This window comes from Cervus canadensis, chromosome 3 (genome assembly GCF_019320065.1).
Source record: "Cervus canadensis isolate Bull #8, Minnesota chromosome 3, ASM1932006v1, whole genome shotgun sequence".
In the NCBI taxonomy this organism is placed as follows: Eukaryota; Metazoa; Chordata; class Mammalia; order Artiodactyla; family Cervidae; genus Cervus; species Cervus canadensis.
Genome location: NC_057388.1, coordinates 100,996,903 through 101,138,534, shown reverse-complemented (window position 1 = coordinate 101,138,534; position 141,632 = coordinate 100,996,903). Strand labels below are relative to the sequence as shown.

General features: G+C 48.6%; 4 protein-coding genes across 8 annotated transcripts; 2 read left to right on the top strand and 2 right to left on the bottom strand.

The window, feature by feature from the left end:
* The first annotated feature begins 36,484 nt into the window (after nucleotides 1–36,484).
* On the top strand, nucleotides 36,485–52,008 carry EPHA1 (EPH receptor A1). Its single transcript, XM_043463938.1, has 18 exons — nucleotides 36,485–36,648; nucleotides 37,642–37,709; nucleotides 42,140–42,421; nucleotides 43,390–43,795; nucleotides 44,033–44,188; nucleotides 44,511–44,855; nucleotides 44,986–45,113; nucleotides 45,361–45,511; nucleotides 45,939–46,035; nucleotides 46,255–46,322; nucleotides 47,110–47,235; nucleotides 48,102–48,287; nucleotides 48,456–48,517; nucleotides 48,642–48,848; nucleotides 49,002–49,151; nucleotides 49,408–49,601; nucleotides 51,431–51,586; nucleotides 51,670–52,008. Exons 1-18 carry the CDS (start codon nucleotides 36,558–36,560, stop codon nucleotides 51,746–51,748), a joined length of 2,952 nt encoding a protein of 983 aa, XP_043319873.1. The 5' UTR covers nucleotides 36,485–36,557; the 3' UTR covers nucleotides 51,749–52,008.
* Nucleotides 52,009–52,485: 477 nt separating this feature from the next.
* On the bottom strand, nucleotides 52,486–62,146 carry ZYX (zyxin). 3 transcript variants are annotated; one of them, XM_043463934.1, is made up of 10 exons: nucleotides 62,104–62,146; nucleotides 60,987–61,200; nucleotides 60,305–60,504; nucleotides 60,056–60,148; nucleotides 59,462–59,944; nucleotides 55,165–55,285; nucleotides 54,834–55,003; nucleotides 54,544–54,722; nucleotides 53,609–53,729; nucleotides 52,486–53,085 (listed from the first exon to the last, which is right to left on the bottom strand). In XM_043463934.1, the coding sequence occupies exons 2-10, from the start codon at nucleotides 61,186–61,188 to the stop codon at nucleotides 52,987–52,989; spliced, it is 1,668 nt and encodes a 555-aa protein (XP_043319869.1). In that variant the 5' UTR covers nucleotides 61,189–61,200; nucleotides 62,104–62,146; the 3' UTR covers nucleotides 52,486–52,986. The 3 variants fall into 3 exon arrangements, with proteins under 3 accessions (XP_043319869.1, XP_043319870.1, XP_043319868.1); XM_043463935.1 differs by lacking the exon at nucleotides 62,104–62,146 and adding an exon at nucleotides 61,787–61,803; XM_043463933.1 differs by lacking the exon at nucleotides 62,104–62,146 and adding an exon at nucleotides 61,351–61,581.
* A 28,771-nt stretch (nucleotides 62,147–90,917) lies between these two features.
* FAM131B (family with sequence similarity 131 member B) lies at nucleotides 90,918–100,382 on the top strand. Of its 2 annotated transcripts, XM_043463936.1 has the most exons (7): nucleotides 90,926–91,182; nucleotides 93,684–93,793; nucleotides 94,109–94,144; nucleotides 94,411–94,504; nucleotides 94,818–95,015; nucleotides 96,738–96,881; nucleotides 97,068–100,382. In XM_043463936.1, exons 1-7 carry the CDS (start codon nucleotides 91,155–91,157, stop codon nucleotides 97,541–97,543), a joined length of 1,086 nt encoding a protein of 361 aa, XP_043319871.1. In that variant the 5' UTR covers nucleotides 90,926–91,154; the 3' UTR covers nucleotides 97,544–100,382. The 2 variants fall into 2 exon arrangements, with proteins under 2 accessions (XP_043319872.1, XP_043319871.1); XM_043463937.1 differs by lacking the exon at nucleotides 94,109–94,144 and having other exon boundaries at nucleotides 90,918–91,182.
* Nucleotides 100,383–101,790: 1,408 nt separating this feature from the next.
* CLCN1 (chloride voltage-gated channel 1) lies at nucleotides 101,791–140,625 on the bottom strand. 2 transcript variants are annotated; one of them, XM_043463930.1, is made up of 23 exons: nucleotides 140,351–140,625; nucleotides 136,949–137,069; nucleotides 136,426–136,557; nucleotides 135,711–135,839; nucleotides 135,305–135,438; nucleotides 133,576–133,653; nucleotides 132,486–132,564; nucleotides 124,343–124,468; nucleotides 123,804–123,888; nucleotides 123,481–123,582; nucleotides 123,081–123,165; nucleotides 122,667–122,816; nucleotides 115,468–115,537; nucleotides 115,169–115,279; nucleotides 113,035–113,248; nucleotides 112,650–112,783; nucleotides 108,688–108,932; nucleotides 108,285–108,396; nucleotides 107,867–107,946; nucleotides 107,606–107,644; nucleotides 103,028–103,132; nucleotides 102,844–102,930; nucleotides 101,791–102,324 (listed from the first exon to the last, which is right to left on the bottom strand). In XM_043463930.1, the coding sequence occupies exons 1-23, from the start codon at nucleotides 140,528–140,530 to the stop codon at nucleotides 101,950–101,952; spliced, it is 2,973 nt and encodes a 990-aa protein (XP_043319865.1). In that variant the 5' UTR covers nucleotides 140,531–140,625; the 3' UTR covers nucleotides 101,791–101,949. The 2 variants fall into 2 exon arrangements, with proteins under 2 accessions (XP_043319865.1, XP_043319866.1); XM_043463931.1 differs by lacking the exon at nucleotides 140,351–140,625 and adding an exon at nucleotides 136,682–136,852 and having other exon boundaries at nucleotides 136,949–137,034.
* Nucleotides 140,626–141,632: the final 1,007 nt, after the last annotated feature.

The following is a 141,632-nucleotide window of genomic DNA, read 5'->3' as shown; positions in this document are numbered from 1 at the left end:
GTAATCCAAGTCTATGCCCTGACCAATAATGCTGAAGAAGCTGAAGTTGAACAGTTCTATGAAAATCTACAAGACCTTCTAGAATTAACACCCAAAAAAGATGTCCTTCTCGTCACAGGGGACTAGAATGCAAAAGTAGGAAGCCAAGAGATACCTGGAGTAACAGGCAAATTTGGCCTTGGAGTACAAAATGAAGCATGGCAAAGGCTAGCAGAGTTCTGCCAAGAGAATGCACTGGTCATCGCAAACACCTTCTTCCAACAACAAAAGAGAAGACTCTACACATGGACATCACCAGATGGTCAACACCAAAATCAGGTTGATTATATTTTTGCAGCCAAAGATCAAGAAGCTCTATACAGTCAGTAAAAACAAGACCAGGAGCTAACTGTGGCTCAGATCATGAATTCCTTACTGCCAAATTCAGACTTAAATTGAAAAAAGTAGGGAAAATCACTAGACCATTCAGGTACGACCTAGATCAAATCCCTTACGATTATACAGTGGAAGTGAGAAATAGATTCAAGGGATTAGATCTGATAGACAGAGAGCCTGATGAACTATAGATGGAGGTTCATGACATTGTACAGCAGGCAGTGATCAAGACCATCCTCAAAAAAAAGAAATGCAAGAAGGCAAAATGGCTGTCTAAGGAGGCCTTACAAATAGCTGTGAAAAGAAGAGAAGCTCAAGGCAAAAAAGGAGAAAAGGAAAGATATACCCATCTGAATGCAGAATTCCAAAGAATAGCAAGGAGACATAAGAAAGCCTTCCTCAGTGATCAAAGTGGAAAGAAATAGAGGAAAACAATAGAATGGGAAAGACTAGAGATCTCTTCAAGAAAATTAAAGATAGCAAGGGAACATTTCATGCAAAGATGGGCTCAATAAAGGACAGAAATGGTATGGACTTAACAGAAGCAGAAGATATTAAGAAGAGGTGGCAAGAATACACAGAAAAAACTGTACAAAAAAAGATCTTCATGACCCAGATAACCACGATGGTGTGATCACTCACCAAGAGCCAGATATCCTGGAATGTGAAGTCATGTGGGCTTTAGGAAGTATCACTATGAACAAAGCTAGTGGAGGTGATGGAATTCCAGTTGAGCTATTTCAAATTCTAAAAGATGATACTGTGAAAGTGCTTCACTCAATATGCCAGCAAATTTGGAAAACTTAACAGTGGTCACAGGACTGGAAAAGGTCAGCTTTCATTCCAATCCCAAAGAAAGGCAATGCCAAAGAATGCTCAAACTACCCCACAATTGTACTCATCTCACACGCTAGCAAAGTAATGCTCAAAATTCTCCAAGCCAGGCCTCAACAGTACCTGAACTATGAACTTCCAGATGTTCAAGCTGGATTTGGAAAAGGCAGAGGAACCAGAGATCAAATTGCCAATATCCGCTGGATCATCAAAAAAGCAAAAGAGTTCCAGAAAAACATCTACTTCTGCTTATTGACTACGCCAAAGCCTTTGACTGTGTGGATCACAACAAACTGTGGGAGATTCTGAAAGAGATGGGAATACCAGGCACCTGACCTGTCTCCTGAGAAATCTGCATGCAGGTCAAGAAGCAACAGTTAGAATTGTACATGGAACAGCAGACTGGTCCCAACTCAGGAAAGGAGTATGGCATGGCTGTATATTGTCACCCTGCTTATTTAACTTATATGCAGAGTATATCATGAGAAATGCTGGGCTGGATGAAGCACAAGCTGGAATCAAGATTGCTGGGAGAAATATCAATAACCTCAGACATGCAGATGATACCACCCTTATGGCAGAAAGCAAAGAAGAACCAAAGAACCTCTTGATGAAAGTGAAAGAGGAGAGTGAATAAGCTGCCTTAAAACTCAACATTCAAAAAACTAAGATCATCGCACCTGGTCCTATCACTTCATAGCAAATAGATGGGGAAACAATGGAAATAGTAACAGACTTTATTTTCTTGGGCTCCAAAATCACTGCAGATGGTGACTGCAGCCATGAAATTAAAAGACACTTGCTCCTTGGAAAAGCTATGACCAACCTAGACAGCATATAGAAAAGCAGAGACATTACTTTGTCAGCAAAGGTCTGTCTAGTCAAAGCTTTTTCCAGTAGTCCTGTATGGATGTGAGAGTTGGACCATAAAGAAAACTGAGCACCAAAGAATTGATACTTTTGAACTGTGGTGTTGGAGAAGACTCTTGAGAGTTCCTTGGACTGCAAGGAGATCAAACCAGTCAATCCTAAAAGAAATCAGTCCTGAATATCCATTGGAATGACTCATGCTGAAGCTGAAACGCCAACACTTTGGCCACCTGATGCGAAGAACTGACTCCTTGGAAAAGACCCTGATGCTGGGAAAGATCGAAGGCAGGAGGAGAATGGGACAACAGAGGGTGAGATGGTTGGATGGCATCACCAACTCAATGGAAAAGGGTTTGAGCAAGCTCTGGGAGCTGTTGATGCACAGGGAAGCCTGGCGTGCTGCAGTCCATGGAGTCGCAAAGAGTGGGATATGACGTAGGGACCGAACTGAACTGAACAGTCACTGTCTATGAATCTTTGGACTAGTCATTTAATCTCTCTGAACCCCTATTTCTTCACCTGTAAAATATGAATCACAAATAAACATGAATATATTATATGCATATATAGGGATGTGTATATGTAAACTATAAATCTCTACACATTCATAAGAAATAAGGTGATGATGACAATTGTTATTATAATGACCTCCATCCTGTGGTGTGACAAGTAGTCCTAGAAGAATTCAGGAAAGTATCAGGGATGCAATAGAGGTCCAACGCACCAAATATTAGACATCTACCTTAATTAGAGGAAGGTGGAGTAAGCAAAAGCCACATTTTCAATAGGAATGACATCCAAAGAATCACAAAAAAAAAGCAATCAGGTGAGTGCTTACGTACTCTGGTGAGTATAAGCAGGTTAGTATGTCACAGGGAGTAAGGCAAGAAGAAATTCTTCCGGGTCAAACACAGCAATGGTGCAGGCTCAAGATCAAGTAACAGGAGAGAGAGAGAGGGGGTATTTGATAGTACACTCACCTCCTGACCAGCACCATATCCTACCAGTTCCAAGCACAGAACCCCATCAAGAGACAACAGACTGCAGATCACTAGGATCTCTTTCCGGTTCCCAGGTCACCTGGGACAAAGGTCCAGGTGGAATTGTTCTTCAAACACAGAAGCCTTGCTGCAGTGAACATTGTCTTCCTTGGGAAAGCCGAGGTGAACTTAGGTAACTCATTCACTCTGCTTTTCTGAGAAGATGCAAAACTGCCTGGGATAGAGTTCCCAACTGCTCTCTACTCTGCCACCCACATTCATCTGGGTGGCATTCGGCTGTTTCCTACTGAAACGTGGAGCAATAAAGCAAACTTTGAGCTTATAGCTCTGGAGTCTGACCAGCCACAAACCCCTCAATATGGAAAACTCATATATTTTCCCATCTGCTTCCTACATCTTTGATGGCTCATGTACTGAGAAAGATGCGCTGTTATTCTTCAATTCGACTAACAACAATTAGTAAGCATCTCCAATATATTGTAATGATCCTGTGAAAGGCGCTAGGCTGTAACAATGAGCTATGAATAAGTATCTGCCCTTAAAGTGTTTTCATACACTTATCATAAACCACAAACATTTACTAGGCATATATATACAAAGTGCAGGTTAAGTTAATCCAAAAGGGTGAATAATCATTTGCATTTTAATATACAGTTGTGTTTAATATACAGTTGTGATTCTTTTGTTGTTTGTGCTTTCTGTTTGTTACACTTTGCTTTCTCGTATTCAGACTTTCTTATCTGGTAGAAGTCAAGTCTGAGAACGTTGAAATTCTAACAGGCAGTCTTTATATGTATGATCATGAGGGTGGTAGAGGTAGGAATCCTGAGTAGATTCCCTGAGTGGGAAACAGCTCGGTTCTGTCTCTCAGAGGATAAAAAAGCAGGACACCCAGGCTGTGGTTCTAAATGTATGTGTCATCCTATTTCCATCCCAAGAATTCTGAGAGGGATTCAGTAGCAGCCACAGCCCCTTTGTTGTGGAAGAGCAAAGACATGCCTTGTATGTTGAAAGCTCAGAGAGATGACATCAGTGAAGGAGGCGGAAGTGTGAGTATGTCTAGCACAGAGATAAGTTTGGCTATAGCAGAGGATTTCCATAAGGGAATGGCGGCATATCAGGCTGAAAAGGTAGACTGGGGAGAGATCCCAGAAGGTCTTGAAAGTCAGGATGAGATATTAGCCTGTGTCTTTGGTCAAGATGGAGCCACCAAATGTTTATGGGCTCTTATGAGCTAGAGCCTAGGAAAGGGAGGATAACAACATCAACCAATTAAAAACTCCTGAGATAAGCCCAGTTATTCCAGGTACTGGAATAACTCAAAAGACTGTGAAAATGCTGCAGAACATGGGAGTCACACGACCATCCCCTTCCCACCCAAGATATTTAAGTTCTGGAGCTCTGACCAAGGGAAAGCCAGTGTTCCAGGTGACATCGCTGATGCTTCTGTCTTTTCTGCCTCCACTCAGCCCTCTGTGGCTTAAGTTCCAAAGTTCAATCCCTGCAATTTGTTATTGCTTTCCCAGCTCACTCATGTTGTTCCTGTTTTAAAAAAGGAAAAGCTTTCTTGATGATAGTCCCAGCTCTCCAGTTTCCTGTGTCCGACTTTACCCTCTCTCTGGGAAACCCTTTAAGCTCCTCTCCTGCAATTTAGGGATCTTCTCTTTTAAAGCCTTAATCTTCTTTTTTTTTTATTAGTTGGAGGCTAATTACTTCACAACATTTCAGTGGGTTTTGTCATACATTGATATGAATCAGCCATAGATTTACACGTATTCCCTTAATCTTCTTTTAAGTGAAAACTCCTCACCCTCTTATCTTATCTCTGCTAGCTCCTCTTTCTCTCTCCTCTTGCCGTATTTCAGCCCCTAGTTAGTATTATAATGTCTTGAGGTCTCAGTTTCCCACGATTGTTGGACAACTTACCATAAATGCAACGATTTCTGTTCTGTTATTATTCCTGTTTTGATTAGCTTGGACATATAAATCTGTTAACCATGTGGGGTGCTTTTCCCAATCTTTTCTTGTCTCTTGATCTCCAAACTTTTTTATAGGAAACTCCATCAGTTGAAAAAAACTATGAACATGAATTCCACCATATGCATATTTATTTATTTTAATTATATGCTTGTACTCTGCTCATATGTTATGTATTAATACATCATAAAATACAAATTAAAACTGCGATTAAAAAGATGAGAGTAAAAATATATTGAAGTTGTCACATTTTCCTTTCTCCATCCGGTGGATCATTTTGCACACATTCTGGGATGCAAACACCCTAATTGATAGACTACCATCCTAGACATCAGCATCCGGGGCCAATGTCCTGGGTGAGTGGACAGAAAGAGTAAGATTCTCAAAATTAAGAACTATAGCAAATTCCCTTTGTTTTCCTTTTCTATCTTCTATTGGCCAAGACCTAAAAGCTTTGCCACATCAGACAATTTGCTTTAATTCAACATACAGCCAACACACAGAATCACACGCAGGACCTATAGTGGCACAAAACTCATATATGCCCTCAGACTTCAATGGTTCAAAAAAGTTCCATGGGTGGGACCGGTCTTAAGCAGGGCACAAAAGAAAGGAATGGCAAAGAATGGCAGAGAAAGGAAAGAAGGAATTTCTAGATGGGCCAAGACCACAGGCTGCAGGGAAGAGCCTGTGGGGAGACAGAAAGAAGCTTCCTGGGCTGCAGTAGAGACACTGCACTCTGACAGCAGAGAAGGGATGCAGAGGGCAGTTGATGCGTGTGGGACAACCTATGTCACCATTCAAGGGAAAGTGAGAGTGAAGTCACTCAGTCGTGTCTGACTCTTAGCAACCCCATGGACTATAGCCCACCAGGCTCCTCCATCCATGGAATTTTCCAGGCAAGAGTACTAGAGTGGGTTGCCATTTCCTTCTCCAGGGGATCTTCCTGACCCAGGGATCGAACCCAGGTCTCCCTCATTGCAGATGCTTTACCGTCTGAGCCACCAGGGAAGCCACCATTCAAAACAAAAACAAAACAAAAAAACCCTTTAGGTTGACCACAGAACAACTGACCACCATCGCAGTTCTCTGTAAAGAGAGTACGGACTGGAGAATATTATAAGGGTTATTTGCATAGAGAGTGAGAGGCGCCTGTGTGGAAACGAGGCCACCATCCTAGTCCAAGGTGGTTCGGGACCCAGACGAGAGACTAGGAGCAGTGGAAGGGATGGTAGAAACAGAGAGGGATGCAAAAAGAATTAATGGGACATACAAAGAGTGGGGAAGAAAGAGGGAAATGAAAAAAAGTGAAAGACAGCGCCCACCCTTGTGCGTTCTTGCCACTCAGGGCTTGTTCGGTGATAGTAGCTATTGATACTGCTAACTGGAGACAAACTGGCCCTTGTCCAGGGCTCGGCAAAGCCTCTTCTTCAGGGTCTTTCTCAGCGTGGGGCTGCTGCGCACCAAGATGCTAGAGTGCAGACAGATGCCCGCGTAGCTCACCACCTCACAGGCCCGGCGCCAGTGTTTCCAGAGGGCTGGGATGTACATAATGATAACCAGGGGCAGGGAGTACAAGGTGCAGGAGAGGAGGAAGAAGGCAAGTGACTTCAGGGCCATGGTGTGAGCCCGGGTGCTGGGATCACGTGGGCTGGGTCTGTGGTCCCGCAGCTGCCCGAGGTGCCGGCGCAGTGAGGACCAGAGCAAGATGGCGGACACCAGGAACAGGAGGAATGGAACCGACCACATGAGAATTACGCGAGGTAGAAAAAAGCGCAAATAGACAGCATGTATTCTACCAGCCAGGGTATCATTTCCATGGGAACTCTGGGCAGCAGTCATCTGGGCAAGAATTGTATTCCCAGCAGCTGAGGAGATGACGGTCAGACCAGACAAGATCAAGGAAGCCAGCAGCAGCCGGGGAACTGACTGAGAAATCCTCCACTTCATCCAGAAGAAGACGGGAGAGAGAAGAGGGAGATCTCGGCGCAGTAGGAGACAGCAAGCCACGAAGTCAGCCAGAAACTGAGGGAGCTGATGAAACCCCAGGGGGTGCTGAAACAGTAGGTTTTGGAACAAAAGCCAGAGGAGGCCATGAGGTGTTCAGGAGGGCCATCCTGTGCAGACAGAACCGGGAGGCAGCCAGGCAGACCACAATCATGTCACCGGCGGGCAGCGTCCGCAGCCAATGATTCCAGGAAAAAGATGACCTTGAAGATCAACGTGGGCAAGGCGGGCATCTTCTCCAGGTAGACTCTGCTCAGACTCAGCTTCTACTTCAGGTACATCCACAGGAAAGCACAGTTTCTCTGGCCAAGCCACTCCGTTGAGACTAAATTCAGAGGCTCTCTCCTTGGATTCAGGCAAAAGCAGAGCTACCAGCAAACATCATCACCCCACCCACTCCCCTCCTCCCATACACCCATCACACTCCCATCCGTCCTCCAGGATTTGAAAAGAGGTTCCCTGCGATTGGCATGCAAATCACTCCTAGCTCAATGACATCCTGTCTGTTTGCATAACCTGTATTTGCCTGTTTTTTATCAGAGCCAGATGTAGGGAAATGGTAACAAAATAGAGGCTCCGAGGGTGATTCAGAATATTCATATTTTGTGCTTTATTTCTCACTATACTATTTCTTTCCTAACTTTTCCTTAAAAGATGTCCTTATGCTTGTTTCCTTCCCATAACCACAACACTTCCCTGAGCCTCCCAAGACCCATCTATATGCACAAGTCTTGGAACACCAAGAAGAGGCTCTGTCTCCCCTCCAGTGACTGCTCTTGTGGCCTAAAATTTCAGTGGCAGGCTCCACATTGGAGTTCAAGGAGTCTCGACTCAAAACCTGCTTCCCTGATGTGTTAACATCAAATCTGTTAGTCATCAACACTTTAGCTTCAATGTGTTTGGAAAACTAAAATCAATCATTTCCTAAGAAGCCTCTGAGGCTATGCGAGGGAGTAGACACATCATAATGAGAAGAAGGGAAAGACAGAGGAGGTCAACAGGGAGATGAGATCCAGAGTGGACATCACAGAAGCCAGGGGAGCAAGAGCTGATAGGATGGTCAGGGGAGTTGAGAACAATGCTCAGAATGAGCGCTCAGGGAGAGACTGCTGTCTGTAGGATGAACCACATGCGATAACAATGCTGAAGATAATAACAACAAACTTGTTAGAACATCACCTTGCCATTTATAAAGTGACTTCACATATGTTACATTTTGCCACCGCCAGCCACACAAAGGGACATTGGTTCAGATCAGCCAATCCAAGCTCAGGTAGCCATTTAAAAAGATCCAGCTAAAGTGGGTTGTAAAAGGCAAGAATGCCTATGAACGTGAAAAACAGACAAACAAAAAGCAGGGGGGGAATGAAAACAGAGAGGAGGGTACAGGAAAGCAGAGGTACAGGTGGAGAAGCAGGGAAGATTCTGGAGTCAGGGTCCTTCCCCGCCTCCCCACCCCACCCTGAGACAACTCATAGCTAATAGCCTTGCTTCCCACTTTACATAGTCTCACTCAAGATTCCATAGGGGAGTGATCTATGTGTAAAAGATTTAAAGTAAATAAAACCATGGTTAACTATTTACAGTGGAGACTTCAGGGGAAAAAAGAGATTATGGCACTTGCTTGAAGAGCTGTTTCGTTTTTCTCAGAAGATAATCAAAGAGCAGATCATCCAATCTCATCAATGGTTTTGCAGCACAACTTCAGTGACTTGATTTAGTTCTTTGCCGGTTTTTCTCAAAGACAGCAGCAATGAGTGGCTTCTGCATGTTTCACAACATTTTGGCTCTTCTCTGAGTCCTTTGGTGAAAGGCCAGCTTCATGATGTCATCAAGAAGCAAGTTGAGGCCATGGCACACACACCCTGTTGCGGCCACATGTAACCAAGTGTTCCCTGTGCTTTCTTTCACAGGCAACCTTCATGTGACTTGCACAGTCATCAAAGCTTATGCTTTGTCAAAAACAGTCCTTCCCAAGACTTCTCCTTTTCTACATTAAAGACTCTACATAAAGTGAATGTTTTCTCCCATTTCGATACTCTTCTATAAGAAGGTTGAAAGGATACCATTCTTCAGGTTCCTACTCATCCATCTCTCAGTGCTCCACCAGACATGTCTTAGAGAGGTCCCATGTTCCCAGTAAATGGAATATTGCCTACCACATCAGTGAACAAACAATGTCACTGTCATCAACGATTACAACCACCAACGGATAATGAGCTGGAAAGCCCTGAGAAACTCAGAAAGGAAAAGAATACCTGCTATCTAGCAGTAATCAGACTGCAGACACTCCCTAGAAGGAGTCCTGAGGAAACTCAGGGTATGAAAAATACAAGATACTGGCCCCAGATGGCTGAGGTGCATATCAAAGGAATGATTTCAGTGAGCCCAGACTCTTGCATCTTCCCCTGTATAGAAAAGCGTTAAATTCCTTAGCTTGAGATATTTTATTTTCTTTAACAATAACCTTTCAATGTTCAAACTACCTGCCCTTTGTTGCAAAACTCCTGCATATCCTGCCCCCACCCCTCTCCCCACAGCAGTTCTCTCAGGGTACTTGAGATGTTGCCTCCCACGCTTGAAGTCCTAACAACTCCCACCTAATAAAGCCTCTCTCAACTTTTAGGTTGCTGTTGTTCAGTCACTCAGTTGTGTCCAACTCTTTGCGACCCCACGGACTGCAGCATGCCAGGCTTCCCTGTCCCTCACTAGGTTATGAATAATTTTGAACTGACATCCCATTCATGGTCTGCCTCCAAAAGAGGCCACAGGTAAAGCAACCCTTTAAGTTGTTTTTGAGAACCCTTCCTATACACAAAAGTAATCAAAATACCAAGTGCTTCTCACAAGTTTTGGTCATGTTTCTCCCTTCTGAAAGTGTCTCATGTGTGCAAATGAAACTTAAAAATCCTTTCTTGTAGTACAGTTGTCAATACTTTTTTTAAGATGATGCCTGAGTCTTCTGTGAAACGATGTTAGTGTCAAACCAGTAACATTGGGAGGTCAAATTCCAAATGGGTGATTCTGTAAAGATCTATTTGCACTTCTTTCATTTTGGTGGTCTACACTTGCAAAGGAGTTTTTTTGATTTCTGCTCATTAGCTTATATATTTTTATTTTTTCTTATTACATTCAAACAGTCACTGAGTCATCTTAGAGACATGGGAAAATACACATTTTATTTGGCAAGTTCTGTAAATCTTGGTGTCCTTTCCCCACTGGATCTTTGAATGACTCAGTGTGCAAAAACTCCCATATTCTTCCATAGTTTCATCAGGTAATTGATGGTCTATGCCACAGAAGGGTGGAAAAGGAAGGAAATAGCAGTGCTTTTGATGATGAGAATGCACATAAATATGAAGCTAAATCATGTATGGTTTTAATGCTGTTCATACACAATAAGCTCTAATTTTCTGACCCTACAGCCTTCCTTTTACTCTTCTATTTAGGAAAATAATTTTGGATAAAACATTGGATCTGATAGCAATCCAGCATGAAACAGCACTTTAGCTCTCTGACTGTAATTTGGGGATTTCCAACATCCTCAGTTAACAAAAGGTATAAACAAATTGGGCTTTCCTGATAGCTCAGTTGGTAAAGAATCCACCTGCAATGCAGAAGACCCCAGTTCGATTCCTGGGTCAGGAAGATCCACTGGAGAAGGGATAGGCTACTCATTCCAGTATTCTTGGCCTTCCCTGGTGGCTCAGCTGGTAAAGAATCTGCCTGCAATGCGGGAGACCTGGGTTCAATTCCTAGATTGGAAAGATCCCCTGGAAAAGGGAAAGGCTACCCACTCAAGTATTCTGGCCTGGAGAATTCCATGGACTATATAGTCCATGGGGTCGCAAAGAGTTGGACATGAACTGAGTGACTTTCACTTTCACATTCATAAGCAAATTAAACATTGCTTAATATTTAGATAAATTTACACAGTTTCCTTTAAAATAAAAATAACATTTTAAAGTTGTTTTTATGATGATGAGTTTAGCTCACAAGGAGGTGCAGAGTCCAATTTTATTCCAAGTCAAAAATTTTTGAATATTTCTTTCTGTCTTCCGCCATTTGAACAAACTGGAATCAATACAACTAATCTCTTAAGGAATAAATCAATGCTCCTTCCATACTGCCATAAACCACTCAAATGTCTACTGGAGAGAGAAATCATGTTCAACAGCTTCTAATCTGTGGTTTATAAGCCATGCCTTCCATGGGCTCCAGATAGCAGTGAAAGGGGAAAGGAGAAGTGAGAAAGTAGAGGCACAAGTTTCTCATTTTGGAGACAGAACTCCACTGGAAAAAACAAATTGGAAACTACACTTCTAGATCAGAAGTTACTGAAAGGAAAAAGGCAGATGGAGTCAACACATCATCGTTCACTCCCTTCCAAAACTCTTCTAAATTGACTGTAAGAGAATTGTTAAAACAATTATTTTCAAGGCACCAACGCATAATGACAGCACAGACATTCGAGAGGCTGGAAAGAGTATAGATGGAGGAGCGGTGACGTAGGGCAGAGCTGAGGAGACTGCGCTCTGTGTAGGCAGAGGGAAAAGTCCAGAAATAATCTTTCACTCAGGATGTTTAGTACCAGGAACGATCAAAGACAAGTGGCAAAAATTAGCAAAAAAAATCAATTTAAGATTCAGATTCTAAGATCACTTCTCCCCTTTGGTGTAATTGAGCAACCGCTCCTGCCTATCCCAGGAAAACACTAGAGGCGTATTCTCTGGGGAGAGTGAAACAGGAGCTCTGGGCTGGGTCTATACCAAATACATACAAGGCAAAGGTATATCAAAAGCTGGAAAATTTGGTAGACAAATACTACTCACTTTACAGTGAAAATCAGCAAGTCCCATTCATGAGCTTGGTTCCCAACCAACCTCTCCATCCCTTATTCAACAGAGCAGACAATGAGGAGTTTGGGACATCTGGGAAAAGATAGAAGATAAAACCAAAACAAAGAAATAAAACAGCTACTTGGAGGAAAAAAACAAAGTAAGATAACCCTCCCTCCACTCCCCAATATCAATATTCCCAGAGAATTAAAAGACAATGACAAAACCATATAAAATAATGCAATGTTGTTTAAAAGAAACACTCAAAATTTTCAGAAATAGAGCTCTTTTTAATTAAAAGCACATCTGAAATTTATAACTCAGTAGAAGAGTTGGAAAATAAAACCTATGAAGTATCTCAGAAAGAACAGCCAAAAAAATATGTAGCTGAAAAACAAGATAACACCAGTCCACAATATCCAATGCCCAAGTAATAGGAATTCTAAAAAAACAAAACAGAGAGATAGAGGGAAATAATAAATGGAGGGCAGAAAACCATCAACAAAATAAGTGAAGAGAAATTCCCAGAACTAAAGAATATGGATCTTCATATTAAAGGATCCACCAAGTATCTAGCACATCATGGTAAAATTTCAGAACACTGAGACGATCCTACACGCTTTAGAGAGGGAGGAGAACACCAAATCCAGAATATTAGAAATTGAGTGATTTTAGTCTTCTTGAAAGGAATTTTTTCAGATAGAAAGCAATGTAAGAATTGTCTCTAACCTAGGTTCTCTATCTAGATATTCAAGTGCAAAGGGCGAAATAAAGACTTTTCTGACAAGCCAAGTCTCAATAAAAATTTACTTTCTCTTGGAACTCCTCTTCCAGAGTGAGTGAGCACACTATGGTAAAAGAAGACACGGGATACTGACAATACAAGACCTGAAATAAGAGAGACATAAGGGAGTCACTAGGATGAATGAAGACAGATCTCAAAATGAATAGAGGCGCACCAGGCATGGGGACATATCCATTTAGAAGCAGGACATGAGGCTCCAGGAGAGACTTTCTCAGACAAAAAAAATCTTGGAATATCTGATGAGTCCAAAATTGTTGAGAAAGATTTAAACCACTGATAAAAAGAGTTTGAGAGCAAAAGCAAGCAAAACAAGGCAATTAGCTGAACAGAAAGCCAGAGGAAAAAATATTGTTTAATACATGGTTCCATCATGAATAACATTTACATAAACACTAAAAGAAAACATGTTTCTCCACTCACCACACTTCTGACGTCAAATTGAGGTGGTGGGGTGGTGAGAAAGGGTCTCATACCAACCAGTTTTCCAGTCTCCAGTCATCATCTGGAGATTTTACAGTTGAATTCTGACAGGGACTACTTGAAGACAGTGCAGATCCACAGGTTAAGAGTTTAGCACAAGACTGCTCCTCCTCACTTGTCTGTACTTCTGACCAACCAGCTATAAATTAGGGGCTCCCACACCACCACTTTAGGTTTAATGTATGCTCAGTCACTCAATCGTGTCCAACTCTTTGTAACCCCATGGACTGTAGCCCACTAGACTCCTCTGTTCATGGAATTTTCCCAGCAAGAATACTGGAGTAGGTTGCCATTTCATCCTCCAGGGGATCTTTCCAACCTAGGGATCAAACCCACGACTCCTGCACTGCAGGTGTATTCTAGACAGCTGAGCCACCAAGAAATTTGCTTTAACAGCTCACAGAACTTAAGGGAACAGTTAACTTACATTTATGGGTTCATTATAAAGGATTTAGATGAACAGCTAGGTGAAAAGCTACCTAGGACTGTTAAAAAAACAAAATTCATCAGAGTAAAACTTAAGATCAAATTGAATAATTTTAAAGTTCTTTGAAAAAACTCAAAAAATCAAATTTTTTAATGAACAATGAATCAGACAGCATGCCATCTATTCCAGCAGTAGAAAAAAGTTCCACCCAGCTATAAAAAAAAGTAAAGGTTTCTAAAAGAGGAGAGGAGGAGGAAAAAAAGCAAAATTATTAACAAAAAGAATGCATTGTTTCAGGCAAAGGTGCCCTCCTAAAGGAAACACAAGGGTCCCATCCAGTGGAATATGTCATTATTGTTGACCAGGTGATTCCAGGTTGATTGGTTAGAGGTTACATTTCTGGGAGAGGTTGTAACTGTGGTTAGGTTAGGTATTTAAATCTTGGTTTGCTGATACAGAGCCTTAACACAATGACTCCATTCGAGACCTGTTTCTTCTTAACAAGGCGAGATGCAGACAGCTTCTGAGTGTAGTTCCCCATTGTTCCAGCACACGGATGTGTTCACCAACCAGGTAACCTCCGAATCCCCATTTAGGGGTTTTATGGAGGTTCTGTTATGTGGGTTTGTGCGTGCTCAGTCATGTCCGACTCTTTGCAACCTCATGGACTGTAGCCCACCAGGCTCCTCTGTCCATAGCATTTTCCAGGCAAGAACACTGGAATGGGTTGCCATTTCCTTCTCCAGAGGATCTTCCCGACTCAGGGATCAAACCCTCATCTCTTGCATCTCCTGCACTGGCAGATGGATTCTTTACCCTTCCTTGTGTCACCTGAGAGTCTCTTTATGTGGGTATGATGGATTAAATCCTTGACCACTGGTGTTTAACTCAATCTTCAGCCCCTCTCCCCTCCCCGATGTTGAAGATGGAGCTGAAAAGTCCAGTCTTCTAATCAAGCCTGGGTCTTTCTGGTGACCACTCCCATCCTGAAGCTGGTGCACCTGGTCATTCTCATTACCATACAGAGTTACTCTTATCACTCCAGAGATGCCAAGGATCTTAGAAACTCCTTTGTCAGGAATTGGGATCAAAGAGCATATATGAGAACAAAAGATGCTCCTAGCACCCCTAACACTCAGGAACTTACAAGGTTTAAGAACCTTGTACAGAGTTGAGGAATCCTGTGTCAGGAACTGCAGGCAGGGACCAAATATGTATTTCTTATCATGTCACAGTCATAATATTTCAAACACTGAAAACTGATCTAGGCAACATCACAAATTATATTGAAAAGTGGGATGAAAGGGTCTACCAGGGAAATGAAGAACAGAAGGCATTCCATAGTGGTATGAATGCTTGAGACTGAAAAATCAAAAGTGGCAATGCAAACATTTAGTTTAGAAACAAGGACAGAAACACACACATAAACACATATACGCACACATGTGAAAGGAAGTGAAAGTAGTTGCCTTGGGAAAGGGGGAAGGGAAGAAGATGGGAGCAATAACCACTATTTTTCAAAACAAATAGGTAGAAATCTGGCTCTTTAAATGAGACACACTATTTTGATGAAATTTTAAGGAAAAGTGAGAAAGGCAATAAGTATAAGGCTATAATCTAAAACAGCCAGTGATTCTTCCTTGGTTTTTGTAAATAGCAGTGCCTCTTAGAAGCACAGATTCATTTTCCTTTTGCAATTAAGTATTGGACTGCTGTCCTCCATAAACAGGAATTAAAATGATCTAATATTACTCATAATTTTATTAAAATCTTCCAAGTATGTGTTTTTCATAATCTTTTGGAGGCAGAAAGGGTAGAAGTCAATATGAGTCATGTTTCTAAAATGGCTTAATCGTTTTGCTTCAAAAAAAATAGTAATCTAAGATTTCCATTTTTCAAATGGTAATTTTTCTCCTGATTTTTTTCTTTCCAACCCCCTTCCATCTTGTGCCTCCTCATATCCTTGAACACCCCCACCTCCACCATTCAGCACCATTCAAATTCCTAGAGGTGTAGGGTGAAGGCAGTGTTGGTGACAGGGACCGTGAAACACTTCCTGGGGTGAGGCCAAAATGTGCTGACCTATAAACCACCATTAGTAGGAATTTGGGGATAAAATAAAGAGGCAAGAACACACTGTGTTCTTCCAATGTGTTCCTACATGATATGGAAGCTCACATATTTCCTCTTAAATTCAATGGAGAAGAGAAAGAATTTTTTTCAAAAACACAGCCAAGATATGGAAGCAACCAAAGTGCCCATCAAAGGATGAACAGATAAAGAAAATGTGATATATCTAGTGGAATATTATTTAGTCATTAAAAATAATGTTGCAGACTTCCCTGGTAGTTCAGTGGTTAAGAATCCATCTGCCAATGCAGGGGACACGGGTTCAATCCCTGGTCGGGAAAGATTCCATATGCCATGGGGCAGCTAAGCCTGTGAGCTCTAGAGCCCATGGTCTACAAGAGAAGCCAACACAGTGAGAAGCCCAAATACCACAATGAAGACTATCCCCACCTTGCGACAACTAGAGAAAGCTAAAGCACAACAACAAAGATCCAGTGTAGCCAAAAATAAAAAAGAATGCCGCCAATTGCAACAACATGGATGGGCCTAGACAGTAATATGCTAAGTGAACTAACTCAGAAAAAGACAAATATTGTATGATTTCACTTGTGTATAGAATCTAAAAAACTGAAACAAAAAAACATAGCAAAGTGGAAACAAAAGTCATAAGTACAGAGAACAAACCTGATTATTGGTGGAGATAGGGAAATAGGTGAGGGAGGTTAATAGGTACAAACTTCAATTACAAAATAAATGAATCACAGCTATGAAAAGTACAGTGTGGGGAATATAGTCAATAATTATATAATATCTTTGTGTAGCGACACATGGTAACTGGACTTATCATGGTGATCATTTTGAAATGTACAGAAATATTGAATCACTATGCTGTGTATCAGTTCAAGGAGCTAACCTAGTGTCGTAAGTCAATTATACTTCAAAAACAAATTCATAGAAGAAGAGATCAGAAGTAGTTACCAGAAGTGGTTGAAAGGTACAGACTTCCAGTGATAAGCTAAATAAATGCTAGGGATATAAAGTACAACATAATAAATACAATTAACACTGTAGTATGTTATATATGAAAATTAGAGTAAATCCTAAGAGTTCTCACCACAAGGAAAAAAGTTTCTCTATTTCTTTAATTTTGTATCCATATGAGATGACAGATGGTCACTAAACTTAATGTGATAACGACTTCATGATGTTTGTATGTCAAAAAATTATGCTGTATTCCTTAAACAAATATTAATACAGCGCTGTGCACAAATTATATCACAATAAAACTGGAAGATAAAAGGCATTCCCAATTTTCCAGCTCCTCCTGACAATCCCTACAGAAAATTCCCATCACTTTGTCTGCATCTGCAGAAATGAAGGAAAACAAGGGATTTCAGCTGGCAGCCGTGATAGCTTCCAACTCGGTAAACATAGGGAAGGATTGCAGAATGGTGGCAGGAAGACTGGGTGAGTTCAGAACCAGTAGGGAATGGGCACTGGCCTCCCAGGCAGGTAGGTTACCGGATTAGATAGTTTTTCCCCATCAGACCAGTAATACAAGTAAGAGGAGAGGGAATTCCTTAGTGGTCCAGTAGTTAGACTCTGCTTTCACTGCCAAGGGCGAGGTTTCAGAACTAAGATCCTGCAAGCTGTGAGGCCAAAAAAAAAAAAAGGAGAGAAATATTTTTCCAAATCACAGATTATTAAGTAGGGAGTTCTAGGAAAGCAATATAACCTCAGATTGAACCAACATTCATTGAAAACCTAATTTGTGGTGGCATTAAGCTAAGCACGTTTGCATACAGCGTTTTCTCATTTAATATTATTTAAGGATGCCATATGTGCTCCAGATTTTGCTCTTTATTATTAGATACACTGTCTATGCCTTTGTTGTTTTTTTTTCCCCCCCTCAGGAAAATATTATGACACTCCTATAACTCTGCCTTTACCCTGGATGGAAAATCAGAAAGCCACGTTGCTTGACAGTGTTTTCCACTGCCCAGTAGGGCCAAAAGAAACCAGCTCTATCTACTTGCCATTTTTCAGTGACTGAATCTCAAATTTCTGAACCAAGATTGCTGTTTGGAGTGACTAACAAGTGCTTTGTCATCTCCCTGTTTCTCCTCTTCCCCATAATATTTCTTATTTACCAACAGGTGGCACTGAATAAATATGCCCAAGCAGGCAAACATTAGAGAGAATCTAAGAAAATATCATGACATTCCAAAGAAAGTTATGAAAATAAATGCTCATCTTAACATTCTACAAGTTAAATTAACACAGAGCCAGTTTCCTGTAAAGGGCACATAATTAGGTTTCAGAAGACCTGGGCTTGATTTACTTCTGTCATTTTCTCAACATTAACATTGGATTAAATCTCCTCCTCGCTTTCAACTTCAGTGTGTACATTTTAACAATAAATACTCAGCAAGTTTGAGAGTGTTAGTTTGACCAGGCAATGTAAAGAAAAATATTTTGTCCATTGCTGAGGCCTGCATATTAGTTATGTAGGAAAACAAGCGCAAACCCCAAATGAGGAAACAGACAAAACAACAAAAACAAAATGCAAATTCAAGTTTTCTACTGTTGTCCTTTTCTGAAGGGAAACTTATTTTCACAACTTTGCAGTTCCAATGCCTTTCTTCATTAAAAAATAAATAAATAAATAAAAAGCCTTTTATGCTTCTTACTAGAGAAGAAATCTCAAATCTTGCACAATCTTCTTTGTAAGGTTCTGAAACTGCTGCTTTCCCTCAGAACACTCAGCGGCACCTGCTTCACCCGAGGCTTCCTAAGGGGTCTCTCTCGTGGAATGGGCATCAAAGACTCAGACAAACTGTCTTCAAAGTTCTCTGCCAGCCTGAGAGTCCCTGTTCCTCTCTCTTCTCTCTCTTTCCCAGTCACTGTGGGAGAACTTTTTACCTCTTTCTTTTCCATCAGTCTCTCTGGGGAAATGTTCAACCTTGCCCTCTCTCCAAGAAACGCCTTACAGCGACTCATCAGCACCAATATGCACAATGAAGGTACCTCATTAATCCAAAAATCAATCTGATAATAACAAATTCTGTTCATATTCTGAATCTGATATGTGGGGAGAGTCGGGCGAACTTTTGGAAATCATGAAGGTGCCGCCTTTGTTAGAAGGACAGGAAAGAGGACTTCCCTGGTGCTACAGAAGATGGGAATCCACCTGCCAATGCAGAGTACATGGGTTTGAACCCTGGTCTGGGAAGATTCCACATGCCCAGGAGCAACTAAGCCTGAGAGCCATAACTACTGAGCCTGCGTGCTGCAACTACTGAAGCACGCATCCAAGAGCCTGTGCCCTGCAACAAGAGAAGCCACCACAACGAGAAGGCTGCACGCTGCACCCAAGAGCACCCCCTCTTGCCACAACTAGAGAAAACCTGCACGCAGCAGCAAGGACCCAGCACAGCCAAAAATAAAGAAGCTAAATTATTTTTTTTAAAAAAGAAGGACAGCTAGGAGCAGCTGATCCAGTACAGGGCTGTCTTTCCGGAGATGGAGGGGAGGCCATGGCTCTGCATTTTCCCAGTGAATGAGAATCAGCTCTGACCCAGGACTGGGAGTTCCCTGGGAAGGAGAAAAAGTGGAACACAAAGAGCCATCCTGCAGAGAAGTCACACTTCCCACCCCAGACAACCTGTGAGGACACCTCAGTTGAAGTGACTTGGGGAAGTATCTTTCTGAGAAAACCTGTTCTGACATGTGCACAAGACTGAAGATATAAGGATGGTCTTTACTACTTTGCTTATAATAGCAAAAACCTAGAGGAAATAATAAAAGCATAAATGTCTCCATTAAGTCACTGGTTCTCAGGGCCAGCCCCCCCGGGAGATGTTTAGGGAATTTATGCAGGTGTTGACTGTCACAATCTTTGGGGTTACTACTGGCACGGATTGGTTGGGGGCCACAACATATCTCATGCAATGAAGAATTTTCCCCATCCATCAAGGATTCTGGGTGTCCTGCCACAGTCTTGTTGCTGAAAAACATCTGAGCCAAAAACTTAACTCCACTACATATAAACACAAATCAATTTTTGCACAATTTTAATATATGATGATTTCTAAGAATGGAACCATCAAATAAACTGAGACACATTGGAACTTTGTTTAGTTTGAATCTTTACCATGAGTTGTTCATCATCTCAGAAAAATCATGAAGTCATTGGCAATGTCATCCAGGGTATTTAATTTAGCATCAAATCACACCCAGATCTGTCTGCACTGAGGACTGTAGCACTCACTTGAGTCTATAAAGAGGTACAGCATCTGTCTACTTGATGAAGTCATCTGCTTCAGTGTGCCCAAGCCATTTGTATATCAAAGTATATGTTAATTTATTATACATTGGTTTTTTATCCTTTTATTACAGTTAGAACATTATATTGATTTTTAATCATATATTATATAACATATTATTTATGAATTTCATTTCAGGACAGTATGGGAGTATTCTCCAATAATTTCATAAAAAGGGAGCACTGGTCCAGAGTATCCTTAATATGATATATTATGGAATACTCTGCAATAGTTAAGAGAATTATCACTCTCATGGCAGAGAGTTAAGAGGAACTAAAGAGTCTCTTGATGACGGTAAAAGAGAGTGAAAAGGCTGGTTTGAAATTCAACATGCAAAAAACTAAGATCAAGGCATCTAGTCTCATCACTTCATGGTAAATAGAAGGGGAAAAAGTAGAGGCAAGGACAGATTTTCTTTTCTTGGGTTCCAAAGTCACTGCAGACAGTGATTGCAGCCATGAAATCAAAAGACGACTGCTCCTTGGAAGGAAAGCTATGACAAAATTAGACAGCGTATTAAAAAGAAGAGACATCACTTTGTCGACAAAGGTCTGTATAGTTGAAGCTATGGTTTTTCCAGTTGTCATGTATGAATGTGTTGTTGTTATTGTTCAGTTGCTCAGTTGTGTCTGATTCTTTGCAACCCCATGGACTGCTGCATGCCAGGCTTCCCTGTCCTTCACCATCTCCTCCTGGACAATAAAGAAGGTTGAGCACCAAATAACTGATGCTTTCAAACTGTGGCGCTGGAGAAGACTCTTGAGAGTCCCTTCGACAGCAAGGAGATCAAACCAGTCAATCTTAAAAGGAAATCAACCCTGAATATTCATTGGAACAACTGATGCTGAAGCTGAAGCTCCAGTACTTTGGTTACTTGATGCAAAGAGCCAACTCAATCGAAAAGACTCTGATGCTGGGAAAGATTCAAGGCAAAAGAAGAAGACAGTGGCAGAGGATGAGATGGTTAGCAACACTGACTCAGTGGACATGAATTTGAGCAAACTCTGGGAGACAGTGAAGGACAGGGAAGGCTGGTATGCTGCAGTCCATGGGGTTGCAAAGAGTTGGACACGACTCAGCAACTAAACCACATACACTGACTGGAAAAACAGCTAAGATAGTTGAGTGAAGAAAGTGTTTCAAAGAAGTTTATACAGCATGTACAGCTGATACTAATTACACAACCACACTGTGTGGGATGATATATGTATATATAGAGAAAAAATGCATGGAGGAAACATCTGAAAGTCTATAAAATCAACTGATAATGAGAAGATGGAATCAGGAATGGCAGTCAAGGTGGATTTCCACTTTGTAAAGCTTAAAAGTGTACAGAGAGTGTATGCAGAGTCCATTACATAATTTAAAACTGCTAAAATTAAAATTTTGTAAGGAATTGCTGGGAAAAAAGCCATGCTTGAGCTCCCAGTGTTGTCAGCCCCGTGTGCTTGACCTGAGCCTCAGGGAGGCCAATGGCAGGAGGAGCCTCAGCACAGCTGAGCCATCACCCCAGGAGCCAACCTCTCATGTGGAGGAACTTCACCTGTGCCAGGAAATCTGAAGGCTCTGTGGGTCCCTTGGCAACAGTTGGCCACATCTAGACACCTGCATCTTGCACGGAAGACTGGAAGAGAAGGCATTTGTCCTGGGTCCCACCCATAGCCCAGGAGAAGCCCTCCACTGAGCCCAGCACCAGTGGGAAACATGTTTCAATCGAAAGGCTTCCCCTCCAGGGAGCATCACTGCATGATCACATCAGCCACAAAGGAGGCCCTGACATAGGCCCTCTGGCTTCATGGCTTTCCACACCAGAGAGTAAGGCCAACTTCATGCAGTCATCAAGAAAGAACTGAGCCAATCTGGGTTCCCTCCCTCTGTTGCAGACCAAGACTCAGTGTAGCATCAGGAGACCAGTCGCACGACAGGAAGGGGACAAGAGCATCAGAGACGGGGCCATGGGCCTTCTGCCATCACTATAGGGTCGAGGACTCAATGTCCTCTAAGAAAGAAAGTGCGTACCTGATCCCACAGTTCCGTCACTCAGTCACGTCTGACTCTGCAACCCCATGGACTGCAGCACGCCAGGCCGCCCTGTCCATCACCATCTCCTGGAGTCTACTCAAACTCATGTCCACTGAGTCAGTGATGCCGTCCACCCACCTCATCCTCTGTCATCCCCTTCTTCTTCTGCTTTCAATCTTTCCCAACATCAGGGTCTTTTCAGATGAGTCAGTTCTTCACATCAAGTGGCCAAAGTATTCGAGTTTCAGCCTCAACATCAGTCCCTCCAGTGCCACATGACTAAGTCATAATGCTCGATGGTTATGGTCAGCACAAACGGCTCCCTCTCTGAAGCTCACAGGGCTCACTGTCCATCCTAAACACAACGGAAAACTCGGAACTCACCTTGTGGAAAGGCGCGACAGCAGTAGAAGGGTACATTTAGACAGCCCGTTGGGAGGAAGATGTTCTAAACAGACCAGATCCATCTGCACGCAGGGCAACAGTCATTTCCCCGAGTCCTAGCAGCCTGGAGCACAGATGACACATTGCAATGGCACTAGGCTCTGCGTGCCCAGCCAGCCTGCTCTGTGGCTCTCCTCACCCGGCCACACGGGCCTCCACGCCCCCAGACAGCTGTGCAGGGCTCTGCCCCCACAGCCGTCAGGCTCCCCACTGCTGCTGTCCATCCGGCCGCTGCTCTGCCTGCCCGTGTCCTCACCTCACAACCACACCCTGCGGTTCCCAGAGGAACGGTCCTGCCTCCAAGGAGCATGCTTTTAACTTCAACCTTCAACCTTAGACATGCTCTAAACAGATTGCTCCGGACCACAACACCTGAAAAAGCTTTCCTGATGGCAAGACCAGAGTGCTATGAGAGCTCACACACCTCCACTCTCTCCAAACCCCTCGGCCTTCCAAGCATCCAGTTAGGTGACATTCTTTACAGATTCTTAATTTTTATGCCCGCATTCCCAGAACCTAGCCATCACTAACAGACTCTTCCCATAAATAAGATTCCTGGTGTCCACACAGAGAGACAAGCATTAAATGTGATTTAGAGTGTGAGCGCTGCTGTCAGATCAACTGAGTTTGAAGGTCATCTTTACCATTAGCTTGAGTTAGTTAATTTCCCGGATTTCAGCTTCCTCATTTCCAAATGTGCACACCACGCAAGTTTCATCTAAACATTAAATGGCAACATATATGAAGTGCTTAGCACAGTCCTGGTTCATATAAGACTTCTGTCCCAGGGTCACCTGGAAAAGAGTTATGAAGCCCCCATCGCAACTGTCCAACGCAGTGATGCACATTTTAGAGAACTGTATTCTGTTGTATGGGCTTCTCTGGTGGCTAAGTGGTAAAGAACCCACCTGGCAATGCAGGAGATAAAGGTTGAATCCCTGGGTTGGAAAGATTCCCTGGAAGAGGAATTGACAACCGTCTCCAGTATTCTTGCCTGGGAAATCCCATGGACAGAGATGCATGGTGGGCTACAGTTCGTGGGGTTGCAAAGAGTCAGACACAACTGAGCGACTACACAATAACATTCGGATACATTATCTCATTTCTTTAACACTGTTTTCTTACCTCATAAGGCTTCCTTGGAGAGTGGGAATTATGAAATTCTGCTGGACTTTGTTTTGGCGACCTTTGTATAAAGAGTATTCATAGAATTGTGGATTTTAGTACTGAGGGGCCTTCACAGATCATGTGGTCCTGCTACTGACATCAGGTGCATGCACGCTAAGTCACTTCAGTTGTGTCTGACTTTTTATGACCCCAAGGACTACAGCCTGCCAGTCTCCTCTGTCCATGGGATTCTCCAGGTAAAGAGTACTGGAGTGGGTTGCCATGCCCTCCTCCAGGGGAGCTTCCTGGCCCGGGGATTAAATATCGGTCTGTCTCCTGCATTGGCAGGTGGGTTCTTTACCACTAGCGCCAAATACGAAGCCTCTGACTTCAGATAAGATCTCATTATCCTTATTGAAGCCAAGAGAGCTCAAGAGACAGGCCTAGAGTCTCAAAGATGTGGGATCAAAGACAGAAAGAAGTCAGGATCAACCCCCCCAAATTAGGACATTTGGTTACTTTCATTGTATATGAGTGTCCATGGTTCTTGGTATCAAACCCTTAATGCTCTAAGAAAAAAGTGAAGTCACTCAGTCATGTCCGACTGTCTGCAACCCCATGGACTACAGCCCACCAGTCTCCTCTGTCCATGGAATTCTCTAGGCAAGAATCCTGGATTGGGTAGCCATTCCCTTCTCCACGGGCTCCTCCCAAGCCAGGGATCGAATCTGGATCTCCCTCATTGCTGGCAGATTCTCTACCATCTGAGCCACCGGGCAAGCCCAAGAACCAAGGGCATTTCTGTACGAAAACTATGCCTGTTCACTGTTGTCACCACAGGCCAGTTAATTAGATGCTTCTTCAAGGGAACGATAATTACAATAATAACAGATTAATGCCATTTTCCTATTGACTTTCTAATTCTGAGAATCGCAAAATGACAGTAAGGCATGTATTTCAATCTGGAAAGGTGACGAAGGAAGAGGGAGCAAAAACAAATCCTCACCAGGAAGCAAAAGACAAGTAAAGGACTGACTAAACTGGTGCCTCTCAGGACAAATCCCTGCCTTAGGTAGAAGGCCAGACCTACAGGGAGACTGCGGAGAACCTACCTGAGGGAGCAGGCTGGAGGAGAAAGGAGCAGGAAGGCTAACTTTTGTTTTCGGCCCAGCTGGATGGCTGGGGGACATAGAGCCAAGGCCTCAAAGCACAGCAGAAGCAGGAACAGGATACATTAGAGAAAATACCAGCATGTGGCTGCAATAACCACTCACTTCATTCTCCTACCAGGATCATGGCAGCAGAGCAAAAAGGCAGGTCTGCTCCTGGGCACCTGCCCTTGGCACCCTCTCCTCTAAGAAAACTGAGATCTGAATCCAAAGCCCCAGAAGACAACTTTACTTCCACAGAGCGTCTCTGGGGAGACAGAGGCGGCGGCTGCAATCCCCACCACAGCTCACCGCACAGCCTCACAAATGCCCCCTTTAAGTATCTGGGCCATTTTTAACCAGCGTTCTGCCCCAGAAGGTTCACTGGCGCAGCCTATTAACAATTCCCCAAGGAAAAAAAAATAGAATCTGGGTAACAAGATAAAACCTAACCTTTTTTTCCCCCTTTGTGCTTAGTCTGGTTTCACATGCTCACAGGGGGCCAAGTGCAGAGGCCTTGCACCCAGCTCTTCAGACCAGAGTTCCTCCTGTAGAATGGCTTTGCCAACACCTCAGCTAGGTGGTTTCAAACTCCAAGATGGCGGCTGGGGGCCGTGTACAGAGTCTGCTCATGGAACTCCAATCCAAGACGGAGGCTGGGGGCCGTGTGCAGAGAGACAAGTCACAGCACTGCAATCTAAAATGACGGCTGGGGGCCGTGTACAGAGTCTGCTCACGGAACTCCAATCCAAGACGGAGGCTGAGGGCCGTGTGCAGAGACAAGTCACAGCACTGCAATCTAAGATGGCGGCTGGGGGCCGTGTGCAGAGAGGCTGCTCACAGAACTCCAATCCAAGATGGCGGCTGGGGGCCGTGTGCAGAGAGGCTGCTCACGGAACTCCAATCCAAGATGGCGGCTGGGGGCCGTGTGCAGAGAGGCTGCTCAGAGCACTGACATCTGGAGTCCTGAGCAGCATCACTACATATGGAAGGAGGAGAACTCTGCCCACTTCCCTCCCTTCCCTTCCCCACTGAGAAGACCCCTATAAAGCAGCCCCACCCACCAGCCTGTAAGGGGAGCATTACTCTAAAGCAGAACTCACATCTTTCCATTTTTGATCAGAAACGAAACTTTCTTTTGCTTCGGAACCAAATTTGGCCTCATTATATCAGCTCAAGAGACAACAGAGAAGAGAAACCTTGTTGGGACTGACTCAGAAGGGTACCAGAAGGCGCCTGCCACATCTCTGCCTGCTCTCTCGTTCTCTCTCAAGCCACCTTTGCCCAAGGCTTCCCTGGTTCCCCTTGCCACCGCCAGTCCCGTTTTTTGGTTTCTCCCGCTAGCATCCCCCACTCAGCCAAACAAAATCCCAGTTAATGACTCTGGGTCCAGCTATGGTTCTGCACCCAATTCCTATGTGTTTTTTCCCACACCACCAAGTGACTCCTCTCCTACAATTCATCTGAATGCTGACACTCTCTAGCCGGGCCGAGCATCAGATTCCACAGCATAAGGGCTCATTCCCTCCAGACTCCACCCCACCCCACCCTTCAAACACCTGTAGCAAGTCTAGAGCTCAGAGGCTTCCACAATCCCCTCCTCAGGTTGAATTAATTTGCTGGAATGGCTCAGAGACTCAGGGAAAGAATTTATTAATTAGATTCCTGGTTTATTATAAACAGATACAATTTAAGGACAGAAATCAGCATTTCCATTACCTCTCCAGGCACCACTCTCCCAGAACCTCTGAGGGTTCACAAGCTCAGAAGCTCTCCAGACTCCATCCTTCCGGGTTTTTTATGGAGGCTTCATGACGTACTCAGTCTTCCCAGGTTGCGCTTGTTGTTCCGTCACTCAGTTGTGTCCAGCTCTTTGTGACCCTATGGACTGCAGCACCAGGCTTCCCTGTCCTTCACCATCTCCCAGAACTTGTTCAAATTCATGTCCACTGAATCAGTGATGCCATCCAACCATCTCATCCCCTGTCATCCCCTTCTCCTCCTGCCTTCAATCTTTCCCAGCATCAGGGTCTTTTTCAATGAGTCAGTTCTTTGCATCAGGTGGTCAAAGTATTGGAACGACAGCTTCAGCATCAGTCCTTCCAATGAACACCCAAGACTGATCTCCTTTAGGATGGACTGGTTGGATCTCCTTGCAGTGCAAGGGCCTCTCAAGAGTCTTCTCCAACAGCACAGTTCAAAAGCATCAACTCTTCGTTGCTCAGCCTTCTTTATATTCCAAGTGGCGCTAATGGTAAAGAACTTGCCTGCCAACGGAGGAGGTGTAAGAGACACAGGCTTGAATCTGGGTCGGAAAGATCCCCTGGAGAAGGAAATGGCAACCCACTCCAGTACTCTTGCCTGGAGAATCCCATGGACAGAGGAGCCTGGTGGGCTACAGTCCACGGGGGCTCGAAGAGTTGGATATGACTGAAGTGACTTAGCACAACACTATATGATCCAGCAATCCCACTCCTAGACATCTGTCCAGAAAAAACTATAATTCAAAAATTTATATGCAGGACTTCCCTGGTGGTCCAGTGGCTAAGACTCTGTGCTCCCAGCGCTGGGGGGGCCGGGCTTGATTCCTGGTCCTGGAACTAGATCCCACTCACCACAGCTAAAGTCGTTGCCGCATGCCGAAGCTAAAACCTGACACAGCCAGATAAATTAAAAAAAGAAAAGAAATCTTGCCTACCTTTAAAAAAAAAAAAAAAGACACAAAAAGATACATGCAGCCCTATGTTCATAGTGGGCTTCCCAGATGGCGCTAGTGGTAAAGAACCCACCTGTCAATAAAGGAGACGTGAGAGATGTGAGCTCAATCCCTGGGTTGGGAAGATCCCCTGGAAGAGGGGATGGCAAACCACTCCAATATTCTTGCCTAGAGAATTCTATGGACAGAGAAGCCTGGAGGGCTACAGTCCGTAGGGTCGGACATGGCTGAAGTGACTGAGCACGCATGCATGTTCGTAGCGGCACTCTTCACAGAAACAACCTAAATGTCCATCAACAGAGGAATGGATTAAGAAAATGTGGCACATGGATACAATGGAGTATTATTCAGTCGTGAAAAAGAGCTAAATATTGCCATTTGCAGCAACACTATTTTGTGTGAGTTGCCTTTTCTTCACTTATCAATATGAAATCAAGACTTTCTGGTATAACACCCATCCCCTTACCTTGTTTTATTTTTTCTCCCAGAGTTTCTTACTATCTAAAAAAACATATATAGTTCATTATCTGTGTGCGATATGGCTTCTCCCCCTAGAATGTGAGCTCAGTGAGGGCAGGGCAGAGTTGGTTGTTTCTGTTTCCTTGTTTACAGGCATATCCCCAGCACCTAAAACGATGTCTTGCTCATTATAGGAGCTCCATAAATTGTTATTGGGTGAATGACCAAAGTGGCCTATTGAAGTCACGCTGCCAGGCCCAATGCAAAGGCCACCCTTTCCCCATGTTATTCCTGTCAACATCAACACCCTGTATTCTATGGCTGTTTGCTTCTGTCACCACCTTAGGACTTAAGGGAGCTGCCTTCCACTTGGGGGCACCACCCGAAAAAATTAAAAACACACAGAGAAGTTCTCCTAGAAGGTAAAGGAACCACATGCCTGTAAGGAAACTGAGTCTTAGAGAGGTTAAGAAAAATGCAAACACACACCCCTCCTTGCCTTACACCTGGGAGGCAGAATGCCAAAATTCTACTCTAGGTCAATCTGGACCTCAGTCCAGTTCAGTCACTCAGTTGTGTCTGACTCTTTGTGACCCCATGAACCGCAGCATGCCAGGTCTCCCTGTCCATCACCAACTCCCGGAGTTTACCCAAACTCACGTCCATCGAGTTGGTGATGCCATCCAACCATCTCATCCTCTGTCATCCCCTTCTCCTCCTGCCCTCAATCTTTCCCAGCATCAGGGTCTTTTCAAATGAGTCAGTTCTTTGCATCAGGTGGCCCAAGTATTGGAGTTTCAGCTTCAACATTAGTCCTTCCAATGAACACTCAGGACTTAGAATTGAGTGGTTGGATCTCCTTGCTGTCCACAGAACTCTCAAGAGTCTTCTCCAACACCACAGTTCAAAAGCATCAATTCTTCAGCGTTCAGCTTTCCTTATAGTCCAACTCTTACATCCATACATGTCCACTGGAAAAACCATAACTTTGACTGGACAGACCTTTGTTGGCAAAGTAATGTCTCTGCTTTTTAATATGCTGTCTAGGTTGGTCATAGCTTTTCTTCCAAGGAGCAAGAGTCTAATTTCTGGACCTAAAGTCTACTAACTAGGTCAGTCTGGATCTAAACATCCCTTCCAGTAACCCTCAGTGCCTGTCAAAAACATACAGGAATTTTTAATTTTTTTATTTAAACACCCAGGATAATGAGCACAGCTCTTAACTTTGGTCTCACAAATAGCACCTTCCAAGAATTATTTAAAAAGAAAGAAAGAAGGGAAGGAGGGAGGAGGGGCAGAAAGAAAGAAAAGGAAAAGAAACCATGCTGCCACTTTTGCTTAGTAGGTCCTCAGTCTTGCTTCAGAGGCTCGATCCAGAGACAGCAGCTTCACAGTAAGAAGGTGAAAGCAGGGTGAAGCCTCTCTCCCCAGCTTTTATCAACAGACACTTGCAAATAATGGTCTTTCTTCTTTCCAGCCAGCACTTCCTAGACAATTTGGTTTCTGCTCTTTTGTGCCTGTCTTGAACCTAAGCCTGAAAGTAAGACAAGCCCCTCATCACACCACTGCGAGCCCCTCCCTTTCTTTCTTTCCCAGCTGGGTCTTACCTTCCCTCCTCTCAGAGGCCATCATTACTGGGATGATTCGGACAAGCTAAGAAAGCTACTTTCTAGCCTAAAGCCTACCCATTATCATTATCATAATAATTAGAACTTTTAAAAACATCACTGTCACTTTCATGTCTTGTTGATGAATAGTCCCAGGACGTTCTAAGATTTTATAAACAGTAATTATCTGTTCATCGCATACTTGAAGATACAGAGGCAGTTACCCATTTCCCTCACCAGGTGGCGCTCATATTTTATGGCCTGGGGTCTGGGTATCGTCCAAACCGCGATGTATTTGGAGAAGTGTGCATTAACTTTTTATAACAGAGGTTGGTAACTGTACCATTCAAACATGTATGTTTCTGTGTGCATACATTTCTAACAGTAACTTCATAACTAGAACTTATTAGAAGATGTTATAGATTGTCCTATTAGAATCCTTCTGTTAAGAACTTCATCAAAGCAAAATTTTAAAAGAATCAAATTTGCATTCAATTAACAGGGCCCATACTTATCAAATATTTCTTTTATAAGACAACAGTAAGTATTGCCTCCAGGCCACATGATCAGTAAATGAAACACGAAAGTGTGGGTTTTGACTATCTACAGCCCTCTCTGGAGGTTAGTTCCCCAGAACTCCCAGCCTAGACTAAAAGTAAAATTGGAAGCTTTGCAAATCAACTCTGTTAACCAAATCTGACAATTTCTTTCAACCTTCTCCCTCCTACTAGCTACACAGTTTACCTCTTTCTCTTCCCTTCCTGCGGTCTAACCTGCAGACATTTTTTTTACAAGGACCAACCTATCTCTTTTCTCTCAGGGGATTCTGGTTTAACACTTGTCTAGACTTGTTCTTATTAAATTTCTGACATGCCCCAGTTCACTGAGACTCATTTGTTCTCTTCCTTCGCTCCCTCCCTCCTACCTGCCCAAGCATTCATGCAGAGTATTAACTTCTGAGGTCAGCAACACCAGTTTCTCAGGCAGTCCAGCCAACAAGGTAAGGTAGAAGCACCACCGTTTCTCATGAGACACACGTACATATGAGTATACAAGGAATTCTGAGTCAGGGCCCCTTCATATGACTGACCCCTCCACGATTTCCTGTCATTGCTCCAGAAGCCAAAGGAAATAATAGAATGATTGTGAATTGCTTTTTACTTTGGAGTGAGATCAACTAAGAATGGGAAGGAGGAAGGTGTGGTCAAGCTTGTACCTAAGTATGCACTTTGATGGAATGTATAACCCCATGAGAATTCCCATTTCACCCACTTTGTCTCTCCCATCGGCACCAGAATCAATCTGACTTCCTTCTTGGTGGCTGCTACTATCCATTCTTCAAGTTTGCTCTTCACTGTGGCCCATGCTGCAATGCAATAGAAGGCTCACAGCTTCTCCACCACCTTCTTTCCTCCAAAACAAACACAATGCTTTGGAGGATGTTAACATTGCAAACAGAGATGGGATTTTTTTTTTTTCTAAGTGCAGGGAGAATTGCGACATAGCCTGAAAGTGTCAGAGTGGTATTTATTCCCATAGCACCTCACAGTCTAAATGGCTCAAGAGCAATTTCTCCCAGGTCTTTCTTTATTCTTCTCTTGCCTTTTCTTGAGATCTGAACTTCAGCCAACCATCCTTTTTCATTCAGGGACTGACACTACTTAGACTCTTCCATCCTCCAGCAGACTTATCCTTTGATTCTCCCTAGTCTGTCTTGCAAATAACCCTGTACTTTTTGTTGTTGTTTTAGTCACTAAGCCGTGTCTGACTCTTTTGGGACCCCATGGACTGGAGCCCACCAGGCTTCTCTACGCATGGGGTTTCCAAGGCAAGAATACTGGAGTAGGTTGCCATTTCTGAACCAGGGGATCTTCCCAACCCAGGGATCGAACCTGTATCTCCTGCGCTGGCAGGTGGATTCTTTACCACTGAGCTACCAAGAACCCTGTATAGGAGGACACCAAAATGGAAAGGAAGTGTCCTTAAGTTACATGGTGCCAGGAATAACCTTCTGCATGCTATATCATATTTATACTCTCATTTACCATGAGGTAGCTGTTTATAACCAACATCATGATCACCATCTCTTCCATTTTGTAGATGAGGAAGTTGAGGCTCAGGAAAGCTAGATGATTTGCCCAAGATCACAGGACTATGAGGGCTTCTCAGCCAATGCAAGAGACACAAAAGACTGGGGGGTTCGACCTGTGGGTCAGGAAGACAGCCTGGAGGAGGGCATGGCAACCCACTCCAGTATTTTTGCCTGGAGAATCCCATGGACAGAGGAGCTGGCGGGCTACAATCCATAAGGTCAGAAAGAGTTGGACATGACTGAAGTGACGGGGCAGCCCAGCACATGACTGAAGTGACAATGTTAGAACTTTCTAGTAGACAGCTGTGCTCCTGACGCCTCAGAGAAAACTTCAAACTGCCTTTATCTCACAACAGGCCTACTCTGGTACAAAGAGCTGCAGCTACTTAAACAACATCAGATGTTTTCCTCTTGGCAACATGACAAGGAAGAAGGGAGGGGTGGGGCGTGGGTGGGAGGCAGAGCGGGTGACGGGGTCAGTGGTATTGCTCACAGACCACCTCTGCACGTATTTAATCACTTAAGGAGCCATGAGGCTAGCAAAACTTCTCCTTCATAAGCGGAAGTACCTTCTAGGCAGATTAAGCCTCTCTCGGAGACACCCAGACAAGCCGGATAAACAGTGGGAGTTGCCCAGTATAGCAGTTCAAGTGTACTACTTTAACCACAAGTCAAGAGATCTTCAAAAATAAGATGTTCTTGATACATGCAATACCACACAACAAGAGGAATCAACCAGCACACAACCACATGAAGAAATCTCACAAACAGCAGAGGAAATGAAAGAGCTCAGACACCAAAGAATACATATCAGATGGTTCCACTGTATGAAGTTGGCAACAGGCAGCCCTAATCCGTGGTGTTCTCAGGGGTGGAATGGGTGATGGAGGAAAGTAAAACAATTTCTACTTTCTTTGCTTCTGGAAACACTGAGTAGAGGCCACGGGCCCCAGAGTCAGGCAGACCCAGGTTCAAATCCTAGCTCTGCAACTGAGTGATTTTAAACAAGTAACTTAAATCTCAGCGCCTCGGGTTTTTGCATCTATAAAACGGGACTAATAATACCTTCCTCAAAGGGTTGGTGTGAGAAGTAAATGAAATAATGTATGTGAAATGCCCTGGTAGCATGCGTAGGTGCTGTAATAAATGGTAATGATGATTATCTTGCCCCTGTTGCCTGATGGTAAAGCAGGATCAGAGAACAGATGGGGAAGAGCCCAGACACAAGCAAAGGGAAGGGCCGAACTAGCCTGGTGATCAAAGATGCGCAGAATCTGCCCGAATGCCACACAGAGAGGACTGTTTGTTCCCTTTCCTACTGCCCACACAGTCTGCGGATCCGGCTGCTGACAAGCACAGGCCAGCCCCATGTAGCCAAAACAAAAGCTGCTTTGGTCCCTTCCACGCCGGCCCTTGCTAGGGACCTGATCCTAATCTGATAAACCAATTTGTACTGATGCTCTCACAGCGGTCGGGGGCAGCTTACTGGGTTCCCCTTGTGGTTAAGCTGCATGTTATCTAGAGCATTATGGATGTCCAAGGCCTTGACCCAGGCTGGGTGGATCTCACCTTATGCCAATGTCCCCAAGGAGCCAGATGGGCTGGTATGCAGGGAACAACTTCAACAGGATGGTGTTAAGGTTGGGCCGTAAGACAGAGCCAGGGCACACAAGTCCAAGGTTGAAGGGACATGCAGACTTCCCTTCCTGATTGCAGAGTGAGAACACAGCCAGACAACTTGGGCTCCCTCCGCCTGAGAGAAGGGACGGGAATCCCTCTGGGAAGGCCTGAATAGAAGGCCTACAGCTCCCGAGAGAACAGAGCAGGGGAAGACCATTCGGTCTGCATACTGTATTGTCAGCTGACGTCATAGGGTACCCATACAGGACAAGCATACCGCTGATGCACATAACATACGTGTCACACTGAAGGGAGAAAACCAGACTCCGGAGACTAAGTGAAATTTTGAATCAGGCAAAAGAGAAAGCCTGGAGCCAGAGGTGGGACTGACTGCAAAGGGCATGGGTGTTTTCAGGTGAAGAAAGTGTTCTGTAACTTGGCTGAGCCAGTGCTTACCAGGGTATATGCATGTGTCAGAACCCATTGACCTGTACTCTTGGGTTGGGTGTGATTTATGCAAAGCATCCTGCAATAAATTTGCTTTTAAAAGAAAAGAAAAATTGATGCCTTAGTCATTGTGGTTGTTCCACTCTGGGAGTAACCTGGGAGGCCGGTAAGAGAAGGTCAGGAAAGTCCTGGCCTCTATCACTCTCCAAGCCCAGTAATGTTTGCTCAGTATCTTCCAGTTAGAAAAGTACTTTCTCCCCTTGGGATCATCACACCCACCCTAGGAGGTGGGCATGCTTAATTGCATTTTGTAGCTAAGGAAACAGAGACACACAAGGCTGAATGAGCTGGCCTTCATCTTCTGACCCTATATCCCATTGTCTTTCCTGGAAATGGTCTCAGAGATCATCTGGGTCTAAGAAAACTAAGGTCCAGAGAGTGGAAATAACTCCAAAAAGCTGCACTGTTAGTGAAGGACAGAGGCCAAAACTGAAGGCGTGCCTCCTCCCACAGCAAAGGGAATGGGGGACTGTCAAGTTGGGGTTCATCCTGAATGCAGCTGGACGTGGGCTTTCCTTCCCCCTCTTCAACACTTCCAGACTCAGGACAGAGAAACAGTCTGACCACAAAAGCCAGGTTCCTCTGGACTCCACCTCTCTCTGCATGGGCAGCCCCTACCCCACCCCCCTTGAGTCCCAAGGGTCTTGTAACTTTAATGAACCACACCACGGAGCACATGCATGACCTCACCGCAGTCTGGCTTATTTCCTAGCACGATTGTCCAAAGTTTGCTCCATTTCCCCCCTCTGTTGGCTGTGCACCCTTCGCCCATTCCTCCCCGCTGAAATCACAAAGCTCTGAGCCTTTGGAGCCTGCAGGAGCCTCCCCCTCCTTCCCACAGTCCTTTACTTTAGAAAGAGGCCCCTGGTGCAGAGCCTATGTATCCTATGGCCCCCTCTGTATATACATTCTAAAAGCATGTGTATGTGCTGGGTGAGGGATAGGGTGGCCGAGGGGGCAGACGGAGACTAGAAAGAGGTATATGATGGTGTGTCCACAGGGGAAAGACATGAATTTGAGCAAACTCTGGGAGACAGTGGAGGACAGAGGAGCCTGGCGTGCCGCAGTCACAGAGTCAGGGCTACAACTTAGTGACTGAACGACAACAACAAAACCATAGAGAAAACACCTTGGATGACCAAGAAACAATTGATGGTGGGTAACTCTGGGGTCAGGAACTGGAGGGTGGGAGGAGAGAGGATTCTACTTTCCGTTTTGTTTCTTTTCTGTTCCATGTGAATTTTCCAACCAACGTGCTTGGATTCCATTTATTTATTTATGCCAATGAGGCTAGTCTGGGCCAGGAAATTATGAGCCATTTTCCTCCTGTCCTTATCTGTATGTAAAAAAAAAAGAAACATGAGAAGGATTAGTTTTTTGAAACAAAATAAGCACCTAAAATGCACCACCTCCCTTCCCCCACGGTGACCAAAACATGCAACAATTCAAATGACAGAAAAACTATGGATGAGTCAGCCAGAGGAGATGGAGCCAGAGAGGGCTGCAGGAAGGCGCGGCCCCAGGCATGGGACTGACCACCGGCCCTCAGTGGGCGATCGCCCCCTTTGGAGCCACTGTCACCCCTCATGTGTGCCTCCTGCCTGTCACTTTAGCCATCTCTGCTCTTGCTTTATGCTCCAGCCCCTGCAAACACTCCTCAGCCTGTAGTTTGTTTAGAGCAAGGATTCTTCTTTGACACTTTCAGAGCTTGCTGCAAGCAGAGTAGAAACTGAACAAACATGTATTGAATATACTGGAAGGCACTCTCCAACAGGGGCTTCCCAGGTGGCTCAGGGGTAAAGAATTCACCTGCCAATGCAGGAGATGAGGGTTCGATCCCTGGGCCGGGAAGATCCCCTGGAGAAGGCAATGACAACCCGCTCCAGTATTCTTGCCTGGGAAATCCCATGGACAGAGGAGCCTGGAGAACTACAGTCCATGGGGTCGCAAAGAGTCGGACACAGCTGAGCAAATAACACAAAAAAGTCTCCAACGGGAGGGAGGCCGTAGGTCTACACCACGTAGCTCCTCTTAGCACTTGCATTCAGAAGCCCTCACCAGTTTCTCCCATTGATCTATAAAGTGCACGGTATAGTGCAAACTCCTTCACGCGTGTACCAAGACCTTCCCTGCCCAGGCCCACACCTGCCTTTCCTGCCTGATTCCCAGGACGACAATCCTGAGCCCAGCAGTCAGACTGGTCCCTTCACCACTCCCAGAGGCACCTTGAGGCTCCCTGCCCTCGGGCCCTCGCTCACGCCTTGCCCAATCTCTGCCACCCAGAAAACCCAGTTCACCCAAGTCTCCTCCCTCAAGACTCACCTACCGAGCCCCCGCCTGGACTTGCTTCCAACCAACCTCGCCTTGCATGATGGTCACCTAAGCCTCCCCGACAGAAACATCAAGACGTGTCTCTTTACCCTGCTTTCCCCCTCCCGGTGTCTGTTACAGCGCTGGGCCCTGAAGAAAGGGAGAAGGGAGGGGACACCTGGGTGTAGTTAGGCCAAAGACCGGTTGGAGACAGGGATGGGTTTAGGGTCCAAAGGAGCACGGGGCCAAGTCGATTCCCAATCCCACCCACTAGGCGGCGCCCGCAGGCTCGTTCCGGTCAAGGCGCCTCCGGTTTTTTTGAAGTTTATGGCCTGTTTTACAAGTTTCCTTCCTGCCCTCCTGTCCCTTTAAGAAGGTGATCCAGGTGAGGCCGGGACTCCGCCCCGGGCGCTGGCCCCGCCCCCTCCCCGCCCCCGCCCAGCCGGCCCGGCTAGCCCAGTTCTCGCGACCTGGCCCCGCCGTCCGGGCCGCGGTCCCAGGTCCCGGCCCAGCGCCATGGAGCGGCGCTGGCCCCTGGGGCTCGGGCTGCTGCTGCTGCTGCTGCTGCTCTGCGCCCCGCTGCCCCCGGGGGCGCGCGCCGTGGAAGGTACCGACCCCCGCCCCGCCCCGCCCCACCCCCTCCTCCTCCGGGAGCCGGCATTCCAGAGGCCCTCTCCTCGGAGCCCCTCTCCAGCGCTCTTGTTTTGCCCGGCTGCCAGGCAGTCGACTGGCCAGGCCAGTCTTTGGCCTTTAACCCCAAACAGCTGCTTTCCCGGGTCACTCACCCCTTTCCCTGCTGGCCAGCAGTTTGCTCCTGGGTGGGGTGGGGGTGGAGAGTGAGTTTCTGCTGGAAGCAGCCTCCCACCCCAGCGATCTTGGGGACTCTCCATTCCCAGGCAGTCCCAACCTTAGGCTCCCAATTCAGAGATCTGACCCTTCGGAAGTCGGAGGTGGAAGTCCCCTTATGTCATCTTAAGCCCGGGGACAGAGGGACCTGCCGCTGGGGGTGGGTTAGGTGCAGGTGCTCCTGGCTGCAGAGGTCAAGCCTTTCCTGTGGACACTTGCATGCTCTGTGATCCTACTATCCCTGCTTCCCGGACTCTTGGCTGTGCCTGTACTCCCACTCCACCACCTCGTGCAGGCCAGGCCCTTTGCCAGGGGGAGGCAGCCTCCCCACCCAGGATGCCCCTCCAGAGTCCCCTGTCCACATCCTACCCACTCAGCGGCCCCCAGCAGCCAAGCTCATCTCTGGTCCATCTGCCCCTCCATTTCTACACCTGACGGTCCCTGCCGAGTGTGAGGCCGCCCAGCCTCTCTGGGACTGCTCTTCCTGCCGTTGACTTTGGCCAAAGGTTCAGCCCTCCAACCCTTGCCCCACTCTGCCTTTCTCCCTTCACACTCGGGAGAAAGACAGACTAAGCCCTGGAGCTCTTCTTCAATCCTCCTTCCAGGGAGGTTTTCCTCCCCAAAACCTCAGAAACTCGCAGCAGTGAGGGTACAGGATGCTGAGCCTTGGGGCTGGGGGCCCGGAAGGAGGAATGTGAGTTGCACGTGTGGGGCCTCCCCCAGAGATGACAGCCCCCTTTCTCTCCACCTTCAGTCACTCTGATGGATACTAGCAAGGCACAGGAAGAGCTGGGCTGGCTCCTGGATCCCCCAGAGGACGGGGTGAGTGTCAGGGGGCATCTGGGGTGGCTCAAGGCTGAAGGCCACTGGGAAATGGGATGGTGAGGTGGGTGGAGGAGCGGAGAAAAGAGCTGGAAAAACTGGAAGTGTCTCCTCCGGGAGGGGGAGGGGAGGGGAGGTGAGTCAGAGCCTCCTGAATGGGACTTGGAGGGGGGGGGGGTCAAGCTTCACCCCATGGGGAAAGCTTCAATGCCCGGCTCCTCCTCTCCCTGCCCCAGCGAGGAAGGGCTCAGTACTCGCGAGGACTTGGAAGAAGATGAGAGTGACAGCCCCTGGGAAGAGAATGGACCATCCCTGAGATGGCTGAGGGCTGAGACCCGAACACAGAAGAGTGTCTTCAGTCTGGGGTCCATCCATCCCAGTGGAGTTGTGCAGATAGGTTTCAGGGGTCAGGGGCCCTCATCAAAAAGTATTTAGAATTAGGTAGCTGTATGTGGACTTTTTTTTGTTTTTTTCTGGAGAGGAGAGACAGAGTTTTCATCACCTTCTTCAAAGCATCTTTGACTCTCCCCAAGTTAAAAGCTGCCCCATCAGAGAGCCCTTGGCCCTTCCGTTCTCCCCAGCCCAGGCACAGCATGCATTCTAAGCCCCTTCCCTGTTGGATATTCCAAAGTCCCAGTGAGCAGGGGGAGGATCCTGTGAGTCCCAGAGCGGAGCTGCCACTCAGCTTAGCGGAGCTGGGCCTGGGACCACAGGAGCTTCCACAAGCACCATAGCCTCCAGGACTCTGGCCTCAGGCCTCTTCCCTCTGGTCCTGGACTCTGTTCTCTGGGCGTCCTCTTTTCTTTCCTACGGCAGTAGGAATCCAGCCTCCATTTCTGGGGTTACTTGCTTTCTTTCCCTCTGGGTCGCAGGGTCCTGGCTCCACTCTGGGCTCTCCGGTGGAGTGGCCTGTAATTAGAATTAATAGACAAAATCATAATGTATCCTACAGGAGAGGCTGCTCGGAAAATCCTGGAGTAGGCCGGCTCTAATAGGTGCCGCATCTCATAAACCAGCTCATCGCTCCACAGTGGGGGCTGTAGGTCCGTCTGCAGGCTCCCACGGGCTACCCCTGCCACCCCCCACTCAAATAAGTCTCCCCTAACTGGGCTGGAGTGGAAACAAGGCCCCTTTTGCAGCTCAGGCTAAACAGCTTTGTACTAGGAAGGCAAGAAGACAGCAGCAGGCACATTTCCACTGACTGCCGCGTCCCTTCCACCCCTCTCCATCTTTTCAAAACACACACACACACACACACATCCAGATTCAGCCTCCCCAGAACAGACCTATGTAGCAGCCAGCAACCAGAGTGATAAGTGAAAGGATCCTTGCTGTGGATCCCGGGCAGCTGCTTCTCCCACATCTGTCACTGCTGGAACCAGGGGAAGCGTGTTACAGCTGGGAACATCTGCTGCTCCTGGCTCCAGCTGCAGCCCTGGCAGTCTAGCTAATGAGCTGCGCGTTAACCACCCACCACCTTTCCACCTGACCTCCACCCCAAGCCTTCCACTCCAGCTTCCCCATCACAGCTCCCTAAGTACAGGCCCTTGCTGCCTTCCGTCGCTGTAGCCAGGACACCCCTTGTTCCATCTTTGAACCCCCTACCCTAATACAAAAATACGTGCCTCACAGCAACATATACTTCTGCGCCTGCCCCACACCACCCCAAACTTTAAGTTCATGGCACTTTTCCTCGCCTTTTCTGACACTGCATGTAGTGATAAAAACCCTCGGGGAAGTGAACTTGCTATGGGCCTGAGTCTCTTCTTTATACAATAAAGGGGTTGCAGCCAAAATATCGCTGGAATATTTTATAGAATTTGAGCGCTTCTTAAAAATTCATCTAGAAGAGAATATACTTAAGAATGGCTGAGAATTCTTTTGAAAAAGAAGAATAATGAAATAGGAAACTCGTCCTACCAGATATCAGAACATACTATATACCAGTTATAATTAAAACACTTGGTATTGCACAAGAATATTCAGGTCAATGCAACAGAATAGAAAGTCCCCAAACAAACCTGCATACTTGAGATTTTAGTCTGTGATAACATTGGAATGGCAAATCAATGTGTAAGGTAGAGCCTAGTTGATAAATTGACAATTCAGTGTCCATAATTTTTTTTTAAAGGAAGAAAGTAAAGTTACATCTTCATACTATGTGCTCAATCAGTTGGGTCCAACTCTTTGCTGCCTCATAGACTGTAGCCTGCCAAGCTCCTCTGTCCATAGCATTTTCCAGGCAAGAATACTGGAGTGGGTTGCCATTCCCTTCTCCAGGGGATCTTCCCATCCCAGGGGTCAAACCCGGGTCTCCTGCATCTCCTGCATCGGCAGGCGGGTTCTTTACCACTAAGCATTGCCTGAGAAGCTCACTATACACACAAAAAAATTAATTCTAGGAAGCTTAAATCTAAACCTAAAAACCAAACCTATAAGAATGTTAGGAGAAATATAGAATATCTTTATAATCTTGGATGGGAGAGCTTCCCAAGCAAAATATTTACATAACACAGAAAAAGGAAAGAAGAAAAAATGTTATTATGTAAAAATTTTAAAAGACATCATTAGCAAAATTAAATGGTATGATGGAGGAAATATATGAAATATACATTTCAAACAAATGATTAATATCTGTAATGTTAAAGAAAAAAAAGCTTATCCAAATGGATACTCAAAAGATTCAAAAGATGACAGTAGAATATTGGGCAAAGTTATAAAACATAACTGCTTAAAAATACACATAGACAGTGAACAAAAGAAAAATGCCACAACCTCCTCCCCAAAGAAAGGTAAATTAAAATGGCCAGAAGCTGTTTTGTCCATAAGATTGACCAAAAATAAAAAGCTCATTAATGTCCAGTGTTAATGAAGTTTTGAGAAAATGTACCTCCTGCACTGTGGACATGTAAGTTGATAAAGCCTCTGTGAAGGACAATTTGGCAATATCTTCTTATAAAATTTATAATGTCCTTGCCCTTTGGTACAGTAGTTCTACAGAAATCATAAAAATCTAAACATACTTACTTAAATTTTTTTTAAAAAAAGCTAGAAGTTACCTAAATATCCAACAATAGGTAAATAATTATATAAATTATGGTGCATCCATACAATGAGATACTATTTCGTGAATTGCTGAAAATAATTAGGTAGATCTATACACTGTTGTGGACATCTTTCAAAGACAATTTGTTAAAAACAAAAAGTAGGTTACAAAATGAAATGTATATGTTTAAAAAAACTTACCTTAAAAACAGGCACACCAGAAAACATTCAAGTATTTCTCCGGAAGCCCTGAAAATGATCTGGGAGGTTTTATTCCAAGTCGTTAGGAATGGGTGGATAGACGAGAAGAATTTCACTTTTTATTTTATGTAGGTTTTTATTCGTTGGCTTTTTGTAATAAGCACATAGAAACATGATGATTAAGAGCATAAACTCTGGAGCCTAGAATCCCTGGGTGCAGCTCCCAGCTCCTCCTCTTAATAGCTGATGCCTTGAGCAAGTAAGTCCTTTAACCTAACTGTTACTCAGCTTCTTCATCCAAAATGCTTAGAATAGTGATTGGCCCATGATAAGCACTATATTAGTGCTGGCCATTATTATTGCTAAGATTAAACATTTTTTTAATGTTAAACATTTTTTTAATGTTAAAAAAGAGTTAAGGAAGGTGAACTGGATGATGTCTAGGAGTCCAACCAGCTCTTTCCATGTTGATTTTGATAGTGGCCATAACTGGAGGGAACATTGGAGAGGATGAGATTAGATTCCCTCATTTAGAAGAGTTCTATATTTGCTTTTGCCCTCCAAAAGTCAGGAGCCTTCACGTCATACATAGTCTCCCCTCCTCTGAACAAATAGGCAGAAAGATTCTGTGAATGAGCTACCCAAAATCTGCCTTTGGGGTATCTGACAGCTTTGCTGATAAAATAGGTGAAAATGGTGCTCACATGCTTAGAGTTAGGATGGGCTCACTGAAGGGTCCAGGGCTGGCTGGCCAGGATTGTTAAGGAGGTGTTGTCTTGTACATGTACTAAGCTGCTTCAGTCATGTCCGACTCTTTTCAACCCTTTGGACCATAGTCCGCCAGGCTCTTCTGTCCATGGGATTTTCCAAGCAAGAATACTGGAGTGGTTGTTATGCCCTCCTCCAGGGGATCTTCCTGACCCAGGAATCTATTGGCAGGCGAGTTCTTTACCACTGGCACCACCTGGAAAGCCCATTGTCTTGCTTATGCTATATCCAAGTAAATCCCCAACCCTGAACACTTAACCTACTATCCTGTTGCATGGGGTGTTGAGAGAAAGCAGGACAAGAAGTGTGAACCTGTGAAGCTCTGACACCAGCTTCCTCGCCTCCACTCTACAAAGTGAGTATCTGGGGAGTCGGTGATGATGACTTGGAGGCTGACTCTGACTTTCCTCTCACAGTGGAGTGAGGTGCAGCAGATACTGAATGGGACACCCCTGTACATGTACCAGGACTGCCCCGTGCAAGAAGGCAGAGACACCGAGCACTGGCTTCGCACCAATTGGATCTACCGGGGAGAGGAGGCCTCACGCGTCCACGTGGAGTTGCAGTTTACCGTGCGGGACTGCAAGAGTTTCCCCGGGGAAGCAGGGCCTCTGGGCTGCAAGGAGACCTTCAACCTCCTATACATGGAGAGTGACCAGGACGTGGGCATTCAGCTTCGGCGGGCCATGTTCCAGAAGGTGCTCCTGCCCCTCGTGGCCATTTCAGCCCTGACACTCATCCCTGCCCCACTCCCTTCCATGACCCTGCTCTGCTCAGAGAAAAGAGAAGGTGGCAGAAACAGGAAGAGGGTGTAGGTGTGGAATAACAAAAAGAATATGGGACTAGAAATCAGAAGGGCTGGATTCAAGTACCTCTTCAGCTGTGTCCCAACACAGGGAGTGTCGCTTAACCTCTCTGAGCTCTTCCTTGTCTTGAAATGGTGATAAAAATATTTTTTTATTATTAATGAGTGCCAGCCTTATCTATTTTAGAGGCCTTTATGAGCATCTATTTAGATAAGAGCATGGCATGGTGGGGGCAAGGGAGAGGTATTTGGACTTTTTACATCAATGCTCACCACAACTGTGTGTGACACATGCCCATGAGTATACCTAGAGTTGTGTAAGAAGACAGTTCTCTGCAAGCTACTTTCTAATCTTTTCTCTTTCTTTCCTACCCAAGAAAATATACTGGAATGTGAAAGAAAAGGAAGCATATTATTAGAGGATGTAATCTCATTTTTTTCCAAAGAGCAGCTGCTGTAAAGTTGGTTACTAGTAATAAGTGAACAATGACACCCTTTATAACTGATCACCTCATTGCCACCGAGGTTGGGAACACCTGTGAATAGTGGGAAGTATCAGAGCTGTAGCTTCCTAAAGCCTGGGTTCCCATCCCAGCCCCACCAGGTGGTGGCTGTGTGATTTCATCCAAGTTTCTTCCACTTCTCTTGGCCTTAATTTCTTCATCTGTCACATGGGGAAGGTGATCCATTCTACCTTGCAGGATTAATGCACATAAAAATGCTTGGTTCAGTAGCTCCCACGTAATCGGTCCTCTGTTGATGGCTGTATAAATTGTGAAGTGTCAAGCAAGCAATCGCTTCTGTGGTGTGGGAATGAAGCATGACTTTGCCTTGTTCCCTCTTGCCCTACCTCCTTCCCAGGTAACCACAGTGGCCGCCGACCAGAGCTTCACCGTCCGAGACCTTGCATCCAGAGCCGTGAAGCTGAACGTGGAGCGCTGCTCCTTGGGCCGCCTGACCCGCCGAGGCCTCTACCTCGCGTTCCACAACCCGGGTGCCTGTGTGGCCCTGGTGTCCGTCCGGGTCTTCTACCAGCGCTGCCCTGAAACTGTGCACGGCTTGGCCCAATTCCCCGACACTCTGCCCGGACCTGGGGGGTTGGCCGAAGTGGCAGGGACCTGTGTGCCCCATGCACACGTCAGCCCTGGCCCCTCAGGTGCACCCCGCATGCACTGCAGCCCCGACGGCGAGTGGTTGGTACCGGTGGGGCGGTGCTACTGTGAGCCTGGGTATGAGGAGGGCGGCAGCGATGCTGAGGAATGCCTCGGTAAGAAGACTTGAGGAGATGGGGAGAATCTGCAGGGGCCCCTTGTGGGAGGGACTTCCAGGTGCCAAGGGCTGGAAGGAAGCCCACGCTCCATCTCAGTTGACTTTTACACTGAGTGTCCAAAGGCCGTAGGGAGACATGTACCGGGGTGTTTCTAGCACAAAGGATTGGGAGAAGGGATATGATTCTGCCTGTAAAACGCTGGACGACCTTGGCTCTGTGGCATTCTCTCTCCAGCCTGCCCGAGTGGCTCCTACCGGAGTGACGTGGACGCACCCCAGTGTCTCAAGTGCCCCCAACATAGCACAGCCGAGGCTGAAGGGGCCACGGAGTGTGCCTGTGAGAGTGGGCACTACCGCGCTCCTGGGGAGGGCCCCCATGCTGCGTGCACACGTGAGTCGGGGCCAGGGCCTGGCTGTCTGTGAGGGGGTGCAGGACTGTGGCTAAGCCTGTGTTGGAGTCAGAACTTTCCAGAGCCTATAAGATACTGGGGACCATCCAGGGTGCCAGCCACATAATGCCCTCAGCCTGCACCCCTTCTCTCCTAGAAGAGCACAGAGATGCGGTTAAGCCACCTTTCCCTCACTAGGAATCAAATCTCCTGGCGGGACCTTCAGAGGACTTCGAGAATCAGGGTGTTGGGAGGAGGCTGGGAGCCAGCAGCTTGGGGAGAGAGCAACGCTGGCCCCTGCTGATGGCCTCTCTTTTCCCACAGGTCCCCCCTCAATCCCCCGAAATCTGAGCTTCTCCATTTCAGGGACTCAGCTCTCCCTGCGCTGGGAACCCCCAGCAGACCTGGGGGAACGTGAAGATGTCAGATACAACGTGGAGTGTTCTCAGTGTCAGGGAGCAGCACTGGACGGGGGGCCCTGCCAGCCCTGCGGGGCAGGTGTGCACTTCTCTGCAGGCCCTAGCGGGCTCACCGCACCCTCGGTGCGTGTGGACGGCCTCGAAACCCACGCCAACTACACCTTCAACGTGGAAGCCCAGAATGGAGTGTCGGGGTTGGGTGCCTCCAAGCCTGCCAGCGCCTCACTCAGCATCAACATGGGGTCTGCAGGTGAGGGGCCTGGGGGCCAGCAGGGCCTGGAGAAGATGGGGGGTGGGGGGGCATAGGACCATGGGGACAAGTCGATGGGTGGAAAGCCAGTAGAAGCTACTTAAGTGATTTCCTCCCTCTGAACTCGCAGAGTCCCTGTCAGGCTTGTCCCTGAGACTGGTGAAGAAGGCACCACGGCAGCTGGAGCTGACCTGGGCAGGGTCCCGGCCCCGCAGCCCCGGGGGGAACCTCAGCTACGAGCTACACGTGCTGAACCAGGTAAGAATGCGACTGAACATCTCTGGTGTCTGTGCCTGGACGCACCCGATATTTCCTCGCCTGGGGTGCAGGATAGGAGAAGACTGCCCGCAGTGACCTGTGTGGCTGTCTCAGGGCAGAACCCCATCAGCAGCCCTGTCCTGACCATTCCCCAGCCTCCCCTCCCGCATGTTCCCAGGACTGCCCATCTCCTCCACCAGGTCTGGCACGGCATGGCCCAGATAACATGAGCTCCCCCCATCCGCAGGACGAAGAGCGGTACCAGATGGTTCTAGAGCCCAGGGTCCTGCTGACGGAACTGCAGCCTGACACCACATACATCGTCAGAGTCCGCATGGTGACCCCTCTGGGCCCCGGCCCCTTCTCTGCTGACCATGAGTTTCGGACCAGCCCACCCGGTCAGTGGCTTACTCTGTTCTGTCCCAAACACACACACACCTGTCATCCCCCTGAGGTTTCTCAGACCTTGTTCTGGTTAGTGAGCTCCTTCCTGTAGACACACATGCAGACACGCACACACACAAGCTTCCTGGGTGGACAGCTCCATGCAGCTCACACCGCACCTCCTTCTCAGACACTCATCCTGATGCCGTATACTGCCAGCCAGCATTCTGTCCAGTCTCCTAACCTCTCAAGTCAGCATCCACTGGCTGGCAGCCCAAGCTGATGGTCCCCTGGATGGGCCCTTCCCACGGGCTTTCTCACCCACACCCATACCCATCTCCCTGGTTGGGGAACACATACCCCCTGCATGTGCCCTTTTAGCCTCCATCATCCCTGGAGGCCCTGAGCACCCCCAGACTTCTTCACCCCGTGTGCCTGCAGTTTCCAGGGTCCTGAGTGGAGGTGAGATTGTGGCCATCATCTTCGGACTGCTTCTGGGTGTAGCTCTGCTGCTCGGGATGCTGGTCTTCCGTTCCAGGTGTTTCTCCTGTGCCCCCAACCGCCCTCCCCACCCTGGGTCCCCCGTGCCCAGGCAGAAGCTCCTGAATGCAGTCCCAACAGCCCTCCCACGCCCTAGTCCCAAAGCTCCTGTGTCCCCCCCCACCCCCTTTTGTTTCTGGGGAGAGCTCAGCTGAAGAGCATTTGGGCCCCTGAGATGGTCCTGGGCCCCTGAAGACCCTGGTCCCCACCCCTCCAGGAGAGCTCAGCGGCGACGGCACCAGAGGCAGCAGAGGCAGCGAGATCGCGTCGCCGATAGGGACCGAGGTGAGCCGGGAGTGCCTATGTGCACACGTGGTGCACATGCGTGTTGGGAGGTGCCCCTAGGACGGGACCCAGGGACCCAGGTTTGCTAGCGCAGTTCTGGGGGCACGAGTGGGCTCTCCTGTCTCCGGGGCTGTGGTGTTTCACTCCTTAATTAACTTTGGTTAATTAACTCCATACTAATAGTCCCCCAGAGGCTCTGTGCAATTACCTGTGAGCTGTCGGAGCCACTGTACGGATATGCCCGGGCTCTGCGCCGCCTTCCTTGCCCTGCCTGGCCGGGTCTGTGGGCTGAGGCTGGAAGGGAGGAAAAGGCTCCTTCCAGACATGGGGGCTGCCCGCTGGTCACCTCATTAGGTGCCCCACAAAAGGGGGAGTCTGGGGTCCATCCAAGTCACGGGGCGGGAGGCAGGCTTGTCTGGGAATGTGAATGAGCTGTGAGTGACCGGGGCAGGGTGTTGAGCAGCGGGGAGGAGGGAGGCGAGGACGTAGGGTCGAGGAGCCTTCGGAAGATTGGGTCACTCGAGGCCATGAACACGGTTCGGGTCTGGCTTCCTGCCTCCTGCTCTGGGCCCCGGGAGGCGAGGACACATGAGCTTTGCATGTAGACACAGGAGGAGTGACTGGGTTCTGGAGGCTTCATTGCTGAGGGAGGAGACTATCTTTCACTTCAGCCAGGACAGGGCTTCTCAGGGGTCAGAAGAGCCAGGACTCTGGGGTCTGCTGGCCCCTCCTCCTGGTACCCCTGAGCCCCCAGAGTTGGGCCGAGTCCACCCTGTTCTGCCCACAGAGGACAAGCTGTGGCTGAAGCCTTACGTCGACCTCCAGGCATATGAAGACCCTGCCCAGGGAGCCCTGGACTTCACCCAGGAGCTCGACCCGGCCTGGCTGGTCGTGGACACCGTCATAGGTGAAGGTGAGCCCCGTGGGCTCCTCTGTGTGGCCACGCAGAGCTGCCAGCAGGCCCCTTCCTTCCGGCCCTTCTGTGTGGAGCCCAGCTGGCCTCTCCTCTGCCCCAGGAGCTCCCAGATGAGTCTCCTCCCCGTTGTACCCTGTGTCCTGAAACCACCGTGTTCACGTTGTAACCCCCTTATCAGGTGTCCTGGAGCAGCCCCCACCTCCTGCACCATCTGTCTCTGTGATGATGGAATTTCTGATAAAGAGCAGTGGACACATCATCTTTATCAAGAGACAGGGTCACTGTGCCCGGGCTCAGGCTCTTCTCAGAGGGTTCCCAAACGTGGAAGGGATTCAGGGCGTCCCGCATTCCACCCTACCAGGGGCCCAGTGTCCTTGGGCTGCCCTGATCCCTTGGGTCACCAGGGGAAATGGATCTGAACAGCGAACAAAGCTCGGCAGTGTCTTGGCCGATTGTGTGGCCAAGCTGGCCGAGTTGTGACTGGAGCAGCTTGCGGAAGAGAGGTGGCAGTGGTCAGCCTCCCCAGTCACTTGTGTACTGACCCTGACCAGCCTGCCCTCCGTGAGCACAGTCCAGCCCCACTGCACAGTACCCCCTTGCCCACTGTCTCCTGACCCCCGAAACTGTGCTAGGTGGGCAGACAGTGCTAAGCAGTTTGCAGAGCTGTACTCCTGATCCCAGCTCCCAGCCCCCCGGTCCTGGGAAGTACAGCCAAGCCCTTTCTCAGGGAGGAGGGTACACCATGTTTCTGCTCCTCTGGGCCAGAGAAGAAAAGGGAACTGGAGGACTGGGGAGGTCGCTGCCTGTCCCCCTCGGGAGCCTGACAGTGTATCCAGCCGTGACCCTGTTTTCTTTCCACCCAGGAGAGTTCGGGGAAGTGTATCGGGGGTCCCTGAGACTCCCCAGCCAGGATTGCAAGATTGTGGCTATTAAGACCTTGAAAGACACATCTCCCGATGGCCAGTGGTGGAACTTCCTTCGAGAGGCGACTATCATGGGCCAGTTCAACCACCCGCACATTCTGCACCTGGAAGGCGTGGTCACAAAGAGTATGAGGGGTGGGACCCAAGAGAGCGTGCAGGGGCTGGGGAGGGGGTGGGAGAAGAGGGCTGAGACCACTGGAAGTGGAGGGAGGCTGTGCCGTCAGAGGCAGGAAGTGTGGTTCTGGGTGGAGACGGGGTGGAGGCTGCTGGGGTGATGTGTGCTTTATGTCTCAGGAAAACCCATCATGATCATCACGGAGTTTATGGAGAATGGAGCCTTGGATGCCTTCCTAAGGGTGAGGAGGGTATAGGACCAGCTGGGAAGGGGGACTGGCCACAGAGCCCCGCCCGGGCATGGACCCCGGCTCTGGGAAGAGGAGACCCAGCCTGGCCCCTGACTTTGCCCACTCCCTGCTGCAGGAGCGGGAGGACCAGCTAGTGCCTGGGCAGCTGGTGACCATGCTGCAGGGCATAGCGTCCGGCATGAACTACCTCAGTGACCACAATTATGTCCACCGGGACCTGGCCGCCAGGAACATCTTGGTGAGTCAGAACCTGTGCTGCAAAGTGTCTGACTTTGGCCTGACCCGCCTCCTGGACAACTTTGATGGCACCTATGAAACCCAGGTGAGCGCCTTATACACCTATCACATACACATCCACACACTGTACATACAGCCGTCAGTACATACAGAGCAGGCATGCTCATGGGGACACGGTAGCTTCCCATGCCCTTTGGTGCTGAGACGCCTCAGCTTTCTGCCCCATGTGCCCCGTTAGGGAGGGAAGATCCCCATCCGTTGGACAGCCCCCGAAGCCATCGCCCACCGGATCTTCACCACGGCCAGCGATGTGTGGAGCTTTGGGATCGTGATGTGGGAAGTGCTCAGCTTCGGGGACAAGCCCTATGGGGAGATGAGCAATCAGGAGGTGAGCCTGGTGTTTCTCACACCTCCTGGCCCCTCCCCAAATCCTCCACAGCCCTTTCTTGCAAATACCCCGATTTCTTCTTTCTGCCCCTTTATCTGCATTCCTAAACTCTCTGGTCCCCTTCACCTCATGCCCTGTTGTCTTGACCATGTCCACCCTGGTCAGGGGTTCAGAGGCTCCGTGGCAATGATCTGTGTGCACAGAGATATTCCTGCTGGGCTGCTGGGCTAGCTTCCTGCCCTGCTCCTCGCTACAGGTAATGAAGAGCATTGAGGACGGGTACCGGCTGCCCCCTCCTGTGGACTGCCCTGCCCCCCTCTATGAACTCATGAAGAACTGCTGGGCCTACGACCGTGCCCGCCGGCCCCCCTTCCACCGCCTGAAGGCACAGCTGGAGCATCTGCATGCCAACCCCCATTCCCTGCGAACCATTGCCAACTTTGATCCCAGGTAACCACATGGCACCCCACTCCAGTACTCTTGCCTAGAAAATCCCATGGACGGAGGAGCCTGGTAGGCTGCAGTCCATGGGGTCACTAAGAGTCAGACACGACTGAGTGACTTCACTTTCCCTTTTCACTTTCATGCATTGGAGAAGGAAATGGCAACCCACTCCAGTGTTCTTGCCTGGAGAATCCCAGGAGCGAGGGAGCCTGGTGGGCTGCCGTTTATGGGGTCACACAGAGTCGGACACGACTGAAGCGACTTAGCAGCAGCAGCAACCACCCTGGGTGGGGTGGGCAGGTCTGGGAGAATGGAAACGGGCAGCTGCCACATGCACCAAGTGCCGGGCCCGTGGAGCTCCCAAGAGTCAGGCATAGACACAGGATTCCAGTCTGCACTTTGAGAAGAGTCTGCTCTGATGGAGGAGGTACAATGTCTCAGCCTTGATAGCTCTAGTTTGATGGAGGCTTCCCTGGTGGCTCAGGTGGCAAAAGAATCTGCCTGCCAATGCAGGAGACCTGGGTTTAATCCCTGGGTTGGGGGTATCCCGTGGAGGAGGGCATGGCAACCCACTCCAGTATTCTTGCCTGGAGAATCCCCATGGGCAGAGGAGCCTGGTGGGCTACAGTCCACAGGGTTGCAAAGAGTCGGACACGACTGAGCGACTCAGCCCAGCACAGAAAGCAAGCACGTGGAGATAGAAAGTATATGCAAGCGGCTGCCAACCTGCTACCTGCTCCAGGGCGCTTGGTCCCTGAGAATGGGGAAGGGAAGACAGAGAAACTGACAAGAGCCAGCCGGGAGATGTGTTTCCTGAGAGGGGCAACCTTGTGGGGTCTGGGAAGGCTCCCAGCTCATGTAGCCAGCAAGGCTTGGGGAGCTGAGGGTGTGCCAGTTGCAAATAATGCAGGGTGCAGAGAAGTTTGGACTTGATTCTGACCATTTTTTTTTTTTTTTCTTTCAAACTGTCCATGGGAGGGACATGGTCAGTATTGCCTTTTACTGAAAACAGTGCCAGAATACAGAGAATCAACTGGTTGTGGGGGTGAAATGGGAGAGACGGGCACGGCTTCAAATGCTTTATCGGGTAAAGCAACTCTGGTGTGCTGGCCTCTGTATCAGACCGCCATATATAACCTTGTTTCTGGGAGAAAACATGCTCCCAGTTCCAACTTTTGAAACTATCTTTTTGGAGCACAACTCCCTGGTGCACTGGAGACCGCATGTGCTAATCTTTCTGGAATGTTGGATATTTTTCCCCCAGCAGATTTACTTTGCTAATGGTTTTTGGCCCCGGCTGGCTTCAGGACAGGAACACTCATTGTATTGTGGGGGGGGTCAGAGTGCAAGAATAACAGCTGAGGTTGGAGGTGGCAAGCAGGGGGCTGCTCCCAGAACTCCCGGGGCCATCCTGAGAAAAGGCGAAGCCACATACACCTTCCGGGGCCTCTGTTCTCTCCTCCTCCTCCTGCTTCCTCTCAGCTGGGATACTTAATCCTCGTGTCTTAGCCGGCCCCCATCAGTTGCCCAGAGCTGGCCACTGCAGTGCAGGCGGGCCGGTGGTCCCTTCTGTCTAGACCTCCAAGGCTGCCTCTTGTCCCCAGGTCTGTCAGTGCTGCAGGACTGTCCGCCTGCCCCGTGGCTGTTGCCAGGCAACAGGCCAGGAAATGGGTTCAGAGACAATGGCCGGGCTAACCCGCAAAGTCCAGATAATCTCTGTGTCAGACGCCCGGCTTGCAGGCCAGCCGCACAGGCACGGAGGCCGAGCCCCAGTTTCAGGAAAGCCCTGCATCTCCCATCGAGTGCGACTGAGGGGTCCCCCCCACACCCCACAGGGTAACCCTTCGCCTGCCCAGCTTGAGTGGCTCCGACGGGATCCCCTACCGAAGCGTGGCTGAGTGGCTGGAGTCCATCCGAATGAAGCGCTACATCCTGCACTTCCGCTCCGCTGGGCTGGACACCATGGAGTGCGTGCTGGACCTGACGGCCGAGTGAGGACCCTGGGGGCCTGGGCAGGGCAGGGCCGCTGGGGATCGAGCCCCGGGACTCACCGAGCCCCTCTCCTTGCCCACAGGGACCTGGCGCAGATGGGGATCACGCTCCCGGGACACCAGAAGCGCATTCTTTACAGTATTCAGGGCTTCAAGGACTGAGCCTTCCCCTCCCCGACCCTGTCCTCAGGGAACAAGGATGGGACCCGGGTCCCTCGACCTGCCAGACCCAGGATGTCGGTGCTGCTCCTGCTTGCCCTTCCCGAGGAACTGCCTCTGAAGTTCTCTGAAGTCTCTTTGTTTTAAAAAGGGAGGTGGGGTAGAAGTTAAAAAGTGAATTGTGGGAGTTGGGGGAGGGCTTAATATATATTATATACATATACATATATATTTTTGTAAATAAACAGAAACTTCTCCCCAGATTTTTGTTTTTTTTAATCCTCTTCTCCATCTCGGGCTTCCCAGGTGGCTCAGTGGTAAAGAATCCACCTGCCAATGCAGGAAACGTGGGTTCAACCCCTGGATCTGGGAGATTCCCCTGGAGGAGGACATGGCAACCCACTCCAGTATTCTTGCCTGGAGAATCCCATGGACAGAGGGGCCTGGCGGGCTGCAGTCCATGGGCTCACAAAGAGTCAGACACACCTTAGCAACCCAGATGGTAAAGAGTCTGCCTGCAATGAGGGAGACCTGGGTTCGATCCCTGGATCAGGGAGATCCCCTGGAGAAGGAAATGGCTACCCACTCCAGTCTTCTTGCCTGGGAAATTCCATGGACAGAGGAGCCTGGCGAGCACAGTCCATGGGGTCACAAAGAGTCAGTCGACACGACTGAGCGGTTAAACATCTCCTCCATCTCATCCTCTAGGGCTGTAGGTACAAAAGAGTCAACTACTAAGCTTTCTGGAAAACACTGTCTTTTATTTGTAGCTGTAGCCACAACCTGGCAGCACGGGGGCTGGGGCTGGGGGGTGGGGGAATGTCCAGGCTGGTGAGCCCAGCCCAGCCTCCCAGAAGGCCGGGTGCGGGCATCTCCTGGCCCTTAGCAAGCAGAGGACGCGGCTGCTCAAGGGCAGGCAGGCCAAGGGCGTCGGTGCAGCAGTGCAAGCAGCAGTGCTCGGCCCGGTGCACCCTCAGGCGGGGTTACCTGGACGATGGTGGGTGGTCCCTGCAGGATTCGGGGGGACTGGACCCCAGGGATGGGACTCTGCAGCCCCAAGGCCACGTGGGGGCCCTGGATCAGGGCAGGAAGGAGACTGGGGTGGGGTTTGGTATGGAGGGAGGGGCTGGACGTCAAAAAATAACTGTGGGGAGGGTGAAGGGGAGGTGGTCTCATCGTGGGCGGTCCGCTGATGGGGGAATGGACTTGCAGTCTGAGAAAGGGGCCAGTCCTCACTCAGTCTAGGCTCTGGCAGTGTGGCATTTCCGGCAGAGCACGTGGCCATCCAAGGGGAAGCAGCCGTTGTCATCCGCCTCAATGGAGAGGGGCTTCCCACAGTCCTGAGAGGAGCAGAGAGAGCGCGTTGGCTGGGAGGGCCACCACCCATGCGCCCCACCTCCATCTTTAAATCGGGAGGCCGGATGCTTCACGGCTCAGCCCTGTTCTCTCTGCATCGGCCCAGCCACAGCTGCCCCCAGCTCCCATCCCCACCCCTCTCACCCACACTTTTGTCCCCAAGGACTCTCCCCCAGGATGGGCAGTGGTTGCTTCCAGTGGGGCATCTCCTCACCTCTCTTCCGACTCCTTTAACCTCGCAGAGACCCTCAACCTCCCACAACAAATCCACACCCTTCCCTCCTGGGGGTCGGCCCCCTTTCCTTTCTGTATCACTCAGAGAACCCCACGCGGCCATCCTGAAGCCAAGGACGCATCTTCGCGGGGCGGGTGTGGGCGCCGCCACTGCCCACCCTCAAATTGCAGCACCCGGGTCCTGCAAGCTAGCACCGTCCACCGCCTAACCCGTGAGCAGCGTCCCACCAACCTCCCATCCCCAAGGGGCTCGGGGCGGGGGGTGCAGCCGACCTCGCACTTGTAGCACTTCATGTGGAAGTTCTTGTCCAGAGCGACCACGCGCACAGTCTCCTCGCGCCCAGGCTCCGGCATGATGGGCTCTGCACAGACAGAGCACCTGGGGGCGTATTGCCTGCGGGGCGCAATGCCAGTGAGCGTCAGGATGGGGCGCCGTGCACTGACCTACCCCAAGCGCAAGGAAATGAGAAGGCAGACTGCTTTGTACATCTTGCCCCACAAGCCTCGGTGGAGGAGGCTCGAAAGAAAGGCTGAAGGCTGGCTGCCGTACCTGGTCCTCATCGGGAACGTCCCACCTCTCCCCACCCCCAACACGCGCACTGCAGCCCCTGCCCAAAGCACTCCCAGAGGACCCCAACCCGGACCCCCAGCCCTCGCTAACCCCCCGTCATGCGGGCGCCTCGGCCCAGTCCCTGGGGCTGGGGGGTCGGACACAGAGGGATACGGAGCCCTGGAAACCTACACCCCACTCACACTCAGAGGTGGGGGTCTGAGCTTGCAGCTTTCCGGTCCTTTGGCTCCATCATCAGAACCTTGCCACTGGCCTCAGAAAGAAGCTACCTTGTAAACACTGTTTCTAAGGGGAAACCCTGAGCTCCAAACAGCTGATCTCCAAAGGCGCTCTGAGAAAGGAGCCTACGTGTGAAATAAAGTCGCTAAGCTCCAGTGCTGAACACAAGACCACACCGGAAAGAAACCTCAGAGAGCGAGACCCGGGCTGGGGAAGGGGACGAGCCAGCAGGCCAAAGGCCACTGGACAGCCAAGTCCTGATGAACCGGTCCCTGCTATCCACAGACAGAGGTGGGGATGGCAAGCAAGCCCCAGAGACTGAAGAGCGGTCTTGGGGCTGGGGGCAGCCTGGCTCCCAGACAAACGAACCATCGCTGGCACCCAGAGAAGGGCCCGGAGGTGGGTGGGGGGTCCTCACTTGTGGTAGTCGGGGACGCAGTGGGGCCGGTTGGCCTGGTCCACGATGAAGGAGGTGCCCTCCAGGGGGCAGGCGCAGACCACACAGGTGAAGCACTGCGGGTGGTAGGCCTTGCCCGTGGCTCTCAGCATGCGGTCAGTGATCGGCTGCCCACAGGTGTTGCACTTCTCCAGGGTGTCCTGCGGAGGCGGGGTGGGAGGGTGGTAGCAGCTGGAGGTTGGCAGGGAACCGGCACCCGAGGACCAGCTGTCTGCCCCGCGCCCGCCCTGACCCCCCGACCCGGGACTCACGGTGTAGCAGCCCTCGCAGTACGGAGCCCCCTCCAGGCTGTAGAACTGCTGGCCTTGGAGCTGCTGTTCACACTGGCGGCAGGTGAAGCAGGTGATGTGGAAGAGCTGCCCCAGAGCGCGAACCGCGGGCTGCGAACGGGCCAGGGGCTGGTGACACCGGCCACAGGACTCTGGAGAGGCGGGAGACGATGGAGATCACACAGGAGAAAGGGCAAAAAAAGAGCTCGCGAGGGGTCGGCTGGCATCAGACAGACGAGGCCGGGAGCCGCAGGCCTGGGAACGGCCCGGAAATGGAGGGGCCGTCCCTCCAGGTGGGGCGGTGGGCTCTCACCGTTGACGGGCACGCTCTGCTTCTGAGGATGCTCCATGTCCTGCATCAGCTTCTGCGTCAGCTGCTCCAGCTCCTCCACCTCTTTCAGTGTCAGAGGCCCTGGGGCCCCAGCGGGGCGCACCTGAAATCCCAACACTTTCTTCATGCCCTCTCTCTCTCTCAAGGGTCACCGCCCTCCAAGAACCCACCCCAGCTGGCTTCTCTGCTTCCTCCCCGAAAAGGACGAATCCCGCCCCCCACCCCGTCTCCTGTTTTCCAGATACTCAGGTTGGTGGGACCCCCAAAAGCTCCTCAGTCTCCCTCCCCGACCCCCAGCACCACACAAATCAGGGGACGAGGATGACCCTGCCACCCGCTTTGCCCGCACACACAGACAGGCCGGAACGACTGAGCGGACGGAGGCCACGCACACAGCAACTTGGGTCACGGAAGCGCCAAGCACCCAGGACACGCGTCAACCCCACAGAGCATGCTGGGCCACGGCCCCCACGGAGAGCCCGGCGCGCGGTGGTGGGGGCAGCCCCGCACACACACACCTACCCGTCCCGCCGGCTGCCCGGCAGCCCCTGTCAGCGTGAGGGTACAACACAGCGGGAGTCAGGTTAAACCCCAGCGCCCAGCTCCCATGCAGAGGTCCCAGGGTCCCGTCATAGAGGGGGGTCCTGGACCACCTGGCTGACCCCAGGCCCTCCCCAGGAGGCTTCAGAGAAGGGCCACTCTCCAGTGGCCCCTCTCCGGCCAGCCCGCCCCTCCTGTTCAGGGGGGTCCTGAGACAGCTGCAGATTGGGGGTGGGGGTGAAGTTGGGGGGTCGGCAGTGCCAGTAACCCTGAGACATCCCGGGAGGAAGCCCCATGGGGGCCGTTTGACCTGTAGGACCATCTCCATGACATGGTCCCCCAGGAATGCTGAGTTGGTCTCCATTGCTAAGTCTACCCAGGACTGTGGCCCCACTACTGAACGCTCTACCTGCCAACGCCTTCAGTCCCTGACACGGGGAATCTCAAAGCCACCCTCTTCCCGCGGTCACCTTGCCCCCAGCCCTGGCTCCACCACCCTCACACCTGTCTGCATCAAGAGCTGCATCCACTATAGACGTTCCAGCTCTCAGTCATCTTCCCCGGCCTCCTCCTGTCTTTAACTGACCGTGGGAGTCTCCTGCGAGCCCCTTCTTCTACGTAAGCTTCACCTTTTCCGCTCCCAGTCTTTCCCTTCTGGCATCTCGGGGACAGAGGAAGAGGACACAGCCAGCCCTCGCTCTCTGGTGCCACTTAAACGCCTCTTCCGTTCTTTGGAAGTATGAACTATTCCGATATTGGCTCCCCTTGGGTATCCACACTCCACCACACAATCCAGCTGCTGTTTCCGCCCCCCCCTGCCTGCCAGCACCAACATTCCAGGTTCAACATGCGTGGCACTCACGCCTCTTCAACTCCAACAGCTCCAAACGTCCCTCCGGCTCAGTCACCTTCCACGGTGGGACCACTCGGACCTGAGATTTACCGGTTGCCACCCCCAAGATCCTGGGCTCAACCTCCCGACCATCACCTCCTCCCCGTTTCCCATTCTCACTCCCTGAAGGAACCTGCTCAGAAAAGCCTTGGCACCTCTGACTCCCAACCCTCTCCCACATGCCTTCTGCATCCGCTCCCTTCCGTCTGGCCTCCCTGCAGGCCCGGTTCCCTTGACCACTGATTTCCACAAGGCTCTCACAGCCACCCTGGCCACCAGTAGACTACCGTCCCTTATCTAGTCCGATCTCAACCAACCCTGGGCCCACGCCACCGCCCGCTTCCTGTTTCTGCCTCCCAGCTGCAGAAAGTAGATGGGGAGACGATTGCAGAGGGACTTCACCAAACACTGCAGGGGCCCTCCGCACCCTCCATCCAGGCGCAGCTGGCTGGCATTTGGCTGCTGCGGGTTCCCAGTCTCGCCTGCCCCAGAGCAGCTGTTCCAAACCTTTCCATCGCCTCCAGCCCCCCGTGGCTTTGCCCCCTCGCTCTCAGATGACCTCACCTCCTACGTGACCCAGGAGCTGGAAGCCCGCCATCCCAAGCTCCCTCATCACAAAAGCCTGCTTGCAGCCACCCTGTCCAAGGTCTCTGGGCTGGAAATGCCCCGAGGGTGGAGTTGGCACCAACAGTGCGCCCAGCTCTCAGGGACCCCAAGCCCTCTCTTCCACGGACTTCTTCCTCCTGGTTCACACACACACCTGAGCCTTCCTCCCCTAACGTCAACCCTATACACACAGACCACACACACACATACACACACACGCACGCATGCAAGCACACACACACGTCTTCCCTCCGTGTTCCCCTGCCAACCTCTGATAACAGGCTACTTGGGCAACTCCCAAGTATCTCAGCACCCACTCCCTCCTTCACTGCCCCTCAAAAGGACACAGCTTCTGAATCCTGCATCGCCCAATCCCTGGCCTTACGTTAGCCCTCATCCCCCTCAGAGCCACGCTGAAGGGGCCCCTCAGCCACCATTCTCTTTTGGAGATGCCACCCTGACCCGTGACTCTCCTCCTCCTTCTGCCATCCTTCCCGCTCCTCCCAGGTGCAGAGGAGCATCCCCCAGGTTTCTTCCCAGCCCCCTGCGTGAGCAGCCCCTGGGCTGCGGTTCTCACCACCTTGCGTGCACACACCTCTCACCTGGCCCCCTCCTGCCACCTGCCCCCCCATTTCTGACTGAATGACAGTTCCAGCCGAAAGGAGACCCTCCTGGAACCTGTTGCTCAACATGCTGACAGCCGGACCCTCCCCTTCCCGTCCACACCATTTCCCCTTCTGGACTTCTCTATTTTGTCAGCAACTCTGTCATTCCCCAACACATCCGGGCATTTTTTTTTTTTTTTAATTCCTCTCCCATCCTCTTCCAACTGCTTATCAGCTAATGAGCCTGGAGGCGCTTCCTTTGTAAGAGCTCTCTGATCTGGGCCTTGTTTTTCATTTCTGGCAATGTTACTGTCACCCAGGAGTGCACCCCCACGAGTCACTGACCTCCCACGTCTAGTCCACACCTCTGCTGGAAAAACTTTCCCCAAAACCTCCTGATGCAGCCACACCTCTACTCAGACAACATTCCTGCCTCTCCAGGACCCGCAGGCTCCCTAGGTGCACTATTTCATCCCCGCTGCCTTCCCAAGTCCCCACCCACCTCTCTAAGTGTAGCTCTACAATTTCCCCCCAGGGGCCTTCTACTTTCTGTCCTCCAGACACCCCTGGTGTATCTGTGCCCTTGAGTTTTGCTCGTGCTGGTCCCACTGGAATGCCCTTCCCTCTCCTCTCTGGATTCTTAAATCCCGCCATCATTAAAGGCACACCAGCACCCTGATGCCTTTTCCTAATGTACCAGCCTCCACACTGGCTCCCTGTTTGGAGTTCCTGTAACAACGGAATTCTGCAAAACTCATTGGCACTTGGCATCTCTTCCTACAGTATCTTGCACACACACACACACACACACACACACACAGAAATCCATGCTGTCAGTCAACTCCATGGTTGTTTGGACCAAATATCTGGCAAGATCCCTTCAACCCAGACGATTAGTCTCCTGAACTGGAAGGCGGGAATAGTCAGACAGGAGTGATAACTTTTCTACCTTGAGTATTCATGCGCTCAATGCAGACCCCCAGGATCAGCTCTGGCTCATGTAATCCTCACAACCATTGTGAAGGTAGATGACGAACCGAGGCTCAAAGTTCACCTAACTTTCCTGGGGTCTTGTGAGCGAGGAAGTCTGTAACAGGTCCGCTGACTTCCTTAGGCTCAAGCTCTTTGAGGTCTCTTCCCTCCCGAGTACAGAGCACAGTGCCTGGCACGGAGCAGTAGCTGGCTGCCTCAGCCAGTGTTTATCAGTGTTTATTGCCAGTGGCTCTTATCACCAGATGGGCCCTCCGGCAGCGAAAGCACGTAGAAGAGCAGAGATTAACTCAAGAATCCAAGAAAAGGGAAGATCTGAAGTTGGACTGCTGATGATCTCATCCTTCTCTTTAATTTTCTGGGGCAGGGCAAAGGGGAAGGTACACCAAATCCTCCCCCTAACTCAGAGTCACCTTACTCCCAGTCACGCCCCACCCAGCCTCAGACCCTGCCAGGCTCTCCCCCAGAAGCGCTTTCTCCACCATCCAACCCTAGAGGCTGAAAACGATCCCACCACCCCACACCCCACTCAGGCTCAGGATCCTGGACTTAGCCCTGCCTCCAGCCCCCAGGGCTCAGCCCGGTCTTCCTGCCTCCCTGGCCTCCAGCCCCCAGGGAATCAGCCCAGTCTCCCTGCAACCCTCACCTGGTTTTGGTTTTGAGTCGGTGGCGGCACTGGATGCTGCTTCTCCTGCACTTGGGGCTTCTCCTTCTGCTGAGCATAGGTAAAGCTGGGGGGCTGAGGGGAGCCTGTGCCAGTGGAAGAGGGAGCTTCAGGGGGCCCCAACTTCTGATGGGGCTGGGACCCGAGTCCACCTGGGGCTCCAGGGCTGAACTTGGAAGCCACAGGGGTAAACTTGGGAGTCACCGGAGAAAACTTAGGGGCTGGAGATGGGGCTGGGGGCCCCCGAGGCTGCGTGGTGGCCAAAGGCACAGGCTGGGGGGGTGTCTGGGGCTGGGACTGGACATGGAATTGTGTCGGGCTCTGAGGCTGAGCCTGGGACACAGGCTGGGAGCTAGAAGGGGATTTCCAGGGAGGCAGGGGTGCTGTGCCCCCAGTTGCAGGCTTAGTATTGGACTTGGAAATGAATGGAGTGGTGACTGGTGGGGGTACATATCCAGATGACACCTGCGAGGGAAGGCAGAGGAGAGAGAAGTGCCTTAGAGGAGGCTGTGGCCCTTGGCGTGAGTTCCAGCCCGGCTCTCACTGCCCTGCCTTCCCTGCTCTCCTGCTCCTTACCCGGGCTTTGAAGGGATCGTTCTTGGTCATGTCATCCAGCAGCGAAGACAGGGAGTCAATCTCCAGATCAATACTGCTCACCTTCTCCCTGGGCTAAAGGGGCAGGGGTCAGAGCGCCCCATCCCAGTTCCCCACCTCCACCCCGTCCTCCCGGAGGGCTGAGATGCCGCCAACGTCGGCGGAAAAGGACCCTCCTTCTCCTTCCCTGGGGATGTGACCGCTGTAGCTGCCCCTCCAGGTCCTCCGTACCTGCGATGGGAGCTGGGTGGGGGCCTCAGGACCTCCCTCCTCCACTAGCGGGGGCGGTGGGGAAGGGAAGATCTCCTCCTCCAAAGGCGCGGGGGGAAACGGTTCGTCGATGGGGGGCGGCGGAGGTGGGAAGGCACCTCCCAGGGCGCCCTCGGTGTCATCTGCCTCCCCGACCACCGGAGGAGGCGGTAAGGGAAAGTCTGGGGTTGGAAGGAGATGGAGGGCGGTCAGCAGGGGCCCGCCGACCCTTCGTCAAGTTCCCCTCCTTGAAGAAGCTGTTCTAACCCCTAACCTCTAACCCAAGAAGTCTCTCGAGGGTCCCGGAGCACACAAGAAAGAAAGTAAAGGCGGGGGGAGGGAGTGCTCGCAGGGCGCCCTGAGAGCCTCGGGTCAGGAAAGAAGGGGTGCATCTCCCATTTCACTTCGGAAAACGGACCCAGAGGGGAACGTTCGCGCCCCACATTCCCGCCTCCCACCCCCAGGCGGGGGGACTTGGAACTGTCCCAGGAGCCCTGGCTCCCAGCCACGAGCTCCGCGATGAGCTAAGAACATCTGCTCGGGACTGGGTGTCGGAGCCCAGCCCCCTCCGCCGCAACCTTTCCAGACATCCCCCGAATTCCCGAAACCACTCCCGCTTAGGCCGGCGCCCGCCGAAGTCCAGCCCCCAAGCCCGGCCACCTACCTTCTGGGGGCGGCGGGGGGATCTCGCCCACCCGGCCCATCTGTGCGCGCTGGGCCCCAGCGGCCGGAGGCGGCTCGCTGTCGCCGGGCCGGAAAGGGTTCACTTTGGGCTTCGGGGCCACCACCGGGGCGAACTTCTTCTGCGGGGCGTAAAACACCGGAGCCGAGACGGAGATCGCGCGAGGCGGGCGGGGGGCCGCCATGGCCAGGCCGGGCTGCGGGGGGTGGAGGCGGGGAGCCGGGGTTACGCCGCGCCGAGCCGGGCTGAGGACCGACCCCCACCCCCGGCGCCGCGGCCCGGCTCCCCTCGGCGCCCCCGCTCCCCGACCCCGTGGGCGGCCGCCGGGCGGCTCCCCGCGCCTCACCGCGGGCCGGAGCGTGCGCGCCGCGTCTGCCGAGGGCCGCCTCGCAGCCGAGTCCGCGGACTCTGCGTCCCGGTCCAGCCGGGCGGGGAGGGACGCAGGGAAGACGGAGGGAGGGAGAGGGCGGGGAGAGCGCGGCGCGCAGACCATACAAGGAGCGGCCCGGAGAGGGGGCGGGGAGAGGCGGGGAGGCGGCCGCGGCGGGAAACTCCCCCAGGAAGAGGCCCAGCTCCGGCCCCGGGGCCGCGGGCTTCGCCGAGGTCCTCCCGCCCCCGCTCCCAGCCCCCGACCCGGCCCCCTCCCCTCCAGGCGGGCCCCTCCGGCCCCGCCGCCCTGGCTGGGCGCAGACCACCCCCTCCCCAAACACAGGCGTCTGATGTCATTTCCTGACTTGCCCTCCTTCCCCGCCCGACCCGCGGGTGCCCGAGATCTGACTCACCGTCCCTACTCCGGGCTAAGCCGGCGGAGGTCGGGCGGGTGCCCCAGAGGTGCTCAAGCGGCCCGGGGGCGCCTCCGCCCTGGCCCGGCCCCTTCCTCGCCCGGCCTGCCGTTACCTGCCACCTCCAGCTGTTCCTCCGCCTTCCCACCCAGCCGTCAGCCCCGCGCCCCAAATCCCCTCCGGCACAGCCCAGACTGGCAGGACTGGGATGGGACTGGCCTTTTAGGTGAACGGGGAGAGGCGTTCTCCCTGCCTTCGTCCACCCCCCAACCCCAGGCCCTCTGTGACTTGGGGTGGGGGGGGAGGTGAGTGCGCACCTCAGCGACCCTTTGGGGGATCCTAACTTCAGAGCCCGGGCAGCTACTTAAAGCTTCTAGGAATTCGCATCACCCGCGCCCCCACCAGCGGATCGGAGTCGAGGCGGGCGAGGCCTGGCCGTGGAGGTGGGGGGAGCGGGTCGGAGGCGCGGGCCGCCCCCGCACACTTGGGGCTGGGAGGACCGGCGTGGACGCGGGCGACTCTTCTTCGCCCGTTCTTCAGCGCCCACCAGGACCTACCCTCTAGGAAGCTGTGCTTGGTGGGGCGGCCCTCGGGGGATTCACAGACTGCGCTCGGTGGAGCCCCCCATTGGTCCGACGGGATTTCTCAGCCTTCTTGTGCTCCAGGTCCTGGGAAAGGGACAGACCTGGGTTCATTCTTTTTATCTTTCCAACTGAACGTAGAAACTTAACCATCGCCAACTGAATTCTACCACCCTCACTACCTGCAAACGGGATTCGGGAGGCGCTTTGGCTTGCGGGTCCAGTGCCTCACCCTGCACGCTGTGTTCCCAGCCTTTACTGCCATCTAAGGCAGTCCCCGTCTGCACACGCCGCTCAGTATGGACAGTCCCTGGCCCTCCCTACTGTCAGCCAGCCTCTGGGCTACACTCTAGAGATTGTCCAGACTCACCCCTTACATTTACTGTGAGAAAACAGGCTGGGAACTTAAGACTTCGGCCCAGGGTCATGTCCAGTAGGCTGCAGGAGCTAGACTAGAACTGGGTTTCTTTGAGGGCTCTGATGTCTGATCTTATTCCTCACCCACTATATCCAGGTGGGGTAACCCTGGATACAGGAGAGCAGAATGAGGCCGTGGGGCTGAGACCCAGCTGGAGGGCCCCAACTAAGGGACAAGTCTTTTCCTTCTCTTCACATAATTTTCTCCACAAAAAAAAAAAAATAATAATAGTGATGATACTTAATCCCAGCACTCATTGCATTACCCCACTGAAGCAATTTAGCACAGCACAGCATGCATTGTATTATACGGAAGTGAAAGCGAAGGTGTTAGTTGCTCTGTCATGTCCCACTGAGACCCTATGTAGTGTGGGCCGCCAGTCTCTGTCCATGGAATTCTCCAGGCAAGAATACTGGAGTGGGTAGCCATTCCCTTCTCCAGGGGATCTACCTGACCCAGGGATCAAACCGGGGTCTCCTGCACTGCAGGCAGATTCTTTACTGTCTGAGCCACCGGGGGAGCCCGTTATATGGGAAAATAAATATCATATCTGAAAGTGCTGTATAATACCCAGTATTTTTATGCAAGTCCCAGTTCTGACAAGTTACTTTAACACCATTTCCCCCCTAGGTCCCCTTCCAGGTTGCCAGGTACATCTCTCATGGGCCTTGGTATGTGCATGCCTTCACCTTCCTTCAGTCTTATCAAATATTTGATTCTACCTAAGGACTACATCTTTGTCTCCTCGGATCCCACCGATCGTTCTTTTCTCTGGGGTATTATAGCCTTTGTCACTGGTATTCCTCACAGCCACAGGCATGTGCAGCCATGTATAATATAAGCATGCAGCGCAGACCTTCTCTGACCAGCATAAGCTGGTCCTGGCCTGTCCCTGTGAAGATTTGCTAGAAATTTGATACTAGACTTCCTGTGAGACAAAAGTCTCCTTGCCAATCCTTCAAAACATATGCACTTAGGAAAGTTAGGAGGATGGTTTCCAGATAGCATCATAAGAGTAAAAGCCATCTGCCCTCTATCTCCTTAAGGAATGTGCATGTTGCAAAATATAGTCTATTTAATTGTTAGGCAGCTGAACCTATTTATAAATCAAGAATAGAAGAGTGCGTAGGCAGGCTCAGTTTTACTGACAACTAAGAGCATTCGGGATGCAGAATATTAAAGCTAAGAGTTTTAAGCCAGGCATTCTAAAACAAGGAGTACACAGAGTTTCTCAGGAGGACAGACTCACTAGGTCAGGATGTCTCAAATGGAGCTGCAAGGTCAATGCTTTTAAAATATGTACAACCTAAATAAATAAAATGTACACAATGAGTAGGAGCAGCACTAATGTGTTTTAGGTATTTTTCTTAAGCAATTCTAATTGATCTCTGGTAGCATGTGTAAAAGTGTAGTGAGTAGATGTTGTTGTTATCCAGTCTTAAGTTGTATCAACTCTTGGCAGCCCCATGGACTGCAAGACGCCAGGCTCCTCTGTCCTTCACTGTCTCCTGGAGTTTGCTCAAATTCATGTCCATTGAGTCGGTGATGCTATCCAACCATCTCATCCTCTGCCATCCCCTCCTCCTCCTGCCCTCAATCTTTCCCAGCATCAGAGTCTTTTCCAGAGTCGGGTCTTTGCATCAGATGGCCAAAGTATTGGAGCTTCAGCTTCAACAACAGTCCTTCCTTTGGCAAGTAAGTAGATGTTCCCACCTAATCATTTCTAACAGCTTGGAGCCAGGCAAGAGAGAGGAAGTAAGAAAATGGGCAGGTACCTTTGCTATCTAAAATATCTCCACATACCTCCAAGGATTTATATCCATCAGGTGCCAGAAAGTTTTCTTCAAGGTCTCACAACATAAAGTAAGAAGTTTATAAGCAGTAAAGAAAAAAAAAAAAGGAATAAAGACAATGGGGGAAAAAACAAAAGAAATTCCTAAATGAAAAGAGGAATGCAAAAAAAAAGAAAAGAGGAATGCAATCACAAGGTTCTTACTGTATATGGACCACAGATGGACAGAGGATCAAGCGTGTGCCGAGCACTGTGCTAGGCCTGCAGGTACAGCAACCATCGTAACAGCAACAATGGCACACTCTGAGATTAAGTTGAGGAGGGGTGCTGGGCACAATACCTGTTACCCCACCTAATCTTCACAATAAACCTGTGAGGGAGTACCTTATTATCCCATTTTTTAGTTAAGGAAACTGAGGCCAGCTGGATGTTAGATTTCCCACCTCCTAAACTGCAAACATTTTTTTTGCAATGCAAGTATATAATTATTTGAATACACCCCTGCACCCTACTTATACCCTTGCGGTGCATCACTTGCTCCCTGGGGAGCCCACCAGCCTGGTACGTGGGTAGCCTCTTCAGGTCAACCTCCAACTCCATCCTCCATTTCAGTTCCCTGAGCCATTTTCTTCTTCCATGAAATTGTATCTGTCTGTCAATCTGTCCATCTGCATGTGTTTACACACACATGTTATGTATATGTGAGATATGTATATATTTGTATGATATATATACATATATATTTGTATGATATATTTATATTTATATATCATACAAATATATATTTGTATAATAGAACATTTCCAGCTCCTTCTCAAAGAGTTGTTAACAGTAGTTGGTGTTAGGATATAGAAGTGGAGGAAGGCAGAAGGTTTTGGGCTTCCCAGGTGAAAGTGAAAGTGTTAGTTACTCAGCCCTGTCCAACTCTTTGCAACCCCACAGACTGTAGCCTGCAAGGCCCCTCTGTCCATGGGATTCTCCAGGCAAGATATTGGAGTGGGTTGCCATTCCCTTCTCCAGGGGATCTTCCCGACACAGGGATTAAACCCAGGTCTCCTGCATTGCAGGCAGATTCTTTACCACCTGAGCCACCAGGGAAGCCCCTGCCAAGCAGGAGACTAGGGTTCAATCCCTGGGTCGGGAAGATCCCCTGGAGAAGGAAGTGGCAACCCACTCCAGCACTCTTGCCTGGAGAATCCCATGGACAGAGGAAGTGGTGGGCTACAGTCCATGGGATCTCAAAAGAGTTGGACACAACTGAGTGACTAAACAACAACAACGAAGGCTTTTATAACTGTCCTTTTTTCCATGAACAAGTATTACTTTCATCATTTTAAAAAAGGAAAAGAAAGAAGAGAAATGACAGAGTCATCGTCTCTTTTTGCTTATGTCATAGCGTTTCCTCCCACTGAATACTGGGTACTGTGGTCAGCAGCTTTCCCACTTCCTCCCAAACTTACTCCTCTCTTGGTCCCACTCGCATTTGCTTGTCAGGACAAAAGAATCCATCATCAGTGGGGCTTCAGGCATGTTGGAGGGTAGGGTGGGAGTGAGGATGGGGGAGGGTGAAGCCCCCAGAAACACCCCAGGATCTTTGTGGCAAAGTCAAGGAAGAGCAGCTTCCTGCTGAGCCCAGGGGCACCCACACCCCACATCCCCTACCCTACCCCCACCTCCGCCATGGAGGGGATGAACTTAAAACCACAAATACCCCACTTTTCCTCCTTTCTTCTGGACATCAGAACATCAGCCTCTATGCACTTTTCTCTTCCATTCCTCAACCTCAGTTCAACCAACATTTACCAATAACATCTTTATTACTGGAGAAGGAAATGGCAACCCACTCCAGTATTCTTGCCTGGAAAATCCCATGGATGGAGGAACCTGGTAGGCCCAGTCCATGGGGTCACAAAGAGTTGGACACGACGGACTTCACTTTCTAGGACACAGGATATAAAGATAAATAAGCCCAGTCCCTTCCTTTAAGGCATTCTTCATTTAGAGTAGAAACACTTAAGTAGATATTTTAGCATAATAAAGTGTTAAGATTAGATTACAAAGTTTTCACCCACCCATTCACGCAGGCTTCACGTGGCTAAACCAATTGCAAAAGCTGCAAGGCCTCCTCACTGTTTAAACCTCACTGTTACTATTATCCCACCAGGTCTGAGCAGCAGGGAGGATTCTAGGACCAGGGGAGCCAAGCCTGCATAGGGTATTGAGGGAACAGAGGTCAGAGGAGGCACGGAAGTCTCCATACATCGCCAGGTCTGAGCCAGATGGGCACCCAGAGACTCTGCAAGCATCAGCCAGCCAGAAATATGTGCTGGTTGTGGGGGGCAGAGCAAAGCAGATGGTCAGATGGCGAAGAGTCAGCAGCTGAGGGAGCTGGGAAGGGCGGACAGGAAAAGAGACCCAGGGCACCCACAGCAGCACAGGTAGGTTGCTGGCACCAAGAACCCAGGGAGAGACAACATTCAGAGAGAGAGCCAGGGCGAGAAGCTCGATTGTTCATCACTGAAAATAGCCAACAAAGCCACTACAGGAAGTAAACATGTCAGCCAGTGGGAAGGTTAAATATAGACAGACAACCTAGCAGCTTGAGATGAGACGTCCTTAGCTTTCTCCAGTGGCTCCGCCACCTGGCCACACTCCCTTTAACACGGTGGTCCTAATGGAAAGAAACCCACCAGGCCGGCCTGACACAGGACGTGAGTGCCCTTGAGTCAACCCTCAGAGCTTGCGAGAGCTTCCTCGGGCACCTTTTTGCCATCCATTTAGCTGTTACTGCCCTTGTCATCCAGGCATGTGGTGAGTGTGCCAAATGAACCCTCAGTTTCAGAAAAAAAAAAAAGGGGGGGGGATCCACCTAGAGCAGGAGATGGCTTCCTACCAAAGCTCCCCAACATGCTTGAGAAAGCTGGACACAGGCCTTTGTCACCCAAGTGTGAGATGCTTCCAGAAGGCATTCATGACACGGAGCAGCCTACTCAGTCCCAGCAGCTTAGGAGGTCTGGCAGAGTGCCTACCACCAAGCCAGGACCTCATATACATTTTCTGACTGAAACAGAGTTCCAGAACCATTGAAATCTCATATTAGATCAAGGGAGACCCTGCATTTGGTAAAGTTTAAAGGCTTTTTTGGAGAAGGAAATGCCAACCCACTCCAGTACCCTTGCCTGGAATATCCCATGGACAGAGGAGCCTCGTAGGCTACAGTCCATGGTGTCGCAAAGAGTCAGACATGACTGAGTGACTTCACTTTCTTTAAAGGCTTTTTAGAACATCTTGGATCGTTCACTTGTTTACTCAAAAGTATTTATTGAGGATCTACTATGTGCGGGACACTTTGTTAGGTGCTGGAGATAGAATACTGAGCAAAACCAGAATATGATCGTAAGCTCTCATGAAGGGTCCATGCCCTTGGGGAGCTGACCAGGGGAGATATGAACCAAATAATCACAAGCAAAATGTAAAACTGCCAAGGCCCTCAGGGGAAAGATAGATGATGCAAGTGATAGAGCACATAACTGGGAGATGTGTCATGGTTGGGGAGCTCAAGGAAGGGATGTCCAAGCTGAGATCTGAAAGATAAGGAGGAGCTGACCAGACAGAGGGGGAGGGGCAGCATTTGAGAGCCCTGTGATGGCTGTGAGCACAGCCTGCCCCGTGCTTACACCGAGGGAGGCAAGTGTGACCTGGGTGTCTGAGAATGATGTACAAGCACGGGCTGACACAGAGCCGGAGGGGTGGCTGGCTCTGCAGAGAAACAGGTCATGCTGAAGGATTTTGTCTTTGTTCTGAGAAGAGTGAGGCGCTGCTGCAGAGCTTCAGGTTAAAAAGAACGGCATGAAAAGGTTTGAGAGCTTTGAAAACCTCCCAAGGCTGGATATCTTGGGACAGTGTGGAAAATAACAGGAAGGTCCAGTGCAGATGTGGACAGGCCAGTTCGGCGGCTACGGTAGAGCTCCAGGTGCAGTGGGAAGGTTTGTGGAGATGGACAAGGTGGATAGATTGGAGGGCTATTTAGGACATGAAATCATCGCCTCAACCAACGATGACCAGTAGAAATATGGTGTGAGCCCCATGTGAAGTGAAATGAAAGGCACTCAGTCGTGTCTGACTCTTTGCCACCCCATGGACTGTAGCCTGCCAGGCTCCTCTATCCGTGGAATTCTCCAGGCCAGAATACTGGAGTGGGTTGCCATGCCCTCTTCCAGGGGATCTTCCTGACCCAGGGATTGAACCTGGGTCTCCTGCATTGTAGGCAGATTCTTTACGAGGAAGCTCCATATGTAATTTTAAAAGAAACTATGAATTTTAATAGAATAGTTTAAGTCAATGTATGGATGTGAGAGTTGGACTATAAAAAAAGCTGAGCGCAAAGAATTGATGCTTTTGAACTGTGGTGTTGGAGAAGACTCTTGAGAGTCCCTTGGACTGCAAGGAGATCAAACCAGTCAATTCTAAAGGAAATCAACACAGAACATTCACTGGAAGGACTGATGCTGAAGCTGAAACTCCAATACTTTGACCACCTGATGCGAAGAGCCGACTCTTTGGAAAAGACCCTGATGCTGGGAAAGATTGAAGGCGGGAGGAGAAGGGGATGACAGAGGATGAGATGGTTGGATGGCATCACCGACTTGATGGATATGAGTTTGAGCAAGCTTGGGGAGTTGGTGATGGACAGGGAAGCCTGGCATGCTGCAGCCCATGGGATCGCAAAGAGTCGGACACAACTGAGTGACTGAACTGAACTGAACTCAATATATCCAAAATATTATCATTTTAATATATAATCAGTATCCTTAAATTATAAAATGCGTCACTGTCTTTGGCACTAAGTCTTGGGAATTCGGTATGAACTTTACCATAAGTGCATCTCAGTTTGGATAAGTCACATATTGCTAGTGGGTACCGCACTGTTCCCAGTTTTAGACAGATCTTGCACCACTCCTTCACAATCTAAACTTTAAGTAACCTTCTCCCCAACCAACTCCTTCTCTTTCCAGTTCACTCCCTTCCTTTACCTTAACCCTAATATCCTTTGGATCCAGTGAGACCGACACTTCACATGACCTTCTCTCTCTCTCCCTTCCCCATCATGTCCTCCTTCCCCAGTTGAAATTCCTTCGGCAGTCAGGAGACTCACCCCCCTACCCCCGCCTCCCTTGCATCTCTTCTAAGCTCCTTGGTGCCTCTCTCTCACTCTTTGGTACTTACTGGACCAAAGCCAAACCTGGGTTCAACTCCAGTCTACCAATCCCACACCTGCACCCAGGCAGCTCAGTGGAGCTGAAGGAAAACACACAGACCTCCCAACCAGTCTCATTTGAAATTCATGATGAGTTTCAGGTGCCACCCAGAAAATCTACTTCCGGTAAACATACCAATTTCTCCTGTCCACTCATTTCGCACTCTTTTGAAAGACTTCTCTCTTTTCAACTTCTCCTTCCTCATCCTCACACACAGCCACCGATCTTGCCTCCTGTCACACTGGAAAAACTGAAGGAATTGAAAAGACGGCCTGGGCTCCCCTGACATCCCCCCTCCCACCTGCCCTTTGTCTTTCTTCCTCTTATTGCAGTATAAGGAACTACCTATATTCTTATTTAAAGCCTTCCCTGCCACCCTTGTATTAGATTCTGTTCCTTCTCATCTATTTTAGAAGGTTGCTCCAGCAATTAGTGCACTGCTTTGAATTTCAGTCTTCCCTCTTTACTGGATCCTTCTCATCAGTATACTGATGAGCTATCATTTTGTTGTTGTTCAGTCGCTAAGTTGTGTCCAACTCTTTGCGACCCAAGGAACTGAAGCACACCAGGCCTCCCTGTCCTTCACTATCTCCCGGAATTGTCTCAAACTCATGTCCATTGAGTCAGTGATACCATCCAACCATCTCATCTTCTGTCATCCCCTTCTCCTGCCTTCAATCTTTCCCAGCATCAGGGTCTTTTCCAAAGAGTCAGCTCTTCATATCAGGTGGCCAAAGTATTGCAGCTTCAGCTTCAGCGTCAGTCTTTCCAATGAATATTCAGGACTGATTTCCTTTAGGATGGACTGGTTGGATCTCCTTGCAGTCCCTGGGACTCTCAAGAGTCTTCTCCAGCACCACACTTTGAAAACATCAATTCTTCAGCACTCAGCCTTCTTTATGGTCCAGCTCTCACATCCGCACATGACTAGTAGAAAAACCACAGTTTTGACTGTACAGACTTTTGTTGGCAAAGTGATGTCTCTGCTTTTTAATACACTGTCTAGGTTTGTCATAGCTTTCCTTCCAAGGAGCAAGCATCTTTTAATTTTGTCTTTTAATATTCTTTTATTTTAAAAGTTTCTTTTAATTTAATACTATTGTTTGCCCCACCATAAAAAAAAAAAATCTTCCTCTCCAGCTACCACTCCATTTCTCTGCTCAATTTTGCAGCAAAACTTCTTGAGTGTTCTATACTTGCTATCTCTAATTTATCTTCTATTTTCTCTTAACTTGCTGTGGTCATCTTTTACCCCTACTACTTTACCAGAATTACTCTTCTCAAGGTCAGCAGTGACCTCCATATTGCTAAACTCAGTGGAAAACTCTCAGTTCTCACTTTTCTTGACATATCAGCTATATTTGATTCGCTCTCTCCTTTGTGAAACATTTGCTGCCTGACTTTCTGCATGTCATATACTTTTTCCTCAACCTCCTTGGTCCATATATCTCAGTCTCTTTGCTCGACTCCAGCTTATCTGCTCAGCCTGATGCCCTTGGGCGCATCAGTACAGAACCCTGGCCTGGCTTTTCTCATCAAGATGTTTGGATAGTACCCCGAATCTGAAGTGATTCTGTTCACTTCAGAGACTTTCCCACAGTCCTGTTTCTCCAAGGAAAGACAAGGCAAACGCATTCCCTTGATAATCTAAAAAGTAGACTATGAGAGTCACCAGGGAAACATTTGTTCAAGCATTCTTTTCTGCTGAATGGGAACCACAGGATCCTTCCTGTGTAACGTGGATGCAGTCATGCTGACCTGCCCGTGGAAACTTTGGCTCATGCACGGAGGTATGTGTCTGGGGACAGCACCAAGGTGGGCAGGAGTGAGTGGGGAGCTTGCCATCATCGCCCATGCTACTAAGCTTCTTTATCATCCTCCATGCCGGAATGAGCTCACCTTAAACCCCTAATACTTTGCAAAGGTTTCAAACCTCACCTAGAAGTAAAACTCACAATGGCCTGTGCTGGTGTTAAAGGTTTTATCTTCCTCAGTGTCCAACAAAGTGGAGATTGGTCAAATGAGGTCTTTGGGCTCATTTGAAAGTACAGCATTTCTGCTATGGACTATGTCATTATATATAACTAGCTGCCCTGAGAAGTCCTTCCTTCCTCAGCAAACTTACTCTGTCCAGGAAAACCCTGCCCCAGCACAACAGCCAGGAACCTCATCTACTGATGATACCAGCGGTCCAGGGATAGGGGCATGGGAAAGAGAATGCCACTGGCCACCAGCACAGATTCTGTGGCCACTTCCTACTGTGTGGAAACACAACTGACACACTTCCAACACTCCCACCACAGACACATCCAAGACTGAGCTCTGAGTCTGCCTCCATGTGTCAGCAACCCAACCCCCAAGTCCCATTCTGTGTCTTCCTGTTCACTGGGTCTTGAGGAAATTAACCCCTTTTAAATGAATCCAGACTTCCATGGATGTGAGAGTTGGACTATAAAGAAAACTGAGCACTGAAGAATTGATGCTTTTGAACTGCGATGTTGGAGAAGACTCTTGAGAGTCCCTTGGACTTCGAGGAGATCCAACCAGTCCATCCTAAAGGAAATCAGTCCTGAATATTCACTGGAAGGACTGATGCTGAAGCTGAAACTTCAATACTTTGGCCACCTGATGAGAAGAACTGACTCATTGGAAAAGACCCTGATGCTGGGAAAGATTGAAGGCAGGAGGAGAAGGGGACAACAGAGGATGAGATGGTTGGATGGCATCACCAACTCGATGGACATGAGTTTGAGCAAGCTCTGGGAGCTGGTGATGGACAGGGAGGCCTGGCGTGCTGCAGTCCATGGGGTGGCAAAGAGTCGGATACAACTGAGCAACTGAACTGACGGAGACTTCCATCACCTGCTTCAGAGTCTTTAGATTTCCACCCATACCCCTTGCTATTACAGGTAAGCTCTGCCAAACAATCCACCCCAGGCCTTTGACAGAGCTTTCCCAGTACCAGCATGCCTACATCTGGTCCCTTAAGCAAATAGGGCCTCCTGTGAGACACGAAGGGCTGCCCTCAAGTTGAGTAAATTCGATGGCAGTTTGAATCACCTCCTTGTTGCCTCCAGATACAGACTCAGATGTGATACACAGTGGTAATAGGAACCAAGTTGCTCCTGTCACCAGTACTTTGTGACAGTACCAAGACCTGTAACAAGGGCTGCAAGTCACCCTGAGGAACACTCATTGCATTTTGCACCTTAGGAATGTAGATAAATATATCCCTCTCTTTAGCTAATGGCCCCACCTTAAAAAAGAAAGATGAGTGAAAAAAATGTATATCAAATAAAATTTCCAGAATCAAGTCACACTATCTATTTTTTAAAAAATGAGTAAACACATAAATAAACCTTTTTCCTATGGCCTCCAAGATGAATTTTCCATTCAAGGGGCTGAGTTTAAGTTCTAGATCCTTCTCTTTCCAGCTGGGTAATCCCGGGGGAAAGAAAGTGAATTGGTCTCTAACCCCAGTTTTCTGAACTGCAAGGCAAAGATAGTGGCTTCCTTGTTAGACTGTTGTCATAAGAAACTGAAAACTCCTTGTCAACTGTAAAGTGATATTTGTATATTATTGATTATTATTTTATTCTGTGTCTCCTCCATCCCTAGGTCCTACTCTCTATTTCTCAGAGTAAACAGACGCCATCAGACAGAGACCCCTCATTTCCCAACATCAAACACACAACCTACCAGCATCTGCTCCAACCTTCTTTCCAGAAAAGAAGGGCAGGACACCTCCATCTAAGCCTAATCTTTCTCCCTGAACTTTGCTCATATCCCTGTGGCTGCCTTAGGAATTTGTGCTCAGTATCAACTGATCTTCCTCTCTGATACGCTGACCCTCTTCCTCTTGCTCAGACCTCTTCAGACCCTTAATTACGATCTAATGTCTCCCATTAAAACAAAAGCAGCACTTTATTAAGCTGTCGAGTTTTAGAGCTGCCTTTCTCTGCATTTGTTGGGGGCAAGCATGTCTTTGATGTGTCTCAGTCCTGCAGATAAAAGGGACATATCTTTGTCTTGAGGACATGGTCTTCAAAATGGGATCTTTAAGTGTCTTGCTTGGTCCTTTAAGTTTTAGTTTTTTACTATTAACAGGACTGTTTAGCTCTGTAGGATTAGAGACCCCCACCACCACTATTGGGCTTCCCTGGTGGCTCAGATGGTAAAGAGTCCACCTGCAATGCAGGAGACCCAGGTTTGATCCCTGGCTTGGGAGGATCCCGGAGAAGAGGATGGCTACCCACTCCAGTATTCTTGCCTGGAGAATTCCACGGAGAGAAGAGCCTGGTGGGCTACAGCCCATGAGGTCACAAAGAGCAGGACACAACTGAGTGACTAACACTTTCACTGTTACTTTCACCACCACTATCACCACCACTTGTCTGAGGTCCAGTCTCTAAAGAATCTGCTTGTGGACTTCCCTGGAGGCTCAGTGGTAAAGAATCCACCTGCCAATGCAGGAGACTCTGGTTAGATTCCTGGTCCAAGAAGATCCCACATGCCTTGGAGAACTAAGCCTTTGTGCAACAACTACTGAGTCTGTCCTCTAGAGCTCGGGAACCACAACCACTGAATCCACCTGCCACGACTACTGAAGCCCGAGTGCCCTAGAGCCTGTGCTCTGCAAAAAGAGTAGCTGCCACAATGAGAAGCCCACATTCCACATCTAGAGAGCAGCCTCGGCTGGCCAAAACTAGAGAAGAGTCCGCACAGCAACAAAGACCCAGCACAGCCAAAACTAAATAAATAAATAAAATTATAAAAGAATCTTCTTGCAGTGCAGGAGACCTGAGCTGGATCCCTGGGTTGGGAATATCCCCTGGAAAAGGGAATGGCCACCCACTCCAGTATTCTTGCCTGGAGAATTCCATGGACAGAGGAGCCTGGTAGGCTACTGCCCATAGGGTTGCAAAGAGCTGGACATGACTAAGTGACTTTCACTTTCATCACCACCAACCATGTATTTAGAGGCCAGGAGTTCTTAAACATTTTTGTGCCCTGGATCCCTTGGAAATCTGGAAAAGACATGGTTTCAGTCTCAGAATAATATTAAATGCATAAAACAAAATATAGATTACTAAGGGAACCAGTTATATAAAACATAGTTATGATAAAATTGTGATATAGTGTATCTTCTTATTTATAAAAGTATTAAATAAAAAAACATAGAGGCAGGTTCAATACTACTATAATTTCAAAGTAGTGATGAATGTAAAGGATATTGAAAAAAAAATCTGCAACAACCATTGTATTATAGTGTCAACTAAAAAAGATGCACAATGTGAGAGTTTCAAGTTAAGTTTATTTGGAGCAAAATGAGGACTGCAGCCCAGGAGACCACCTCAGATTGCTCTGAGAAACTGTTTCAAAAGGTAATTATACCTGGTAGGTATAATGGTCTCAAAATATATTTCAAAATCAATGTATTTGATTTTGAGGAAGGGGGAGTTCCCATAATCAAGTATATATCTTACAGAAGGTTTTCTGCTAATCATGAGGAGCTGATGTCACCATGAAGGGATTTAGTGCTTTTCTAGATATGAGGAGATGCAAGGATTGGGATCATGAAATCAGTTCTTAAAATATCTAACTAGAGATCTCTTCAAGAAAATTAGAGATACCAAGGGAACATTTCATGCAAAAATGGGCTCAATAAAGGACAGAAATGGTATGGACTTAACAGAAGCAGAAGATATTAAGAAGAGGTGGCAAGAATACACAGAAGAACTGTACAAAAAAGACCTTCATGACCCAGATAATCACGATGGTGTGATCACTCACCTAGAGCCAGACATCCTGGAATGTGAAGTCAAGTGGGCCTTAGAAAGCATCACTACGAACAAAGCTACTGGAGGTGATGGAATTCCAGTTGAGCTATTTCAAATCCTGAAAGATGATGCTGTGAAAGTGCTGCACTCAATATGCCAGCAAATTTGGAAAACTCAGCAGTGGCCACAGGACTGGAAAAGGTCAGTTTTCATTCCAATCCCTAAGAAAGGCAATCCCAAAGAATGCTCAAACTACCACACAATTGCACTCATCTCACACGGTAGTAAAGTAATGCTCAAAATTCTCCAAGCCAGGCTTCAGCAATATGTGAACCGAGAACTTCCAGATGTTCTAGCTGGTTTTAGAAAAGGCAGAGGAACCAGAGATCAAATTGCCAATATCCGCTGGATCATCAAAAAAGCAAGAGAGTTCCAGAAAAACATCTATTTCTGCTTTATTGACTATGCCAAAGCCTTTGACTGTGTGGATCACAATAAACTGTGGAAAATTCTGAAGGAGATGGGAATACCAGACCACCTGACCTGCCTCTTGAGAAACCTGTATGCAGGTCAGGAAGCAACAGTTAGAACTGGACATGGAACAACAGACTCGTTCCAAATAGCAAAAGGAGTATGTCAAGGCTGTATACTGTCACCCTGCTTATTTCACTTATATGCAGAGTACATCATGAGAAACGCTGGGCTGGAAGAAGCACAAGCTGGAATCAAGATTGCCAGGAGAAATATCAATAACCTCAGATATGCAGATGACACCACCCTTATGGCAGAAAGTGAAGAGGAACTAAAAGCCTCTTGATGAAAGTGAAAGAGGAGAGTGAAAAAGTTGGCTTAAAGCTCAACATTCAGAAAATGAAGATCATGGCATCTGGTCCCATCACCTCATGGGAAATAGATGGGGAGACAGTAGAAACAGTGTCAGACTTTATTTTTTTGGGCTCCAAAATCACTGCAGATGGTGACTGCAGCCATGAAATTAAAAGACGCTTACTCCTTGGAAGGAAAGTTATGACCAACCTAGATAGCATATTAAAAAGCAGAGACATTACTTTGCCAACAAAGGTCCATCTGGTCAAGGCTCTGGTTTTTCCAGTGGTCATGTATGGATGTGAGAGTTGGACTATGAAGAAAGCTGAGCGTCGAAAAATTGATGCTTTTGAACTGTGGTGTTGGAGAAGACTCTTGAGAGTCCCTTGGACTGCAAGGAGACCCAACCAGTCCATCCTGAAGGACATAAGTCCTGGGTGTTCATTGGAAGGACAGATGCTGAAGCTGAAACTCCAATACTTTGGCCACCTGATGCGAAGAGCTGACTCGTTTGAAAAGACCCTGATGCTAGGAGGGATTGGGGGCAGGAGGAGAAGGGGACGACAGAGGATGAGATGGCTGGATGGCATCACCAACTCGATGGATATGAGTTTGAGTAAACTCCGGGAGTTGGTGATGGACAGGAAGCCTGGTGTGCTGTGATTCATGGGGTCGCAAAGAGTTGGACACGACTGAGCGACTGAACCGACTGACTGAACTAAGGACCTGTTCCACCAGTTTCCCTGGAGCACAAAGTGCCTCATTCTCCACCCTGAACTCCCTTCAGAGCGGGTCGAAGGTCAACAGCTGCAGCAGCACAGGGCTCCATCTCCGCAGAGGCAGACTCAAATGCCCTTGCAGGCTTGCCTGCTCAGTGGCTTCAGTCATTGTCTGACTCTGTGTGACCCCATGGACTGCAGCCCGCCAGGCTCCACTGTCCATGGGATATTTCTGGCAAGAATACTGGATTGGGTGGGATCTTCCCCACCCAGAACTGAACCTGCATCTCCTGCACTGCAGGTGGATTCTTTACCACTGAGCCACCAGGGAAGCCCCAAATGCCATTGGCAAGTGCCAATTTGTAGTGGACAGGGCCCCCTCAGGGTTATAAATTTGACCATACGCTGGAAGGCATTTCATGACCATTTTGTCCCACACTGCTAGGAAGGCTCCTTCCTAGTTCTGGAGAAGATTTTGCTGATAGGTCATTCAATGTGCTATTACTGGACTATGTTTTAATAACCAAAGATCTCTGGGCATCTATCTTCTAGTTATGGGTCAGGAAAACATTCTCTATCATTGCATCTTCCCATATCTAGAGTTACACTATTACAGCCATTGATTGTATACAGAACGATATATTTCATCAACTGCTGCAAGTCACCTAGTCATCATTATTTTCACTGGAGTCTCCATTACATATTTGGTAATTGAAATAAACAACAATCTTGTAAAACTGGCAAAAAAAAAAAAAAAAAAGGTAACATAACTGACAGTATTATTAAAGTCATAAGTGAGAATTTAGCCAAGAACTTCCATTAGGTGTAGCCCAGTATACCATTTTACTTCGGGGTTGCTTACTTCAAGCATACCCAGGTATACCCAGTACACCCATTTTACTTACTATATTCTGTACCAATCTTTATTGTTTTTAGGAAAATTATACATTGGCATTGTTCATAAGACACTCAGTTTAATTTCCTAGTGTTATTAGGCTGATTATCCTTAGTATAATTTAACTGTTCCCAAGATAAAGGGAGGGTCCTAAAATTTAAACAACCACAGCCTGGTGTAAACCATATAAATCCATCCCATTAGTATGAGAGTTTTCCTTTAAATAGATGAAAGGTTACAGTCTTTGATTGAGACTTAGGTCATTGTTCTGATTGAGTTTGAGTGACCCTAAAAGAAAATATAAATCTATGGCCAGGGTCAGAGCAGGTATTATTAATTGGCCAGGTGGGAGGATCCCATTTAATGATATCATGAATAGACAAAACAAGACCAAACAGTCTTTCTTCTAAAATAAATTTCCTATGGGCTATCCAATAAGAGGCTGAGAGGAAAAAAGCCATCAAGGCAACCCAGAAGTACTAGACACGGGTAATTGGCCACAAACCCAACAATTGGGTTGATTTTTAAAACTAACATAGGATCCTGTCCATGATAGAAAACACTTTATTTATACGCAAAGGTCAAAAAAGTCAAGAAAGCATTATAAATGATCATAAAAATCAAGTCTAGCATCTTGGCTAAACTGTCCTACTTCTGATGTCATCTTCTTCTCTTCCAAATATAGTGCAGTTTCTTCTGTTTGAGTGTCATTTTAAGGCGAGTTTGAGGTCAGCAGTCCACTCTACAGACCAGTCCAGTGCAGGGGCCGTTAGAAGTGAGAATTAATCCAACAGTCAAATTCCCTTCAATTTCACTGCGCATGAGCTAGTTAAGAGTATCTGATAAAAAGGTCTTTCCATCCTGGTTGGAGTCTTGGTTGCAGGTTGTGAGGCATCTGATCTTCATCCAAAGATTACTGAGATAAAGTTCAGAAACAAACTTAGAGTGTCCTTTAATAACTCAATCAAAAATTTACATTAATATACAATAACAGGGCTTCCACAGTGGCTCAGCAGTTTAAAAATCTGCCTACAATGCAGGAGACCCAGGTTGATCCCTGGGTCAGGAAGATCCTTTGGAGTAGGGCATGGCAACCCACTTCAGTATTCTTGTCTGAAGAATCCCATGGACAGAGGAGTCTGGCTGTCTACAGTTCCTAGGGTCACAGAGTCGGATATGACTAATGTGACTGAGCACACACATACCATAAGAGCAAAGAACTATCCAGGAAATGAGTCTTAGTAGATACACACCTCCATTAACAAACTGGGATTCAACGTTCTTTGAAACATCTTTTCTCCCTAAAATTACCTTTGTTTTTACCAAATATAACCAAATTAAGACTAGTTTGCTTGCTAAATGTCTGGTTTCAATAAACTCAACCTGATGATTTACATAACCATAATTGATCATAGGCTTTTTTTTTTTTTTTTGCTTTGCTGAAACTTTTATAAAGAAGGTCAGACTAAACTTTAAAATAAAACTCTCAGAGCTAGGAAAGTAATGCCAAGGGCTTTTGTCTAACAGATCTAGGTGAACTCCTCCCTTCTCAAGTTCTCCAAAATTCCTTGAGATTTCTGTACCTGTTAGTGAGAGGGCCTTCCTAACTTATAGATATCCTAACTTAAAGCTACTGGAAACCTAACAGTTTCCAATCTCTGGACAGATAAGATAGAGAAAAAAGATAAATGTTTCCATTTTGTTTACAAAAGTATAAGTTAACAAATTTCTGTAAGCCATAGTTAAATTGAAAAGATTTTTTATTACACTTGAAAAACACAGATTCAAACTAGTAATTTTTCAGATAGAAACTATGAAAGTTATAAGCATATTCACCAGTTCATTTAGTCCTTTTGTTAATCTTTGTGAAGCTATCAAGTTTTCCATTACTTTTTTATTTCTTACCCAGTTCAGCATTATGGTCTGAAAGTCAGAAACTTGTATTTATCCAAAGGTCCTTTCTATAAATCTTCTTGAAAAGGAAGCGTTTTTGCAAAAACATCAGAATAAAACCATAACTGTCAATAATGACAAAAGACTCAAGGCATATTTTAAAAATCTGATTACAATGCAATTGACAAAGAAACTTGATTATGGCTGTGACAACACTTTAAGATAGTAACTAGAATTATGACTGATAACATTTTACCAGGATATATTAGAATTTTAGGAATTCCATATGCTTTCTAGGATATCTATATTAGTAACATTTATCATACTATATAACCGGAGGAGATTAATTACTCATTTCACAATACTTCCCATGCAATTCAACATACCAAATGAACCTAACTAGTTTAATATCTCTCTTTGGGAAGTTTCAGAGGCCCTTTGAAGCATACCAATCTTAGCTAGAGGTCAAAAGTACTTTGTTAGAATTTGATTAAGGAAGTTTTGTCAATAACTATCATAAGGGTTTAGAATACTCAGATAGGAGCATGGGTCATTGTAAAACATGAGTTATTCATTTAACCAAAGTAACAATGGTGGTGATTTAGTTCTTGTGACTCCATGTAGCCCACCAGACTCCTCTGTCCATGGGATTCTCCAGGCAAGAATACTGGAGTGGGTTGCCATTTCCTTCTCCAGGGGATCTTCCTGACCCAGGAATTGAACCTGGGTCTCCTGCATTGCAGGCAGATTCTTTACCAACTGAGCTATGAGGGAAGCAATGATTTCAAAGGCAAATACATAGCAGATTGTTTAAGAGGTAAAGAAACTTAAAAATCTGTTATCAAAGGCAATTTAAAATCTTGTCTCTTTTTTAACAGAGAGAAAGGCCAAATTGAAGTTTTGTACCAGCTTACTTCTAAAGTTCATTTACTCAATTAAACTTATTTTAAACTTATCACTTAGCTTACGTTAGCACAATTTTAACTTTCAATTTGTTGAATATCTGGTGAGATCCTAAAATGTAATTATTTCTAAAAGTTCATCTCAAGCTCCTATTTGTATTTTCTTCCCTTAAAGCTTCCTTATCTTAAAAAATTTTTTTAAATTTCATTTACATTTCTTTATCTAAAAGTTTCTTTACATTGAATTGTGCCACCACCTACTTGTCTGCTGATGTATTACAAAGAGCATATACTAAGGCTCAAGGTCTAGTGGAAGTCGACTAGTCCACCTATTTGCTTCTAATCAGCCTATGTAACGTCCTTGGGTTATGTCATTCTTACAAAGGTTGTAGCTTGCCCCGTTCCCTCCTTAAAGGCAAAGAAACTCATATAATCTGTTATCAAAAATGGCATTCCAAGAAAACTTTTCTCTGAACAGAAAGAAGAAACCAAATCTAAGTCTCAGCTTACTCTCAACAAGATTCATTTACCCTTATGGAGAACAGAATGGAGGTTCCTTAAAAAACTAAAAATACAGCTACTATATGACTCTGCAATCCCACTCCTGGGCATATATCTGGAGAACAACATGATCCGAAAGAATATGTGCACCCCAATGTTCATTGCAGCAGTTTCCAATAGCCAAGACATGGCAGCAATCTAAATGTCTATCGACAGAGGAGTGGATAAAGATGTGGTACCTATATGCATGTGTGTGCTCAGTCGCTTCAGTTATGTCCAACTCTTTGCACCCCTGTGGACTGTAGCCCACCAGGTTCCTCTGTCCATGGGAGTCTCCAGGCAAGAATACTGCCCTTGCCAGGGCAGGGCAAGGTTGCCATGCCCTCCTCCAGGGGATCTTCCAGACCCAGGGATTGAGCTTGCACCTGCTGTGGCTCCTGCATTGTAGGCAGATTCTTCACCACTGAGCCACTGGGAAATCCTGTGGTACATATATAGAATGGAATATTGCTTGGCCACGAAAAAGGATGAAATAATGCCATTTGCAGCAACATGGATAGACCTAGAAAGTGTCTTACTGAGTGAAGTAAGTTAGACAGAGAAAAAGAAATATCATATGACATCCTTTATATGTGGAATCTAAAAGAAATGATACAAATGAATACAAATTACTTATAAAAGGATAGAGACTCATAATCTTAGTGAGAACCACAAACTTACGTTGCCAGGGAGAAGGGATAGTTAGTGACTTTGGGAAGGTCATGTACACACTGCTATAGGTAAAATGGATAGCCAACAAGACATATTGTATAGCACATGGAACTCTGCTGAATGTTATGTGGCAACCTGGATGGGACAGGGGGGTTGAGGGAGAATGGATATATGTATATATACAGTTGAGTCCACTTGCTGTTCATCTGAAAGTACCACAACATTGTCAATCAGTTATACCCCAATATAAAATCAACCTTAAGGTTTAAAAAAAAAGAAAAAAATCATATCGGGGGAAAAAAGTTCATTTATCCAACTAAATTCAATCCAGTCTCAGGAAATCCTGATATACATAACTCTTTTCAGTATATATATATGTATATATACATATATATTCTTTACCCACTGGGTATATATATATATATATATATATATATACATACATATATTCTTCATATCTTCTTTTACTGAAAACACATATCTTAGGTTCCTTAAAGTTTTTTCCACATTGAATTACTTTTCTTGTTGACAAATTCATAACAGATAGAATGAGGTCTTATTTGACCTCTAGGAAACTTAGGTACAACAGAAATATTATACTTAACATGGATAACTCTAGACATGTCTATATTATCAAACCAACATGCTTAAGCCACCTTCAATAGCAGATACCAATTCGGTACTGAATATTTCCCATATGATGGGTCCTAAAATTTATCTTGGCCAATTTTCTATATATTTAGATTTAATTTGGAATCACGTACTTTCAAGTCCATTAAATCTCAACCAATTTTCCACCACAGGCAGAGCCTGAGGCAATAAGGAAGCATTCTCTGATGTCACATTTGAGCTCTGTCCTGTTAGTTACCAAAGACATCTCAACTGTCAGTGTGAGTACCAACACATATATATCAACAAGCAAACATTAATACCAAGTGTCAATTTGATACTGAATATTTCCCAGTTCACATGAACCTGAAATCCAAATTTAGCATAATTTCTCTTGCACTTAGAATTATTTGCTTTTAAGCACTGACTTTTCTTTAAGCCAGTTAAATAGAACTCATTTACAAATTAACCTCAGTAACAATATCCAAAATAAAGACACATACTGAGACATGTTGTTCAGTCACCAAGTCACATCCGACTCTTCAAGACCCCATGGACTGTAGCACACCAGGCTTCTCTGACCCTCACCATCTCCCAGAGTTTGCCCAAGTTCATGTTCAGCAAATTGGTGATGCCATCCAACTATCTCATCCTCTGTCGCCCTCTCCTCCTTCTGCCTTCAAATTTTCCCAGCATCAGGATCTTTTCCAACAAGTCAGCTATTCACATCAGGTGGCCAAACTATTGAATCTTCAGCTGCAATATCAGTTCTTCCAGTGAATATTCAGAGTTGATTTCCTTTAAGATTGGTTTGATCTCCTTGCTTTCCAAGGGACTCTCAAGAGACTTCTCCAGCACCTTAGTTCAAAAGCATCAATTCTTTGGCACTCTGCCTTCTTTACTGTCCAGCTCTCACATCCGTACATGACTACTGGAAAGACCATAGCCTCAACTATACGGACGTTTGTCAGCAAAGTGATGTCTTTGCTTTTTAACACACTGTCTAGGTTCGTCATATCTTTCCTGCCAAGAAACAATTGTCTTCTAATTTCATGGCTGCAGTCACCATCCACAGTGATTTTAGAGCCCAAGAAGAGGAAATCTGTCACTGTTTCCATCATAACCCCTCCTATTTGCCATGAAGTGATGGGACCAGACGCCATGATCTTAGTTTTTTTAATATTGAGTTTTAAGCCAGCTTTTTCTTCACCTTCATCACCCTCACCTTCACCTTCACCCTCATCAAGAGGTTCTTTAGTTCCTCTGCACTTTCTGCCATTAGAGTGGTCTCATCAGCATATTTGAGGTTGTTGCTATTTCTCCCACCATACATATATCCAAACAGAAACAAGAGATCTCATAGCTTTGTTTTCTAAACTTAGCCATGAATTAGATATGATAATACAAAACTCACCAGTTTATAACAGTTGGAAAAAGACAAATTTTTAAAGGCTTCTTTTCCTTCTTTTTCCCCCCTCAGATGTCAGGAATTAGAGATGCTCCAGATAAGTGTCCCTGAAACTCATGGTCTCAAGGCACAGGGGGAAAAAAGCATCTTCTCCTGGGGGACAGCTTCAAAAAAGTTTTAATCAATTTTCTCTGCAGCCTAAAGAATATTGTGACTACACTGTCAAAAATCATCTTTATTCTTCTGTGGTCATAGTTTCATAGCCAAAATTTTAGACCAGATAGTGCTCAATAGGCCCTGATAACAAAGGCAGACTGGTTCTAGCAGGAACTGTCCCTCTGGGGAGGCGGGAGTGTTAGTTTGATCAGCCCCAGACTTTTGATCACAGGAGAAGAGTCCTGGACATAAGGGAACTTTAATCCATTTTCCTATCCTGTGGCAATAAAGATCTAATATTTTCAAGCCGTTTTTCTTGGTCATTGGATCATAGCTATAGGTTGATCAGTCATTTAAAAATTTTCCCAAGAGACTCCCAGGTGGGGAATAGAACCTTAGAGGAAGCGCTTCCCATTTTTAACTCATGCAGTTTGGACCAGATGTCTGTGTGCACAAACCAATCTGTGTGCCCAAATCAAAGTAACCAAACCAAACCAACCAAGCCAGATCCTCACCAGCTGGAAGTTACACTCCAAATAAAACAAATGGCAAAGAGATGCCCAGAAATCAAAAGCCAAATGGCAAAAATCCCCCAAACATGACTTCCCAGTCAGTCCTCCTAGACCTGTGACCTGGCAGAGTCAGTGCTAGCGGCCATTTTTAGCTCTGATATATTTTCAAGCAACTTCTTGTTGGTTTCCTGCAAAGAAGTTACTCTATCATTTCCTCCTTTAGGATCTTCTAGATATCAAAGTAAGCATTCCGTTCAGTCTGATCTTAAGGCCGGCTTTTTCTAACTGTGCACGCAAAAACATCAATTTTGGAATATCAAAAGGACCCTAAATTTGGATGCTTTAGGTTGAGATCTCCTTTAGTATAATTTCCTCAGTGAAATAGGTACTTGCAAGTACTAATTTTGTACATACATAGCCCTGGCTGGAGTGTTAGTGGCTGCTTGCTAATGCCTCTTGCTTCTTGTTTGCCAGCCGAACTGAGGAAAAGCATCCAATCAGTCTCTTACCTAACTACTCAACACAGACCACTCAGTCTCCTGCAACTGAGCAACCTTGATATCTTTCAATCAAGCCCCACTCAGTATCTAGATCATGAGTAGGTATGCCCCAGCATCTTTCAACTGGAAGGTGGCACGTAACCTGCTTCACTGCCAAATAAAACTCAAGATCATCAACTAAAACAGGAGATCTGAAAACCAGGAGACACTTACCCAAATTCACCTGGTCTCCCTGAGGAGGCAGATGGATGCAAAGGCTGCTGCTGGTAACAAAGCTTTGTTTTCTCATAGTGTTCAGGCAAAGGAGGGAAGTCCACTCTGGGTCACTTCATCAGTCACCACAACGCTTGACCAAAAAATGATGCGCAATGTGCGAGTTCTGAGTTAAGTTTTATTTGGGGCAAAATGAGAACTGCAGTCTGGGAGATAGCACCTCTGACAGTTCTAAGAAACTGTTTCAAAGAGGTACTAAGGGATGGTCAATATATGTGATTTTGGGGAAGGGTCAGTTCACCCAGTCAAGCACATATCTTACAAAAGGTTTTCTACTAGTCACAAGAAGCTGATGTCACCATGAATGGATTTAGTGTATTTCTAGATATGAGGAGATGTGAAGATTGGGATTATGAAATCAGTTCCTAAAATATCTAACTATCTAAAGACCTGTTTCACCAGTTTCCCTAGAGCACAGAGGGCTTCTTTCTCCACCTTGAACTCCCTTCAGGGCTGCAGCAGCACGGGACTCAGTCTCCACAGAGGCAGACAGCAAATGTCCTTGGCAAGCACCAATTTGTAGTTGACAATCTCTTCAAGAAAACTGGAGACACCAAGGGAACATTTCATGCAAAAGTAGGCACAATAAAGAGCAGAAATAGCAAGGACATAACAGAAGTAGAAGAGATTAAGAAGAGGTGGGAAAAATACACAGAAGAATAATACAAAGAAGATCTTAATGACCTGGATAACTGTGATGTGTGGTCGCTCACCTAGAGCCAGACATCCTGGAGTGTGATGTCAAGTGGACTTTAGGAAGCATTACTACAAACAGAGCTAGTGGAGGTACTGGAATTCCAGCTGAGTTATTTAAAACCCTAAAAGATGATGCTGTGAAAGTGCTGCACTCAATATGCCAGCAAATTTGGAAAACTCAGCCATGGCCACAGGACTGGAAAAAAATCAGTTTTCATTCCATCTCAAAGAAAGGCAGTGCCAAAGAATATTCAAATAATGGTGCAACTGTGTTCATTTCACATGCTAGCAAAGTAATCCTCAAAATCCTTCAAGCTAGGCTTCAACAGTATGTGAACCAAGAACTTCCATATGTACAAGTTGGATTTAGAAAAGGTAGAGGATCCAGAGATCAAATTGACAACATTCATTGCATCACAGAAAAAATTCAAGGAAATTCCTGAAAAACATCTACTTCTGCTTCATCAACTAAGCTAAAGCCTTTGACTGTGTGGATCACAACAAACTATGGAAAATTCTTAAAGAGATGGGAATACTAGACCACCTTGCCTGTCTCCTGAGAAATCTGTATGTGGGTTAAGAAGCAACAGTTAGAACCGGACATGGAATAACAAACTGGTTCAAAATTAGGAAAGGAGTGAGTCAAGGCTGTATACTGTCACCCTGCTTATTTAACTTATATGCAGAGTACATCATGCAAAATCCTGGGCTGGATGAATCACAAGCTGGAATCAAGATCGCCAGGAAAAATATCAACAACCTCAATTATACAGATGATACCACTCTAATGGCAGAGAGTGAAGAGAAACTAAAGAGCCTCTTAATAAAGGTGAAAGAAGAGAGTGAAAAAGCTGGCTTAAAACTCAACATTCAAAATAACTAAGATCATGACATCTGGTCCCATCACTTCAAGGAAAATAGATAGGGGAAAAGTAGAAGCAGTGACAGATTTTATTTTCTTGAACGCCAAAATCACTACAGAAGGTGACTGCAGCCACAAAATTAAAAGATGCTTGCTTCTTGAAAGAAAAGCTATGACAAACCTAGATACTGTATTAAAAAGCAGAGGTATCACTTTGCCAACATTTAGTCAAAGGTCTCTATAGTCAAAGCTATGATTTTTCCAGTAGTCATATATGGATGTGAGAGTTAAGACCATAAAGAAGGCTGAGCACTGAAGAACCGATGCTTTTAAATTATGGTGGTAGAGAAGACACTTAAGAGTCCCTTGGACAGCAAGGAGATCAAACCAGTCAATCCTAAAGGAAATCAACCCTGAATATTCATTGGAAGGACCGATGCTGAAGCTGAAGTTTCAATATTTTGGCCACCTGATGCAAGAGCTAACTCATTGGAATAGACTCTGATGCTGGGAAAGATTGAAGGCAGGAGGAGAAGGGGGAGACAGGATGAGACGGTTGGATGGCACTACCGATTCCATCCAATGGAAATGAGTTTGAGCAAACTCCAGGAGACAGTGAAGGATGGGAAAGGCTGGTGTGCTGCAGTCCATGGGGTCATAAAGAGTCAGACAGGACTTAGCGACTCTTCAAGAACATAGAAGCATCTGCACTTTTCATGGCTGATAAAGACACAGTACAGCACTTCTAATACTACCATGATTTGCTGCCTACAATCCTAACAAGTGCATAGAGAGTTTCTATGACAAGTTAGTGAATATAACATCTTTTTTTTTCCCCATCCAAGGTTATGGACTGTGGATTCTGTCCATGGATCCTGGGACGAGAGGCCCCATTTTCAGCAGTACTATCTCTAAACTTGGTTTGTTCCTTCCGCCCAAGTTCTATCCACAAGAGATTAGGAGCACAAAGCAGCAACCACAGTGAAGACAGAAACATAACTTTACCTTGGGGTTGTGCCCCAAAGGGAACCAATAAAGACGTGCCAGTGCCTTACTGGGGCATTCTGCCAAAGTCTTATATTTTTAGACTTTGGAAATGGACTGATTAATATTGTAATTTCATTGAGAGTCAAACTGTAACTGATGAGTGGAATTGGACATTTGTAAAACATAGGCTTTCTTCAAGGAATCGCATAAAGTATTCGGGATGGAAATCCTGACAAAAGGCAGGAGAAAAATCTCTGTGTGTGTGTGTGTGTGTGTGTGTGTGTGATTTTCAAACAAAAATTGATATACTGTCTTTACTATAGCTTGCTTTTTTATAATATCACAATAGATCATGAGTAATTTTCAACAAATAAAGTTATATGATATTATTAATGGCTGCATAATATTCTATTATAAGCATTTAGCATGATTTATTTAATTCATCCCTACATTTGAACATGTGGACTGTGTACAGTCTTTATAATTATTATGAAATTGTGCTCTGATGGGTGCTGTAAATCTTTGTCCACATGCTATTTTTATTTTCTTAGACTATTTCTATAAATGGAATTGCTGTGTCACAATTTAGTAAGAATAGTAATGCATATTTTAAAGATTTTTTTTGATCTGCACTGTCAAATTGTCCTCCAGAAAGGTTGTTCCTGTTCATAACAGAACTAAAGTCTTTGACCTTGGCTCAGAAGATGGCAAAGAGACTGGGAGAATGTCTCTAAATGGTGAGAAGTAAGATGATTCAGTACAAGAAGGAAGGAAGCGTATTAGTATTGTGCCTCTGATAGATTCCTTTTCTCTGATGCTTGAAACACCTTTAAGACAGACTATGGGATGAGACTGAATCTTCAAGACTTGGGATCCCTTGTGTCAACTTGATTTAAATCATCAACCCTGAATATTCATTGGAAGGACTGATGCTCAAGCTGAAGCTCCAATACTTTGGCCACCTGATGCAAAGAGCCAACTCATTGGAAAAGACCTTGATGCTGGGAAAGATTGAAGGCAAAAAGAGAAGGGAGTGGCAGAGGACAAGATGGTTAGATAGCATCACCAACTCAATACACATGAGTTTGAGCAAACCCCTGGAGATAGTGAAGGACAGGGAAACCTGGCGTGCTGCAGTTCATGGGGTTGAGAAGAGTCAGACATGACTTAGTGACTGAACAACAACAGCAATCTTATGCAGTTGTGCTAAGGGCACCCAGGGAGGGGTTTGTACCCATGTTTGGACCATACTACTCATGAGACTAGCGGAACCAGAAAGCACTCCAAGGCAAGAACAGTTTCAGGGGAGAAGGCATAAGCGGAGCTGGGTCATGACTTCTGACCTGGAGAGTCAGGGCTTTCTCTGCTCAAACAACAGGGGTTTGTGAGCATTACTATAGTAATGGAGGCTGTTTCTTCATCCTTTTTTTTTTTTTTTTTAACCATCTTTCTATTTTCTTTCCTTTGCAGCTAGACACTATACTTTAGGAGGGCAAAATCTACTTTGTCCTTCTTGTGTATAACCAACAAAAGCTGACCAGGGGGAGAAACACTTTCTAATTCCCTCCACTGCCAAACTAAGATAGCAAATCCTGCCACAAAATACACAAGGTGATTAAAATCTAAGCCTACTGACCACTGACTGTTCTGTCTTCTCTTTTGTGGTTCTACAGATGTGGATCCGGTTTATTTCTTCATGCTCAGAGACCAAAGATCAGTTCCGTCTCCATCATCCTATCTCCCAGATCTGCAGTTAAATTATTAGTATCTTTCCCCATATCTTTCATCTGGGATTCCACAGAATGTAGTGGTTATCACACTAAAGTTTAGTTTCCAATTCATGATTTAAAGCTTAAAAGATTGTACCCATGAGACTTGGTCTCCCTCCCTGTCCCAGGCCCAGACCAGAGTCCCATGGTCCACTGCCCTGCCCCCTGTTGAACCTCAGGAGGCACAGGAAAGCAGACGCTGGATTAGCATTTGCTTCTGACATTTGTGCTCACCGAGTTGGGCTTACATAAAAGGGTCTCTCCTTCCTTTCTCATGTGACTTTTCTGGACTCCACCTTCTCCCTGCCTTAACTACACTGCCCATTGACCTTAGTACCTACTTCACCCGACCCCACCAGCCAGACCTCAATCCTCCGGGCTCTTGACCGCCTCTGACACGGTTGTGCTCATTTGTCAGAGAAGACCATGGCTCAGAAAAGTTACATTGGATATAAAACTGTCTTCTAGCTAGCCTCGGGTCCTGACATTTTTATTTCCCTGGAGATGGGACTGAAGGATCTTCTATTTCCCCCTTCCCAATCAGACCTGGAGTTAGGTCATCTGCACCGTCCCCGCATGCCCGACTTTCCCGCGAGCGCCGAGCCCTGGTAAGTCTAACACACGATCCGCTTGCAAAGACTTCGCTATCTGTTCGGGCGCATAAAACAGCGAACAGGAAGCTCCAACCGCGTCTAACCACGCTCCCGTTTGTCCCCGAGGCCACCCCGGGAAGAAAACAAGTGTTTGCGGAATTTGGCGGCCAAGGCCCAATAAATCCAGGCTTTATTCTCATTCTACTTTCTCTCTAGACATCCCCAAGCTCGACCCTCAAAATCAATCCCCCAGATCCGAAGGGTGGGCCCGGCGCTCTCCGCCCGGCTCGTGAGACCCCAGGAGAGCGTCCTCCGGGTTTGCATCAGCCTCCCCCCCCAGCCCCGCCCCCAGCCCAGCGGGGACCGGGCGAGCAGCCCCCCGCGTGGGGCTGGAGAAGGGCGAGGGAGGGAAGCGGCGGCGAGGCTCCCCAAGGGAGCGCAGCGGCGGGGTCGGGGGAAGGGCCGGGAGGCGCCGGCGCAGCCAATCCCCGGGCCGCCCCCTCCCCGCCGCCGCGAGCCGAGCCGGGGCGGGGGAGCCAGGCGGCGGCGGCGGCGGCGGCGGCGGCGACGGAGGCTGCCGCGGGGAGGGATGGAGAGGGGAGGGGGGAGCGGAGCCGAGCGGAGACGGCCGCGGCGCTGCAGAGCGGCTGGGGCGGCGGCGCGGCTCCCGATGCTCCCCCCGGCGCCCGCCCCGCGTCGGTGAGGGCCCGGCCTGGAGGCCCGGAGCCATGGGCTGCATCGGCTCCCGGACCGTGGGTGGGTACCGCGGCGGCGCGCGGAGGCAGGGCTCGGCCGGGTCCGGTCCTCCGGCCCCCTCCCCCACCGCGCCCCGCGCCCCTCCCCGGGATCCCTCTCTCCGCACCCGCCCGGTCCGGCCTCGCTTCCTCACTTTGCCTCCGAGACCTCGCGGTCCCTGCCTTCACCTCTCCCCGCTGTCCTCGCGCGCGCCTCCTGGGCTTGCATCCCTCCGGGCTCTTTGCATCCTTCTCCCTCTAGCTTCCTTCCGTCGCCCTCCCCCAGGCGCGGTCCCTCTCCATCATACCCCCACCGGCATCCTCTCCGTGGCTCTCCCCTACTCTCCCGTCCCCGCACCCTCCACCTCCAGGCCCTGCCTTCCCCAGCCTCCTCGCCCTACTCCGTGTCCGGAGCAGCCCCCCCTTCGAAGGACCCCCCAGCCTCAGTCTCAGCCCCGAGACTCCTTCGCACGCGCCCCCCCACCCACGCACCCACCGCACCCCGCTTCCATCCGGCTTGGATGTTTTGCCCCCATCTCTTTCCTTCTCCGTTGCCTTTTTCTGTTGTCCCTGCCTCCCCCGATTTGCTTTGTTCACGTGCATTTTCCCTCCGGGGCGGGGGCGGGATGAGCCTGGTGCCTCCGGGAGGGCAATGGGTTCCACGCCCGGAGGGAATGGGGCCGGGCCGGGCTGGGGTGGAGGGGACGAGCCGGGGACAACGGAGGAGGCGGGGGGCGGTTAGAGGGCTGGAGAGGGGTCGGCAGCCGGCTTCCCGGAGGGTGGGGCCGGCGGCGAAGAGAACCCGGGACCCGACTGCACCTGTCGGCGGGGCTGGCGGGGCGGGGCCGGCTCTTTATTTACCTTTGGCTGGAGGAAGGAAGCGAGGCGCCTCCTAAGTCTTCTCCCCTCTGCCTTGCTACCACCCCTTCTCCCCCACCCCGTGCACCCACTCCGCTCTCACAGCTCAACAGATTGATCCAACAACCCTCTCCCCAACCCCCCCAATTTTTCCAACTCCCAATTTCTCCCGCCTGCATGCCCTAGTGACCTCAGGCCGAGAGAATAATTCGTATTATTATTGCAAACGAACTCACTCTCCAAAAGCCTGATTTCTCTGAGACCCGATTTATTCCCATGGATTCCCACCGCACCCCACCCTCCTCCCCGCCACTTTCACCTCTGCTTGGGGTTCTTTCCCTCCCCCTCCCTGCCCCCCGCGGCTCTGACTCAGCTCTCCCTCTCTTCTTGAAAAGGCCACCTCCCCCCGCCCCTCTCTCCCACTCTGCCCTCCCCATCTCCCTTCCCCTCAGAGGTGGTTCCCCGCCTGCCCCATTCCCTCTCGTTTTGCCCAGACGTCCGTCTTTCCCTTTCCCTCCCAGCCGCCTCCTCTGCTCTGACCCATGGCACCATTTGCCCGTAGCCCCAGGGAGAAAGCGCCCGCTTTGTAGGGATCCTTCCTTTCTCAGACCTGTCAACCACAGTCCTTCTGCTTGCAGCATCTATGTTATCCTTACACGCCCAGTACCTCCTACTGCTGCCCAAGAACACATTCAATTCACCCCTTCTCAAGAGTGGACCCCTAATCCTAAACTCCGAATCAGAAAACTTTATGCTTGAATGCCAAGCATCTACCACCCAAGTGATTCTTCCCCAAGCCTTCCAGGAGGCACTCCCTGCCCTGACACCAGCAAACTCCATGTGCGAGGAGCTCTGGCCTGAGCTGAACAATGACCGGCCTCCTAGGCCCTCCAGTTTCCCTGTCAGCCCTCAAACCCCGTCCACTCCCTCCCATTGTCTTTTGTCTTCTCTCTGACTTGAATTCCTGTTCTCTTAGTTTCTGTTTTTCAAAGTCCCCTGCTCTCCTCCCTCTGGCCCCCTTCTCTCCTCTTTCATTTGGCACGTGTCTCCCACAGTCAGAATGACCCCGTCTCTTTGCTTCTCTGCTCTTATTGCTTCTAGGTGAACACACCCAGCTCTCACCTCTATCCCCACCAAATCTCCTTCCTCTCATACAAATCCACCCGCTCCCATGGAGGGTCCACCAGGGAAGATGCAATCCTTCCACCTCACATGTAATAAAGCCAACACGGAGGGAAGCTTAGCCCCGGAAAAGTTCTGCCCTTGTTTGTAGAGACCTAATAGAGGAAAAGTACAGAACCCAGGCACTCCCATAAAGAAACCCTCGGAGATCCCTCGGGACAGAATGGAGAACTGTTTTCCTGCTAAAACCCAGCCGCTGGCCCTTCCATTTAAACAAGAGCAACAAATAAGCTCATGGGACCCTTTTCCTAAGTGTGCTGTTCTTGACTGAGCTCAGCATTGTTATCTCTCGTGCCAAAAACTGGGGGTGAGGGGAGATGTAGAGGGGAATAGGCAATCGGAAGAGAGAGTGGTTGTGGGAGGGGAGGGGGGCTGGCCCCCCACTTGTGGCATCAGAATTCTGGAGGAAGAGAATAAGGAGGTGCCATTGGGGTGGGCACAGGCGGGGTGAAAGGGACGCACCTCACCATCTGGCCACCGCAGGAAATGAGGTGATCGCCGTGGACTGGAAGGGCCTGAAGGATGTGGACCAAATCAACATGGACAGCACCAGCTCGCTGCACGGGAGCAGCCTTCACCGGCCATCCACGGAGGTGAGCACCCCCCCCCCAACCCCCATGCTCAGCTGCCCTCCCGAAAGACCTCGAAAAGACCCCTGAACCACCACGCAGAAACCCAGTCCTTCAGCCATCTTCCTGAATTCCAGAATAACATCCCAGACCCGCTCTCAGACTGACACTTTCACAGAAGTTCCTCCTCCATTCCTCAAATACAAGCCCAGTGCTCCACACCGAGACCCCAAGTTCCCAGTGTGACTCTCAGAAAAGCCCTCCCTACTTCACACACTTCTGGAAAGCCCTCTGAGGAAGTGCCCTGGGTACCCACTCCCTCTCCTCTTCTCCTCACAGCAAACCCGGACAGACTTCTCCTGGGATGGCATCAACGTGAGTGCAGCTCCCCCCTCCCCCCTAACTCCTCTCCTTTGTTCTCCCCCATAGGCCTGCCGTAGAACACAGTGCTCCCTGGTTCCAATGGGCCCGGAAGCCCTCACGTTCTTTACCTACCCCCAAACTTCCATGAGTCGTTGGGAGATGGGCCTCCTGGGTATTAGGGTTTCCTATCACCGGCCCTAGCTCAGACCCTTCCTCCTGAACATACAAGCATCCCATACTCTTATCCCTCTGCCCTATCTCCCATGCCCCCCGCCCAGCTCTCCATGGAGGACACCACTTCCATCCTTCCGAAGCTTAAGCGAAACTCGAACGCCTATGGCATTGGGGCCCTGGCCAAGTCATCGTTCTCAGGTGAGATTCCCCACCTGGGGATGCTTTCTGACAGGACACGGCCTGTGGGCTCCTGGTCTGTCTCCCTGCCGCTTCAGGCCTGGAAAACACACCATCATCCCCATACTCCGGACCTGTTTGCCTTTTCTGTTAAGCCCCTCCAATCCTCCAGGCCGCCCCCTCACATACAGCGTCTTAGGGCATAACCTGCCCTTTTCATGAGTCAGCATCCCGTGGGGCTAGGGTGGGGATAACGGGGTTCGGGGTTCGGAGGGAATCTGGTACGGGTATTGTGTGATGTTCTGGAGGACATGGGGAATGTCTGGCCCCTCAGGGATTTCGAGAAGCATGAAGGATCATGTGACAAAGCCCACAGCCATGGGGCAGGGCCGGGTGGCCCACATGATTGAGTGGCAGGGCTGGGGGAAGACACCAGCCATTCAGCCGCAGCACAGCCACGAGGCCGTCCGCAGGGACACAGATGCCTACTCCGACCTCAGCGACGGCGAGAAGGAGGCCCGTTTCCTTGCAGGTACTTATTCCCCAGCCCCTCGAGAGACACATTTTCAGGATGGCCAAGACCTACTCTTCAACCTGGTCCCCTGTGGTAGGACTGGCTCTGTCCATATGATGACCATCAGACTTCATTTCCCAAGTAACTCGAATTTCAAGGACTCTGAGTTGTTCATTCTGATAAGTGCTCTCAGACTTTTTGTTTGTGTTTGTTTATTTGCTTATTTGGCTGCACTGGGTCTTAGGTTGTGGCATGTGGGATTTTAGAACCGAGGGCCCCTGCATTGGGAATGTGGAGTCTTAGCCACTGGACTACCAGGGAAGTCCCTCAAACTTATTATTATCATCTCAGTTGAGGGAAATTAACGTGGGATTGTGGGTCCACCTGATGCCTTCTTTCCCACATGGTAGGACTGTCCAATCTCTGGATTCCCTCAGTACAGGGGGAAAAAAAGCAGGGGCCTTAGAATCAATAGTCTCTGCCTCTATTTATGTTTTATGATGTAAAAGAAAGAAAAGCCTTGGGGTTCTCTTCTAGCCTTTGCCCGTCAGCACTTTGCTGTCATGGATTCACTTACAGACAACTTACTTGTACAACCACCAGAAGATCAAGGGACCTGGGTGAGGAGAGGGTGTGTACAGAAGAGCTTTTATTCAGTAGAGGTAGGAGGCAGGCATATGATGTACTTACAACACTAACCAGGGGCATCCCTGGTGGCTCAGGGGTAAAGAATCTGCCTGCCAATGCAGGAGACATGGGTTCGATCACTAGATGGGGAAGACCCCCCTAGAGGAGGAAATGGCAATCCACTCCAGTGTTTTTATCTGGGAAATCCAGAGTTGGACACGACTTAGCAACTAAATAACATCAATATTGGCCAAGCCTTGGTGGCAGATCTCAATAAGATACTTCCGAAAAAAAGAGAGATCTGGGCTCTGGTGGTGTGCGTGGCAGAAATACCAGTGGGGAGGGGAGATGAACAGGTGGGGGTAGTGCAGGGCAGCTGGCAAAGTAAGCTTCAACTTACTGTAACATGGCTTTGACTAGCATGGGAACCCCAAGTCTCTGCACCGTCATTACTCTATCCCCGCTCCCTTGCCGTCCCAGACCTTAAACTTTCAGCCTGATACCACTGTGGACCTACAATCCCTCCCATTTAGATTCCTCTGGCCTTGACTACCTAGCACTAGCTACCATTCCTAAAAAACTCTGAAGATAAACTTCTGGAAATCCTCAATTTTAATCCCTTATGATATCTCACCAGAAGACCCCCAATTCTTTCCCCTAGGAATTCTAAGTCTGACCTGGGAAGTCACCCATGATTTTGCCTTGTTTTAGGGCATATACAAAAACTGTGCTGTCCGATACAGTAGCCACTGGCCATATGTGGCTGAGAATTTGAAATGTGGCTAGTCCAAACGGAGACGTGCAATAAGTGCAAAATATCGACTGGATTTCAAAGACTTTGTGTGAATAAAAGAACGTAAAATATCTCAATAATTTGCATATGGATTATACATTGAAATGACAGTTTTATATAGATTAGGTTAAAGATGTATTATTAAAATTCATTTTACCTGTTTCTTTTTCATTTTAATATGGCTACTAGACAATTTTAAATTGCACAAATGACTCGTGTTGTATTCCTATGGAACAGCACCGCACTGATGCCCCCCTGCCCCAGGCATGGGTCTAAGGCTTCCTGGAGGTGTCCTGTGCTAACTACCTTTCTTCTCCCAGGTGTCATGGAACAGTTTGCTATCTCCGAGGCTACTCTCATGGCCTGGTCTTCCATGGATGGTGAGGACATGAGTGTCAACTCCACCCAGGAAACACTGGGCTGCAACTACAGCGACAACTACCAGGAGCTGATGGAGAGTCAGGGTGAGGAGTGGTTCCAGAATCCGACCCCAGAGGCTCCCTCCATTCATCTCTAAGACTCTGTGTTCACATCAGCTTTCCTATTGCCTCCCACATCCCACCCCCTTCTCACCCTCAATTCTCTGTGCTGCTGTCACTGCCTCTGATCATGTTCTGGGACCCCACCAACCTTCGTGATTCTCTTTCCAGATGCCCTCGCTCAAGCCCCGATGGATGGCTGGCCTCATTCCTATGTGTCCCAGGGCATGTACTGTCTGGGGTCATCGGATGCCTGGGAAGCGAGCGACCAGTCCCTCATTGCCTCTCCGGCCACGGGATCCTATCTCGGGCCTGCATTTGATGACTCACAGCCTAGCCTGCATGAAATGGGACCTTCCCAAGCTGCTTCAGGATACTCTGCTCAGGAGCCGTCTTCTTTGCTGGGGGGAGACACTGACTGGGCTCCAGGGGTGGGCGGGGTAGACCTGGCAAGAGGCCCCGTGGAGGAGGAGAAGAGGCCGCTGGCCCCTGAGGAAGAAGAGGATGCGGGATGCCGGGACCTGGAGTCCCTGTCCCCACGCGAGGACCCCGAGATGTCCACCGCTCTCAGCCGGAAGGTGTCTGACGTCACATCCTCAGGCGTGCAGTCCTTTGATGAGGAGGAAGGCGAGGCCAACAACAACTAGGTTCCTCCCCCTCCTCGCCCAGCCGTCCACTCCTGCCTGAGGAGCCTGGCTGCAACCACACCTTCCTCCTTCCCCCAGCAGCGCGCCTGAAACCTGGGCAAGAAGACCCTGATGAGCCCAGCAGGCGTCCTCGCCAGCAAAACGGAGGACCAGGGTGGAATTTTATCCGGGCTTATGCTGTAGAGACCACAGGTCCAGAAATTGAGGCCCGGGCAACCGAGATGGCCCGGAGCTTCGCTTGCCTGCGGGCTTCTGGGTCTGCGGCAGCGGAGCTCCAGTGTCCATCCCGAGCTGGATCGCTGTTCTTTGCTCCCTGATCTCGTCTTCCAGAAGTCTCCACTGTGGCTGTCTGAAGGCCTCCTTTCTCCAAGTCACTCTTGCTCTTCCTGACTTTTTTCCTCTGGCTGTGACCCAGGCTCAGCCCCACTATGAGGAGCAGACCTGGGGGGCTGTTGGATGTGATTCGATGGACCCGGGTGGGGCCGGGGGCGGGGGGAGGGGGAGCAACGAACAGACCATGTCTCCTTGGAGGGTGGAGAGTCTGCCCTCAGAGGTAACTTGGCTTCTGAGATGAGGGATCTCGGAGGAGATGGACGTGGCAGCTGGGATGCACAGGGGCCAGGTGGTCACTGGTGAGAGCCAGGACAAACACGGGCCACGTGCTTTGACATCTTGAGTATATCCAGTGGATGAACGGAGGACCCCACGGACCTGGGAAAGGACCCCCACCAGGGCTGGCTGCTCCAGCTCTTCTTCCCTTTTTCTGCCTTCTTCCATCCCCTGCTCTGGGAGCCCCGGCCCCGCCCCGCCAAGGGGAGACTTGGAATGCTGGTGTCCTGGCCAGACAGGAAGCATGAAGCTGCCTCCCTCCATCCAGCCCTAATTCTCTGGAGCTGTTTACACTTTTCTCTTTGCCTTTTCTACATTTTTATAACTTCTTGGGGACTCAGGGTTGAGTGGGGGTGGAGGGAGGGGTCTCGTGCTGTCAGGCACCCCCCGGATTGGGGCAGAGGAGGGGGTTTGGTGTTGGCTGAGGAGCAGCGAGGTTGCTTGGCCCCCTTTGCCCCTCCTCGCCTCCTCCCAGGACTCCCGGGAGGACCTCACAGGTGTCCCCCCTCCTTCCCCAGACCTACCTGAGGAGGACACGGTATTCTTCCTTCCAGGATAAGCCCCTGAAACTGCTTGCCCTCCCACACCCACTCTCCATTCTGGGAGGGGGGTTGGGGGGGTAACCTCTGGGCAGCCCGTGAAGCCCCAGGACTTCTGTCACAGAGCCTGATCGTAGGGGGCTGCGTTGAAGGGTAGAGTGGCGAGCCAGTACCCCCGCCCCCGCCTCCGCTGCAGAATGAGGAGGCTGAGCGCTGGGGTGGCTCCATCCGTGTACAACCCTGCCCCCCCATCAAGCCCCCACTGTCATACACACGTGCCCCTGAAATGCAACCGAGGCCACGTCCCACCGTCTTCCGGGGGAGGGGAGGATGGCCACCCTCAGAGGTCGGTTCTTGCAGAGGAAACGGGTGGGCAGGGTGAGCCCAAGTAGGTGAAGTCGCCTCATCCAAAGCGATTACGGGCGCTGTGTGCTCACGTGACCGGACACTGCTGGCCCCGCCCTGCACCCCTTGCTGCAGGCCTTTGGGGTTTGCTGGTCACGGTTTCCTCCTCTCAGGGGGTCCCCGTTTCCTGACCTTGTGCACCCTGACCTCTCTCTAAGGCATCATCCTTTTCTCTTTACTCTCACCCGCTTCGTGCCCCATCTTCCACCCGCAGACCGCAGGGGACATCCAGTCCAGGGAGCGGGTTCATTCATCAACAGTTCTTTTTCCGCTCAGGGCCCTGTGGAGTCAGGAAAGGTCATCTAAAGCAGCGATCTCTACTTCCTCCTTGCCCGAGGAAGCCCAGCGTCCCTGCCAGTCCTGCCAAAAGATGGCTAAAACTCTAAAGAACTCAGCAGAGTTCAGATGTGAGCGTGAGGGTGGGGTTCAGTCTCTCCTGGGCGCTGGCATCGCTGCAGACCAGAGGTCGGGTGGGGCGGGGTCTGCACTTTGCACGCAGCTCCCCCTCCGCTCTGAAGAGGGAGAAGACTCGAGGAGCTGGCCTGGGACCCTCTTAGGACTCTTCCAAGGGAGGGACTGCCTCTCTGGTGCTGGGGGCCAGGGTGCATGGGGTTTGCTTGTAGCCTATTTTAGGGGGAGGGGAGGGGCATGTGCCGGAAGAGGCTGCTGGGGGTGGGGGAGGGTTGCTTTTTCTTTGGGGTTAAAGGCTGTGCAGCACGTTTTAGGACAGCCCCCAGAACGGGGCTGTTTTTACATCATTGTGAATGAAACTGCTCTTGCTAAATTATTTTCTTCTGGTGGGGGGTGCACTTTCATTTTCAATTCACTTTATTAAATGAAAATCGCAATCTTCCATTCCTCCCCTCCCCCCATCGCCCCCCACCTAACCTCCCCCCACCCCCACACCTTCCTCTCAAGGAGGGAATCTTGGTGAATGAGTTATTACCTCTCCTCGCCCCCCACCTGTACATCCCATATTCCCTCTTCCAGGTCTGGGAAATACCCATTTTTACGGCCAGTCTTCGCATGTTTTCTTAATGTGACATTTCCACCCCAGGCCCAAGAGAGATTCTATGACATATATTACAGAGAGAATTATATATAAATATATATATAAATATTATAGATTATATACACAGGAGCAGGGGCTCCAGGGCCCACTGCTAGGCCCCCTCCCCAGGCTGCAGCCTCTCTCTCTTGGCCCTGGGGAGGCAGAAGGGGTGTACTGTTGGGAGATGGTTCCAGGCTGTGTTCAATGGCACTAAAGCTGTGGTGGCACCTTCGGCTATGAGCGTCTTATTTGGGGGGCGGTGCAGGCTGGGCAGGAGGCGGGAAGGAGGAGGATGCCTGGGATGGGCACAAAGATTTTAAGGGGGCATCAAAGTAGGCTCCGAGAGGTGGTGATGGACAGGGAAGCCTGGCATGCTGCAATCCACGGGGTCGCAAAGAGTCGGACACGACTGAGCGGCTGAACTGAACTGAAAAGAAGGGAGGGACGAAAGCCTTGGGAGTGGGATCGAGAGCACCTGGGACCACTTGCAGAGAAGGCAGGGTAATGGCAGGCTCCCTGCCGCTGGCTTGGGGCGGATAAGGGTCTCTGACTTCCCAAGTGTGAGAGAGCTGGGCCATTTCAACACTGAACCTCTAGAAGAGGAATACAAAGGACCAGCCCCGAAGAAGCGTGGGGATAAACCAGTGGCCCAGCTGCCCTGAGCCTCGGTTCTGGGCAGGAGAAGCCCCGGCTAGATCAGCTCAAGGACAGAGCTGACCCTTGGGCAGGACAGATCAAAGACGACAGTGGGAAAGGGAGTGACCTGGAAACTGGAGGGTGAGGAAGCTGTAATGCGAGATGCCAGAGGGAGTAAAATAAATCCATTAGGGCCCGTGACTGTTGAGCCACAAGGTACCACCCCTTCCACACAGAGCCTTCCCATGACTGTCCGTCTTCTAGGCTCTTCCCCCGAATAGGCTCTATATCCGTGTCTCACTGCCTAAATAGAGGATGGAGGGGGATGTAGGAATGGCCTTTTCCCGCCCGAGGAATTGAGGCCAGACCCTGGGAGCTCAGATGGTAAAGTGTCTGCCTGCAATGTGGGAGACCCGGGTTCGATCCCCAGGTCAGGAAGATCCCCTGGAGAAGGAAATGGCAACCCACTCTAGTACTCTTGCCTGGAAAATTCCATGGACGGAGGACCCTGGTAGGCTACTGTCCATGGGGTCGCAAAGAGTTGGACACAACTGAGCGACTTCACTTTCTAGTAGGAGCCAGAGTGGAGTCTGGAGGCAAATTTCAGGGAGTGGCTGTGGGCAAGTGGAGGGGTCTGAGAGAAGGCGCTGTGGACAGTTTGCAAGTACATTCAAGGGCCATCAGTCCATGAGGCCATGAGGCAGTCCCGTCTCCTCCTCCAACATGGCTCTGGCAGGACCACAGTCATCCTGGGTCTCCATTAACCCACCCCCAGGGGAACTGATGGGAGGATGGGTACGGCCGGGAAGGCACTGGGACAAGAACCCTGGGGGCAGGGGGAGGGCGGGTTGTGGGGGATGCATGGGAGAGGCAGGTATTCCCCATCCACACACGGGCAAACTCAGGAAGCCCATGGAATATCAGGGGCCCTTCACACAGATCCACAACCTATCTGGGGATGGGAGGGCATGGCCCAAATGACTGACCAAGGCTACCCCCTGCCCAAATTCCAGTTCCTCCTCCAAGGATCACATTTTTTAAAACTCCCAGGAGAGGCCATGTATTGATGTGATCCCCACCAGCTTCAGGAAGCACCCTCTCCCACACGGTACACCCTCTCTCCTGGGTCCCTCGACAGCCTCCGTGAGAGGAGGTGCAGGAGGCAGTCAAAGGATCAGTTCATCCCCGTCCTCCTCATCGGTGGAGCGCAGACTGGGGCCCTGCAGGATGTCGGCCAGCTCCTCCTCCTCGGGCCCTGGCCCCTCCACCAGCTCCAGCTCTTCCAGCTCGCTCTCTGCCTTGGCCGGAGTCTGGGAGAGGGGGTGCTCCGGGAAGGGGGGTGGCACGGGGGTCTCTGGGGAAGCAGGGGTCATGTCCCCTGCCCCAGTGGCCCCAGCTCCGTCGTCAGGCAGACTCCAGCCCTCTGCAGGAGGAAGCGGGACCCCAGTGTTCTTCCGAGAGGAAGTTGTACTCCGGAAGCTGGCAAGAGGGGGGCGGAGCTGCACCCCAGACTTGGTGTGTCCCTCAATGGCCTTCTGCAGCTGGGGAGCACAGGGAAGGGGAGAGAGGGTAGGACACGGGGAAGGAAAGACGATGACAAGGCAGGAGCAGCGGAGAAATGGACAATCAAAGGAAAAGGAATGGGAAAGATATGGCGTGGCAGGGATGAATCAAAGAGAGAAGACAGAAAAAGGAAAAAGGAGGCATGATGGACTAAGAGCCTCACCTGCAGAGCGGTGAAATCTCAAGAGCCCTGACCCAGGATCTCTTTTGCCCGGTCCCCAACCCTCAGGCCCCCTTCAGCCACGTCCCATTTGTCCTCTCTTTCCACGCCCCTCCACCGCAGCAACCCCATGAGACCGTGACTCAGACCCTGTGCCCCCATTCCAAGCCCATGCCATCCTGATAAGATCAGGGGGCTGCCACCCCCAACCCCCTCCAGTCTCTGCGTGAGAAACAGGTGGGAAACCCAGAGCACCTCCTGGATGCTAGAACCACCCCCTCCCCACCTCACCCCTTCCTCCCATTGCCGCTCCAAAGGGGGAACACATTGCTCTTACCTCCTCCAGGGCCAGCACGCCCCTCAGCTTCCCCATGCTGGTCACATAAGCAAGGTGGAGGCCCAGGAGGGAGAAGAGGGTGTGGGTCTGCGAGTACAGAGCAGTGGGTAAGGTCAGCATGGCGGCCCCGCCCCGTCCGGTCCTCCCGGAAGCCCTGCTGGGAGGGCGGTGGGCAAGGACTTGCCTTGTGCAGAGTCGTCTGCTCCACGAGCTGGAAGGGGGACTGGTCGATACAGCAAGAGTCAAAACAGACAGGCAGGCCCAGCTGCTCCTGCTCCCAGGCCTCAATCTGCCAGAGAGGAGGGCCGTCACCCAATATTGGAGCCCCCTTAAACCCCAGATCCTTGATCCCAAAACTGCCCTCCAATTCCTGGCCTGGAAACCTGAAATAGGCTGTAAAACTATCAATCACAGCTCCTCCAGGTCGCTGGCCCGCTTCCCTTTGCCCCAATAAATTCTCCTCCCTCCTCCAGCCCCAAATCAACCTTCAGCTTCAGGTGCTCAAAACACGCCCCCTTCTTCATGGTGCCCCAAACGCTTGCTATTCCCCACCCATCTTTCCAGTCTTGTTTTCTACTACTCCTGTGATTTTCTTGGGCTCCAAAATCACTGAGGATGGTGACTGCAGCCATGAAAGTAAAAGACACTTAACTCCTTGCAAGAAAAGGTATGACAAACCTAAACAACGTATCAAAAATCAGAGACATCCCCTTGTCAACAATATCCATCTAGTCAAAGCTATGGTTTTTCCAGTAGTCACCTAGGGCTGTGAGAGCTGGACCATGGAGAAGGCTGAACACCAAAGAACTGGTGCTTTTGAACTGTGGTGCTGGAGACGACTCTTTAGAGTCTGTTGTACTACAAGGAGATCAAACCAGTCTGTCTTAAAGGAAATCAACCCTGGATATTCACTGAAAGGACTGATGCTGAAGCTCCAATGTTTTGGCTACCTGATGCAAAGAGCCAACTCATTGGAAAAGATTCTGATGCTGCGAAAGATAGCAGGCAGGAGGAGAAGGGGGCAACAGAGGATGAGATGGTTGGACGGCATCACTGACTCAATGGACATGAGCCTGAGCAAACTCTGGGAGAACCAGAGTGGGTCTTGCTCCATCTTAGACTTGCCTTAACTCTGGACTGAACAACTCCAGAGCGCTGTGAGGCATCCATCATTGTGCGTCATGAAGAAACCTGCAGGCTGACCTTTTACAAAGCAGCTCTTGGTGAAACTTTATTGGATTTAAAGAGCTGTTCTGGATCACATGGCACTTTGTTGACTCAAACAAGCCACTTTTTTTTTTTTTGTTTGTTTTTCTTCTTTTTTTTTTCATCAAACAAGCCACTTTTGTGTGTGTGTGTTTGGTTGTTTTGTTCTACATTGTATTGCTTTGTCTGTGACTAAAGCAATAAGGCAAAAGTTCAACTGTGCTTTGGATTTTAGATTTGCATACACAAATCCCCAAGGTTCTAAATAATCCAGTATCACTGTGGCTCTCATAAATGAATTTTAAATTTTCTGTAACCTCTTCTCAGTCCCCTCTGAAAGTGTTAGAGAAAATGTTCAGGAGTCCCTTGGACAGAAAAGAGATCAAACCAGTCAATCCTAAAAGAAACCAACTCGGAATATTCTCTGGAAGGACTGATGCTGAAGCTGAAGTTCCAGTACATTGACCACCTGATGTCAAGAGCTGTCTCATTGGAAAAGACCTTGATGCTGGGAAAGATTGAAGCCAGGAGGAGAAGGGGATGACAGAGAATGAGATGGTTGGATGGCATCACTGACTCAATGGACATGAATTTGAGCAAGCTCCGGGAGATGAAGGACAGGGAAGCCTGGTGTGCTGCAGTCTACGGGATCGCAAAGAGCTGGACACAACTGAGCGACTGAACAACAACCTCTGAATGAGGTTCTACTGTCTTTGTTTTTCAGTTTGCTCAGATCTACACGTCTCAAGCTTCAGAGGACGTCACTGAAGGCCATCGCCCAGTGGGTCATCCCCACTGAAGGTCATCCCCCACTGAAGGTCATCTCGCGTCCTGTGTTTGGTCCACAGGGCCACGCTCTCCCCATCTGTCCCTTCCTGCTTTTTCCTGACTACAATCACACCTCTTCCAAACTTTCACCTTCCCTGACTAAAGGTCCACCCAAAGTTAGGCAGCACTCAGCCCAGGATGGATGACCACTTAGCAGGTACGTTGCAGACAAGGTTTACTTAAATGACAGGGAGCGAGACCCTTGCCAATGCTGGTTTGGTTGCTGCTGCCCTCCTGCACTGTGCTCTGATCATTTCTGGCCTCCCTGGTTCCATTTTCCCTGTCCTCGAGGAACAACAGTAGCAGAACCATTTCCTGTGCACGCGCACCAAGCACTTCTCTGTGCCAAGCATTATGCCAATTGCTTCACTCCTCAAATCCTCTGCCCTATGGTTACCTCTATTTTACAGATAAGGAAAAACAGAGGAACAAAGTGCCTAAGTGTTTGTCCTTAAATGCTTAAGATTACACAGAGGTGGGCTTCCGACCTTGACTGCCCATCATGTCCCAGGAACCCCAGTTTTCATCTGCTCTAGGTTTGATCACCCCAGCTTCCTGGGTGATCCACGACTTTAAAAAGCTCAGCATCAGTTACAAACCGGGACTCTAATGGGTGTGTATTCCTAACAGAGCGGCGGAATTAGACAAGTCATAGCAAAGACTTCAGGTGACCTAGAATTGAATTCTTTGACTATTCCCAAAGGTCTCATCTTGATATTGTCAAGGGTGTCATCTGTATCCAGCCTGAAAACGCTGTTCAAAATATCCTGAAGTTTGACTTCTATTGTATCTTATCCTTCGAAAGAGTCATGGTGGGTCCCATGGGAGTTGAGAGCTGCTTAAAGTCTTCCCTGAGACAGATATCAGCTAAAAATGTATCATCTATCTTCTTTTTATCGCTAGTTGCAACTTATTTCCTGTGGTTATTAAATAACCTCACTGATCAACTAGCTGGCTTTCTTTGGTGCTTTAAAAAAAAAAGTATTATTGGTTTCAGCAGCCTAGTAAAGCACTCCTTCATTGTAGTTATGACCCATCTGATTCCTGCTTGTGGGTAGAGGAATAGTTCAATTTTTTTTCATCTGTGATTATCCATTTGATTTTTCAGGTCATTTATCCAGAAATGTTGTGTGTCTTGAGGGGTGTCAAGGGGAGAAGGGGAAGACCTGCCTTTCTCTCCTGTCACTAACCACCCTCTCCTCCAATCTTGAGTACTTTTAATTTTTAGCACATATATATTCTGGATGGGATTTTCCAGGTGGTACAGTGGTAAAGAATGCAGGAGATTCAGGAGACTCAGGTTGATCCCTGGGTCAGGAAGATCCCCTGGAGGAAGAAATGGCAGCCCACTCCATCATTCTTGCCTTGGAAATCCAATGGAGAGAGAAGCCTGGTGGGCTACAGTCCATAGAGTTCCAAAGAGTCAGACACAAGTGAGGAAATAAGCGTGCATGGATGCATATATTCTGGATATCCAGTAGATGTTTCTTTGAAGATAATATACATTATAGTATTTTATCAGCTACATACTTTTTGTTGTTTGCTCCTTTTGCATATCTAATTTTATATTTTAATATCAAGATAAATTTCCCATGAAAATTACCATTTGAACCATTTTAAGTGTACAATTAAGTGGCTTTTAGTACATTCAAAATGTTCACCCACTGGCAACGTCAACTTTCAGAGAGAGAGAGAAGGGTGGATGGGTGAGTAGGGATCAGGGAATCGGCTTACATAGTTGTGAAGGCTAGAAAGTCTGATATTTCAGCCACGTACTTTTAAAGCTCTACCGTTCAGCCTTTGCAGCAAGCTTGCCTTCTCTTGACTAAATGGAATGGTTGCTAATGGATTTTATTGCTCTCTCTCCACACCCCAGGGTAGTTCTGATCTGCACAACTCAGCCACGTGTTCCCAATCTGTTCCCTGTGCCATGTTCTGGTCAGTCAGCACAACCTGCTCCACCCAGTGCTTGATTTTCTCTCTCGTGGACTCAACAGCTCCCTCTCTGCAGAAATAGGCATTTGTCCCAAGGAGGCACCGTGGTCGGTATTTGGCCTCAGTCTGTGGCTCTTCCCAGTCTCGCTTCCTGGAATCTTCCCATTGTCCCCTGTCTCAGGGCCCAGATCAACCTAGCATAGTAACCTCACCAGGCACTGATTTCCCCATTTTAGTTTTGATGCTGTTCTTCCACCTCTGTTTATATGAGTTGGCTGCCCAGTGCGATCTTCCTGCAGGTAAATGTCATCCTTCCCACATAGCGTCTGCCTGATCCAGAATGCCTCTAACGTCCCAAAGTTCTAAGGCTCATCCTAGCACCACTGGCCCATCTACACACAGCAGCTCAGAACTTCCTTCTCCTGAAAAGACACTGGTCCCCGGGAGGACCCCGCCACGTTTCCCCACCTCCAAGCAATGTGCCCAGCACCACTCCGTAGTCAAACGCCACGAACAACCTCTCAGAGTGCCCTTCTGCCTAGCTTCACATCTTATTCTTACAACAACACAATGAAGAAGATTCGGGAAAAAAAAAAAAGAGCAATGTCTTCACTTAACAAGACAGGGAATTCCCTGGTGGTTCAGTGGTTAACACTCAATGCTTCCAATGCAGGTGGCATGAGTTCTATCCCTGGTCAAGGAACTAAGATTTTTGCATGTCACACAGTGAGGCCAACAAAACATAACCAAATAGAAAAATGATTCACCCCAGCTTCCTGTTGCCTTTACTTACCTCTTCAGGAGACATGTTATCCACTAAATCCGTTGAATCCTAGAGAAGAAAGACATAGGTCCAAGTTCCTTCCCTTTTCTTCCTTGTAGAACCATAACCGCCTCTCCCTGGCCAGGCCACAGATGCCTCTTTTTATCCCATCATCCCTTACATATGATGAAGTTTCTCTTCCCTGGTGGGACCTCTTCCCTCCCACCTTAAGGATCATGGGATTCTCACTCCTCAAAGACAAGTTCCCTTACCCAACACATCTTTTCTCACCTGGGTCACTTTCTTCTTTTTGGGGCGAGTTCTGCCTAGTAAGCAGCGAAGCAGGGACCGAAAGATGGAGGGTCTTGGACCTGAGAGGAGTGGTGAATGGATGGAAATGGAGACAAAGCACTATCCATCCTGGGAGGAAACGGTTAGGGACCCCAAGCTGTCCTGATACTTTGTCACAACAGGTTCGCATTTCTAGCCTCACCTCTATAGGACCTCCCCTCTGCCACCCTCCTAATCCAGTCCTTGCCGCCCCCCCCCACTTTGGGACAGTAACATTGGACTCAAAGAATAGAAATCCCATCCCACCATCCCTTGGCCTCATCCCTCCTCATAATAGCAGCCCTTAGGTTGAGGAGCACGCAGAGACAACCCACAAGGTGTGAGGCAAGGGTGAGATGCGTGATGGGAGAATCTTTACCTGTAGACTCCAGTGCTTCCAGCTGCTGTTTGTGGCTGGGCAGGGGCCCATTGGGCTCTTCAGGGGGCAGTGGATCAGTAGGAAGGGGGTGACGAGGAGGAAGAGAAGGCATCTGTAGAGAACAGTAAAAATTCTCACTCCTAGAGAAGAGGCTACCTCGTCCTGTCTGTACAGCTGGTGTCCTGGGAAACCTATCTAATGCTATTGTTCTTTCCAATTCAGAAGTCCTCAGAGCTCTCTGAATTCTCATGGCTCCAAAATTTGCAACCTCATCTCCTTCAGTCCCTGGATGCAGGGGCACTGATCTCTTAGACTTTGTCAGTGATCAGCATCAATCCTCTCTCTTCCTGTTTTCCCTTTGTCCCATCTGTCCCGCTCCCCTGACCCTTCCCAGCCCGCTTACCTCGGGCTTCCCGTAGAGATCCTCATCTTCACCTTCATCCACAAAGGCAAAGGACTCGGGCCGACCCTGGGGCCAGGCGCCAGAGCGCCCCACCCCAGCCGGCCGCACCTTCCCGTCGAAGGGCAGCTCAGACAGCTTCCTCGCCATGTCCTGGGCCAGCCGCAGCCTCCGCTCAGGACACAGGTGACGCTGCAGCAGGGACTGGAGTTCTGACCGCTCCACGGAGCCCAGCAGGGTCATTGACTCTGGGGGAGACCCAGGCTCAGCCTGAGGACAGCTCGATCCCCCCCCCTCGCCCCTCTCTCCACAGGATGGAGTCAGGGACTCAGCCCAGCGCCCGACTCTTTTCAGCTCTTACCCTCTCTTCCTAAAAACTCATTTCCAAAGTCTTTCAGGACTGAACCTCACTCAGTTCCTTTTATTTCACCCATTTAGCACTTAGGGACTCAATTGAGAGTACATTGTTGTTATTCAGTTGCTCAGTGGTGTCCGACTCTTTGGAACCCCATGGACTATAGCCCACCAGGCTCCTCTGTCCATGGGATTTCCCAGGCAAGCATAATGGAGTGGTTTGCCATTTCCTTCTCCATGAGAGTATATTAACTGGTGCTAATTTGTACTTATTTTGATGCAGTCCTTACATAGACAGTTTGCAAACAGGTGAACTAGGAATTAAAATAGGCTCATCAACTCTGTCTCCAAAAGAAGACACATTAAAAACCATTCACACTGATATGGGACTATATTGGGCTGGACAAAAAGTTTGTTTGGGTTTTCTGGATCATCTTATGTGCTGTGTGCTATGCTTAGTCACTCAGTCATGTCCGACTCTTTATGACCTCAGGGACTGTAGCCTGCCAGGCTCCTCTGTCCATAGGAGTCTCCAGGCAAGAATATTGGAGTGGGATGCCAGGCCCTCCTCCAGGAGATCTTCCCAATCTAGGGATTGAACCCAGGCCTCCCGCATTGCAGGCGGATTCTTTACCATCTGAGCCACTAGGGAAGCCCGTATCATCTTATGGAAAAACCCAAATGAACTTTTTGGCCAACCCAATACTTTGAAAAAAGGCTACAAGGATATCTGATGTTTAATCACTAAAATACTCTGGGTCCTTCTAGGCATAGACATAATGCCTCCTTTTTCAAGAAAAGTTCTTTTATATTTATTGAGTGAGTGAGTGAGTGAAATCGCTCAGTCGTGTCTGACTCTTTGCGACCCCATGGACTGTAGCCTACCAGGGTCCTCCCTCCATGGGATTCTCCAGGCAAGAATACTGAAGTGGGTTGCCATTTCCTTCTCCAGGGGATCTTCCCGACTCAGAGATCGAACCCGGGTCTCCTGCACTGCAGGCAGACACTTTAACCTCTGAGCCACCAGGGAAGCCCTTTATATTTATTAGCATTCCGTTACTATCATTAACATTTTCATTGCATTCTAAGACCATAAGATTGCATGCGTGCTAAGTCACTTCAGACTCTTTGCAACCCTATGGACTGTAGCCTGCCAAGATCCTCTGTCCATGGGATTTCCGAGGCAAGAATACTAGAGTGGGTTGCCATGCTCTCCTCCAGGGCATCTTCCTGACCCAGGGATCAAACCCATATCTCTCGGATTGACCCCCATGTCTCTTACATCTCCTGCATTGGCAGGCAGGTTCTTTACCACTAGCATCACCTTAGAAGTCCAAGATTAAAAAAAAGTAGAAAGAAGTCCAACATTAAGGCGGTGTAACTGAGATAAATCTTACTGTTCGGTCTTGTGCTGTGTGCTATGCTAAGTCGCTTCAGTCCTTCTGACTGTTCGATCCTAAGGACTGTAGCCCGCCAGGCTCTTCTGTCCATGGAATTCTCCAGACAAGAATAGTGGGTTGCCATGTCCTCCTCCAGGGGTTCTTCCTGACCCAGGGATTGAACCTGCATCTCTTATGTCTCCTGCATTGGCAGGCAGATCCTTTACCTGTTAAGTCTTAGTCATTACTATTAAAACCCTGCAACCCATCCTGTGTTCCTCTGCTTTAGAGGCCACTGAAAGGTATTTGGGAAAATATTAAAACTAAGGTAATTTGGATATTCTAATCATCTGAAATTAGAGCTAATAATTTAAATGGCTTCAAACGGCCCTATGATTCCATCACACTAATTCAAACATTAGACAAATATTTATTTAATATCTGGTAAATACCTATAAGGAAGAAGTCTGAGGGAGACAGATGTTATAGTCTCAGCCCTCAAAGGATACCGAATCTAGTGAGGAAGATAAGACATGGATATAGAAACCACAATAAGAAGTAATACAAAGCAAGATTAAGTGTCAGAGGTGGGCAGAAAGGATGGTGAAGGAAGTGAAATCACTACTTATCAAACATGTTTACTCCTTCACATGGAACAGTCTCATCTGCTCCTTAAATTGGGTATTAAAGAACAACTGTCATTTAGCCATGGGGCAAAGAGAGCCACCTCAGGGGGTGTAAGATTTACAGATGAGCCTCATTATTCACAGATTCCCTATTTGTGAAGGCTTCCCTGATGGCTCAGTCAGTAAAGGATCCACCTACAATGTAGGAGACCCAGGTTCAATCCCTGGGTCAGGAAGATCCCCTGGAGAAGGAAATGGCAACCCACTCCAGTATTCTTGCCTGGAGAATCCCAGGGACAGAGAAGTCTGGTGAGCTACAGCCCATGAGGTTGCAAGAGCCAGACACAATTTATCGACTAAACCACTTCCATTACCTATTTGTGAATTCACCCACTGGCTCAAGTGTATTTATAACCCAAAATCAATAATACGTGCTGTGCTTTCCCCATCATTCACAGGCACATGTAAAGCAGCAAAAGATCTGAGGTGCCCCATGCACATGTTCCCGGTTGAGTCTGAACAGAGTGATATGCTGCCTTTTCTTTTTTCTAGCTTCATATTATAAACAAGTGTTCCTTTCGTGATCCATGGAATGTCATGATTTTTGTATTTTTGTGTTTCATGATGGTGATTTTGTTGTTTACAATTGCCCCCAGGCTGTGATGTGCCTTATGTAGAAAAATACATGTGTTAGATAAGCTTTATTTAGCCATGAGCTATCATGCTGTTGGTCGTGGTGAGTTCCAAGTTAATGGATTAACAACAGATATTAAATAAGTTGTCTTTAAGGAGAAACACAGGGCTTCCCAGGTGGCACTGGTGGTAAAGAACTCGCCTGCCAATGCAGGACAAGTAAGAGACATGGGTTTGATCCCTGGATTGGGAAGATGCCCTGGAGGAGGGCATGGCAACCCACTCCAGTGTTCTTGCCTGGAGAATCCCCATGGACAGAGAAACCTGGAGGGCTACAGTCCACAAGGTCACAAAGAGTCAGACATGACCAAAGCAATTAAGCACACACACAAGGAGAAACACATTTAAGACAAGTGTATGCTGCTTTGACTACTTGAAGAAAATGTGACCAGAGGCTTGCAGGAACTTCACCTTGAATTTCCTTCGGGAGCAATGGTTCAGTGAAGTGAAAGTCACTCAGTTGTGTCCGACTGTTTGCGACCCCATGGACTATATAGTCCATGGAATTCTCCAGGCCAGAATACTGGAGTGGGTAGCCTTTCCCTCCTCCAGGGGATCTTCCCAACCCAGGGATCGAACCCAGGTCTCCCACACTGCAGGCGGATTCTTTACCAGCTGAGCCACTACGTTCAGTACAGTATCCTTAACTCAGTGTTCATGGCAAGTTTTTAGAACATAACTACAAGGAATAATGAGAATCAACTGTATTTCTTTCACTGGATTTTTAACTGTCTTCCTGCGCTTGTGTTATGGCTATGCTTTTCCTTCCTTGAAGATGATCGATTATGTTCCCTAAAGAGCAGAGGCTGGGTGGCCCCTACAGACAAGCGCTCACCCCAGTACTGCCTGCACTTCTGTGGTGCCTTTGTTCAGGTCACTAGCCCAGGAATCTGCTTTCTTCCCTCCCACTGACCTTTTGATTCAACCAGTGGTAAAGTCTTGACTGTGGTGGTCTGGAGCAGGTTTCGCAACTCCCCGTATGTGCAGGAAGCTGAAACAAACTTCACATCCCGTACCATGATGTCCTCAACAAAGATTGTAAATTTGCTATGGAGGGAGAAAGCACCGGGGAGGTTAGCCCCACCATATATGCCTGTCCCTTGGCGGTCCCTTCCACTCCTCCCATGAAGTTTTTAGCATGCATTTGATCACTCACAAAATTATTAAGTACATGGGAATATAAAAATAAATTTAAAAAAGCAGTGCATCCAGACATCGACCCTAACCTCATTCTCAATCTCAGAACCTCCCACCCCCACCCCATCAGATCTGAGCTAATTCCAGCTGGTGCCCCTGACCTGAGCTGGTTCCAACCAAGGTCAGGCAAGTAGGGTAGCTTCTTGACCTGGATGATGCTGTCATAAAGGGAGGGCTGCAGGCTCTGAGCCACCATGTTGGCCAAGATAACAGCCACCATCATGGGTAGGATGTGAGCAATCTGACCCGTTAGTTCGAAGCAAATCACGGCCGTGGAGACTGTGTGGGACACCGCACCAGTCAGCGCTGCTGCTCCTGGAATCAGACACAGACGTGCACCCTGGGTTAGGGCTGCCTTTCTTGGCACGGCGGCTATGTGGGGGGTGTGACGGGAGTGACACGGAGGGGAGAGGTGACCCTGAGCAGTGCCAGCGCTCCTGAGATGACCGTGTGTCACGTAGGGGCTAGAATGCTGAGCTGTTAGAAAATCATTTGGATCTCATTCTATGACCTTTGGCAACTTAAAAAACTGTGTGTCCAAATTTTCATTTATAAAATATGGTGATGTGCTATCTGTTCCTTGCTTTTAAACAATTGGGTCACTCTTAACTGAGCATTTTAAAAACCCATTTACAGCATTTTATTTGGGGCCTCAGGTTCTGATGCCAACAATTCATGAGCGGACTCAAAACCCAAGAATTCTGCTGTGGGCTTGGAGCAATGAGATCCTGATTCTATTTCTCAACTGTATGAGAAGAACTTAATCCTTCTGGAACCCCATGCTCTCATCTCTAAGGTGAAACGGGTCATTAGATAAGTTCTAAGGCCCTTGCAGGTCTAAAACATTATGATTCCATAAGCTCTTTGAAGATAGAACCTGTCTTACTTGTTTTTGGTTATGATTTCCCATCAGCCAAAGAGTCCCTAGTGCATTAACTTTATTTCTTATTTAAACATGGGAAGATATACTATGAGAAAAGATGCTGGGGAAGCCACACATGAAAATAGAATAAGAAAAAGTCACAAAAGATAAAGATTGGGAGGAATGGTTTTACTGGATAGTGCATGCAATATACTACAGAACATTAACACAGGAGAGAGATATATATATCCCATATATAAGCCAATGTATGTATGTGTGTGTATATATATATATATATATATATATATATATATATATATACATAGGCTTCCCGGGTAGCTCAGTGGTAAAGAATTCGCCTGCTAATGCAGGAAGCACAGAATACATGGGTTTGATCCCTGGGTCAGAAAGACCCCTTAGAGGAGGGCATGGCAACCCACTCCAGTATTCTTGCCTGGTGAATCCTATGGACAGAGGAGCCTGGTGGGCTACAGTTCATAGGATCACAGAGTCGGACATGGCTTAAGTGACTTAGCACGCATGCATGCTAAGGGAAATGTCTACCAGGGAGGTTGAAGGGATATCTGAGAGGCGTGAAGATAGGGAATAATCGCAGATGCAAGAAGTTTCTGTATAGAACTGTGATGGGGGACTAAGGTCACCTTGTGTTCTATAAAGCTGATTAGTTCGTCTATATCAAAGGAAGCATGGCCTTAGATGTCATGGGATTTTGGTAAAGAGGAGAGGGAGGGAGGAAGCATAATAATTCTAGGGAATATCCTGGTCATTTTGTTAAACATGGTTTTTGGGTGGAAGGGACTATACATGTAATGGGAAAAGATAATCTCAGACTCTTAAAATGTTAGGAGTGTAAGACATCTCAAAGTCATTTTAGAATAAAGAAACTAAGGTGCAGAAAGGCAGGTAATCTGCCCCATGGTCATCCAGTGACAAGAGGTAGGGATGAGACCAGAGTCCACATTTCTGAGCTCTTAGTCATGTGTTCCTAAGTCTCATCAACATGAGCACACCTGCAGGTAGAAGTATTCGAGCAGTCACAAGCACTGTTGTTTCCACGATTCTTTGGAGAAAAAGAAAAAGCCCTTACCAAATACTCAGAGGCAATCCTAGATGTTCTCATCCTTATTATCTCATTTAATCCCTATAAACCCTATTCTGTGTGAAGAAATAGGGAGGCTCAAAGATGTTTAATGAGAGCTAATTAGAGTCAGAGCCAAGGGCTGATTATTTAAATAAAAGTTGAATTAAACAGCATTAAATTAAGACCATTATTGTATAGCCTGGAATGCAGATGTCATGGGAGAGTCTGAGTGTGGGTACCTGGGGTTACAGAAGGGTGGAGTGTGTCTTACCAATAACTGCGTAGCCCCCAGGTAGGATCTTGTAGATGATGTCATCAAATAAGATACCATCTGGGAAAAGCATGGCCATGATCTCTCCTACTAGCCTTCCGAATGCAGCTCCTAGGGAGAGACCAAAAGAAGGAAGGTGTTGAGAGAGTCAAGGTCTTTATCCTCCATTTTTTAAGAGCCAATGCCTCCTTGGGTGCTAAGACTGAACTCAAGCCCCCAGTATTCCAGGCCTTTCCTTATTTTCACAGTACCCTAGCCTGACCCACCAGTAAGATCCCAGGCTTCCCATCAGAACTTACCAAGCACGAACACAGGCATGAAACCTCCGCAGGGTATGGGCATGGTGGTGGCCACGATGGACATCCAGAACTGGGGTAAAAAGAGGCATCAGCACACCCTCTAGACTGTGTCCAACACACACACACACACACACACACACACACACACTCACAACCCCCTTCCCACTACTTTCCTGCTTCTTGTTCCAAGAGTTACAGAAATCCTGGGAGAGCTAATCCTTCTGGAAGTCATCTTGTCTGTCACCTTCCCCCAGAACCAAAAAAAGCATGGAGCACTCAGGCTAAGATATCACCAAAGACAACATTATAAGAAGGTTCTTCCAGACAGTTAACCCAAATCGCTCCTACTTGGAGTGACAATATTTGCCTTTAGGTGATCAAAACAAGGATTGGGGCCGCAGGGGACTCCTCTGTCACTGTCCCCAAAGGGCCCTAGCCCACTGTATCCTCTTAACCCCAAAAGGTCACCTCAGCAGAGCAGCCTGAAGCTCTTGAACCTTGAGGATATCTTTTCCTGGCCAGACTATGTTTCTGAAAAAGAGCCTCATTTCCAAGTGGCAGACACCTTCAAGTCATAGTGACTTACTGTGTGACTGATTTAGCTTCAGTAAGGTTATTTACAAAGCCATCTACATGGCAAACCTCACAAAGGAACCTGGAGTGAAGACGGCCCTGGCCGAGCCATTTGCTTTAACATTTTCCTTTAACATCAAATCACCTTCAACAAAGATCAGAAAATCAGATCTGTCCTGACCAACTTGCAAGAGCACATTGCAAGAGCCAGCTAAGCCAGCCAGTGTCATAGAAAAGAACTCCAAGGCCAAGGTAGAATTCCAAAAGGAATTGGGATGATTTTAGCAAAAGTAATATGTACAATTGCTTTATGATGTTGTGTTGGTTTCTGCCATACATTTATCATTGTCTTTTGAGGTCAGCCCTGGCTCAAGGGAATCTCTCTAAGGTTCAGAAAATGAGAAACTTTATTTCTCATTAGTTTACAATAAAGTTGGTGCAGTTTTTCAGTTGTAAATATTTTTATCCTGGTAATTTGTTTTGCAGATGGTGACTGCAGCCATGAAATTAAAAGATGCTTACTCCTTGGAAGGAAAGTTATGACCAACCTAGATAGCATATTAAAAAGCAGAGACATTACTTTGCCAACAAAGGTCCGTCTAGTCAAGGTTATGGTTTTTCCAGTGGTCATGTACGGATGTGAGAGTTGGACTGTGAAGAAAGCTGAGTGCCGAAAAATTGATGCTTTTGAATTGCGGTGTTGGAGAAGATTATTGAGAGTCCCCTTGGACTGCAAGGAGATCCAACTAGTTCATCCTAAAGAAGATCAATCCTGGGTGTTCATTGGAAGGACTGATGCTGAAGCTGAAACTCCAATACTTTGGCCACCTCATGTGAAGAGTTGACTCATTGGAAAAGACCCTGACGCTGGGAGGGATTGGGGGCAGGAGGAGAAGGGGATGACAGAGGATGAGATGGCTGGATGGCATCACCGACTCCATGGACATGGGTTTGAGTAAACTCCGGGAGTTGGTGATGGACAGGGAGGCCTGGCATGCTGCGATTCATGGGGTCGCAAAGAGTCTGACACGACTGAGCGACTGAACTGAACTGAATTTGTTTTGACCCTTAGCTGCTGTCATCCTTCACCAAATTAGTTTGAGACCTTTTTCTAAGATTGGTTTACTTATTTTGGAAGTCATATGTAAACCGGTTGCTTAATTTATATATTATGTTGCATATTTTTGTTTCTTTTACAGATATTTCAAAAGTTCAATCACTAGTCTTTTTCGCATTCTATTTCTCAGTTCTTTTGCCTACTCTGCTGCGAATATGGGCTTTCCTTGTGGCTCAGCTGGTAAAGAATCTGCCTGCAATGTGGGAGACCTGGGTTTGATCCCTGGGTTGGGAAGATCCCCTGAAGAAGGGAAAAGCTACCCACTCCAGTATTCTGGCCTAGAGACTTTCATGAACTGTATAGCCCATGGGATCACAAAGATGAAAAACTGTACCAACTTTATTGTAAACTAATGAAAATAAAGTTTCTCACTTTCTGAACCTTAGAGAGATTCCCTTGAGCCAGGGCTGACCTCAAAAGACAGTGATAAACATACGGCAGAAACCAACACAACATCGTAAAGCAATTTGCCCGCAATTAAAAATAAATTTAGAAAAAAGACAATGATAAAGGCTCTGAGAAGCCTTTGTCCCAGAAGCTCTGAGATCAAGCTAAATACATATTTGTCAGAATGCACGTGTGCATGCTAAGTCACTTCAGTCGTGTCCAACTCTTTGCAACCCTATAGACCTTTGCCCACCAGGCTCCTCTGCCCATGGGAGTCTCCAGGCAGGAATACCTCAGTGAGTTGTCATTTCCTTCTACAATTGTCAGAATAGAACTATTTAAAACAGCAAAGTTGAGAACAGCAGAGTTAAATGTATAAATGAAGAGGGTTGCAGATTGCAAATTCCTTGTGTATGTAACAAGCGTTTGCCTTGTCTCTGCCTTCTCTCAGTACCAGCACAGTGCTCAGTAATTGCAGGTAGGATGTAGGTAGGTAGGAGGTAGGTAGGTAGGAGGTAGGAAGGTAAGTTAAGTAGGCAGGAAGGAAGGAAAGAAAGAAGAGTTTCGTCAAACAGTATTCATACAAAGCGAAAATGCTTCTCGGAGCTAATATTTGCTTAAAACACCCACCAGTAATGCTTGCAGGGGAACTTGTTTGAACTGTGATGAGCAGACATCACGGAAGGCTACCCCACTGGACTGTCTGGAGACGGAGTTCTAGATGCTGATAGTTTAAGCTTCTTAAGGGATCCTGACTCATATAACATTTGGAAACCTCTTGAACTATTCCCTACTATCTCTTTGGAATAAGTACATGAAAGCCATAAGGGATTTTGTAGGCTCAGGTTAATCTGAAAGCTCCAGTAATACAGATAATAGGTGGCCGATGTGTCTGATTTCAGAGGATGAACTTTAGATTATCTTCCAAGATACGCGTAAGAACAGGATCAGCATCACAGGAAGCTGAAAGTTATCAACTCCTGCAGCACAGAGGTGGACGCTTGACACTAGCAAACTTTTTGAGTTGTTAGCACACAAAAGGGAAAATCCAGAAGCAGGGCAAGTGATCTGGAACACAAATTACTCCCAAGATTTTAAGCCCCCAGTTCTAGAGAAGTGGGAAACTAGAGACCCCTTCTCACAGATTGTGTTTTATTTAGATGCTTCACAAGGAGGAACCAAGGGAAGATTAGGCAAGAATTCTCCAGAGCCTTGGGCTGTATTGAGAACTCAATGATACTAGCTAATAACGTTAGACTCATTAAAAAGGAAATGGAGATGTTGTAATCATATTCATACTCATTAGAGACACACCAGACTCACAACAAGATGATAACTTTCCATGTCTTAAAATTGAGAAGATGGAAGTTCCCTTCATCAGTGTCTTATAAAAGAGCTGAACTGAGAATCCAATCTGTGAACACGGATACTGCCAGAAGACCACATGGGCTAAATTTCAAATCAGACTGTGGAAAAATAGTTCTAGTCAATTCTATGTTTTAATGTGGTTAGGTATCTTTACTGTCCCCATTTTGGAAATAAGGGTATGGTTATATGTCCAGTGATAGGAGAGTGAAGATGCTGGAAGCAGTGATAACTAGGTAATGTAGATTTATAGCAGTGGATAGCTTTACATTTAGAATATTATAGAATAGTACAGGCAGGCTGCAAACTGTTGGGCTTGAAATATAGCCCAAGAAACGTGAGCTGCTTTTCTTAAAAAAAAAATTATTTATTTATCAGCTGTGCTGGGTCTCTGTCGCTGCCCGGGGTTTTCTCTAGCTGTGGCAAGCGAGGGCTACTCTCCAGCTGTGACAGCACTTCTCGCCTCTCACTGTGGAGCACAGGTTCCAGGGCACCCGGACTTCAGTAGTTGTAGCGCCCGGGCTCCAGAGCACAGGCTCAATAGTCGTGGTGCATGGGCCTATCTGCTCCGTGGCATGTGGGATCTTCCCAGAGCAGGGATCAAACTCGTGTCTCCAGCATTGGCAAGTGGATTCTTTATCCCTGAGCTGCCAGGAAAGCCCTGAGTTTCTTTTCTGGATTCTCTTATATGTAGACATTAATGAGGATGTAATTAAGAAATTAGTGAGTGACATACAGCTTAGTCCTTCTACATAATCCAAGTAGGTTTCTCAGAATAAACCTCATTCTGTAAAGTGGGATCCAGAGATATGCTTGGGAAATATCTGTGGAAATGAGGCGAGGCATGAAGGAGATGTTGAAAATATATACAGAATTTTGTTTCTCCAAAAATTTTCAAATGCTTAATGTTTCAAAAATATATATGATCCCAAAGAAACAGTTCAATCTAGAGGAGTATCGCAAACACAGAATTATTATCATTGAACAATAAATCCTGAGATGCCATCAAAACTTGGACTTGGTTGCTGCAGATGGGTTTGTATGCTCAACAGCTAATTACAAGGAGCTGGGGTTTATAAATTAGAGAAGATAAACTCTATAATGAAAAATCAGATCCCTAGCAAGACACGGAGAAGTTTATGACTAAAAAATATCAAATCTTTTGAAGGAAGAAATGAAAATGATCTAATTAATAAAGTGGGTGTGCAAAATATGGAAGCCATAGACTCAATTAACCCATGTAGAATGGAATAAGAAACAGAATACATAAATACAGCTCCCAGAACCCCAAAGCAAATCCTGAAAACATAAGTGACAGAGCTGGAACCTGGTATGTCAAGCACTTGGTATCTCTAATCATAAGACCATTGACAAGTACATTAAATGAGCAGCAAAAAACCAATTAGAAATTTTTAAATAACTTTTTCCAACTACAAGCATTAGATATGCCAAAGATCAATAATTAAGTATCTCATATTTGGCACACAGTAGGTGCATTAGAACACTTGTTGAATAAATGGATGAATGAACCCACTACAGCTATTACAATATAACTTAGTGACTCATATCCTATAGAAATAGAGTTTCACAGTAAGTATCAAGAATAAGTTGCATACCGCAATTAGACAGTAGCCCCCACTCGCTGCAACTAGAGAAACCCCACGTGCAGCAACAAAGACCCAGTGCAGCCAAAAATAATTAATTTTTTAAAAAAGATTCTCTTTAAAAAAGAATAACTTAATAAACATGAAAGTTCAATGTGGACAGAACTCTCTGACTTTGGTAAATTATATGGGAATGAAGAAGAGAAGAACTGCCTTTTGCTGGTGAATTCTTAAAAGGCAAGGTATCCAGTGATAACACCAACCAGAACACTCCTTATGCATGATTCTGAACATCTAGATGCCCCCTGCTTTATTGTCTATATTTTATTTTAAACATATCAAGTTTTGTGGCTTCATCTAAAGTCTGCCCAAAAGTATTGTTAAATCCACTAAAATGTATGTAAAAAATTGTGCTATAGACTAAAATAGAATCGTTAATTGGATTTGTTGAAAAGAAAATCAAATGAAAACCCTAATATATAGAGAAAAATCATGGGCTATTCAGACAAGGTTTAGCCACTAAGTCATGTCTGACTCTTGTGATCCCATGAGCTGGAGCCCACCCGGCTCCTCTGTCCATGGGACTCTCCAGGTGAGAAAATTGGAGTGGGTTGCCATTTTCTGCTCCAAATATATACAGGAAAATCATGGGCTATTCAGACAAGACATACTATTAATAATGAGGCAATCATCAAAAAGAGAGAAAAAGACAAACAGCAATTATAACAGATGTCACAACCAGGGGTGGAAATAAAAATAACCAAGGCAGTAACTGAAAAGTCTATATCCATGTGATCCTTGATGGGAAGATATGAGAAAGAACCAATGTAAGTAAAAGAGATCAGCTTTTGTTTCCTAACTTAAGTTAGAAGAAAATGGTTTAAGAATGGCAAAATCCTCACAGCCTCACTACCTCAATAGAGAATAATAATATTGTAAAAATTATTTATAGTCACTAATAAAATGGATTTAAATATTTTATCTCTTTTGCAATTCTAGAGAAGAGATTATCCACCAGACTGGGAGAAAAATGGATATGCAAATCATCTGAAAATGGGTAATCAGATGCTGGAGATGAAGTACCTAATTATCTAATATGTGGAGAGATTTGGTTAATTTATCTGAGGTCTTCACACAGTTATTGTATTGCTTAAGCTCTGTCTTGTCCCTATTTACTCAGCGGCTGCGGTGTCTCAATAATTTAGCAAGTGGAACCTTTAGAAGGGTTATAATAATTATGACAACATCATGAAGTTGACATGAATGGAACATTAACCCAGATATTGGTTCAGTTTTCTAGATGAGCAACTTATTAATACTTAGGCTCTGATTTCCAAGTTGTTCCTTTTGAGGTTGGACAAAGACCAGGCCAAGTTTTACCCTTCCCTAACTTATGGAGAAGGAAATGGCAACCCACTACAGTACTCTTGCCTGGAAAATCCCATGGATGGAGGAGCCTCGTAGTCTACAGTCCATGGGGTTGCAAAGAGTCGGACACGACTGAGCAACTTCACTTTCACTTTCACCTTATGCAAAGGAGCTTCCCTAGTGGCTCAGACGGATTTCACGATTTCACAGGTGGTGCTGCTGCTGTTGCTAAGTCGGTTCAGTCGTGTCCGACTCTGTGCGATCCCATAGACAGCAGCCCACCAGGCTCCCCCGTCCCTGGGATTCTCCAGGCAAGAACACTGGAGTGGGTTGCCATTTCCTTCTCCAATGCATGAAAATGAAAAGTGAAAGTGAAGTCGCTCAGTTGTGTCCCACTCTCAAGGACCACCCCCCCCCCCCCCCCCCCCCCCCCCCCCCCACCATGGACCGCAGCCTACCAGGCTCCTCAGTCCATGGGGTTTTCCGGGCAAGAGTACTGGAGTGGGGTGCTATTTCCTTCTCCACAGGTGGCGCTAGTGGTAAAAAATCTGCCTACCAATGCATGAGATGTATGAGGAAATGGCAACCCACTCCAGTACTCTTGCCTGGAAAATCCCATAGACAGAGAAGCCTGGTGGGCTACAGTCCATGGGGTCGCAAAGAGTCAGATACACGGGGCGCACACACACACACACACACACACACACACACACACACCTTACGCAAACCCTGGTTCCTAGATTGAAAACAGAAGCTCAGGGAGTCAGGGGTGTAGGGAGAGGTACCTTCATGATGAAGAAGAGGAGGAGGACGATAACAACACTGGCTTTGGGGTGGATCCACACAGCTGACCGGCCCAGGCTCTCCGGGTCCCCTGTATGTTTTACCCACGTATTGTTGTCAAACAGGGTACTGATGGCTTCCCGAGGCATCAGCTGTGACAGGAGGAAGCAAAAGGGAGCAGTTCTCCAGAGATGTTCGGTACTTCCATTTTTTTAAAGAGAACCGATTCCCTGGTCTCATTTTTCATGGGTCCCTTTCCGCTTTTTTCTTAGGGAGCGATGCCATCCGTGGGCAAAAACATGTATGCTCAGAAGCCCGAGGGTCACCTGCGCCACTTCCTCTTTTCCACGTGGTCCCATCCTGGTTTAGTCTCAGTGACCTGACCCCCACCCTCAAAGGTCACCCTTGGAGCTGACCTCTCCGGCCATGAACTGCCCTATTCCTGGTGGAAAGGTGAAGGAGGCGATGACAAAGGTGACGATTCCAGGATAGAGCAGGCGGCTGGAAAAGAAACAGGATTAATTACTTAGAATTAATCCTCATCCTGATTTGGCCAACCCACAGTGGATGCCACACTGGACCCTGGGAATCCGAAGTTTCCTGGCGTCCCCTGTGGTCTCAGGCCATTAAACGGAGCACTCTCTCCACCAATAAGCAATCTTTAAAGGGGAAACCACACCGCTCGTCCCTAGTAGGGTATCCGGGCTTCTGTATTTTATCACAAGCCACCGAAAGGCATTTAACGCCTTCCGCCAAGATTAAAAGGGAGGAACTCTTGGAGAAACCAGAGAGTAAACGGGTAGGGCAGTGACTCACTGCTTAGCCAGAAACTGGCTGAGGGCTTTGTGCTTTCGGACGCCGAGCATGACTTGGCGATGCAGATACACAAACACAGCTCCCAGGAACCCACAGCAAATCCTGAGGGTGGAAGCCATACAGAAATGAAACCCTCACCCCTCGGCCCTGGCCACTGCAGGGAAGCAAATACCAGGCGTCCACCTGCCCTTTCTACCCACCTCCCCCCCAGCAATTTCCACCTTACCCCTGCCCATGCCAACTTCCCAGCTTGGGTCCTTTCCAATCCAAAGTTCTGCCCCAGCCCTGGCCCCCCCACTCCCAGAGCAGCCAAGCCCACTGACCCGATAATTGCAAAGGCTGGGAGTTCCTGCAGGTCAAAGGGGAAGTCCATTCGGAAATTGGTTCTGAAGAGGGCTGTGATGGTGACTACAGGATGGAAAGACCAAGGTCATAGTGGGAGTGTCACAGAAGCCATCGAGAAGGACCCAAGGTCATCAGTCTTCAGGATTAAAGCTTCCTCCAAACCCACTATCCCCTCTATTTAATTCCTTTTTCCTTAACACTACTGGCAGAGACAGGCTTCCCTGGTGGTTCAGCGGTTAAGAATCTGCCTGCCAAGGCAGGAGATACAGATTCCATGCCTAGATCAGGAAGATCCCCTGGAGAAGGAAATGGCAACCCACTCCAGTATTCTTGCCTGGAAAATTCCATGCACAGAGGAGCCTGGTGGGCTACAGCCCGTGGGGTTGCAGAAGAGTCAGACACGACTTAACGACTAAACAACTGGCAGAGACACTCCCCTACTCCACGACCTGTACCCTTGCCCTCTATATACCCTTGGGCCTTAGTCCCACTTCCCAGATGATGCTTCCCATGTTACCAGCATCCTTGTTCCACACAGCCAGCACTCGGAAAACAAAGGCGCTGAACGTGGCTGCAAAGAATCCTCGCCAGTAGTTCCTCACAGCGAAATAGGTAGAGGTGACCTCGATGCTAAACAGCACTCCTACAGGGCAAGGAAATCGGGTCAGGTGCAGGCCAGGGTAAGGCTCTCTCCCACACCCCCACCCCAGGGACCCCAGGAGCTTTGGCTCCTTGAGCCACGAGGGGGAAGCAGTAGTGGGAACGGATGGTCTCTTGGAGTATACCATGCTCTAAACCATATACCTGCCCATGCTAGCAGTTTTTGCAGACCAGAGAGATGGTCCAACAAGATACAGAGAGGATGGAAAATGAGGGGGCTTTAACCCACAACACGTGAACTGTCGTGCCTGTTCCACCCCTTTGAAATCAGGGCTGGGTGGAATTCACAGTTGTCTGATATCCACAGGGATCTGAAAATTTTCTGCAGAAAAGTTACAAGAGGGAAAACTTCCACAGTGAGTGCTCACCAGAGTACCAAGCAGAGCTCAAGATTTACAGGGACTCCCCATAACGCCCCCCTCCCACCCCCACAATCTCTCCTCCCTTCTCCTAGTGCCATGTACCATGGCAATGTTTAGGGAAGAAATAAGAAAAACAAAAAGGAAGGGACTTTGTAAGAGCTGACAGTATTCAGTATTCCAAGAGAGGATTCATTAATATTTTTTGAAATTAAAATGTAAAAACCTGACTTAAAAGGACCAGATCCAGCAGGGGAAACCAAGAAGCTCAAAGAAGTTACAAACCATTATGCTCAAGAAAGGAGGGTGAGGTAGAAGGCAAGCTAATTTAGAGTCCTAAGTTGTCCTGTTTCTGAAAGTAGATGCTGGAGCAGAAATGAGAACGTAAATAAACAGAAAGAGCAAGAGCTGGTGGAAACAAAGGAAGAAAGCTAACAAGGGCATTAAAGACTCAAGAGATACAAAGAAAATAATCTTTACACATACCACGAATCGGAGAGAAGACTATGATTAGATGCAAAGTGGAAAGTGACAACAGAATTACCTAACACCTGGCTAAGCCTCATCTTTATCAGAGCTGAAGAAGGAAAACAAGAAAGGCGCATCATCGTCGCCACCAGGCCTGGCCACGCCGCCCGCCCTCATTGGACCATGCAAAACCCGCGGCCACATGCCCGCTGGGGATGTTTCTTCCCTAGCCCCGCCCCCGCACCACCATGTGACCTATACGTCACGTCCGGTGGCTTTGTAGTCCTTAAGGTGAGGGGAAAGTGACTTCCGAAAGGGCCGAAGGCACTTCCGTTTGAGGTGAAGTTAAGGTCAGGCGGGCGCGGGTTCCCGGAGGGGGTCTTGAGACGCCATTTTATGTCGCCCCCAGCTTGATGCTCCTGATTGCCCTTGGGCCTCTTCTGATCCACAAGTCCTCAGTTGCTGTGGGAAGAGCCTAGCTTCAGAGTGAGCCTTGGGTTTGAACCCTGGGTCTGCCACTCATTGATGGGTGACCTTGTGTGACCATGAGTGGAAAGAGCCCCAGGAAAGCCTGTGAACTAGGTCGGGTTACTGTCCCTTGCTTCTCTGTGGCTACTGGCTGGCTGAGACCCCCCACCCCACAACCCCACCACCTGCTTCCCATTTCCTGTGGCCTCTCACATCCAAGCCATTTTCTTCCCCTTGTTCTAGATTCCAAAAGTCACATCTCTTGATTTCTCAGGGCTTCTGATTGAAATCAAGAAATCTTCTTGATTTCTCAGGATTCCAGCCCGTTCTGCTGCAGGCGACAGTCAATGGTGATAGGAAGTCATTTATGCCACGGTGAGGGTGGCCTAACGGTTGCTCCCATGTGGAACAGCTGCTGCATTTGGGCAGAGGATATATTGTGGTTCCCCTTCTCTGGGAACCAGTCCCCCTTCTCTGGGATCCCCAATCCCCCTCTGCAGGTAAAAACAGTCCCTCCCTTATCTTGTTTTCTGGGAATTTGGGGCATCAGAGCACCTGTTAGCACTTTCAGAGGTAGTTCTCTATTTACATCTCTAAGGTCCCCCCTGGGACTGAAGGTTCTTTGGATTCCTAACACCTAACACCTAACACCTAACACCTAACACGGTGATGCCTGGTACATCCTCAGGGCTCAAAGCCTTGTCCTATGGATGAGAAGGGAGGGGAGGGGAGGGGAGGGTAAAGGAGGGGAAATGGGGGACAGGGGAAGGAAGAAAAAGAGCAAGGGATCATAGCCGAGTGGAATTTCAGAAAACGGGAAATCTGAGGGACAGCACTTTGCCAACCACCCCTCATAGGCCCCTGCTCCCCAAATCTCATGAGGTTCAACAGCTGCTTCCTTGGCCTAGAAGGAGGATTTGGGGAGTCAGGGGTGGGGGGTGTCAGGCAGAACAAACTGCTCCTTTTCTTCAGCAGTAACAAAGAGTCAGACACGACTGAGTGACTGAACTGAACAAAACCAAAGCTGGCTCTGATCTGTCGAAATGTAAACTATCCAACTTACGAATATTTGACGACCAGATTTTGAAATCCTAGGCTAGATTTCCCATCTCGAGTTCTGGGACACGTTCTCTAACAGTCTGTCACTGTGTACTTCGGAACGAGAGTGAATTTTCGTATTTGCCTGAGCCAAACAGAAAATGTGCCACTAAAAGGAAACAAAGCATTAACAAACACAAACAGCATTTGGAAACTCTCTGGTCTCCTAGGTTCCATAACATCGCTCTCCTTCCCACCCTGGAGGCTCCTCTCTGTCTCCTCCTCTGGCGCCACGGGCCTTGATCTATGACTCTTGCAACTCGTAGATCCACTTTTTCAACTTCATTTATGCATTTATGCCGATGGCTTTAACTACCACCCCCATGCTAACCGAGGGGTTGACAAAGCCATGCTTTCAGCTCAGTTCCTGGACTCCAGACTCAGCAAGCCAGCTGTCTATTTGATGTCACTTGGAGATGTCGCAGGAAGTTCAAATTCAATGTATTCAAAGCGAAATTTGTCAACTCTCTTAGACCTGTTTCACTTCCTATATTTCCTATCTTGCTTGCAACACCACTATCCACCGCATGTTCCTCCTTGTAAAACTGAAAGTTAGCCTAGATTCCTCCTCCTTTCTTATCTTTCATAACCTCACATAAATCAGCCACCAGGTCCCACTCATTTTCTTTTCTATCACCTTTATATATCATCCTATTCTCTGTCACCTCCGCCTCCGCCCAGTTCAGTCTCTCACCATCTAGCATCATCAGGACTTTGACAATAGTCTTCTTGTTAATCCTGGATAAATCCTGATAATCCACAGGCCAGTTCTATCCGGCCAAAGCTGGCCTTGTTTGAAACTCTTCCCCGACTCCCCTTCACCCACGACAGCATTTTCCAAAGTCGGGTCCATGAGATACTACGAGTTCCATAAAGAGGGTCCTTACAAAAAGGATTCTGCAGGAAATACTGTCTTTGAGCCACACGTGAGATATTCACAGGGCATGTCAGCATATTGAACGTTCTGAGACCTCTTCCCATTTAAAAAACTATCTATTCAACACAGTATTTTCCAACATATCTGATCTTGGAACACTGTTTACATGTTATGTTTGTTAACACCATGAACTGTGTTCTGTACAACACATTCAGGCAAACTCTAGCCTAGAGAATGAAACTGACATTCTTGTGCATTTCCTATGATGACCTTCATGAGTCACCCCCCAGGTACCTGTCCAGACTCATTTCCTGTCATTTCTTCCCCTGTGTCCTCTAGTAATACTCATGTATTGACATTCTATTCCTGTATGTCTTGACTTTGCAATGCTGTCTCTTCTCTCCAGAATATTCTTTGCACTTTGCCCAGGCTGCCACTGGGATGCTTCTCTGAGTGGGCTGTGACGGTCTGCTGGCCTTCCTGTCTACCCTTTCTGCTGTGGGTACCTGCGAGCATAGTAACTAGCACAGTGAGAGAGGTGCTGCCTCTGCTCACCGCAGAGAACGTATATGGAAACAAAAACATGCTTGTCGTTTTAGCCAAAGGTTGAAGTAGATTTCATCACTGTAAGGCATTAAGAGTTGGCTACAGAGTGAATAAATTAATACTAATTTTTTTCTTCTAGAATTAATCCATAGTTGTAAAATAAAGCTATCAAATAAGGTTATCTGCAAGTTCATTTAATATTTGCCACTTATTACAAACATCCTAAAAATAAACATTTTAACTTTTCAATGCTTAACATTTTCTTATGTCAACTTATGTCAAGAGCCATGTTTTATCTGTAACTTAACTATTTGCCTCTCCCAGTCTCTAGACAAGATCATGAACCTTCCTCATTCATCTCAGAAGTTCTAGTTTTATGCAAAATATATATATACATACATACATAATATTCTCTTCACTTTAAAAGAATCTGGATTAAAAACAAAACAACAAAAAAATGCTACCCTTCTAAAAGTGTTCTTCAGACCTTCTGGATTTGTAAGGCAAAAGACTCAATAAAGGTGAGAGTGAGTATAAATGCAAGTGTGAACATTTAAACTTGTGCAGAAATTCCAACAGGCTAGCCTTCACTGCTGGGGACATTGACTTTAATGACAAGAGCTGACAACAGTACAAGCAGGATGCCAGCTAACATGTTTGCCAACCTATCTCCCTTATGCTGTGTGCATTGCTTTAGCATCAGTTCAAGTGACCTTGGTACATTTTCATTAACTGTTAATGTTTGTCCATGTATCATTCCTGAGCCAAGTCATCTTGGTTTCCTGAAAACTCTTCAATGAAAGGACTGATTTCATTTTCATAATTGAAAGATACCTCTAACAGCTGGTGCATTTATGAAGCAGATGCCTTTCCTACAATTCTGCTTCTCCAATGGTTAACATGGTACCTTTTTTTGTCACCAATGAATCCAACCAGTGATCTATATAATCCTTGCTCTGTTAATCTGGTTACAACTGTTATCAGTGAGTAAATAAACAGATACAGCAGCTGTCTCTGACCATGCACACTTGTTAGTCATCCAGGACAAGGAAAAAGTCTGAAAAGTTGCCCTTTGTCTAACATTAGTAGAGAGAGCTAAACTCAACTTTACATTGCGATCAAGAAAAAATGAGCCTTTAATTCTCATCTGTAGTCCTCATCTAAAGCTGACCATTGGCACTTCCTTGGTGGTTCAGTGGTTAAGACTCTGAGTTCCCAATGCAGGGGGCCAGGTTCAGTCCCTGGTCTGAGAACTAAGATCCCGCATGCTGTGCAGTGTGGTCAAAATAAAAATGAAGCTGACTATTCATCTAAATGTCTTTCCAGGTGATGCTAGTGGTAAAGAAACTGCCTGCCAATGCAAGAAATGCAGGAGATATAGCCTCCATCCCTAGGTCAGGAAGATCCTCTGGAGGAGGAAATGGCAACCCACTTCAGTATTCTTGCTGGAAAATCCTATGGACAAAGGAGCCTGGCAGGCCACAGTCCATGGGGTTGCAAAGAGTTGGACACAACTGAGCACGCTGCAGATGGTGACTGCAGCCATGAAATTAAAAGACACTCCTTGGAAGGAAAGTTATGACCAACCTAGATAGCATATTGAAAAGCAGAGACATTACTTTGCCAACAAAGGTCTGTCTAGTCAAGGCTATGGGTTTTCCAGTGGTCATGCATGGATGTGAGAGTTGGACTGTGAAGAAAGCTGAGTGCTGAAAAATTGATGCTTTTGAACTATGGTGTTGGAGAAGACTCTTGAGAGTCCCTTGGACTGCAAGGAGATCCAACTAGTCCATCCTAAAGGAGCTCAGTCCTGGGTTTTCATTGGAAGGACTGATGCTGAAGCTGAAACTCCAATACTTTGGCCACCTCATGTGAAGAGTTGACTCATTGGAAAAGACCCTGATGCTGGGAGGGATTGGGGGCAGGAGGAGAAGGGGATGACAGATGAGATGGCTTGATGGTATCACCGACTCGATGGACATGAGTTTGAGTACACTCCGCGAGTTGCTGATGGACAGGAAGGCCTGGTGTGCTGCGATTCATGGGGTCGCAAAGAGTCGGACACTACTGAGTGACTGAACTGAACTGAGCACACACACACATTAATCTAAATAAGGTTGACTTAAATTCCCAAGAAAGGCAATGCCAAAGAATGCTCAAACTACCACACAATTGCACTCATCTCACACGCTAGCAAAATGATGCTCAAAATTCTCCAAGCCAGGCTTCAACAGTACTTGAACTTCCAGATGTTCAAGCTGGATTCAGGAAAGGCAGAGGAACCAGAGATCAAATTGCCAACATCCATTAGATCATAGAAAAATCAGTAGAGTTCCAGAAAAACATTTACTTCTGCTTTATTGACTACGCCAAAGCGTTTAACTGTGTGGATCACAACAAACTGTGGAAAATTCTTCAAGAGATGGGAATACCAAACCACCTGACCTGCCTCCTGAGAAATCTGTATGCAGGTCAAGACACAACAGTTAGAACTGGACATGGAACAACAGACTGGCTCCAAACCAGGAAAGGAGTATGTCAAGTCAAGCGGTATATTGTCACCTTGCTTATTTAACTTATACGCAGAGTACATCAAGAGAAACGCTGGACTGGAGGAAGCACAAGCTGGAACCAAGATTGCCGGGAGAAATATCAATAACCTCAGATATGTAGATGACACCACCCTTATGGCAGAAAGTGAAGAAGTAAAGAGCCTCTTGATGAAAGTGAAAGAAAAAGTTGGTTTAAAACTCAACATTCAGAAAACTAAGATCATGGTATCTGGTCCCATTACTTCATGGCAAATAGATGGGGAAACAGTGGCTGACTTTATTTTTGGGGGCTCCAAAATCACTGCAGATGGTGATTGCAGCCATGAAATGAAAAGACACTTACTCCTGGAAGAAAAGCTATGACCAACCTAGACAGCATATTTAAAAACAGAGACATTGCTTTGCCAACAAAAGTCCATCTACTCAAAGCTATGGTTTTTCCAGTAGTCATGTATGAATGTGAGAGTTGGACTATAAAGAAAGCTGAGTGCCAAAAAATTGATGCTTTTGAACCGTGGTGTTGGAGAAGACTCTTGAGAGTCCCGTGGACAGCAAGGAGATCCAACCAGTCCATCCTAAAGGAAATCAGTCCTGAATATTCATTGGAAGGACTGATGTTGAAGCTGAAACTCCAGTACTTTGGCCACCTGACGTGAAGAGTTGACTCATTGGAGAAGACCCTGATGCTGGGAAAGATTGAAGCTGGGAGGAAAAGTGGATGACAGAGGATGAGACGGCTGGATGACATCACCAACTTGACGGACATGAGTTTGAGTAAGCTCCAGGAACTGGTGATGGACAGGGAGGCCTGGAGTGCTGTAGTCCATGGGGTTGCAAAGAGTCGGACACGACTGAGCAGCTTAACTGAACTGAAACTCCCATGCCCTTAACAACATACAAGCAAAGGTCAGTCTTCCTTTGGAGAAGAAAATACATACAGATGTCAAGTATATAGAGATGTCAATTATACTTCAATTAAAACAACAACAAAAAATGAATGATTAAAGATAAAAATATATATATATATATACACACACACACATACATACAGAAGCCCCCTGTTAGAAGATGTAGTAAGTGAAGGGCAAAAATATCCAACAGTACAAAGGGCTGTCTAGCTTCCTGGGTGGCACAGTGGTAAAGAATCCGTCTGCCCATGCTGGAGACGCAAGAGACATGGATTCAGTCCCTGGGTCCAGAAGAGCCCCTGGAGGAGGAAATGGCAATGGCAACCCATGCCAATTTTCCTGCCTGGGAAATCCCATGGATAGAGGAGCCTGGAGGGCTACAGTCCACGGGGTCGCAAAGAGTCAGACACAATTGAGCACTCACAAACACAATATAAGTAGGGGTCCCACAGAGGCCACCTGAGTTTTCCTTCCTGGTCCTCCCACTTACTCAGAGCAAGTCACTTACTCTCTCTCTTCTTTAATATCAACCTCATACAGCTCTGGGCAGGAAGGGATGTAAAGTCTTTAGAACACTGCCTGCACATAGTAAATGCTCACTGAAAGCTATCTTGCTTTACCCTTGTTTAAACTGGTAATACTTAAACTTGGGGACGCTGGCAGTAACCATTTTGGGAGCAAGAACAGGCAAGTGCACTGATGCAGGAGTGGGTACGTCACTTGCCTCCAAGAGGTGTCCCAAAACAGCAGCCGACTCCCACGGCACAGCCCACCGTCAGCATGTCAGTGTAATAGTATGGCTGCTACTAGGGGACAGACAGACAGAGGGCGAGGCAGGGAGGGGAAGGAGAACAGGCAAGGAAGGAGGACAGAGAAGGAGAGACTTGAGTCACAGGGAATCCATCACAGGGGCCCCCATCTCCCCAGGGCTATCCCACGCCAGGAGAAACTCAGTTAGTTTGGCAAACAGGAAGTGATCTCATAGCGCAAAGCCAGACATAGAAAATGAGCCGGTTAGGCAAATTTACGGAAGGCAGGTAAGCCTAAAGGGTCACCAGAGAGGGGGGCTGGGGACAATCGGGCCCAGAAGTGTTAACAGGAAAGGGCTTTGGACAAATGGCATGGAAGAGCCAGCAGCTGCTAAAAGAACACACAACTGTCTGGTTTAAGAAAGTGAGTGATTGGGGATGTGATTCGGGGTCACTCCCTGAAAGGCCCACCCCCATCCCCCTTCCGCGAGCAGCCCCCACCCCCACCCCATCCCAAAGCTTATGAGAGCACCCCCCTCCCCCCCCCCCCACACACACAACCCCTCAGGCCAACTGGGATAGGGAGGAAGTGAAACTTGCCTCCGACAGGGGCTGCGAAGCAGCAGCCCACGCCCACAGCGCAGGCCGACACCAGGAGGTCAAGCTGCCCAGGCACGGTCTGCAACAGAGGAGCGCGCGGACCAGGCGGTGGAGGGCTGCGGCGCGGCCGGAGCGCACGAGACGCGGGGTGGAGGACCAGGAACGACAAAGGGACGGGGCTGGCCCCCGAGGGACACGCGGAGGGGAACTGACACGGAGGCCGGCGGAGGAGCGGACCACGTGCGACAACCCCCCACCCCCCCCAGAGGGAGGGCGTCAAGGGACCAGCAAGGGCTTAAACAGCGGCACCAGCATCGTGTGGCTGGAGGAGGCGGGCCGGGGGCACGTGGATGCAGGCTGCAGGAGGCGGGGTTAGCGCAGTGCCCGGCTCAGCATCGCGGCCAAGGCAGCCCATCGTGCCGCCAGCGCGCACAGCCCCGCCTCCTTCGCCCTTCTCAGCCTTACCTCATACACCCCACAGAACACGGACATGAACTTGCTGAGGATGGCCGCGCAGATGCTGGCAATGTGAACAAAAGGGCCCTGGAAGAGAGGAGGTGGTCGAGGGGTCAGGGGTAGGGGTCGGGTAGGGGGGCTTGATGGCATTCTTGGACAGACATCGGTTGCTCCGGACACTGTACCAGGGGCTAGAAATACAGCTAATATAGAGGTTGTGCCTTCGCAGAGGTTCATCCCAGGGAGGAAGGGAGGTGATGCCCAGCACATTATCATTTCAGAAAATTCTAGGGGCTGTGAAGAAACTGACTAGTGAAAACTATGGTTTTTCCAGTAGTCATGTAGGAATGTGAGAGTTGGACATAAAGAAGGCTGAGCGCCCGAAGAACTGATGCTTTCGAACTGTGGTGTTGGAGAAGACTCTTGAGAGTCCCTTGGACTGCAAGGAGATCCAACCAGTTGATCCTGAAGGAAATCAGTCCTGAATATTCATTGGAAGGACAGGCTGAAGCTGAAGCTCCAATACATTGTTGACCACCTGATGAGAAGAGCTGACTCATTGGAAAAAACCCTGAAGCTGGGAAAGATTGAAGGCAGAAGGAGAAGGGGACGACAGAGGATGAGATGGTTGGATGGCATCACCAACTCAATGGACATGAGTTGTAGCAAACTCTGGGAGATGGTGAAGGACAGGGAAGCCTGGTGTGCCGCAGTCCATGGGGTTGCAAAGAGTCAGATACGACTGAGCAACTGAACAACAGAAGAGAGAGAGGAAAGACACGGGTGGGGTGGGGAAGGTCACAACTGAGTAGGGCCTTGATGGACATGAAAACAGGAGCCATGGGGGTCTCGGTAGAAGAAAGTTCCAGGCTGAGGGCACAGCAAATGCAGGAACCTGGAGAGGGGGGCAGACTTGGTGGCTGAGCGGCAGAAAGTGCCTTATCACTCAGCAACGGGAAGGAGGAGTAGCCCGGGAGGACAGAAGCCAGGACAGAGAGGAGCCTAATCACCACAGGCTCCGGGAAAGAAGTTTGGACTTCATTTTGAAAGGAATGGAGGGACTTCTTGGGGGCGGTGGGGGGTGGGGGTGGGGGACCAGTGGTTAAGACCCTGCCCTTCCACCACAGGGGGTGTAGGATCGATCCCTGGTCGGGGAACTAAGATCCCATATGTCAAATGGCCAGAAGAAAAAAAAGGAATGAAAAGTCATTTGAAGTTCCTAACCAAAGGGCAGTTATTCCTGATACCATTTTGAAAGATAACTCTGGTTGCAGCAGGGCAAGAAGTTACATGTAACTTCTTACAAGGTTACAAGTAACCTTGAAGAAAAGCACAGCCTCCTTTAGGTCTCAGTTTTCACAGGGTTTGTCTGGACTGTCTCTAAGGCAGTGGTTCTCAGCTGGGGGAGATTCTGCCTCCAGGGGTTTGTCACAACGCCGGGCTGCTGCTGGCTTGTAGGAGGGACAGGCCATCCTACAAAGGCACAGGACAGCCCCCTAGCACCAAGAATTGCTCAGCCCCAGATGCCAGCAGTGAGTGCCCCCAAGGTGAGACTCTGCTCTAAGCTACTCCCAGCTCTGATATTTTTTGTCATTGTGCCCCAGGGTGCGGACCTTCCCTGGTAGCCTAGGAATCCCCATGGTCCCAACCTCCCCATTCTCCCCAGCTCCCGCTAGACTCTGTGGCGCCCTCTGCTGGAAGGCCTGCCCCGCTCACCCCGCAGGAACTGGAGTCTTACCTCTTTCCCCACAGGAATGCCACTGCCCAGTCCTGCGGTCAGGGCCACTACCTTGGCCACGAAGGCCTTGAGGGTGAGATACTCCTTCAGGACCACCCCGCGAAGAATTGTCTTCATTTCAGGGATTCCAGAGCCTAAAAGCGTGTTGTTGTTTTGTTGTAGTTTTAAGTGATTATGTGCAACTTTAAGCTGGAGGTTAAAGGTAGATGGACATCCAGACAGTGGACATGGGGGTGGAGCGAGAGGTCTGGGGGGGAGGGGGAGGTGAGCGGGGAAAGGGGGACAGTGGCAAAGCCGAGAACAGACTTGGGAGGGAGCGGAGGAGGGGCGTGCGAGGTCTACAGGCCTCTGAGATGCTGTGGGTTATGGTGATGGCATGCCGCGGTGGGATGTGGGAAATTCTCACCGACAGCCTGGGGAGAGATGAGCTGGCAGAAGAGGGCGCTGAAGAGGATGAGGATTAGGGGGAAGCCGACCCAGACCAGGAACTGCAGAGGCAGGCTGGGCTGCATCTGGTAGTAGCACCACTTGTAGGCTGCGGAGACAGGAGTCCAGGCTCAGTCTTACAAGGATGGACCACGTGTCAGTGCTGCCCCGACGCCGGCAGCAAGGAGAGCCGGGCTAAGAGCGTGCTCGAGTGGCCCACTGCCCCGGTTCGACCTCAGAACTGGCGCTATTCTCATTTGACTCGTGGAGGAATCTGAGCTGGGGGAGGTGACATGGCCCATTCTAGTTCCCACCACCTGTGGGAGGTGGAGGGGATGGCAGTGCAGCGAACCACAGTGTGGCCGCTTCCTTAGAGGCTGTGGGCACCCAGCCACCTGTTACCCTCGCAGGAGGGGCTCCTGGGACCACCCCGCATGTTTCCAGTTGCCCGAACTGCAAAGCCCTCGGAAAACTAGCACAAGCTGGTCACCCTCCGAGAGTGGCACCCACACACAGCCCAGCTGATAGAAAGGGACAGGGAAAATGGATCTGGGTCTGGTGTCCCTGGACTAGAGTCACACCTGTTCCTCTCTGAGCACCATCCCGAAGTTCCCCCAGCTTACCCTAGGTGGAAATTCTAGAACAACCACAGTATGGGGAAGGCTAGGGGGGGCAAAGGGCCATGTTACACCTACCCTGAAGTGTTTTGGCGCTGACATAATCCATGCACCAGCTAACCAGAGCCATCAGGAGCCCCAGAAGCACCAGAAAGATCCAGTCTTCCCCTAACTTTCTTCTCACCACGAGTCCCAGGCGGTGCATACAATCTAGGAAAGGAACGGACAGAGGGGAAGGTAACCAGTCACTGCTCTGAGTGTGCGGCTTAGGGCTGCGAGCGCAGGGCCCCTAGCGGTCTGGTCTGTATGTCTCATTCCCTGAGTTCCTCCTCACCTCTCTGCCCTTCAGAAGGCACCAGAGTCCATTTCCCCTCTGGCTACTTGATTCCCTTCTAAACTCTGGTTTCTTGGGGCTGTGTGGGAGGGACGGTGGGAAGGTAGGGTGAGAAGGACATGGGAGCCGTGTCTTTTCCTTGGAGGAGGGCTTTGGTGTGCAGATGGGAACCTTGAGTCAGAAATACGAAACGAGTCTTCAGAGTTACTGCCCTAATCCCCGTACTTCTTTCCTCTCCAGATACCTCCATTCCCCCGTCCCCGTCACCTTGACATTTAGAATAGTGATCCTCGTCCTTGCTGTCCATGGAAGCACTGGAGCCCATCGTCTTGGGGATCTCGGTGTCCTGTTCCTTGCCTGAGAACTGCCCTTTGTGATGGCCATAGATCTGGATAGAGGGAGATGGGAAAGGTCTGTCTCACTGAAGAGTCAAAAGAAATAGAAGGAAGTATATAGAAGGCAATGGCATCCCACTCCAGTACTCTTGCCTGGAAAATCCCATGGATGGAGGAGCCTGGTAGGCTACAGGCCATGGGGTTGCAAAGAGCTGGACATGGCTGAGTGACTTTACTTCACTTCATATAGACCCACAGATAAATCGCACAAACAGCTTTTTAAAATCCTGGGTGTTTGGTGCTCTGCGACAACCTAGAGGGGTGGGATGGGGTGGGAGGTGGAAGGAGGTTCAAGACAGAGGGGACATATGTCTACCTACTGCTGATTCATGTTGATGTATGGTAGAAGCCAGCACAACATTGTAAAGCAGTGATCCTCCAATCAGAAATCAATAGATCTTTAAAAATCCTGGGTGTTGACGGCCTCATGCAGGGTCACTTGGGTCTTCAGCGCCCTCCACTCCCCACCGTCCGTCTACACAGTTCCCACTCCTCACTCTTGTCCGTTCATCCACACCCCTGCCCATCTGTACTCATCTCTCTCAACAGCAGCCTTCATCAAGGGAACCAATTTCTACTCTGAAGCAGGGATACGAGAACTGTGCTAAGACTGGGCATCTGCGTCAATGACATGTTTTGTGCATCACTGCTTCCTGCTTCTTGGCCCCCCTGTCGTTTCCCCGGACCCCCCTCACACCGACATGGATGGGGTGAGGACAGGCTAGCAGGTGACTCCTGGTGGCTCCTGGCCTTGGTGTGTCTAGCTTTAATGAGGCTCCTCGGACACCCTGCAGGCTTAGAGAAGGCCCATCCACGTCCCCGCCCTGTGCTTGTAGGCACAAGCTGGACCCAGCCCCCAAAAGGCAGGTCAGTCCACTCCTTCCCGAAGTAGAGCATGTGTGTTTGGGGCGTTGTATGTGTGCAAGATATACTAACTCCTTTTAGCCTGCCCCACCTCCACTACACTAACTCTGTCCTCTGGGGCCAGGGTCAGGCCAGGGCACATTGCTGGTTCTCAGAGAGCCTGAGTGGAAGAGATCTGATTTCACAATACGAGCAGTCAAGTTTATGCCTGAATCCTGAGCAGGAGGCACTAATACCCTGCTCTGGTATGAGGTTAGTGACCGAAGGGAGCCCTGTTTTCCTCCATATCCTCCCCAGACTCAAGAGAAGACACTTCCCACGGGGGCCAGCACATGGGCTACCTCAACCCACCTTAGGTCCGAGGCCAGAGGAGAGGAGACACGGGTGCTACATACCAAACCTGGTCTAGGAAACACTAAAAGAGCCCGATCTGGGGACTTCCCTGGTGATCCAGTGGTGAAGAAGCCACCTTGCAATGCAGGGGACTCGGGTTCAATCCCTGGTCACGAACCAAGATCCCACATGCTAAGCCACAACTACTGAGCCTGCAGGCGCTCCTGAGCCCAAGCCACAACTAGAGAGTCTGTGTGCCACAACGAAAGATCCCGTGTGCCACAGCTAAGACCCAACGAAGTCAGATAAACAAGTAAATTTATAAAATAAAAATAAAAGAGCTAAATCTGTGCTGGCTGGACTAGGGCTCACCGTCTGAGCAGGGGTGGGAGGGGAAAGAGAAGTCAAGCCTGAAAGGGGCGTATTGTCCAGATTTGTGAGTGTAGGGCCAGGGATGGGAGGATGGATGCAAAGATGCTGAAAATTGATAATTAAGCATTGGGCAAGGGGTACTTGGGGATTCATTACACCATTCTTTCTATTTTTGTATAAGCGTGAAATTTCCACAATAAGATTTAAGCAGAGAAAAGCGGAAGTCCAAGCTCCCCCTCTTTGCACCTGCCCAACCTGACTTCCCGAGTGCCTTCAGCTGCATGCTAGTGTGCTGGCTTTGCTCGCCATCACCAGAAGGCGCCGACACTGCACCTTTTACTAAGCTGACATCCCACTCAGACCACGTACCCCGCGACAGAGAGCCCCGGGCCACGAGGAGGGGTCTCCCTGTCCAACCCCGTAGTGCTCCAGGCTACCTTCTCCAGGAAGCCTGCTCTGACTCACCACCGGAGCCTCCCCTGGCTTTTGTGCCCTCGCCCCTCCAACTGATTCTCCAGGAACTTCCCCCACCCACCACCCTCGGAACAGGTCAGGATTGAGACCTGGATTCTCTGGACTCCCAGCACAGAGATCCCCAGCCCGGCTCTCAGCTTCCCTGCCCTGCCTAGACCCCCACGCTAAAGGAAACACAGTCAACATCTCATCAGCCAAAACATTTTTAAATCCTGATTTCCTGGTCCCCCACTGACAGGTTCCATCCTGTCCCTTCACAGGCACGTTCACTCGCTGACCTTAACCCAGGTATTTATCTGCGACAAGCTCCCAATCTGTCCTTCAGGGATGCCCCCACCATCACTGCCCTTCCCTTGATGTCTGGAACACCTGGAGGATATTTACCCTGGACTCATTGGAAAAGCCCCTGATGCTGGGAAAGATTGAAGGCAGCGGGAGAAGAGAGTAACAGAGGATGAGATGGTTGGAGGGCATCACCGACTCAATGAACGAGTCTGAGCAAACTCCAGGAGGCAGCGAAGGACCGGGAAGCCCGGCGTGCTGCCGTCCATGGGGTCGCCCAGAGTCGGACACAACTGAGTGACTGAACAACAACAAACCCCGAGTCAGTTCACCAGGCGCCCCCTCACCGAGATCAGAGCTCTATGTCTCTCCAGGTGCCACCACCTCATGGGACCTCACTTGATGAATCCTCCCACCTGCAAGTCTGATTACATTTCTCCTGCTCATTTGACACTGGTGTGTCTTGGATCACTGACCATGCTCTTCAGTCCATTTTCTCCCCTTCTCCCCACCTTTCTGCCTTCTGCAGAAGTGAGGATGTGTGTGTGTTCTGCCGAGGGTGGGAAGGGAGAATCTGGTGGTGTCTGTGTGCAGGGCGAGGGTGTGAGGACGGCTCTGGCACGCAGAGGTGTGGGCTTCTCTGCCAGTCCCCTCGTGTAGGTTATGTAAGCATGGGTTCAGCACCCATGTGTGGCTCTGCCTTCTCCCCCCAGATTCGAGGGGTTCTGTTAGTAAGCTTGTGTTCAGGTACACATGTATCTCTATAGAAGGTGCCCACTGGGCTGAACCCAGACCTTTAAAGAATGTTCATATTTGGAACGCTCGATCATGTACTTACTTAACTTAGAAAGATCACACTGCCCCCTCTTGCCACCTGCCTCTTCATTTCCCCCCATCTGTGGCTCCTCTGGTTCTTGGAATCCACCGCCCCCTCCTCTGACAAGTTTACCTGTGTGGGGTGGGCGTTGGCACGGGGGCCCGCGTCCCTCCGGAGCCTGTGCTGCAGACCCCCATTCTCAGAGGGCAGTCCGTAGCTGGTGAAGTGCTCAAAGGGCATGTACTGGTATTGGGGGGCGCTGCCCCACCAGCTGGGCTCACCCCCACGCCGCTGGGACCCCGATGGCTCCATGCTCCCTCCCCCGGCCAGGTCTCGGCCTGCCGGCCCCCACCCTCCCCCTAGAACAGCTCCTTAAGCCTGTCCTCCTGCCTGTCCCCAAGGCGTCTGGGGCAGCGTGCCCACCCCCAGCTATTTATAGCCATCTCTCCGTCACATGACCCCCCCCACTGCCACATCTGATCTGCTTGGGGTCGAAGCAGGTGTGAGAGCCGTGTGGGGGAGGAGTGGGGACAAGAACCTGGGGGGCAGCCCCACAGGGAACTCCCCCAGCATGACAGGCACCGTCCCCCTCCTGAGTCATGAAGAGGATTCCAGTTCCAGGCCACTGGTCTGGCTATAAATACCGTCCAGATCAGGGTGGAAGACTGCTCTGCGCGCTCTCGGACCTGTGTGCTCCCCGAGTCTGCACCCTCTAAGCAGCCCACCGCTTTTCTTCCATCAGTCCATCCTCCCGTGGGGAGGCAGCGGTTGGGAGCTGGGTGGAGTGATTCTAGGGTCTGGAAACACTGGGGAGCGGCTCACCTGGGCGAGTAAGCGGCGCCTCTCTGCCGTCCTCCCCTGCGGGCTTGTCCGCAGCTCTGGGTCCCCCCCAGGTTTAGTCCTCATCTGTCGGACCAGCTCTCCAAACCCAACCAATGTTCAGCTTTCTCCTCCAGCTCTGCTTTTTCTTGTCTGCCAGAGGCCGCTAGTGATGCTTTGAGGTCATACCCTTGACCCCACCTTTATCACTGCTGGGCGTGGGGCACAGGGGTAATAGCCTTGGGTTCTGGCATTTCTCCCACTTCCCGGGTTGATCCATGACAGCCACACCAGCGGCCTGGGTGTTCAGGGAGGGACTGAGCTTCCATTTAGAGCTCGGAGCATCCCTGGGAGGGCTGTCAGGGCAGGTGAGATAACGGGGAGAAGGGGAAGTGGGGCAAGGGAACAGGGAGCCCGAGGAGAGACGGGAGTGGGCGTTTCTCATGATGAGCCCGGCAGACATAAGAGATGACAGGGAAGTACCCTGCTATTCTTCCCTTTTCGGGTCAATAAATAATTTTTGGCCAAGGCCAAACTACTCTATCTGGCATTATGCTTTTTTTTTTTTTTTTAAGACCAATTTTCCTAGTACAGT

What these genes read in the sequence shown, in the direction of transcription:
- EPHA1 (XM_043463938.1), top strand. Translation starts at nt 36,558, where the DNA reads ATGGAGCGGCGCTGGCCCCTGGGGCTCGGGCTGCTGCTGCTGCTGCTG. An exon ending in GTTTCGGACCAGCCCACCCG is followed by an intron (nt 45,512 to 45,938) that starts GTCAGTGGCTTA and finishes GTGTGCCTGCAG; the next exon opens with TTTCCAGGGTCCTGAGTGGA. An exon ending in CGTCGCCGATAGGGACCGAG is followed by an intron (nt 46,323 to 47,109) that starts GTGAGCCGGGAG and finishes TTCTGCCCACAG; the next exon opens with AGGACAAGCTGTGGCTGAAG.
- ZYX (XM_043463933.1), bottom strand. Translation starts at nt 61,497, where the DNA reads ATGGTCTGCGCGCCGCGCTCTCCCCGCCCTCTCCCTCCCTCCGTCTTC. An exon ending in CCACCCAGCTCCCATCGCAG is followed by an intron (nt 60,149 to 60,304) that starts GTACGGAGGACC and finishes CTGCCCCTTTAG; the next exon opens with CCCAGGGAGAAGGTGAGCAG. An exon ending in ACTGCGAGGGCTGCTACACC is followed by an intron (nt 54,723 to 54,833) that starts GTGAGTCCCGGG and finishes CCGCCTCCGCAG; the next exon opens with GACACCCTGGAGAAGTGCAA.
- FAM131B (XM_043463936.1), top strand. Translation starts at nt 91,155, where the DNA reads ATGGGCTGCATCGGCTCCCGGACCGTGG. An exon ending in TCTCCTGGGATGGCATCAAC is followed by an intron (nt 94,145 to 94,410) that starts GTGAGTGCAGCT and finishes CCCCCCGCCCAG; the next exon opens with CTCTCCATGGAGGACACCAC. An exon ending in GGAGCTGATGGAGAGTCAGG is followed by an intron (nt 96,882 to 97,067) that starts GTGAGGAGTGGT and finishes TTCTCTTTCCAG; the next exon opens with ATGCCCTCGCTCAAGCCCCG.
- CLCN1 (XM_043463930.1), bottom strand. Translation starts at nt 140,530, where the DNA reads ATGGAGCCATCGGGGTCCCAGCGGCGTGGGGGTGAGCCCAGCTGGTGG. An exon ending in TGTTCTGTGGGGTGTATGAG is followed by an intron (nt 132,565 to 133,575) that starts GTAAGGCTGAGA and finishes GTCCCCTAGTAG; the next exon opens with CAGCCATACTATTACACTGA. An exon ending in AAAAGAAGAAAGTGACCCAG is followed by an intron (nt 107,645 to 107,866) that starts GTGAGAAAAGAT and finishes TTTCTTCTCTAG; the next exon opens with GATTCAACGGATTTAGTGGA.